At 45.8% G+C, this 144,179-nt stretch overlaps 1 protein-coding gene across 3 annotated transcripts; it reads left to right on the top strand.

The window, feature by feature from the left end:
• Window positions 1–38,727: 38,727 nt before the first annotated feature.
• On the top strand, window positions 38,728–123,356 carry VEGFA (vascular endothelial growth factor A). 3 transcript variants are annotated; one of them, XM_086925917.1, is made up of 8 exons: window positions 38,728–39,461; window positions 84,937–84,988; window positions 91,230–91,426; window positions 93,427–93,503; window positions 94,464–94,496; window positions 110,834–110,887; window positions 113,309–113,440; window positions 115,482–123,356. In XM_086925917.1, exons 1-8 carry the CDS (start codon window positions 39,396–39,398, stop codon window positions 115,501–115,503), a joined length of 633 nt encoding a protein of 210 aa, XP_086782043.1. In that variant the 5' UTR covers window positions 38,728–39,395; the 3' UTR covers window positions 115,504–123,356. The 3 variants fall into 3 exon arrangements, with proteins under 3 accessions (XP_086782043.1, XP_086782042.1, XP_086782045.1); XM_086925916.1 differs by having other exon boundaries at window positions 110,834–110,905; XM_086925919.1 differs by lacking the exon at window positions 110,834–110,887.
• Window positions 123,357–144,179: the final 20,823 nt, after the last annotated feature.

The raw sequence follows: 144,179 nt of genomic DNA, 5'->3' as shown, positions 1-144,179 counted from the left end.
TCGTCATCTGCGGAGTCTCCTGGGTCCTGTGCTGTGTCCGGGTGGTGCTCTTTTGGTTCCGGAAGTTCTCCGCTGTCGTCCACCGGGGCTCTTTTGAAGAACGATACGTTTCTTGTGACCTTTTCTCCTCTGCTGGAGTCCATGATCATGGTGCCATTAATATTGGTTATGGTCCAAGGGCCCCGCTCAAATGGCAGACGGAACTTCCCTCCTGGGTGACGGTCCCGCACTAGCACTCTGTCACCAACCCCAAGCGGACTGTCTGCGTCCTACCTTCTTTGGGATGCGTCCATGTTTGACTTTGTTCCCCGCTCCATGGACCGGTTGGGTGGGACTGGTGATGTTGCCCACGTGGGGTGGTGTGGAATTGTGTCAGTTACTGCTCTGCCAAAACAAAGTCTACTTGGTGGGACTCCAGTGGTGCAGTGGGGGGTTAGCCTGTATTCACGCAGGAACTGGTAGAGGGCTAGCTCTAGACTTTGGCCATCTGCCATTGCTATCTGGATAGTCTTGTTCAGTGTCCGAATTAGCCGCTCTACTTTCCCGTTTGCCTGGGGCCACCTCTGGGTTATCCGCCGGTGCTTGAATTTCTGGGACTGAAGGTATTCGTCCAGCTCCGTGCCATTGAAAGGTGGGCCATTGTCCGTAAACAGTTCACCGATGAGGCCGTGGGTGGCGATTATCTTTTCTATCTTTGGTATGACTTCTGAAGCTGCGGTAGAGGACAGGATTTCCACCTCCGGATATCGTGAAAAGTAGTCCACCACTACGAACATGTACTTTCCGCCCGGGAGGCTACCAAAGTCGGCACTGGCTCGTTCCCTTGGTGACGTTGGCCCTTCTTTAGTGATCACTGGGGACGGGCGGTTTGGCAAGCTGGTAGCTAGACACACGGGGCATCGTTGAACGATGGCTTCTACGATCCGATCCAGACCAGGGAACCAGAGTTTGCTCCGAAGGCAGCTCTTCGACTTCACAATCCCTTGATGCGCGCTGTGCGCTAGGAGGGCTGCTTGCTGGGTGAGGCACTCAGGGAGCACGAGGCGGGGGCCTCTCAGGAGACAACCTTCTGGCAAAATTGACAGTTCGTTGCGGACTAGGTATAGTGCTTTCAATGCAGCTTGAGCTCCAGGAGTGCGGAACGAGGCCGGGCTATGGAGAGGCTTCCAGTTTCCCGATGTTAGAGCCTGAATGGCAATTTGAAGGCAGTTGTCGTCCTTGGTGGCCCTTGCCACCTCATCTAGGGAGATCGGGAGAGGCCGGGACCTTGCGACAACCATCCGACATACTCCTCCGTGGCGGTCGCTTCCACTGCTTCCGCTTCGGTGACTGGGCGGGCATGGTGTGACAGGAAGTCAGCATGGTTTCGGGTGCCAGGCCGATATTCGACAATGAACTGAAATTCCTGGAGCTGGAGTACCCACTTCTCCATTCGAGGGGGAGGGCGTGTGGAGGAGCCCTGGAACAGCGGAACTAAAGGCTTGTGGTCCGTGATTACCAAGAATGGGTGTCCGTATAGGTGATGTGGAAGTGCCTGCACCCCCATAAAATTGCGATAGCCTCTTTTTCGATCTGTGAGTACCGCTGTTCTGTTGGCGTGAGGATTCTGCTTGCATAGGCGACAGGGGCCCACTCTCCGCAGGCCTGATGCTGGTCTAAGACGGCTCCTAATCCTGTTGGGCTGGCGTCCACCACAAGTTGCGACTCCTTCCGTGGGTCAAAGTAGACATGGGTTGTGTCCGCCGAGAGCGCGGCCTTGGTCCTCCAGAATGACTCTTGTTGCTCTGGGCCCCATTCCCAGGTGTTGGTGGATTTTGTGAGGTCGCGAAGGGGGCCGGTGATGTCTGACAAGTCCTTGATGAACCGCCCGCAGTAGGTGACCATTCCCAAGAAACTGCGGACTGCTGTCACCGATGTTGGGGCGGGGGCTTCGAGGATGTCTTTGACTTTTTCGGGATCTGGGCCTATCCCATGGTCTGAGAAACGGTACCCGAAGAAGCTAATGTCCTTGCGCAGGAAATCACACTTTTACCGGTGAAGGGTGAGGCCTTGGTCTTGAAAACGGGCAAACACCCCGTGGAGGCATTTGAGGTGCTCGTCTAGGGTGGGTGCGTGAACTAGGATATGATCACTGAAGTTCAGGACACCTTCCAGCCCCTGCAGGACGTTCTGGATGATGTTCTGGAACACCTCTGCGGCGCTTGATATTCCGAAATTGAGCCTGGTGTATCGCCAGAGTCCGATGTGAGTGGAGAAGGTGGTGATCGGCCGCGAGTCTGGGTGGAGGGGAATTTGGTGTGATCCTGACCGCAGATCCATCTTTGAGAACCACTTTGAGCCGGATAACTCCCCGATGATGTCATCTATTGTTTGCGTCAGATGACGTTCCCCTTGATAGCGAGGTTGGGGATGCGCATATCCACGCAGATTCGGACTGCGTCGGGCTGCTTTGGTTTCTTCGCCACTACAATGGGCGACACCCACGGGGTGGGACCGCTTACTCTCTCGATGATACCTGCTCGTTCTAGCAAACACCCAATGCCGTCGAACAGGGTCCTGAAATCTTGCACTAGATGGTCGAGGCTGTGTGCTTGGACAGTGAGGGCAAACTGGATTAGTCTGAGGTCTTGCGCTGTTTTGCACCCCAAAAGTAATCCTGAGCCTTCTTGAGACACGTAGACTTTGGTCTGCTGGTGGGGCGGTGTCATGGGATAGGTCTGTCCGAAACATCCCGCACAGGTGAAGGGGACACTCTGGTGTAAGGTTGTGGATTCCTGGAGTGACTTAACATTGAAAACCCTACATTTTTAGATGGACAGTACAATTCTGATGGATTATCTAAACAAGCAGGGAGGAACCCATTCAAGACCACAGTCATTGGAAGCTTAAACCATTTGTAAATGGCTGTTAGTGAGGAATTTAGGCATCATAGCACTCCATCTACCTAGGATCCAGAACAGATAGGCAGATTCACTCAGTCTGTCAATGCAAGAAAAGCATGTTTGGGTTCTCAATGAATGGGACTATCTTCTTTTTTTTTTTTTTTATAAATCATTTTTATTGGCAAGCAGGTCAAGGTGATCAACAAGTAAATTTTTTTTTTACAAAACATATAATATAAAATAACGGTACAGATCAAAATACAAATAAAGTAACGCCAGACTCTTTGCATTACACATAAACCAAATGTGACCTTAAGACAGAACGAAAAGCAAATGGATAAATGATGTATAGTCTTAGATCAACAATAAAGAAATGGAAAAACACAGATACATTCCCTAAGGCCTACTACTATTAGTGTCTTCTGTAATCATGTACTATTCTAAAAAGGTGCCCCAAATTTTAACAAACTTCCCGGTTGCTTTTATTCCCCGGTTCCTTGCGATTGAGCCCTCCATAGTATAGATTTCATTAACTAAAGCCCACCATTCCATTGTATGAGGAGGGTTCGGGGAGATCCAAGCTCTCGCAATAACCAATCTAGCACTGGTCATGAGAATGTTTAACAAATCTGTGTTGGTTGTGCTAGATGGATATATAGCAAGCAAAATTGAGGCTGCTGATAATGCAAAACTAATCACTTTTTGTTTATGTAAAATATTTTCTATTACCGACCAATACCCTGTTAATACCGGACATGTATAGATCATATGTACAATATCTGCAGCCACCAGCCCACACTTAGGGCATTTAGTACGGTCACTGCTCAGATTGTTTTGTGCCCATTTGGAAATTCTCAGTGGTGTATAGTATAAGTGAGATATTGTTCTGTACGATTGGAGCATTAAACTGGATGAGTGAGTCACTTTATTAATGTTTACTAAAGCGGCTGTGATGTTCTGAGTTGTCACATTGAATCCTAATATGGAAGTCCATTTTATCGCTAAACGAGGAACTTCATCCAGCTTGTTTTGATTTAGACACTTATATCCCATACTAATTAATGATTTCCGATTTGCTGAATAAAAACAACTCCATAAGTCTGAGCTACTTATAGATATCAAGTTCATCTTACGAATTAAATAGTCCCTTATTTGAATATACTTAAAACGCATCATTTCCGGTAATTTAAACAAAAGTTTCAAAGTTTCAAATTGTAAGAAGCCACTTGAACCATATAAGTCTCCCAGTTTCAAAATGCCATATTTAGCCCAATCTCGTCCAGTATTGTCACTAAAGATCCCTGGAAGTCCAGGATTACCCCAAAGTGACAGGTCAGTGTGAAAAAAAGAAGTCTCACAATTAATCGTAATCATATTCCAAATACGTACTGCATCCCGTGCAGTCTTGAATTTTACACGTTTAAAATAATTTAGGTCCTGCACTTTTGCCAAAAATTGTTTTGCCTCTCTACCAAGCATGAATTGGTGAAAAAAAAATTGATTATAACTAGTAAACAGACTACGAAGCCGGTTCAGAAAAGAAGCAAAAAAGTAGGCTCTAAAATCAGGGAAGTTACTAGAATGGGACTATCTTCAAATAGACTTACTTGGAAACGCAGAAAACATTCGATGCACAATCTTCGCTTGTAAGTACTATCAATTAGGCACAGTGACGTATTCCCTTTTGACACACTGGTCAAGAAAATGTCTCCACACTGTTCCCCCAATTTCACTGATACCAGCAGTGCTGATCAAATAATGCCACTGAAAGGCGAGGATGATACGGATTACTATGGAATGGCCATGCCAGTGGTGGTTCACTGATCTTCTATACCTGTATGAGAGACGTCACAGGAGGTTGCTGTGCAGACTGGATCCCCTTCGATTAAGACATCATGACCATTTAAGTGGAAGAAATACTGCTGCTTGTGTTTACAAAATAACTACAATCCATCCAGATACCAAGAAATTGTGGATATTCCATACCTCTTACACCTCATGAGGTCTGCATTTTCGTTTACGTCAATAATGGTGCACTTTACAACAGTCACTGCACAGTCAATCTCCTTTACAGTGTTCTTTCTGGAGAATTTCCATAGTTTAAATTTCTTAGCGGGTATTATGAAGGTATTTCGGCTCACTAAAATCACTTCTTCACCTAGCAAATTGAAAATACCTATATCTTCTGTCTGCAGAGTAAGTGAGAGTCAGCCTCTCTATTCGCAACAAACATACATGTTTTTTCTTAAGAAAAGGGTGCTAATGAGACGTCCTCCCAAAAGTTATATCTGATTTTCATGTAAATCGAACAATTTCTTTACCAACTTTCTTTCTAACCTTTCATTCAGCAGAAGGCCTCACTTTTTAAAGATTTCTAAAGTACTATTTGGAGAGGACAAAACATATCAGATAATCTGACCAGTTATTTGTAAATTATGATCCACTGAAACTGGCTTGCACGCAACAAAACAAACCATTTCTAGATGGATAGTTTCTTGAATTTGACTATGTTACCCGTTGGAAAATAATCTCTTCCTAGTAGGCCAAAGGAACACTCAACCAGGGAAAAGCAGCTGCCACCGCTCTCTTAACAAACATCCATATTTGAGTGATATGTAAAAGCTGCTAACCATAGATCCATATACAATTACTGGATATTATTGTTTGTAATCAGATTTAAGGGCAGATGCTGAAGTGGATCAAGCCTTGTTGAGGAATATCTTTGTTTGAATGCAGTTTTTCTTGTCCATGTTGTTTAAACGGGATGGCTTTGCTACTGTCTTCAATGCTTGTGCTTTTGAATTGATATGGGTCCCCTGGAAAATAAGGAAAGGTTACCTTTAATCCTAGTTCTCTTCCAGGAGAATCTTCATTGAAGTAATATGCAACCCTTATGCGCTTACAGGCACAGTGACAGTTGTTTGCTCATTGCTTAGTGCAGCCTGTCTGCTAAGAGCATCCTTCATTCCCTAATTTTTTACTTTTAGAAAAGGTTTGTGAAATATGTTGTCTGGTCACTTTTCTTAACATAGTGACTAGTTAGTTTAATAAGGGACCTTTTTTAAATGAATGACAAATGAAATGTGGCAATTTTTGCCTTTAATAGATTAGTAAATAGATTTATTTCTTTTCAATTTAAGTATACTTTTCTACAGAAAAACAATGTGCAGATGTACTATGTACATTTGTTAAATATACATTTGAAAAGTGCTGTAAGATACTGGTGTGGGTACGACCCTTCAGTGCTTATGACTTTGATGAGGATTCCCATTGAAGAGAACTAGGATTACAAGTAAGTAGCTTTTGCTTAATATCGATTAGGAGTGCTTTTAATATGTTTGGTTTCCATTTATAAAAATGTATTCTATGTTATGTGCTATTAACCGGAATTTTGACAGAATTGTATTTGAATATATTTTTATCATTCAGGATTTGTAGCTGACAACACCAATGAAGATTGAGATAAAGTTATAAAAAATAAACAATGTTCAGATAGTTAAAGTGTAGCATCTTCACCTACCCCTATAACCAAATACATTGGAAAGCATGCTATTCATATTTCTGTCACAAAAAATCAAACACTTAATGCAGAGTGAAGTAATACAGCATAAATCTGGAACAACACCTTAACAGAATCATTCAACGTTCATTTTATGTCATCTTTATTAATATGGCAACAAATTGCAGCTTTAGGATGAATACAAAACTTCGAAAGAGTGTTTTAAAATGTACTTTAGATACATTTTGGTTGGAGGCATCGCCTATGAATTGTAACAAGTTAACCTTCTTAAAGCTTGTGGCCTGCTTTAGTACAGTCGTGTTTATGGGACCTGTTCTTACAAACATAACTCTTGGACCACTGTAATAGCAAGGAATACATTGCTTAATTACTTGAATATTTTAGATTTTCCAGCAGATTTTGGGCTTCTTTAAAGCATTCTTAACCAAAAGAAGGTACGTTGTTCCTATACCTTATCACATTGTGTAGATAGTCTTCACTAAGGTCCTGACGAATTGCCTTCGCGCAAGAAACATGTTGACCATTCAAATAAAAGTGGGGCGCAAAGCTCTTGATCTAATAGGGTCATATAATCACCACACACTCTTTGTTTTAATTTTAATCGGGCATGGAGCCCTATTGGAATAAAGGTCGCTTATTGGACTTCCTGGCCTGTTTTTCATTTTGCAGTCACCAGCAAAGCACATGTACACTTAAGAGGCCCCTCACCCCCACGACACCAAACGGCATGGAACAAAAGATCTCCGCCAAAGAGCCCCTCATTGGGTGCCCGTCGGGTATTGCAGCGCTGACCCGACGAGGAGCAATCCCCAATGATGAAGCATGACACCAGCTGGCCGTAGTTCCAAAGGGAATTATTCCCCTGCAGTGTGACATCAATAGGACTACCTATAACCATGGTGGACCTTGTACATAGCTCTCCCTTCCCCTTCCTGTTTTTTCTATGAAGCAGTATAGGAACAACGTACCTTCTTTTGGTTAAGATTGTTTGGGGCATGTACGTTGGACCTGTTAAGCCCTGAGGATCCCCTGTCTTTTTGCCTGTAACGGGAATGCTGCACATCTCCCTTCCAACCAGCATAATCCGTTTGCTCTCCTTATTCGATGGAACAGTAGAGGAAGGGGCAACATCATGAAATATCCTTGCTGATGAGAGAGAGGCTGATGCTGGGTTCATTCTTATTAAAAGTGGATCTTGGTCTGGTGCTTTGTATTTTTCTGAAGACTGGATGGAGCAGGATTCGCAGGGCAGGAGTCAAGGGCAGCTGCATTGCTTGTCCTGTTAGGCACGAGGCCAACGGCAAGAGTGCTTTGGAAGATCTTCTGTGATGTAAAGTTTCCAAAATAACTGACGGAGTAGAAATCAATATGGGTATGTACAATCCTGCTGCACCTCTTACAAAAATGTTTTCAAAGTATTGATATAGTCCACTGGAGAAACACTGGAAGGTGGGGAATCATCCAATATTGGTGAATAATCCCTGATGGATACGTGGTCAGATATATGTGAAAACAAGGAGAGTGTCTGTGCCTTGACTGGCCTATGGCAACTGGATGGTCTGTTTTGACTTCTGGAGCATCTTGTTGTCACTGAGACTAGAGCACAATCTCATACTCCTGCAGGCAGTCTCAGCTTGAGGTGGCTTGGGAGGTGGCGGTGCTGTTTGGGATCCACTGGATACTAAGGTAGGTGGGAAGATGTCAAGGGTATTGGAGATGTAGGTGGTGCTGAGCGGAAGCATTTCAAGACATGCCACAGGGGTCATCTCTCTGGCAGAGGAGTATGTTCTCGATTACTCAGAGTCAGATGATCTTAGTACCGCCTCTCTTTTTGGGTTGAAGTAATTCCATTGATATTCAGACTCCGAAGGCAATGGGACCAGAAGGTGATAATGTTCCTCTGTGCCTTGACATTGAAGGAGAAATGGTTTTGCTCTTAGAGGCGGTCGCAGCATCGATGGAGCGGCATGGATTCGCAAATTTAGCGGCACAAATATGGAAATTTAGCGGCACAAATATGGAAATTTAGCGGCATTTTAGCGGCACTTTATTTTACTCATAAGCATTCATTTTCAGCCTTAAATCAATGGAAACTGTTTCAGCAGATTATTCCACTTTGATTAGGCAATCTGGAATATGGAATAGAGGAAGATTGTAGAAGAAATATGTGTCTCCAGCTCAAAGGTTACTGCGCCCAAGTAAAATGTACATCAGCAGTTATTTCCACCCCTTCCTGGGGAAACATTTCATAGCAGCAGGAGACACCGAACTTGTCTTTTTGTAAAAAAATGAAGTGTCATCTCTGACGCCGGCTTCGAGAGCAGTGCTCCGCGCTGCCCGGAGTTTCCCTGATGCAAGTACATCGGGTTCTGCCCCACCACGGGGGAGGGGGGCTGAAGCCCTTTTACCCAACAGGGAGGTGCTGCCTGGTCTGCATAGAGTGTCCTTGCATCAGCAGGGCGCTGCCATCACGTTTTAATGGAGGCCTGTAATGGCAAGTCATCTCAAGTCCGACAGTCTTTCTCACCACCTGGGGTTAGTTTGAAAGAACTTGTCCCACACAAAGCGAGGCCAATCACTTATCTGTCCGGGGGGGTGGCCCGAATCTGAAAGACATTTATCCAAACCCCTGTTTGAGCGATGATGACGGCTCTCTGTGCTGCTGTAAATTAAACATGGATTCATTGCTTTCAACTTGCTATTAAGCGCCCGATTCGCAAACGTTGTTTCTACGTTTGAGCCTTAGAAATTCAGGGATGACACTCCTCACAGAACAATCCTTTTGAATCGTGCCAACAGCGCCGCAATCTGCTCCCCACTCATCAGCTCAAAAACTGACTGTCTGTATGCGTCCCGGGAAGCTGCTGACACACACGAGCGGCGGCGCACAGCTAATAAAAGGCATTGTTTGATTGTTTGTTTTGCTGTCTCCCGGTAGAGACACTTTTTTGTAAAATATCGCGGCCAATATGGTTATTATCGCGGCCATCTCGGTAATCTGCCGATTTTGCGATTTTTTCGTGAATCGCGAAATCGCGATAAACTGGAGGGTCTGAACAGGTTGTCATGGTACCTGTTATTAACATCAATTGTCTTGACATTAACAGGAACACCTATGATTTTAAAGTCCAACATTAACATCCTCTTTTCGCCTGTTTATACCTCTCCTTAGGTCTACCGCTAAGGGTGTTGTTGTAGTAAATTCGGTTTCTGAATGGGGGGTGAAACCCTACTCAAGTAGCAATCACAATTAATGTTAGGGTGAAACATGAGCAAACCACAAGTTAGCTAGCCCATAACCTTCTGGTAGCTTAGCACAAAACCCGTCAGGCTTAACTTAGAGGCAATGTGTAAAGTATTTATGAAGTTAATCAATGGAAATAAAGTGAAAAACACAACACAAGAAAAATCCCACACCAATTAAAAAAATAGAGTAAAATGTAATACATTATTTGACACCAAAAACAACAAGGATCCAATCAGTAGAACCGGAGTTATGCATTTTTAAATATTTAGGTAAATACAGTGCTTGAAAGCATAAAGCCCCAACTGTGGTTATCTGGTTGCGCCAGACCGGGATAAAGTCAAACCTTCAGTCCAACCGTGATGGTGCGCGGTTAGATACAGGGATCAAGTTAGGTCCACTGAATAAAGTAGCTTAAGTCCTAATGGCAGAGCGTTGCAAGATCCTGCATCGAGGATGTGTCGTGCAGAACAGTTTGATAAGCTATGGTTGCAATGCAAGGTCCTGTGTCAAAGATGCGTCTCGCGGTGGCGGTCCTGCGTCAAACATGTGTTGCGAAGGGTCCAAGGAGCATCACGCTGATTTGGTTCTGCTAGGACCACAGCTGGGCTGGTAGAGTACCTTTGGGCCCACTTCCAAGGGTCCAGAACTGGGGTGGCATCACTTGAGGGACAGTACTCACAGCAAGCCCTACTAGGTGCATGGCGCAAGGTGGTTGGAGCCTTTTCTGTACCTGAGGCTCTGATCAGGAGGCCAGCCCTTAGAGTAAATCTGGTGGTCCTGGGTTCAAGGTACAGGTTCAGACCTTTTCACTCAGGCAGCAGAGCAGCAGTCCTCCTTGCAGCAGAGCAGTCATTCTTTAAAAGGTCCAGAGGTGTACAGGAAAGCTGGGTCTGGGTGTCCATGTATCCTTGGTGCCAGATTTGAAGTAGGAGAAGTTTCTAGAGGGCTCCACCCCCAAAGGTGTTTGGAATTTTCTTCCATCCGGCCCTGGAAACAGCTTGTCTGGGGACAGAAAAGAGTAGTGTGATGCCTTTGAGTGTGCTGATGCAGAGGCTTTGTGAAGTGCCAAGTCTGGTAGGTGACAGCTGTACCCCCCGCCCATCAAGTTAGAGATGGCACATCCTGCCAACACCTATTCTCCCTATCTCTGACAGTCTGGGAGCAATACACAAAGGTCAACTACCATCTACACCTAGTCATGTGATCCAGGATACAGGCTGCAAGCACCAAATGGTTGGGGCAAGAAAATGCCAACTTTCTAAAAGTGGTATTTCTGAATTGGGACTTCAAGTCCAATTTACCATTAAAGAAGGTTTGAAATCACAATTCTTTAGAGACCAAACTTGAAATTCCTACCTGCTCCCAATTGAAAGTTATTACTTATTGAATGTAATAAGGTAGCCTAATGTTATCCAATGTAAGAGGCAGGTGTTGCAGTAGTGAAAAACAAATGTAGGAATTCTTTACTACCAGGACACAGAAACGTTAAATGTACATGCCCAATGCTTTTAAATACACTACACCCTGCCCTATTGGCTGTTTATGGCCTACCTTAGGGGTGACCTATCTGTATTGAAAAGGAAGGTTTAGGCCTGGCAAAAGTTTTATTTTGCCAGGTCGAAATGGCAGTTTCTGCACACACAGGCTGCAATGGCAGGCCTGGGACATGTTTAAAAGGTTACTTAAGGTGGTGGCCCAATCAATGCTGCAAGCTTACTATTAGCATTTAATTTACAAGCCCTGGGTACATGTAGTACCACGGTACTAGGGACTAACCAGTAAATTAAATGTGTCAATTGGGTGTAGCTAATTTCGCCCTGTTTTAAGTGCACAAGCACTTCAGCACTGGTTAGCAGGAGCAAAGTGCCCATAGTCATGAAACCCAACAAAAAACTGGTTCAGTAAACAGAAAGTTGACGCCAAAAAGTTTAGGGATGACCCCGCAGAGAGGTCCAAGTCAACAGTTATATAATGAAGAAAGAGCAGACGTCTCTTTGCCCATTGTAGCACCTTGAAGCCGCCTCTTCAAGTCTCTCCGGCAGATGCGCATCCTGATCTTCTGCCTGTCTTTTAGGGCCCTCAGTCTCAGTTAATGGCTGCAGTCTTCAGGGTGGAGATCCTCTGGGTAGCAAACTAAACAGATGCCATGGGGATCTGTCTGGGCTTTTTCCTTTTCACAGGCTGGACACTTTATGTGTAGTGAATGCATTCGGACTGGAAAATAATACGATTCCGGTCAGAAAATAAACGACAAGCACTCCTAGTCCTAAGGGACACTGAGTGAGATTTCGAAAAGTTTTGGAAAGTTGAGAAAAAGCAAAGAAGGTCGAGCGCAATGCTTCCAGATCTTGTTGTCAGAAGAAACAGGTGATGTAACTATCACCTCTGGAACACGATGGGGCTCTGAGGAAGGGTGATACCCTTAAAGGCACAGTGATCGTTTTTTTTTGTTCGTTGCTTATGGGGCCTGTCTGCTAGCATTGCCCTTCATTCTCTTTCTTTTTAATTTTTAAAAGGTTTATGAAAGCTATTTACTGGTCACTTTTCCTAATGTAGTGGCTTTACTTTAGTTGGATGCTTTTTAAAATAAAAAATACATTTACATTTGACCATTTTAGCCTTTAATAAACTGCAAAAACAATTGTTTTTCCATTTAAGCACAATTTCTATGAAACAAATTTTGTGCAGATGTATATAGGGATTTTTTTTAATATTTATGTTTGGCATGATCCCTAACACGGGTAGGAGAAATCAGTGCTTATGACTATCGGTGAGTGTCCCCTGGAAGAGAGCTATAGATTTAATGTTCACTCCTACCGGGCCTTACCAGTAGACAACCACATGTACCAAATATAAGCAGCCACTCAACAGTATATCCACACAGACTCAGACCTGTAACATACAGTCACGGGATCACTATATTTATTGATGCCTGGACTCTTGAATGGAAACAGCAGTTTCTTTAACCACTTCTGTGCTGATGACGAGCCCAGGCTCGTCATGCAGCACGGTGCTCGTGTGCTGGTGACGAGCCTGGGCTCCTCATGAGCCGTGGAACGCTCACACGCGGGGATAATTCCCCCGCTGTGCTGAGCGTTCCATTGCGCGGGCGGGCTCATGATGAGCCCAGGCTCGTCACCAGCACACGAGCACTGTGCTGCATGACGAGCCTGGGCTCGTCATCAGCACCGGGGCGCCGTGCACGGCCCTCCTCCCCCCCCGCGCCGCGGAGGAATTAGCCCCACGGCAAAGGGGTTAAAGAGGAGAACAGAATTCAGTACACACAACAACAACAAAAAGAATTGGTTAGTTATGTTAGTATATCACCTCTAATTTTTAGGTCGCAGCTGGAACAGCACGTGCATTGTCTGCAACAATCTATTGTTCCTATAGAAAAGAAAAGCTCTAACAAGCATTGGAAATGCAATAGGGCTCGCATTAGGAAAGTTTGAGCTATTAGTGTTATAAATGATTTTTTTTATTTATGTGTTATTTTTTCAAATAGTTAAATTAATAGCTTTGTCATTTACAATGCCAATAGTTATAACTTTCGCACATGTGACTCCTATAGCATTTGTAATGCAACATGTTTTGTATTTACGTGACTTAGATGTATTGATATACAAATAACAATGCTTTTAATTTTTTAAAATAATTAATACTTAAATAATTTATTACATTTGTAATGGCAATAGCTTACATTTTTGTAAATAACTTTTGTGAAGATTATGTTCAGTGTTTTTTATTGTGACGAAAATCCAAGAACAGAACTGAAATATTAACATCTATTTGTGATTTGTAATAAAGCGTGAAAGCTTGAAAACAGCTTGAAACATTGAAAGAACATATTTGAACCAGTGATGCTGTGGTGGTGCTGAGTGATGCTGTTGTTGAGCTGAGTGATGCTGTGGTTGAGCTGAGTGATGCTATGGTTGCGCTGAGTGATGCTATGGTTGCGCTGAGTGATGCTGGGGTGGCACTGAGTGATCCTGGAGTGGCACTGAGTGATAGTGTGGTGGTGCTGAGTGATAATGTGGTGGTGCTGAGTGATGCTGGGGTAGCGCTGAGTGATGATGTGATGATGCTGAGTGGTGCTGTGGTGGTGCTGAGTGATGCTGGGGTGATGCTGAGGGATGATGTGGTGATGGTGAGTGGTGCTGTGGTGGTGCTGAGTGGTGCTGTGGTGGTGCTGAGTGGTGCTGTGGTGGTTCTGTGGTGGCGCTGAGTGGTGCTGTGGTGGTGCTGAGTGGTGCTGTGGTGGTGCTGTGGTGGTGCTGAGTGGGAGATGGGCTGTGGGTGCAGAGTGTGTGAGGGTGCAGAGTGTGTGTGGGTGCAGAGTGTGTGAGGGTGCAGAATTTGTGTGGGTGCAGAGTGTGTGAGGGTGCAGAGTGTGTGAGGGTGCAGTGTGTGAGTGGGTCCAGAATGTGTGTGGGCACAGCAATGGTAGTTGTACAGAGTAGGAAACCTTTGAAAGTGCATAGGAAAGGCTCCGTGTGAATGTAAAATGTTTAACGTAATGCGTGCGAGACAGGAAGTCTGTGGCTGAGATGCAACCACTTTGTGATGCTGCTATGTTTTGTTATGCTATGCTATGTTTTGTTTTGCTATCCTATGCTTTGTTTTGTTATGCTATGCTATGTTTAGTTTTGCTATCCTGTGCTTTGTTTTGTTGTGTTTTATTATGCTATGCTTTGTTTTGCTATGCTATGTTTTGTTATGCTATGCTATACTTTGTTATGCTATGTTTTGTTATGCTTTGCTATGTTTTGTTGTATTTTGTTATGCTATGCTATGCTATGGTTTGTTTTGTTATACTATGCTTTGCTATGCTATGTTTTGTAATGCTATGCTATGTTTTGTTGTGTTGTGTTTTGTTATGCTATGCTATGTTTTGTTGTGTTTTGTTATGTTTTGTTATGCTATGTGCTTTTTTATGTTATGCTATGTTTTGTTATGTTATACTATGCTTTCTTCAGCTATATTTTCTTGTGTTTTGTTATGCTATGCTATGTTTTGTTATACTATGCTATGTTTTGTTATGTTATGCTATGTTTTGTTATGCTATGCTATGTTTTGTTGTGTTTTGTTATGCTATGCTATGTTTTGTTATGCTATGTTTTGTTTTGCTATACTTTGTTATGTTATGCTATGCTGTTTTGATTTGTTTTGTTATGCTATGCTATGTTTTGTCATGCTACGCTATGTTTTGTTATGCTATGCTATGTTTTGTTGTGCTATGTTTTTTGTGTTTTGTTATGCTATACTATGTTTTGTTATGCTATGCTATGTTTTGTTTTGCTATGCTATGTTTTGCTATCCTGGTGTGTGTGTGTGTGGTTGGGTGTGTGTGGTTGTGTGTGTGTGTGTGTGTGGTTGTGTGTGTGGGGGGGTTGTGTGTAAGGGGTTGTGTGTGGGGGGGGGGTTCTGTGTGTGTGGGGTTGTGTGCGTGGGGTTGTGTGTGTGGGGTTGTGTGATTGTGTGTGGGGAGTTGTGTGTGTGGGGGGGTGGAAGGGGGCAGTGTGTGAGGGGGCAGTGTGTGAGTGATCTGTTTGTGAGTGGGCAGTGTGTGAGTGGGCAGTGTGTGAGTGGGGGGTTGTGTGTGTGTGTGGTTGTGTGTGTGTGGTTGTGTGTGTGGGGGGTTGTGTGTGTGTGGGGGCAGTGTGTGAGGGGGCAGTGTGTGAGGGGACAGTGTGTGAGTGGGTTGTGTGTGTGTGGGTGTGGTTGTGTGTGTGTGGGTATGTGTGTGTGTGGGGGGGTCGTGTGTGTGGGGGGGTTGTGTGTGTGGGGGGGTTGGGTGTGTGTGTGTGGTGTTTTACATGTGTGTGTGGTTGTGTGGTTGTGTGTGTGTGTTCTGTTGAGTGCCACTCACAAGGCAGGGAAGCACCATATATACTGTTGATGTCACCTATGACACAGTTAGAGGTGTCTGGTGAGATGTGAAGCGCTAGATGCAGTATCGCCATGAAATGTGACGCAATTGCAATAGGCTAACAGGATGGCATGAACTGGATGTATATATTTATTTACATAGCGCCTTACTATTCCTGTCAAGATGTTGACTTGTGCTGTAAAGCACAGGCGGCTAAAGTGCGAGCGAGTGGGTGGGAATGCTTTGTATAGTGTGTTATGCTCACAAACATAGGAAGCCTCATGTAGAGACGGCTTAGACACAGAAGCGTGGGTAGGAGAGGCTCATTAATATGGAAAACTAGTGCAAGATGCTAACAAATGAGCCATGCATGCGAGATACTGAGTGTGATTTTACCACACACGAGAACCCTGGTGTGAGGTACTCACAAAAGTGTAGAGTATGAAACAATAAACCCAGATAAGGCAGCGTTCGGATGTGAAGGTGCTCTGGCTGGGGTTGGGATAGGGCGGGTGGGAGGGTGAAAAAGGCGGAGCGAGTGAAAACACGAGCACAAGTATGGACTGCTCAAACACAAAGAAAACAAGCGAGAAAAGCCAGAAACACCAGGGGGGGCGGGGAAGCAGATTGCCTTCAAGCATATGGGGAAAGCGAGGCACTACAGAAAGGCGAGCGCGCGTGAATAATTAGGGGAGGACAAATGCTGACACGGCCTGGGGGAAGCTTGTGGGAGGGAGGCTGGTGGTATTGTGCACGCGCTCACGTGCACTGCATCAAATCGCCAGTGGTTAAGCTCTGGATAAGCCCCTATATGTCTCGCCAGCTCAATGCGCAAGCGCATTGGCAGGCGAGCCCTAAAAAGGGACTTTTAACAGCCCACTACTTATCATTGGTTGACCTCATCGAGCGCAAGTCAGCGCCTTTCAGTTTCACTTTGTCTCTGTGTGTTTTTTATTTCTTCCATAGAGCATGAGCCAAGTGCTGGTGATTGATTTTTTGATTAGTGTTCTTCCGCTCAGACTGTGGCACTTTTTGAGCTCGGCCTACGTCCCACAAAGTGGGCGTGGCCTAAGAGTCCTATTCTGAGGGCTGCGAAAATCGTACCTACCAAATTCCTGAATGCTCGTGATTTTTGCAATGTTTTTTTGCCAGCTGCATGGCAATTGGGCCTCGCATACCTGTCTTTTTAAAAGACAGCACGCAATAGGCCATAGGCGGTAGAGTTGCTCCGCCTCGTGCATATTCCGTGCGGACACGCGCAGCAGAAGGCCATATTTCTTTAATTACCAGCTGTCAGGGGCCGCGGTAATTGAAGACAGATGCTGGGCGCACAATTCTTTTTTTTTTTATCCTTCCAGAGAGGCTCCGGTCAGGGAGAGCCCCGCCGACCGCTGGGTGAGACTACGGGCTGGGAGGAGGACGGGAGCCCACCCCGCCTCCACAAGACGCTACCCGAAGTCTTGCCGACTCCCCCTTCAAGTCCCAGTCCCAGAAGAAGGACCGGGTGAACAAGAGTCTCCCCGGCCGGCCTGCAGCAAGTCAGGCAGCCCCGCCGAGGACGTGGGCAGGACCGCCAGGAGAAGGAGAGCAGGGATTGGATCCCCCGGCTGCACACCTGTCTAGATGGCACACTATGCTGTATGTCCCAGATGGGACGGTGGGTCTGTGGCATGTCAGCAGCCGGTGTGCCTCCGGTGTCTGCGGGAGCCTACACACCGGTGTCTGTGCACCGCCCGGTGCCCGGGATCACTCGTTGGAGGCAGGTGACAGATAACACGCGCTGCATTATTAATTCAAGAGCTTTTTATTTATTAAAAATAATCACTCAAGCGCCTCGGTGCTCGACGGGTGAAGCCTCAGCCTGCAGGAGGGCTGTCTGTTCGAACATTTCTTTAATGCCTGCGTTCTTTAATCATTAAAGAAGATTACATTTTTAGGTTGTTGTTAACATCAAATGCTCCTCGCGCCGCCTCGGCCCCTCACGAGCCGGTGCTAGGGGTGTCAGCCTGCCGGGTGATGTTTGTTCTGGCTCAGGGCGTTTAATGGTGTCTTTTGATTCCCGCTTTGTCCGAGAGCTTGTGGTGTGTCGGCTGAACTCTGATCACTGAGTTTTTACAATCTCCTGACTGCAGACGGGGTTCTCCGCTTTCCTGAAGGAACCTGTCACTTTTCTCAGCTGCTCCACTGAATTCTGACGCGCTGCGGACAATCACGGCGTGCACGCCCTCAAACCCTTGAACTGAGGCAACTCTCCGGGACTATTACTGAGCGGAGCAGCAGAGTAAGAGACTGCAGATTTCAGTGATTTGTGAGTAGACAAAGCTGCGCTTTAAATCCGCCGTGGGTAGCGTCAGCGCTTTATAAAAATAATATACACAATTTAAGGGCTACACGCATCATGTACTGCATTTTTACCGTAAGCCATTCTAACACCGGTATACTTGTTTCCCTGACTGTCGACATATTTTTTCTATCGCTCTGACTGCGCCTCTTACTGGGTTTTCTTTACTTTAATCCTGTTTCTTTCAGAAGATATGGAGTGCTTTACAGTGGGCACCAATTCAAGCATTTATCCCCAGTGCAGAGTGAGTGTGAGAGCAACAGTGAGTGCAGAGTAGAGTGAGTGCGAGTGACAGTGAGTGCAGAGTGAGTGCAAGAGCGACAGTGAGTGCAGAGTGAGTGTGAGTGCAGAGTGAGTGTGAGTGCAGAGTGTGTGCATGCGCGACAGTGAGTGCAGAGTGAGTGCGAGAGCGACAGTGAGTGCAGAGTGAGTGCGAGAGTGACAGTGAGTGCTGAGTGCTGAGTGAGTGCGAGAGTGACAGTGAGTGCAGAGTGAGTGCGAGAGTGACAGTGAGTGCAGAGTGAGTGTGAGAGGGACAGTGAGTGCAGAGTGAGTACAGAGTGAGTGCCAGAGTCACTGTGAGTGCAGAGTGAGTGCCAGAGTGACAGTGAGTGCAGAGTGAGTGCCAGAGTGACAGTGAGTGCAGAGTGACAGTGAGCGCAGAGTGACAGTGAGTGCAGAGTGAGTGCGAGAGTGACTGTGAGTTCAGAGTGGGTGCGAGAGTGACAGTGAGTGCAGAGTGAGTGCAAGAGTGACTGTGAGTGCAGAGTGACTGTGAGAGTGACTGTGAGTGCAGAGTGAGTGCAGAGTGAGTGTGATAGTGACAGTGAGTGCAGAGTGAGTGCAGAGTGACAGTGAGTGCGAGTGCGAGAGTGACTGTGAGTGCATAGTGAGTGCAGAGTGAGTGCGAGAGTGACTGTGAGTGCAGAGTGAGTGCAGAGTGAGTGCGAGAGTGGCTGTGAGTGCAGAGTGAGTGCAAGAGTGACAGTGAGTGCAGAGTGAGTGCGAGAGTGACTGAGTGTAGAGTGAGTGCGAGAGTGACAGTGAGTGCAGAGTGAGTGCAGAGTGACAGTGAGTGCAGAGTGAGTGGGAGAGTGACTGTGAGTACAGAGTGAGTACCAGAGTGACTGTGAGTGCAGAGTGAGTGCAGAGTGACTGTGAGTGCAGAGTGAGTGCCAGAGTGACTGTGAGTGCAGAGTGAGTGCAGAGTGAGTGCGAGAGTGACTGTGAGTGCAGATTGAGTGCAAGAGTGACTGTGAGTGCAGAGTGAGTGCGAGAGTTACTGTGAGTGCAGAGTGAGTGCAGAGTGAGAGTGAGTGTAGAGTGAGAGAGAGTGCAGAGAGAGCAGGGTATGCTTGTGCGCTTACACGGTGCACTGACACACAGGAGCTAAAACAAAGAACAGCTGAACACATGTCTTGGGAGCTTCATGGAGGCAGACGGCCCTCTGTGAGGGGAGCAGCAAGTAAGTAAGTAAGTAGCAAGTAAGTTTTTATTGCGCAATTAATTAAAATCATTGCAATATACACACATTAAAATGACCGTTGCGTATTGAGGGTGAAAAAATGCACTGAACACTTAAAAACAGAAAAATTATTAATTAATGGAAAAAACGTGCAATAATGTCAATGGGAGATGAAAAAACTCAAGCTGGGTCAGAAAGCGATTTAAGAGAATTTATTTCTAAAATAAACTTGACAAAACGAGCCGTCAACTGCGGAAAGTCTCCCCTCATGCAAGCGTCGAGTGCTTCCTGACAGGTCCTAACGTTAAGAAGAAGCCAAATGGGACGCAACCAGAAGTTTCTTTGGGCTCGAAGTTTTTGGCAAATGCACAGTAAGTGGATAAGATTTTCCTCCTCCTGCTTGCAAAAGCGGCATTGAGGCGATGCCTCTTTCCTATACCCCTGGCCAAATTTGTATGCCATCAGCGGGATTAAACCAAAGCGGAATCGCATTAATTGAAGTTTTATGTATACTTTCATAGGAGCTGCCAGATATAACGGAAGAGTTTTCTGGGTGTATAATTTAGAGGCCCAGGGGCCATGAAAGAGCTGGGCGACCCGTTGCTCATCGTGGTCGCTTGATAGAATTTTTGCTTGTTTGGTTAGAAGTTTTGTTTTTGCCGCAATGGGCAAAGGGGATGACCATATGTACTTTGCTTTGAGGGATTCTAAACATGATGTCAGATATTTGTTCCACGATGTTTTGTGGTTGCTGAAGACTAACCATAGACAGCTCTTTAGGGAGTGGGGGCAAGTGTGCTTTGTTTTTAAACAATAGTTAATGTAGCGTGCACTCATTATCCACCTCTGGGAGGACAACGAAAATTCTTTCCGAATTTGGGCATGGGCAGTTGAGTTTGGCAGCCGAAACACCCTACGGTAGCAAGACGATTGGGCTCTGTCCAACCAATTATTCATTTTGTCCTTGAATATTATTGCACCAAAGGAAATAGTGAGGAGTAATTTTGCGGCAATCAGTTTTATTAATGGTACTATGTTTTGAGAGTGCAGAGCACTTTTCGTTCTTATAAAGGCCCCTTCCAGACTACGGGCAACTGCCTGCATTTCGGTTGTATGCACAGAGGGTCTCCCTTTGTGGTCGATCCACACCCCCAAATACTTGTAGGCAGTGACGGTTTCCAATCTTTTCCCTTTGATGAACCACGTGGTCTTTTTGGTTTTACCAGGAGATATTATCATTGCTTTGATTTTTGTCACGTTTATCTCAAGCATGTTCGTATTGCAGTACTGGGCGCGGGAGTCGAACAGTCTCTGGAGACCAACCTGGGTTTGGTCTAGCAGGATGGTGTTGTGCATATTGAAGAGTTTGGATCTTTCTTGACTCTATTCCTGGAGGGAAAGCACGAGTGCGTGACAACCATTCGGGAAGGTCCGCGAGGTACAGATTGAAAAGCATTGGTGCAAGGGTACACCCTTGCTTTAAACCTCTGGTGGTATAGATTTTATTGGAGGTCGACCAACTCGATGTAACTCGCACTTTGACCCAAGTGTCAGTATGTAAAGCGATTAATGCTTTAAGTAACGACTGTGGAATGCCCCATCTTGCAAGTTTTTCACATAATTTTGGACGACTTACACTATCAAAGGCTTTTCGGAAATCGATAAAACCAAGATGTAAGGTTTTACCTTTTACGGCTAAGGTGGATTCCATCAGATGAGCAATGCATATCAAGTTGTCTTCAATGTGGCAGCCTCTTTGGAAACCGGTTTGAGTGAAGGGAACTAGGTTGTTGGTTTCCGCCCACGTAGTAAGTGCAGTTAGAAGAGTGCTGCCATATGCCTTCCCTTCCACGTCTAAGAGAGCTATCATCCGATAGTTATCGGGGTTGGAACGCGATCCTTTCTTATAAAAGGGGACAAGAAGCGATCCTTGCCAAGACGCCGGAATGGGGCCGCCCAGTATTCCGACCTCGAAGAGGGGTGTCAGTATCCGGGCCCATTTTCCAGCAGAAGCTTTAAAAACTTGGGTCGGAATTCCGTTGGGTCCAGGGGCGCCATCCGAGCGCATTTTCTTTATTATTCCAGTTATGTCATCCGTTAGTGTATTGACGAGGGTGGTGATTTCGTCCTGGTTGACTGGTTGATCAAGAAAGGCCGAGCTATTAGTAATCTGGCCATGTGGAGCTGTGTAGAGCATTTTAAGTTAAGTTTCCCAATCCGCGGGGGAGATGTTAGTTGCGGTAGGTGGTTTGATGGTTTTACTGACCTTATTGACCCAGTTCCAGAATTTCCTTGGGTCTTTAGATTTTATAATCACAAAGGCTATTACCCAATGCTGGTCTTCCTCCAATTTCTTTCGGGTAAAGCGTTCCTTCCTATAGGCTTTCCGCGCAGCAGTGATGTCCTCCTTCAAATGTTTATGGTCATTTTCGTTGTTGGCTGTTGTTCTTTGTAGCTTGTTTAATTTGCTCTTGGGAGTTCTTGTATGTTGTTGTTGCACTGACAGAGTTGTCGGAGTGTCCCTAGGGAGGTAGTTTGGCGGTTTTGAGACAAAAAGGTCTGCAAACAGCAAGGAGGGGACGCCCCAAACCAATCAAGCGCAACTACTCACAACCTACTGTACGATTACAACACAGGCCAAAGGGCAGAGCTAGGTCTTTTCGCATTACGTAGGGTGAGCAGTGTGTGAGCGTGCAGGCTGAGCAGTGTGTGAGCATGCAGGCTGAGCAGTGTGTGAGCATGCAGGGTGAACAGTGTGTGAGTATGCAGGGTGAGCAGTGTGTGAGCGTGCAGGGTTAACAGTGTGTGAGTGTGTAGGGTGAGCATTGTGAGTGTGTAGGGTGAGCATTGTGAGTGTGTAGGGTGAGCAGTGTGTGAGTGTGTAGTGTGTGAGTGTGTAGGGTGAACAGTGTGTGAGTGTGCAGGGTGAACATTGGGTGAGTGTGTAGGGTGAACAGTGTGTGAGTGTGCAGGGTACGAAAACTCAAACTAAGTCCACCACACACATAAGACCACACACATAAGACCACACACATAAGACCCCACACATAAGACCCCACACACTCACCACCACACACTCAGTGCAAACTTACACACACTCACCACCACACACTCACCACCACACTCAACCACACACGCAACCACACACTCAAGCACACACACACACACAACCACGCCGTCAGTGCAAACTTTCACCAGACACAGACATCATAAGTCGTCTGTGCAGGCTTCCACCAGGCACACACCACCAGACGTCAGTGCACGCTTTCACCAGACACACACACCACCAGCCGTCAGTGCACGCTTTCACCAGGCAAACACACCACCAGGCTTCAGTGCACACTTTCACCAGGCACACACACAACCAGCCATCAGTGCACGCTTTTACCAGATATACACACCACCAGCCGTCAGTGCACACTTCCACCAGGCACACACACCTCCAGCCGGCAGTGCACTCTTCCACCAGGCACACACACCACCAGTGATCAGTGCACACATCAATTGTTAACGCATCCACAATTAACTATAGTAGCAATCGCAGTATGGTGCACTTTACTTTTAAACATATTCATCTAAAGCGCAGCATGCCACTATTGCTACAATTCCAATCGAACCCACATAATTCCACTACACACCACATGCATACACTCCATAACACATGGCTAAAAGACATTGCCATTTACACTGCCATTAGCTCAAACTCAAATAAATCCGAGACCTATTGCATTTCCAATGCTTGTTTTGCTTTTGCTTTAAAGACAACTTGAAAACATCAGAGTTGAAGCTCATGCTTCCCGGTGTTTCCAAGAGATGAACTCACACAAACAGCAATAACGAAACTTTGTCCCATGAGCCCAATTTTCAAAACATTCATTTTAGCCGCCTGCTGCTTTTATTGATGATGAAGCTCTGAACATTCTCCTTTCATTTAACAATGCTGCCAGACAGTATAGGTTTATCTGAATGAACGTTTACTGCAGTGTCACATTTACTTATTTGTTGGTTACCTCTTTTATAAATCAGAGGATGTTCTATTCATCATCAAACATGCAGTGATTTCAACAGGTTTATGTCCATTTATACACACACTGGAGGTGAGGTTGCCAAGCAAAGTGTGCACAGGTGTCTGTTCTGGGATGCTTATTCTCAAAGTTCTGATCACGCTCTACTTTATGTGGTCCCACTGCCACTAGGCCACCAACAATAACTACAATCTTTACAAAAGGAGCATGTCCATCACTGTGTATCCAACAAAGAAATTCCCATGGGAGTCTTGTTTAATTGGAAAGCCAATTCCGAATTTATTATTCAATCTAATTTTTCAACACAAAGGTACATTATCCAATGTATCCAGCCAACGCATTTCATCCTACGCAGACATCATCAGGGCTGTAAATTGAAAACAAGCCAGCCAATAATTGTTTTTTCACATACATATTCACACTTCATCATAACATAAATTTTAGATCAGTCACTATGAATATATTAGTTCAGACTCCCTACCTATATCCAATCTAAAAAACAAGAAGACATACTCATTCATGAGTTTAAAGCAATACAGTTGCTAGTTCCAAAACATAGAATCTAGTGTCCTCATTTTGACCATTATAATTGCTTCATCGATTTTACATCTTATACAAAGTATATGTTTTAGACCCTCTACATTACTACATTTCTTCAATTCTACACCCTACAATGAATAATATTGTGTTACCTTCTAATATCATGATAATCATATGACTTTAAATTCCATGTTGTGCGTCCATCCTTCTTCGAGTATCAATCTTTGTTTATTGCAAATGTCTAAAATATGGAAGAAAACACCAAGTTGCTCCAGTATATGTAATATTAGTCCAAGTCTTCTATGCAAGACAACCCTGAGGCCACATTATCAACTATTCCCAACTTCCCATGCTCCCACGGGTGCCCATGGTTGTGAAAATTGAAGACATTGATGTACATAGACAGCATTCATTCCCCTTCTTCTCCCACTCCTCTCCCTGTGAACACCATGAATACCGTAAACTGTTGACCGTATCACTCTGTCAGTAAAAGCCCCTACCCCTGTGCATATGTACAGCCAGTTTAGGCACCATGGCCTTTTTACCCATTGGGATCCCCGGCTTCCCTCCTGCGCGTATTTTAACCCCCCTCTCTCATGCATAGACCATGAAACCCTCTCCCTCTGCGCGACCCCGCTGTGAAAGGCAACTCTCCCACTTGACTCGCACAAAACCCCCCCATTCCTTCTTGAAGAGGCATCCTTCGCCTTAGCTGACGTAGCCCTCCCCAGCTGCACCTGACTGCCCCCGCTCTCTCATGTACGGGTCATAAGATCTCTCTCTCTCTCTCTCTCTCTCTGTGTGACCCTGTCCCTGTGTCCACCCTGGCTGCCCCCTCCCTTCTCCTCACGTGGGCAAGTCATAAACCTTCTTCTTCTGCAAGACCCTGTCCTTGAGAGTCACGGCCGCGCCTGACCAACGCCTCCTTCCCTTCCATGAATGCCCCTCTGTTGACAAACCTTCCCTCCGCGCTCGACTGTCCACGCGGCATGAATACCACTCCTTTGATAACCCCTTCCCCCGAGTCCGGCTGACCACACATGTCCGAGGCCATCGCCTGAGTCAGGAGATACCATTTACTGCCCTTATTGTATGCCACTATTGATCCTAGCCACCCCACCCCCTGGGCTATGATCAGGCGTACACATCCTAAACAGTTGACGGAACACTCAGCTGCGTGATTGCCCTCCCCTCTTATCAGCAGGTCAAGGGTCCCCATTGTGAATGTATATGGGTAGGATCACCACGAGGATTATAGGATCACCACGAGGATTATAGGGATGTCCTTCTCTTGCATCATACAGTCCTGATTGTGTTATCGAGTGTTCTGTAAGGTATAAAACCAAGAGTCTCAGCTCACTTGTTAGAGCACCTCCCGAAAGACACTGTGTTTCGTGTCCGAAATGACTGGCTCTCCTCATGAGTAATAAACTCTGTTCTTGATTCCTGCTTCCAGCGCCCGTCTCTTTATTTTGGTAACTATTCAACATGGGAACTAAGAGGCGGTTTGCGCCAGCGGCCTGGGCATCGATAGGATTATGGGCTCATTTTCTACAATTGGCGTCCCAACGCGGGGTCCATCAGTGACATGGGGTGCGGTAAGAGAGATCCAGACGAAGAAGTGAACATCTAAATGATCGGAGCATGCCTGCCTTGAGAGGGCCCTCGCCCGGCTGCCGATCGACAAAACTTCACCAATTCTGAACTGACCTCTCTTGAAGTAACCTATTGTCCTGACTGGAATCCCACAGGAATGCTACATGGAGTAAGAGAACGAATGGGCGCTGGAGGAGGAAGTCGAAGAACTGTCCGTATGGTCCGGTCCGGGTAAGATTAAGTAGGGCGTTTTTACGCCTGATTGGTAGGGTGGTTCTATCCACCTGATTGATTGATTGTTTGTATTGAAAATCGGTATTTGTATACCGAAATTGTTGGTATTGGTTCATTTAGCTTTGAGGGCTACTTGACATATTGGTTCTCTTCTGAGAACGAGACATTCTCTGTTTTCAAACAGCGGCGAATAGGAACGTCGTCCCTCTTTGCAGATAGAGAAGGGTAGGTAATACAGACTTTTGTCCCCGGTATTAATCCGTTATGCCTACTTTTCTCCCCACTGAATTGTTTGAAGTCGATTAATAATCGATTGTTGCTCTTTGAGATCTTCCCTGTCTACAAACTGAGACGAGTAGAAATATTCTGTCTTCCTTTCTGGATAGCGAAGGGCAGGTAATGCAGACGTTTGTCCCCGTTGTAATCCGTCATGCCTGTTTTTCTCCCCACTGATTGGTTGGTTGCCTGGACATTGTTGTTCCAGGAATTGTTTCGTTTGAGGTATTTTCTGCCTGCAAACAACGTGGAGTAGAAATATTCTATCTAGTCTTTGCAAGCAGTAAAGGGTAGGTTATGCCCCTTTGTGAATTCGTCAGTCCTACCCACTCCCCACTGTTTGGGGGGTAGCTCGCATGGTCCGCCCAGGAGACTACCCTTATGGAGGACATATGCTCCCCGCTCATGGGCCATTTAATGGAAGTAGACCATCTGGTCCGTCCAGGAGGCTACCCTAGTAAGTGGAAGTACATCGCTCGGTCTGTCCAGGATGATACCCTAATGAAGGAATATATGTTCCCCTTTTGATCGATAATCTCGTTCCACCCCGGACCATTTATTGGAGGGAACTCGTCTGGTCCGTCCAGAAGTACCCCCTAGTGAAAAGGACACATAAAAATATGAAGTGATCACCGTTCCCTACTAACAGAAAGCTTTAGCTCGAAACACGCTAAGGAAGAGAAAGAAAAATAGAAAAAGAAATCAGACTAAGTCAGTAACCCCCTGATGAGCTTTTGACTTCACTAAAAATAAGAAACATTAGAAATAGTTCGTAAACAAGAAAAATAAGATGGTGAAAAGTTTGAAGGAATAGCCACGAGGTAGCTAGGCTTCACTGCCTGTTCCTGCTCCCAACATGCCTGCCTCATTGCCCGCCACGCCCAAATAACGGTCACATGAAATAGAAACAATCCAATAGGTACCTACCCCCATTCCGGAAGCTCCCAAAGTGCAACAGGTCCGTGGTTACGCCCATCCGGAAGGCGAGGCCTCGAGGCACGAGGGACTCGCCTGACCACGGTCGGGAGGAGATGATGTTGGGCAGGCGGTCCAAAGAATGGCAGAGTCCTCTCCTTCTCTCCTCTTCCGCTGCCCTGCAGGCCACGGGGGGGGGGGGGCTGTCTTGCCTCAGCCACCGACCACCCCCCCCTTCTGTCTCTCGCCTGGTCCGACCCACGAAGAAGGCCGAAGCCGAAGGCGAGAATGGCGGCAAATCAAGTAGTCCCGCCACACGTCAAATTCCTGGATAGTTACAGGTAGTGCTGCCACATGTCGACGCCTGGACAGTTCCAGATAGTCCCGCCACATGTCAAGAGAAAAGGGGGGGCTGTCTTGCCTCAGCCGCCGACCACCCCCCCCATCTTCAATGGCCAGCACGGCCAATATCGAAACGACGGAGCCGAGTAACGGCGCGGGGTCGCTGGAAGGGGGAGGTGACGCGAACGAGCCTCCCCCACCTCCCTCCAGGTGGAGGCTTCCAGCGACACCCCAATGCTCTTACTTAAAGAGGGTCAACATCATAAAGCGGTCCTCTGCCCAGGACGGGCACACGTTCCATGCCTTCTCCCCTCAACCTTGAAGATTCTATAAGAGCCGGGGGGCACCCCGATCCCTCCGCATGGGTGCCCCCGCCCCCTTCACTGGGAACCACGACACCGGTGCAACTCCTGCCGGCACCAGCCTCGGATTGGAAATGGCTAAAATGAAGCCACGGCACGGACTTGTTCAGTTCCGGAGGAACGCCAGGATGACCCGGTAGGAAAATTGTTGCCGCCCTTCCCACTCTTTGACTCATGGTCCATATTTGCTAAACTGTTAACCACATAGCACAAAACTTTTTGAACTACCAACGGAAAGTTCTGGGCCAACCACGCGAGACTAGAGACTTTCTGACTGTGCTGGAACTTGCCTGACCCCACCCAAAATGGCGCCGCCGCAAAATGAAACGTATTTTGAATAAACTTTGTTGCACTCAGATTGCGCAGCTTGTTGTCCCGAGATCTATGTGCAGTTCTTGGATAATGAAAGTAGATATGAAGGGCGTTGAGTATGTGCTTGGATAATGAATTGACTTAGGGTGGGTACTGATTATGATTTGGAAAATGAATTGGTGTAACTTAGATAACGAATGAGTATTGGATAAATGAATTTCTGAATTAATTAAAAATGAATTCTTGACATGCATCATGCTTGCTCTGTAAGGAAATTTTAATACGATTTTATTTGCACTGCTGCACTTTATGCAATGAACTGCCGCCAATTTCGTTTATTAAAAGTATTTTGAAGAAGAAAGCATGGTCGTAGCAGTTGCATTAATGAGTTTTGGATGCCTTACTACTGTGAGCGAAGAGTAAGTATGATGAAGGATGTAGATCAAAAGGGATAAGATATTTAGCAGCTACCTTATGTGCCACAAGCAGCCGGAAAAGTGTTTCAGATACCCTTAAATTGACACCACAGAAAATGCCACCTGACCGTCACCCTTGCACCCGATAAAAAGGGTTACGACCAAGTAGCTCATGTAGATACTCAGATCGTCAATGATTATCTATCTGACACCACTGGTCCCTCTGGGCTGAAATGCCGAGATGGCAAGGGAATGCAGTACGAGGAGATAGGGCGAGTATATGGTAGGTAAACACATTTTCGAACTACTGCATGATGATGTGCTTTGAATGCTGCCCCCCCCACCCCTTCTTTTCCTCCCTTCTGCAGGTCACGTCAGAACGTCGGCTGAGGTGTGGAAGAGCGACGGTTGGACCACCGACGAAAAAGGGAAAGGGGGAATATGTGTAGTTGTTGTAACGATAAATTTTTAAAAGACGTAGGCTTAACATGACTGTTCCTCCTTAGGACATAGCGACTGAGAGGATGGACTGACATAGAATATGGACAGGTACTGAATGACGAAAAATTGACTAGGAATGACGTGTTAAATAATGTAACTGAACGTTTGACTAGGTAGGGAAAGGACAAAGAAAAATTATACGGGTAAGGGTTGCCACGGCACCACCCGTCTAGGAAGTTAGAAATGTTGCTGATGTTCAAAATGCACTACCCCCCCCTTTCTCACACTCTTATAGATATAGCCAAGCTGTCCGACTGTTCTCCCGATCAATACTTGCCGTTGCCTCAGCCTGGAGAACTTCCCACCAAAGGAGGGAACAGAAAAATGGCTTAAGATCCAACCATGGGTAACTAGCACGACCAGGTCAATTACTGACCGACCAGCCGAGGTGTGAGTATTGGTAATTGGAACGCTCGCAGGCGTGACAAACGAGAGGGGAAAGGGGGGAAGGGTAGAAAGAGCTAAGCACGTAGATAAAACAGGATAGTAAAGATACGTAGGATATACATATAAAAAAAAAAAAAAAAAACAGATCTTGTAGGCTAACAATTGTTTCCTGTCTTGTCATGAATGTCTTGTATATGTGTAATACATGTGCCGTCTTCCCTGTCTGAGTTTGTGTGTGTATAATGTACGAATTTATGTCTTCCCTCTGTCTGTATCTGTGTGTTACCTGACCTTTGCTGTTCCGTGTCGTGAGCGCACTAAATGATCTATTTTTGTACACGTCTCTCTCTCTCTCTTTCTCTCTCTCTCTCTCTCTCTCTCCCTCTCTCTCCCTACATGTCATACGTGTACCGAATGGCTCGTTTAGATTGCGGACGACTCTCACTCTCTATGAGAGTCTCCCTATTCTCTCTCCCTCAATGGTAAAATTGTGCCCCACCGGCACCAGTCTGATTTGATACATATTGAACGCGAAGGTGTTCTGCGAAATTGACCGAAACTAAAATGATTGTATCTCGCCATATTACTGCCTCTCCTTTCTGCAAAAATGAATGAACTTGAATTGGCTGAGAAGGAAAGGACAGGTAAGACGACTAAAGTCCCCCAAATCTGGCCATTTATAGGGGAACTGTATGTCAATGGCACCTTATGTCTGTTCTTCAGAGACGAACGCCAACATCCAGACTGAACCCCCAACGCCCGGATTGCCCCACCCCCCTTTTTGCACCCAAGCGCAAGCGCCCGAAGCATCCCCGCCCCATTTTTGATAAACCCCAATTGCTGTCCCGAATATAAACTTGATGCACATGAGTAGCTGTTGACCCTCGAGAAAACCCTGTTTTGCCTGACTCTCGATAATGGCACCCCCGCCCTGTTCGAAAAGGTTAGCCAGTCCTGATGGGAAATGCTCTGTAATGCTGAATATGATGTAATGCGCAGTTGATGGGAACCTTATTTACCTCACTTGATTTATAAATAAGACGATGAATAGACCTGCCATAAACCCAGTAGGAATACTGACACATGCACTGCCTGGTAATGGACCTCTGACTGTGACCAATGAGCGTATCTCCCAAATGCGTAGAATTGAGGGAGGAATTCACATGCGTAGATATCTTCTTTTGCCATTTCACTGAAACCTTGTCTTGTACCTATTCAAAGATTCACGATCACCGAAGGAGATGGGTCAGAAGTGACGTACAGCCTGGCTGCGGATCTTGGGACTCGTGTGACCTCGACCAAAGGTGGAGCCGCAGAGCAACAGAATACGGGACGAGACCGCAATTTCAACGTGGAAAATGAAAAACGGTGGGCCGCCTCGAAGCCCCCGCCTGCTAACCCACGTGTGCCTGGAGTCTCCGCCCCCCTTCCTTGAGCCCGATGGATGGGCCTGCCTGCTTGTTGTCCTTTGCTCCCTTGGTCCCTTTTGTGTGTCCCAGGAACTCTGACCCGACTCCGCCCTCTCCCCTATCGACTATTTGGACCACACTCACCCTCTTTTCCACGTGACTTTTTGCCAAGGGAAAGAACAGCATCCCACTGGGAATAGGGTGCTGCCATAGAACTATGGGTGCCGAGCATAAGGCGCCACCAACCGGATTGTTTAGGGAACAGGACTGTGGTCTAACAGCAGAGGACTGACCGCACCCTGCAACGCGTAAGGATAAGAACCGAGCTGGACCTATAGCTCCACCGCCGGTGCTCAACAGCGCCAACGAAAGTACTCGGACTAGAGCCTACCAGTGATGGCTCACTGACAAAAAGACACTGGGACGAAGAAATATTGTGTATTGAACTGAATTCCGCTCTCAACTACCTGGTCAAAACTGTTCATTGGTCACATTTTTTTAAGTCGGAAAGATTTTCGCTATGTAGTGCGTTTAATTGTTAGGAACCCAATGAAAAGCAATTTTCTATGTACTGTATTCTGCCCATTACCTTAACTGTCTATGATTGTACGCCAAATGTTAGTATCGACAAAAATGCTAATTCATCAACGATGCCTGTCTACCTGTAAACCCATCAATTGCAAATATGACTGCTGCTATGTAAAAAGGGGCGACTGTGAAAATTGAAGAAATTGATGTACATAGACAGCATTCATTCCCCTTCTTCTCCCACTCCTCTCCCTGTGAACACCATGAATACCGTAAACTGTTGACCGTATCACTCTGTCAGTAAAAGCCCCTACCCCTGTGCATATGTACAGCCAGTTTAGGCACCATGGCCTTTTTACCCATTGGGATCCCCGGCTTCCCTCCTGCGCGTATTTTAACCCCCCTCTCTCATGCATAGACCATGAAACCCTCTCCCTCTGCGCGACCCCGCTGTGAAAGGCAACTCTCCCACTTGACTCGCACAAAACCCCCCCATTCCTTCTTGAAGAGGCATCCTTCGCCTTAGCTGACGTAGCCCTCCCCAGCTGCACCTGACTGCCCCCGCTCTCTCATGTACGGGTCATAAGATCTCTCTCTCTCTCTCTCTCTGTGTGACCCTGTCCCTGTGTCCACCCTGGCTGCCCCCTCCCTTCTCCTCACGTGGGCAAGTCATAAACCTTCTTCTTCTGCAAGACCCTGTCCTTGAGAGTCACGGCCGCGCCTGACCAACGCCTCCTTCCCTTCCATGAATGCCCCTCTGTTGACAAACCTTCCCTCCGCGCTCGACTGTCCACGCGGCATGAATACCACTCCTTTGATAACCCCTTCCCCCGAGTCCGGCTGACCACACATGTCCGAGGCCATCGCCTGAGTCAGGAGATACCATTTACTGCCCTTATTGTATGCCACTATTGATCCTAGCCACCCCACCCCCTGGGCTATGATCAGGCGTACACATCCTAAACAGTTGACGGAACACTCAGCTGCGTGATTGCCCTCCCCTCTTATCAGCAGGTCAAGGGTCCCCATTGTGAATGTATATGGGTAGGATCACCACGAGGATTATAGGATCACCACGAGGATTATAGGGATGTCCTTCTCTTGCATCATACAGTCCTGATTGTGTTATCGAGTGTTCTGTAAGGTATAAAACCAAGAGTCTCAGCTCACTTGTTAGAGCACCTCCCGAAAGACACTGTGTTTCGTGTCCGAAATGACTGGCTCTCCTCATGAGTAATAAACTCTGTTCTTGATTCCTGCTTCCAGCGCCCGTCTCTTTATTTTGGTAACTATTCAACATGGGAACTAAGAGGCGGTTTGCGCCAGCGGCCTGGGCATCGATAGGATTATGGGCTCATTTTCTACATGGTCCTGCTGTGTCTCAATAACCTCCATTATATCCACAACTAGTATACCCACCATTTACTACCTGTTAATAGGCCATCACGGTCAGTAGCATGATACTTGCACTGTCCCATATCAATTCATCTCTATTTATACCCTCTGTCTCTGTGAAAATTTCCTCAAAAACCCACGTGCCCTCACCAATTACGTATCACACTTCCTTCTAGCGCGTCTCTAACACTGTCCTTCTTTCGTACACTGTCATGTTCAAACTGTTTATAACCCACTCTTTTATACTCCACTTCCACCAATCAGTATTCATTCAAAGTCTACAGTGTGCTACCTTTCTGGTCCACACATCCTTCAACCAATCCATAACCTAGTTACTCAGTAGGTTCAATCTACTGATCACTCAATTCCCGCTAAATTCAGCCTAGTTTCCATTTTGCTAATTCAAAATCCACTTCCAACAATCAGCATTCATTCTGTTTTCTGTATCAGGTTTCCTCTCTGGTCCTCCTATCTTCCAGCCAATCACGTTCATTCTCACCTGCCTGGGGTGCCGCCTTCCGCTGCCCTGCCTGACCCAAGGTGTAACATTATTACTCAGAAGGTTCAATCTGCCAATCACTCAATTCTAGCTAAATTCCACCTAGTTTCCATTTTGTTAGTTCAAAATCTACTTCCACCAATCAGCATTCATTCTGTTGTCCGGATTAGGTTTCCTCTCTGGTCCCCCTGTCCTCCAGCCGGTCACGTTCATTTTACTAGTTCAAAATTTACTTCCACCAATCAGCATTCATTCTGTTTTCTGAATCGGATTTCCTCTCTGGTCCTCCTGTCCTCCAGCCAATCACATTAATTCTCACCAGCCCGGTGTGCCCCCTTCCGCCTGTCCTGCCTGACCCAAGGTGTTGCCCACACAGGAATTTGACAATTCCTGAGCCTTACTATTTAAACTAATTCAGCCTGTGACAAGGAGCCACCCCTATGTAATCTGCACAGCCTGTGGCATATTCTACACAACCTCAAACTCTTATCAGTATGGGTGGAGGGTCCTATTAAAGATTTTATCATTGAATTTCCTGTAAATCGGCTGTATCCTTTCCTTATCTTAAACATTCATTCACCCTGTTTAAAGACAGTACTGTGTGTTCCTCTCATCATTCCTGTTCCAGCCGTAACAAACCATCATACAGATCTTCACTTTCCAACTTGATATACATAACCGCAAATAATCAAAATCAACATGACCTACCCGCAGTAAAACACCACATCCATGTTTACTACTAATCCTGTAATATAACTTATTTTTTTCTCTTCACACCTCACTCATTATCCACTTATAATTTCATATCATCCAACTTGAATACCCGCTTACTTCTCAACACTGTATCAAATAACATCACCCAGCACATGCTTCCTTTTCCAACTATTTCTAGGTCCCATGTGGTGCCAGTTGGAAAAGAAAGTCCAAAGGGACACCACCTGACATCCCAGTTACCTCAATTTTATTAGTCGGATCGTTAGGGGAACAGTGATCGCTGACACTGTGGTCCATTCACCCATGACCCTTCATCGCTACCAGTGGCTCAAAATGTGCTCCAGAATCTTTCATAGAGCGTAACGGAACGTGGTCAATATTATATCCTCTATCATCTGACATTACTTGACATCCCAGTCACCTCATTAATACTAGTCAGTTCTATCTTGTCATTAGGGAAACAATGATACATATAGCCACAGTCCATTCATCCATGGCCTTCCATGGTAGCCAGTGGCTCAAACATGTGCTCAACAATCTTTATAGAAAATAATGAAACTCATTATCACTGTTTAGCCCTTTTTCTGCAGATTTTAATCTGCTGATCCATTTTGTCTCCACTTGACGTATTTTAAGCTCCCAGTCACCCCCACCCCTTTCTGTCAGCTAAGACCCTTTAAATTCCATGAAACTTAAAACGGGTCAAGGCTAGATGATTATCCTGAATATGTTGGTAAATGGGGGATCTAATTTCACTATTTATAATGGCATGCCGATGTTCCTGAATCCTGGCTTTCAGAGCCCTCTTGGTGCTCCCCACATAAATCTTGTTGCATTCACATTTGATTACATGAATTATACCAATACGATTCATCCCCAAATCACAAATAACACATGAACCACAAGTATAAAACCATTCGGTTGGCTTGGCAACCAGTTAGTAGCTGGTTCTTGTACACGTTCCAAATAGTTTTTTGTAATCGAGTTCCCTATAGTAGAGTTTTTCCTGTATGTCACTACTGGCTTGTCAGGAATTATGTCAGTTAAACCTGCCACCCCCTCCCCCAAGAGATTCAAATTCCTGTTCAGAATCCTAAAAATCTTTTTATGCTCAGTATTATAAGTGGAAATGAAGGCCAATTTCCCCAGTGATTCTCGCTTAGGTCTCTGCACCAATGTTTCCTCTCTTTTAATTCCCTGCACTCATCTTTTTGCCTCCTCTAGACTTGACTTAGTGTAACCCCTGGCCACGAGTCTCCTTCACAAGTCTTGCAACCTTTCTAAAAATCCTCCTCCTTGCTGCAGTTTCTTCTGGTTCTTATCATTTCCCCAAAGGGGATACCCCTAATTACTGCGGGAGGATGTGCACTATCTGCTCCTAAAATATTATTGGTTGCAGTGTCTTTACGGAAAAGTTTATTTTGGATAGTATTACTTGCTACGAATAACTGAACGTCCAAAAATCAATATGGCTAGAGTTGTGACACATCGTGAACTTAACATTATGACTACTTGTGTTCAAATAGTCCAAATATTCCCTCAATTCAATGCTATTTCCTCTCCAGATCAGCAAAATGTTGTTGATGAACCTTCCCCAAAATAGGATCAGGTCCATCCATTTACTCGCATTCTTTGACCAGGCATGTTCCCTCTCAAACCACCCCATGAAGAGGTTGGCATAAGAGGGAGCAAACCAGGGTCCCATCGCTGTACCCCTGATTTGATAAAACGAATCCCCTTCAAACAGGATTCTTGAGTATCAAATCACTCATTTTCAAAATCATATTTGAATGCTACTGGAGTCTCGCACTCCGCCCCTCCTAAAAAGTGACTTAGCACTATCTTTCCCTTATCATTCTCAATAAAGGTATACAAGCCCACCACATATAGTGTCACAAAACTCATATCCTGATCCCAAACCACATCTTGCAATTTATTAAGGACATCCATTGTATCCCTGATATAAGAGGGTAGATTAACCATCAAAGGTGTAAGAAACAAATCCACAGATTGTGATAGGTGTTCGGTAAGACTAACAATGCTTGGGACAATAGGTCTTCCCGGGGGTTTTGTAAAGACTTATGAATCTTGGGAAGCATATAAATGAAAGGGAATTTAGAACTGGTGTTATTTAATTATTTAAATTACTTCTCATCCATTAACCCCAACGTATTAATCTTTCTGCAATTCGCCTGCTGGCTTCCTTGGTGGGGTTGCTACTCAATTCCCTTGGGATTTTCTTGGTTGGATACACAGTAAATGGACGATATATGAGAGCACTGCTTGGAACGCTATCATTATTTGGATGAATCACACACTCCTTTTGTATAGATTGTAGGTCTATGTTCATCTTTACCTCTACCTGCCCCATATCCCTCCAATCACTCTTACCTCCCTTTACCTCTACCCACCTCCAAGCACTCAAGTCACCCTTACTTGCTTTTATCCCTAACCACGAGCCCTAAATTCACCCTTACGTCCCTTTTCCTCTACCAAACACAAGCACTTGTCACCCTCCCCTTCCTTTACCTCTACCAAATACGAATCCCCGTCACCCTCCCCTCCCTTTACCTCTACCAATCACAAGCCCTCAAGTCATCCTTACCTCCGTTTACCTCTAGTCACCCCCAAACTTTCTAGTCACCCTCACCTCCCTTTACCTCTACCAATCTTTAAAGGCTAATATCATTTTTTTTATTAAATATGATAAAAAGTTATTCTAAAAAATATACTTTCCTACGTGGTAAAGCACTGCATATTAAACGTATAAATATTTACCTGTGTGGTACTTACCTGCATGGTAAAGATTATGTGGTGAAGGTCCTTCTTGTAAAGGCAGATCCCCCTCAGGCAGGACACATCCATGCATCGTCATTAAACAACCGTGTGACTTCATCATAGGCTCCCTAAATGCACAAATGTTTTGGGGGCACTGTCTGTTGTTTTATGCTCTTCAGTATGTTTGGCAAGTACCTTCGCCTCTTTGACAGTCTCGCCCCTCCCTCCCTGCCTGTCCCCACACCATATCGTTTAGGTATGAGACTGCACATGCGCTGATGCTTGTGAGACATTTTGTACACTAGCAGGGAGGCGGCTTAGAGCCTACAGATTGCTTATCACTGGATGGCTTTATCGTCACTCATTTCCTTACTTCTCTTTGGTCAGTGAGTGTCGGTTTCACTTCCAATTTGTGTGTTTGTTCCTACCATGGAGCATGGCCCAAGTACTGCTTCCCTAGCCAGTTCCCTTTCACTGCATTTCTGCTTTGAAAGGTACTTTTTCTTTACCTTTAACATGCACACTCTACCTCACTCCCACCTCCCCAGTTGTTGGTTGCCCAACCCCCCCCACCCACCTCCATTGTTGTTGATTTTTTGGTCTTCCCTCCAATCTCCTGCTGTTGCTTGACCCATCCAGCTCTTGCCCTCTCCCCCTTTGCCGCGTACCCTCTCCAAAAAGTGCCAAAAAGTCAAACCAATGAGTTTCAAAATTCTACAAAGATACAGATGGCTGCTTCATACAAAGTTTATATTAAAAAAAACTAACAGTCACAGAATGCAGCCTTTTAGTGCCTTATAAACAAGGTCTTGCTGAAGTATCCTGCAAAACAACGAGCCACATGCAAACGATGTGAAAAGTTTAAAAATCAAGTTTCCGTTTGTGATTTTCAGACTTTATTCTTGGAAAGAAGTAAATGAAGTGGTAAAAAGAGGGGGCATGGGATTGTATGCGCAATGATTGAACTCCAGTGCAAATGGGTAATCTTTCCCACTCCTTGCAAGGGCCTATAATTACAATACATAATCCATACATTGCAATCATGGCATGAGGCATGAGAATGAGCTGATGAGCCTGTGGCCTGTGAGGAGCGCAGGCCCCGCCCTGGCAGTGACGTCACGCGGCAGCCCATTGGCTCTGCCGGTCTCCGCCCCCAGCCTCCGGTGCCAGGCCCTGCCTCCCCAGACTGCTGCTGGCCGAGGCGGTGAGCCACTCGGCCAGCGGCGGCAGAAGGGGCCAGGTTGTTCAATGGAGCATTCGGTCCAAGTGCTCCCACTTTGGCGATGAGACCCGAGGCAGAGAGGTATATTGTGGGCACGATCACGCGCTTAGTCACGTGGGGAGCCGGGGTACGGGGACTTTGGTCATCTACTTTCAGAATCTGCGACTTCCACGGATCAAATGTTTGCATCTGGCGCGGTGTTGAAAGTAAACACGTGACCATCGAGGGTTTATGCAGCGCCTGATGTTTCAGGGTTACGCTGAAGCCCTGTAAATGCCCCGAAACAATACAGATGTGTATAAAATGTCATAGAGAGCACGGATGAAATGCCCTCTCGAGCGGGTGCCTGCTTGTGTCAATCACCGCCAGTGCATTATCGGGGTGACATCTCCCGACAGGGGCCCAGTGAGGTGCAGGAACTGAGCTCGTGACGCTGCCTTAAGTGCTTGAAGCAATGCACCCAAAGCTCCAGTCATGCTAACGAAGCTGGCGTGCACGTAGCATTCACGTGCCACTTGAAACACCATACCCTTCACATTGTGCCCACGACCCCTCGTAGCCCCAATAGGAGGCGTTGCTAATGGTGAGCAGAGCACTTGTGTAAACCTGCACACTCGTAGCTTTACCAGGCAATAAAAAGGCGTCAGTTTTGGGTATTATTTTTTCATCATGTGGGTAACACAGACTCCCTGATATTACCATATGTAATTATAATGCATCATGTCAGCCCCCATCTATGGATCTAGTGAGTGTGCCAGGCAGCTGGGTGGCCACTCAAAAGTCAGGATGCCTGTGGGTCCAGCTCGGTTCGACTCCCCAGACTCTCTGTTCGCTCCCTGTCGAGAGAAGCGCCTTAGACTTTCCTGCTCACCATAGGGCCGCCCCTGGGAGGGGCCAAGGGCGGGCCCTCCAGCGCAGGCAGACCCATTCCAATGTGAAGAGAGCAGGATCCAGGCAGAGCTGGAGCAGCAGCCGAGGCAGCGCAAGCGCCGCGGGACCCACTGGGCAGAGCCGAGGACGCCTAGCGCCCAGAGGAGACAGCACAGGGCCACGCAGCACTGAGAGCAGCCGGCGCAGCTTGGGAGAGCGCAGGGTGCAACGAGAGCCCTCCGGCAGGCACCGCGACCAGGACGCGGAGTCCCCTCCACCATCAGACCGCCAGGGGCGGCGGACCGGTGCTCGCAGCTCGACCCCGCTCATATTTATTTATTTATTCGGATCTGCGGAGATCGAAACAGATCGATCTGTGCCTGGCTTCAGCGAGGATCGGGGGCGCCAAAAATTAAAGAAATCCAAATTGCAGAGCGAAAATGGATTGAAAACTTTTTGTTTTGTTTCTGCTAACTTTTTTGGAGCAGTCTGTTACAGTGCGCGGATCGCGTGTGACGGGAGCCGGGCTTCGGTGGTCTGACCTCTGGTGTGCTTCAGTGTCCTTTGCTCTCCGGGGCCATGGAGGGCCCCTTCCTCCGGAGGGACTAGAGGGGTGCTCGGCCAGGAGTTTGGGGTCTGCTCCGGGGGGGCTGGTGCGCCTCCCTCTGCCCTCGGGGCCGGATCGCCTTTCTTTGCTCTCTCCCTTCCTTCCCGGGGTTGGATTTTCTTCCCGGGTCCAGTCCCGGAATCATGAACTTGCTCCTCACAGTGCTCAACTGGAGCCTGGCCGCGCTGGTGTACTTCGGCAATGCCAAGGTAAGAGGGCACAGTGTGTGTGTTTGGGGGAGGGCTGCTGAGAGGTAACATACAGGCGCGAGGGCATGAGCACTGGATAGGGGGCACATAAGGGATGAGGTGTGTGTGTGGGGGGGAGAGGGGGGGCTTAGAGAGGACACGGGTACCAGGGCATGTGTGGTACAGCATACACCCAGCTGTCAGGCAGTGCCCCGACCGCAGTACTGCACCGAATTACAAGGGCCAGGAGGGCATGTGACTTGTTCAATTTCTGCCGTATAAGCTACAGTTACTGGTGGGGGGGGGGGGGGAGGGGGCATGGCGCTATGGGAGGGGTGTGTCGTACAATCAGTGCGCTGTGCTGGTACCCCACAGAGAGCAGGGCCCCCAAGGATTCCAGAGGACCCCTCAAACACCCCGTCACCTGAAGCTTTTGCAGCGTGTTCATTCCAGTGCCCACGGAGCCTGGCATGGCTTGGCACCATCTCTTGCAGGGGGGTACCGCGCCTACTTCCAGCGGAGTCCACCAGCGTGGCAGAGCCGCTCCAGTTTGCGTAGTATGCCACATGAACCACATAACTTGCGTGCAGGGACACCGCATGTGGGCATGACGTGTATATTCCGTGTACATCACACGCCCTGTGCAGGGCACTAGCACCGTGCTGCAGAATAAGGGTGCCTACTTGTGAAATTGTGCTGCACACCAGTCGCGTTGTGCTTCGATCTAAGCCCTCCCAGCTGCTGGTGGCCAGGATCACACTGTGCGACCGAGCGAGTGCATGGCACGCCTCACGGCCTCCCGTGACAAGCAAGGGCTGTGGTGGATTGACCATGAAGGCAGGCACTGTCTGCCGGCCTCGTGTCTACGTGGACGGGTTCGTCTGCCGTGCTTAGAAGCGCCCCGTCCCTCCAGAGTTCAGCTGGAAGGCGCTGCTCCCGAACTGTCCATGCACCCTCTGATGTGCTTCAAATGTTAGGTTATGGTTTTAAGAACATGCTTTTATTGTAGAAGTGTTTTGGGGGGAAGCAAGTACTTGTGTTAATACAGAACAGTACAAATGCGTATTGTAAACTTTCGATAGATTTCTTTAGAGCTCACAGCGGAATGGTCTGGCACAGTTCTGAAAGGGGGTGGCGGGGGCGCAAGCTGTGTCTGTGATTAAGCACCCCTCCCCCACACCTGACTTTATTAAAAGCTAGGATATTGGATTTCTGTCCCGCAGCCGGGTCTCTCCAGCGGTGTGTGATTTGGGGTGCCCGGGGGAGTTGGGCCCCCCACAAGCGGGGTTCCACATTGAACAGACCTGCCCTGCATTCCTTCTCCGCCAGAGCGGGGAATTAAAACACGGGACACCCGCGTGCTGCACGGAAATGGAAAGGTCAGCCCCGGCTCGTTCTCATATCGACCCCCCCCCCTTATATATCCTTGAAAAGCTTACATACCACCATACTGCAGAGAGGGACCATATGACAGACGTGTCGGTAGCAGACCATGCAGGGCTCGGAGATAACCTAAAGCGCACCTTCACCCAAGGGTGCTGAATAATAGATGTTTATTGTTACCCCCTCAGTGGTACTCCTTTTACCGACTTCCAGAAGGATGAAAGGCTGAGAGGGTCTGTCGGGATTTGAACCTGTGACCATTAGGTGGCACACAGGTCCCTGCAGTGGGCGCAATAGTCCACAGAGCCAGTAGACCTCCAGGGGCGCGAGTTGCAGGCGCTCGTGCGTGTAAATCTGTGCGGAAGTGTCACTTAAGGATTTTGAGGGCCCTGGAAAACCATATTCTGGGGGCTCCTGTCCAGAACAACTCTGAACTGTATTATTCACGTTAAGTCCATGTGATTTCAAACAAGACTAAACGATAAGAACGTATCACGGTCACACAATTGGAATACTGGAGGGGGGGGGGGTGGAAGGGGAGGGCTCTGGACAATTGCCCTCTGTACCCATGCCTTAAAGTGGCCGCGGAGCTTCGAGGTCAGGCGCATCCGTAACCCCGAAAGAGTTTGACTAATTTTTTGCCAGGGTGTAAGGTGCCTAGAGTCCGGCCCTGGCCGTGTTTTGGCGTGGCCGGGGTCTGTGGCGGTGCACACGGGGGCTGAGGCGTCGGTAACACTAGCAGGGGTGTTCATGCCCGGGGGGGGCAGGCTGCATCACATGCTTGGTGGGAACATATGACGCTGCAGAATGCAGGCGCGTCGGAGACGAGGGCTGGCCGGGGCGCACCGAGGCAGGCCTGCATTGGCTTGTCGGGGCGGGCTGGCGGGCGGGGGTGGCGAGTGAATGAACTTGCAGCGCATCAGAGTTCAATGAACTCTAGCCGGGAGCGCGCAGGCCCTCCCCGCCCGCCCGCCCCCAAGGAGGGGCGGCTCCATGGCTGCCGTGACCCTGGCTGTGCAGCCGGGTGTCTCTTACCTACACGTGGAGCCGAGGGGTGCTGGGCTCCGCACCCTGCGAGTGACACTTGAGCCCTGTGCACCTAGAGACGGATTTAGAGCCGGGAGGCATGGAAAGTGCTCCGATCTCTGGAGGAAGTGCTAAATCCGGCTGGCACTCCTCGCCCGAGATCAGGGGTTTTTCTTCCAGATGTTCAAACTTTTTCCAAAGATCGCTCGATGCTCGCCCGCAGGCTGTGGGCGCTAGTTACCCGACACACCCGAGTGGCCTCTTGGTGCTTCACAGCGGGCATGCTTTGTTACCCCACTAACAGGTGCTCTCACCCGACCGAATCGGCATTGTACAGCAGGGGTAGATGGGCCTTCACCCCCGCCTCGCTGCTGTCGGAGGTTCTGGGCAGAATCCCCCTAGCCTGGCGCCTCGCATCTTTACAGCCAAAGCAGCCCCCTGCCGGCGAGTCAGCTGACAGTGTCCCTTTAAAGAACACACTTACCTGCAGGGAGCTCGCGGGACTCTGAGGAAGAGGCTGCCCCAGGCCTGCTGCGCTGCCAATCAAATAGCACCCACCGTATGTAGAGAACCCCCACCAGGAAAGCCAGGGTCTCTGCAGTTAACATTCCGTGCCGCAGAGTTTTCTGCATAATTCATTGCTTTGCTGTATTTGCCACTACTCCTCATTTGCAGAGATTAACTACACATTGTTTGTAGTTCAGATGGATCAAACGTTACAACAAGTGTTGCCATACAGTGGAAAGGCCTTCAGAGGTTCCCCTTATTGGTGAATTTAAGTGGCCCGGGTTCTGCCGGGTCTCAGACCTGCTAGTAAATAGAAATCGACTTTGAAGCAGGTCCACGTCAGACTCTGTATTCATGTCCTTAACTTTAGAGGCGAAAGACTCTTTGATTTCGCAACAATGACTGTAAAGGCCCTTACGGTCTTCCATGTCAGATGCAGTTCCTGTTTATATTTCACTTTATCTTGTATTCCATAGGATTACCGGCTTTTTTCAAGGTGGTGTGCTCCTTTTCGGTTTTTTTTCATGCAACATATCGCACTTTTCTAGTGTTTACACTCACTGGGTCGCTTCTATGGCCCTGACTAAGTTCAGGTCGTGGGTGCATGTGTATGGCGACCATAGATTGAGAAGTCTGAAGTTATGCAGATGGCAGTGCAGCTTCGAACAGCACCTGTTTGAGGGGGTCAGACAGGTGTGCAGACAACATGCACCTCCAATCCTTGGGGGCTTTCGGTGTCGTGCAGAGGAACTGTGGAAAGTGTGAGCTATGCAGAGGGAGGATTTCAGAGCGATGGGAGGGAACATAGGACATTCGTGTTTAAGAGTGACTGACCACAGAAGCAAGGATTGCGAAGGGTCAGACTCTCCGACGGTCACTACCCCTTCCATAGACCCTAGTTGATGTTTAATTCACAGTCTCATCTTTTCAGAATTGAAACCGTTTCAAATCTAAATGATGTAAGACAAAATCACATGTATTCATGTATCGGATACAGCTAACAACCACTGGCACAGACTTGCTTTAGGTGGACATGTTTCTTGTGTGATTCAGTAACAACAAACTTCCGAGGTACCCAAATACTGGTCAGGTGACAAGCTGTGTGAAGCGCAGGATTTTAGTTTGTTTTAAGCCACACCCATAATTATATAGGCCACGCCCCTCTGAAAGGATTTCTAGTGATGCTTCGTGGCCACCTCCCTTTTAGAGAACACCCACCTTTTTTCATCCCACTTAAACCACTGTTGTATTTTGGTGTTAAAATAGGATCAATTAAAATAAATCTTAGTGAAGACACTGGTAATGTGTAAAAATATCGTATTAATGAAACGTGCTGCATAATTTGTCTTTTCTATACGGTTTAGTTGGCTTTGACACCTTATTTGTGATATGTACTTTTTCCCCTTCTGTTTTATATGGAGCGAACTTGACCCGGAGGTATCGGAGCGCTTTACATGAACACCACAGTTAATTTACACATGGACACCTTTATTTGTGTTGGGCACAGGAGGATTACGTGCTTTACCCAGAATCACAGGATGTTGAGCGTCATTGCAGAGACTCTTAACCGGTTCCCCAGATTTTAGATTGACCGCCCTAGCTGTTAGGCCACATCCTCTCCCCATCATACTTTTTAGATGTCAAATTGTCTTGTTAATTTCAATGGAGGTGAAGGAGGCATCGGAAAGAAAGCAACACTAAACACTCCAGGGGGCTGGTCCAATATGTGCCTGTGTAGTATGTTGGGATATGGAATGTCGAATCTAGCATGTGTGTGTGGAACATGGGACATTGATGGGGGTTGGTGTTTGAATGGAAAGTCATTTAGATGCAGGAAGGTGGTCACTGTACCAGGTCCATTTTCTGTGTTTCTGTGTACCGGTGCTAACAGTTAGCGCTTTACATAGTTTGCATAGAAGCAGTTACCCGGGTTACATGTGGGTAGACACACTCGCATGAAGTAAAAGCAAATACAGTGTCACAACCACAGACGTGCACCATAAGGAACCTTAGGTGAGTGGGTTCCATATTGAGTAGACCCAGTTCCATGCATTAATCCCACACGTGCACGTTGGTCTGATTCTCAGTGAGTAATCGAAGTTATGATGACAGCTGTGTGGGCTCAGGATGGTTGAGCCTGGGATTTGTCTAGTCCAGGTGTGTCGAGGGAAGGAATCTAAGCATTGTAGAAGTGAAGACATAGTGCAAGATAATGTATGTGTGCCTGCTAGTGATGGTGTGCTGGGATTGACTAAGTAAACCGAGTTAAGAGTTGGTGGGGATGGTGGTGTTCCCGTGGGCGGCTACAAGGTGCAACTGGTGGAGAAGTCAGGGTGAACAGGTGTGCAATGCCAGTGTGGTTAGGGGATTATGTGTTGACTTGAAGCTTCATGTACCTATTAATTAGTTTGATTTGTTGTGGGGGATGTGTGGTATGTTGGATATGGGACGCAACTGCAGGGTGTGTGAATGGAACCTTGAGTGTTGGGTGCGTGTGGTTGTTTGAATGGGAAGTCAGCTGCAGGCTAGTGGTTACTGTATTGTTCAGTTCTGTTTCCTGTTCTCTTCACTGGTACTAATAAACAGTACTTACCTGAGCCCAGTCCAGTGAGCCTTCTCGTATTACCACAGACTGACTTGTCTAACATCAGTGGCTGAAGTTCCAGAGTGACAGTGGCCAATGGCTGACGGAGGCTGAACAACATCTCTCCAGAGTATGTCTGAATTCCGGTTGAGTGAAGGCCATTACTCGAAACGCAGGTGGATTCTGCCATGCAAGCCAACAAACTGACGGAATGTGTTTGCATACACGTCACTGAATTAAAGTTGAGGCGTGGCATTTCTAAATCTACAAAGATGCGCAATGGCTTCCAAGTTTTTAGGCGTTGAATTACATTATCTCCTCACCTGAGAAGTGCATATTATAAGTATCACCTGCAGAAACCATTTGCTACTTGGTCAACGCTAATTTCCTGGAGACTTCTGTACAGTGTATTATTTGTGAAAGTGTGTTAGGTGGCCACAGTAGTTTTTGCTGTGGAGATTCAGGAATTATGCTACCTGATATTTTCAACAAGCATTGGTAATGCTTCGGTTCGCATATGTAATGAATAAAGAGCTGTTTTCATCATTCATCGTCCGGGACTAGGAAAGAAATCCCTGACAGATAGCAGAAGTGGAAAGAATGTGGCGCAGTGGCCAGAGCTGCTGACACGAGAGCTGAGGAACCGGGTTTGAGTCTTTGTGGCGCTTCACAACATCCCATGATTCTATGCAAACCATGTAATCACTTCGCGTGACACACTGTTATATAAATATGCCGCAATAGTAAAAGGCTAAACTTTATGAAAGTATAGCGCCACCAAGGCAGATTTTAACTATTTCGGCAGTGGGAAACTGATAAAAGAAGCAGGAGAGGAAAAAGCACTGGTAAATTCAGAAAAATACTTTACAGAGTGGAGGCGTGATGTAAGTCCCTTTTAAGTTTATATTAAAAATAATGGATTTCTCAAGCACCGCACAAGTGCTATACAGGTGAAGTCTAAAAAGCTCAAGTGATGTCACATGTCTTTGATAACTGTGTCATCATTAAAAGTAACGCCAGTAAAAAGATCAACTTAAAAGTACAATGAATAAAATAACATACATTCTTAGATATTCAGACAACTTACATTTGCATTGAAAGTGTTTAATATAATTCCCAGTGGGCACAAACATGGCTTCCAGACATTATGTGACACAGAAGGCAGTGTTCTGCACTCCACGTCTCTTCACATGAAGGTGTTGCAGGAGAGCCTACCGTTTGGCTAGAAGGCTGGTTACCAGCACTGATTCAGCTAGGTCCAGAACATTCACAAACCTCCATAAATTGACCCAGGAAGTCAACAGGTTTAGTTGATGATCTCTTTAAAGTGCCCCCTTCAAACCAAAGAAGTCTTTAAAGTTGCTGTTCTAGTCTCTGAATGACTTCCGATGATCTACTCTGTCTTCACTTTTGCTCTGAGGTTTGACACGCGTACTCAAGTCCCATGTAGTGTCTTTTTGTGTGAAAGGAGTTCTACTTCAAACCAGTGTATCGACGTTCATATTTTTAAATATGGAATTTTAGGAGTAAGTGTACCAATATACCAAAGCGCTGCCTGCATTCTTTTCGAATGAAAGCAGCTGCTCATTAGGGCAATATTCAACCTTATGCGAGTAGGGGCCCAAATGTGTGAGTCTCACTCCTAATTACCAGTATGGATGAGACCCAATACAAAATACACAGCGAGTGTCATTAGCAAACCCTTCGGGCTCCCTGCCGCCTCCTGCCTTCTACCCACATCCAGTGCCTGTCTCCACTCAGTGTACTCTCGAGTCTGGGGGGCTTCGCTCCCTCCTAGGCTGTCGGTCTCCCCTCCAGCACACTGGCAGCGCTTCCCTCTGTACTGCTTGGCTCCCTGCCTCCAGCTTTGGCTCCCTCGCAGCCTGTCTGTCCAGGCTCGCTCCCTGGTCTGCAGCTTCCTGCCCCGGCTCGGCCAGGAGGGTGGCTGTGGCCGTGCGCCGTGGGGTCCCGGCCCCGAGGCCTGGCCTGCAGGCCTCGGGCCACCCCGCAGCCTGGGGCTTGCGTCAGCCCTTCCCAGGGAGCCCGCCGCACCCTCGGGCGGCACAAGGCCACCCGTGCTAATTGTTTCTCCGTCCATTCACAGCTCCAAAGCCGTGCTAATGAGGCTGCCCGGGGGATTACTAGCCGAGTTACCCTCCCCACCCCCTCCTAGGCGGGAGCAGAGGGGGGAGGTCACGGGCCCCGTGGGGCTCACCTCTTCCCTCGCTCCTTGAAATGAGAACCAGATGGAGTGCGAGGGGGCGTGGGGGCGGCGGGGCTGGTGGGGTATCGGTGCAGCGCACAGCAGGGATGGAGGGTGGGCTATGCCACTAGGAAGGTGAAGGAAACCCTACTGCTGCATTGAAACCACGGGGTGGGTGTTGTAATGTGAGCTCTGCTTGTTTTATTCCTAATGTAAAGTTTACTGCTTGTTCTCAAGTTGTGCTTCACCTGCGCGAGCCTTGCACTCGGGTATGTTACATTTCAAGCGCCTGGGCAGCTGGACTCCGGCACCATGATGGTTCGTCGCCACCTCCCTGGCTGGGGACACTTCTATGAGGCTTGCCTGGTCTCCTCGTCATCACTACATTTTGGCGACGAGGATAGGATAAGTTATGAGGACTGTGGCGAGAGTGATTACCGCATAGTCCCTCAGGAAAAGCCTTCCCGCCTTCGAACAATCCCTCAGAGTGAGGTAATTCCCTCAAGGAGTGAGCCACGAAGCACGCCATGCCTCTGCTGGGGTCTTGTCGGGTCATGTGGCTGTGGAGTAAGCTCCATTGTCCCTGCTCGCTGGACCGAGAGACCCGATCTGGTGTCAGCCCGCAGAGGGGGGCACACGCTTTCACTCCTCCTAAACAGCCCCCCGCGGGTCATGGTGTCTGTGGTGAGTGAGACCTGTGGAGACGCGCGTCTGTACCTCGTCTCCAAGCAGAGGGATTTCTGCACAGACGTTCATTCCTGAGAGTGATCCCGGCGCCCCCTGTCTGAGAAGAGATTTCCTTGGAAGTAGACTGAGTCCTGCAGTGACCCCTTCCCTGTGCTGATTCCCAGGGGTCCTAGAGAGACTGTCTCTATCGGAGCCCATGGAGGAGGCTTCAGAAATCCCAGTCTGTGCGTACACCCCGGGGAGGCGGCGCGAATGATCTATGAGTGATTGGCATAGAGGGCGCCCCTCGGATCCCAAGGTGAAGAGAGTGAGTCCAGGAGGCAGGCCGAGGCCTTCCCTCCAGTGTCCGACCTTCAGAGGCCCTGGAAGGTCGCAGGCCTGTCGGACACACGTAGGCCCGGCCCCAGCTTCTGTTGACAGTGAGCTGCTCTGTGGACTGTGCCCGTGCCAGGGCGCAGAGTTCGCCTCTTACTGCCAGGCAGGCCTTATTACATTAACCATTCACGAGCATACAAATTGCTGGTTTGTTACAACTGGACCCCTGCCCGGTCACTGAAAGACTTGAAGCCATATACGGGGAGCCGGATGGGCGACAGCTAAGTGCAGTCACACACCCTAATAACACATGTCTAATCCTGCCCTTTTCGTTTAGATAAGGCGTTATCGTGTATTTATGTGTTTAAATCGTTAACTGGCTGTTCCTCCAGCATATTGGGAAAGCTGTCCTGTTGTCAAAATAGAGCGAAGCTTTTTTTCTTGTCTTTTTACCCAGCTAACCAAACTTGGTATACCTACCCAAAGAAGGGTGTCTGTGGATCACAGAGCATGCATTCAAAATCGTTTGTCAAATATAGATTCCTCTTTTGCAAATGCATGGCCCTATTTGCCCAGTCGTGACGTTGCTCAGTACCAGTTAAGACAAGTGGCCTTCGTCCCTAGGGAAGCAACTTGTGGGTAAAAATGGCGAAAGGCGTGTACCATTTACTTGTATAGGTTGTGACGGTGGGAATAACTACGCAGCCTGGAACTTGCGGTGTTGCTGGTGACATCACATGCATGTTGTAGCCAAAACGCCATTGCAATTGTTCTGCACTTTCAAGGGCTCTGCAGACGAAGGTCACCCGTTTGATAAAATGTGTTTGCAGCATTTCTACCACTGTAAGAAGTAAATGCTGAGTGAACTATGAAAGGATGCTTGCATATTCCACTGTCTCAAAGCACAGTTCTAGCTGATGGAATAGCGATTACACTTATATACCACAATAACACTAACAAACATCTCTTTTCGGATGGTCTGTTCCTAGGTTTGGCTGCTGTAGTAAACATAAAACACAGACAGACAAAGAGACTTCCAAAGCACCACTATCATTTAGAAACTGAAGAAGCAGGGACCAGACACTACGTCTTCTACTTCAAAAAGTGACATGTTTCAGTGGAAGACGTTGCCCTTTCCTGCGACGGGGCATTCTTGCTTTGCTTAAAAAACAATTCCTGATGAGAACGACACCAATTTTGAACCTGGTGATTCTCCTTTAGATCATGGACACCACCCACCCTAATGTCCTGCTTCAAGTCATTCACTCAGCAGATCTGCGGTCAAGAATCGATCATTTGCTACTGATGGTTTAGTTGGTGGATGGCAGACTGAGTTCCTTCTAATACTGCACAGGCCTTTGCATAATAATAATTATATTCAAACAAACTTGTGTTGCACAATATATGCTTTTGCATATATCGTGAAACCTGTTTTGAAAAAGTGTTCATAGAATGCATCTGCAGACCTAATAAACCTGGTTTAACACAAATTAGTTTGGTGCTGAGGCAAAAAGAGAATTGGTGCAAATCACGCTTCACCAGGAATGCGGCAGACACTTAGTGAAGTCCTACAGGAGGTATGAGAAACGAGTTTGCAAATGTTACCCTGTTCGCAGTCAAAAGATGGCGGAGCAGTTTGATGCAGCATTTACCTGTTTGCCTACGTTAGACATGTCTTTTTACGTCGCTCCCGTGACTACAACCGTCTTGTTCACGTGTGAAAACACCAGCATTCACCATCAGTGTGCCTTCATGGTGAGCATGGTTTCTGTTCTAACCAGCACCCTCACAATCGAGAGTATCATTGAAAACCATGGTCTGTTCAGTTTTCTATAAACAATCCCTGCACACGCACTAGTTTTCAAAACCAGTTTCTCACCTATACCAGGAGACGGCAGCGATGCAGTTTGGTAAGACCAATGAAAGGCCCTCGATTAGTGACTAAGACTCATTCTGACACCTTTACATCCGGGTCAACTTCCGGGAATGACTGTGACGTAAAAGGCTACAAAGAACGATCTATCCGTGACTGGATGGCCGAAAATGTGACGTCATCGAAAATAAATGAGGTTGCAATAGCAATGTCAGGCTCTGTTATGGAGAGAATTCCACATTTCGACACTGGGGGGCTAAATAGAGTGACTGCTGAATGCTGCCCCCTACGGGCTTGCGCCAGTAACCACATAGACAACACACAAATGAAGCTGCTTCGATATGTGACTTGTCAATAAGGAGTCTTGCAATCTCGGTCGATGAGATGAGGCAGCTTGTCACTGGACCGTGCAGTGCAGCGTTCTTTAAGTCACGGTCGCTAAATGTAATTTTCAAAGCCCTGCTCTCACATGTGAGTGAGGTCCTCCTCCATTGATGGTCAATATATTGGTCTCTCACACAATCCATTTGCATTAACACCCTTAGATACAGAGAGAGTGCTGATTTTGTATGCAATTAAGCGAAACATAATCCGCATCATACCCACTGAGTATCTGGGTGGACTTGTTTAGTGGTCGCATCTGCCTAATTCCATCGATTTATAGTTTCAAAGATGTACCTTGCCAGTCTTCACGCCAGTACACCATATCAAGACCTATCTCAGCATCCCACCGGTCCATGCCGGTACACCATATCAAGACCTATCTCAGCATCCCATCACTCCATGCCGGTACATCATATCCAGGCCTATCCCACCGATCCATGCCGGTACTTCATATCCAGTAGCGTAGCTAGACTTTATGCCGCCCTTGGCGGTCCCTGCGTTTACCACCCCGTGGCGGCCGCACATAAGGGGGTACTGGCGCCCTGTGACAGTCGCATGTAAGGGAGGGGGCGTACTCAAAACTCATACTGCCCAGGGCGGAAGGCCCACCTACCCCTTGCTACTCCACTGACCATATCGAGGTATTTCTCAGCATATCACAGCTTCACACCAGTAGACCATATCCAGACCTATCGCAATATCTCACTGGTTCATGCCAGTACACCATATCTAGACGCATCTCACCAGTCCACTCCAGTACACCATGTCCAGACCTATCTCAGCAGCTCACCAGTTCAAACCGGTAGACCATATCCAGACCTATCTCAGCATCTTGCCATTTTTTTCTCTTAGTAGTAACTTAGGCAGTCTTTGTACTGCTGTATGATCTTCATTTCTACTAACTATGTTACGTGTCTAGATGTCTGCTTTTGTTTTAAATTACAATACATTCAGTTATGGTAACCACAAAGCTTGCTAGCGTGCTGTTATGTGCAGTACATTCTTTGTTTTGAAATGGACCCAAATCACATCCTTAGTGACTCTTTTCAACCAAGGAGAAATGCATTGTGCATTAAAATCCCACAAAGTGGTCCCCTCTGTGTATATGTTCGCTTGATTGACCACTTTGGTGACTCCATTTCGGATCAGGGCCTTCTCCCAGGCAGCCACTGCTCTGAAAGGCTACTTATTCGAAGTAACCGCAGCCATTGTCAAGTAGAGGCAGCTGTCAAATGAACAGAATCCTGGGGTACTCATCAATATATCAGATAGACTAGTGTAGCTACGCAATTGCAAAAAGCCATAAGACTGGAGGGCAATTTTGTTTCCACTTTATTAATCCTGTCTAAGGCCTCGTCTGGAGTGCCATAACCCTTAAGAACTCCATATAAGAAGATAAACTACAGACCCTTCTCACAGACTGCCCCTGCCACCCTCCCCCAGCTAGTGAATGCACATACCGAAAGAAAAAAGCCCCAGACTGGCAACAAAATGTACTGATTTGCTGAGACAATAGCCCAAGAATCAAGAAAAGTTATTGAATAAGAATGACTATGAAAATGGAGCCAAATTTCTCTCAACCCTGACCATCGTGGCATAGAAACACACAATCTACACACCAGAACAGAGTCTCTTTTGTCAGTACTTTACTCTCTCACCACTGCCCTCAAACTCACCAGCATCTTGATTCAAAACTTAAAGTGGATACTTATCCCACTCATTAACCCATTAACTCAAAACAAGTGCATCACACACTCCCAAGCTCTGAAGATATCCAAATGAAAACTGAGTCGAAAGATATCCATGATGTGCAAAGCATTGGTGGCGGACGCTGCCGGCAGCCCATTGCGGGTCCTGGCGGCCTGGTAGGAGGTCTTGGAGGTTCCAATAGGGGACGTTACCTGGGCCTGTGTTTACACCCTCTCGAAGGCTGTTTGGGGTAATGCTCGCTTTAAGCTGGTTCATTACAACTTTTACATCCTACCTACCCGACTCCCCTTGTGCTACATTGGATAGCGCGGACACGGTCTGATGAGTGCCCTCGCTGTGGGTCTCATGGGGCTGACTTCCTTCATCTGGCCTGGGGTGCCAAGAGTGCAGGACTTTTGGGTTGGGGTGATGGATGAACTCACATGTGACACTTCACTGCAGGCCACACTTGCGACATAGTTTTGCTTGCTGGGTAATGTAAGACAGCCTATATGCTGCAAGATGGCTTACATATGCTTGCAACTAGCACTGATCCGTGCATGGGGCAGGGTGCCTATTACATGAACGAGTTAGTGCACCCTGGACACTGTCACAGGGATGTAGAGGAATGGATGTTAGAGGAGGAGAATCACATGAAGTTCAGGAGGAGGGCTGAAAGGTGGGGGATGATATCCTGCCATGGAGGGACCTGGGAGACCGGTACATAGCCACGACTCTGTTCTGATCAGTGATAATAGTGATGAATCAGATGATTAGACGTTTGCAGGATCTCTGGTCAGGGACAGGGTGATTCCTGACCTGCCCAGCCATATGGCGGTTGTCTTCATATGTGATGGGGAATGGTGACGCTTAGATCTATGTATGGTGGTATTGTTCCACTACCTGCCTGATCTACACTGTTATTTCTGTTTTTAATGCTGCAAAGTTGGCTCACATGAAACTGATAAATAAAGGTTTTAAAATAGACTAACAAGGAAATGAACCGATTCTCTAAGACAAATTACCCGATTTCCTAATAAAGTACCTCAAATATCACAAAAGGTTATTGAGAATTCTCTTGATAAGTTTAAGACTGGGAATCATTCCAAAGAAGGAGACAACTGCTGTTTCCACGATGACCACTGCAGCACTGAAACTACACACCAGAACGGAGTCTTTTTGTCACAGAGCCTTGCTCTCTTGCCACTGCCCTCAAACTCACCAGCTCCTTGATTGACCGCCTGTGACCGCCTCTAGATTTCCACAGCACAATGGATCAAGTTAAATTTGATAACTACAATGGGTTAGTGTTAGACAGAAAAAGGCAACTCCACCACAAGGCAAAGGGGTACAATCTAAAAGAAATCAAAGCTTTACCCTAAGCTTGCCACTTCCTCTCCTTCTATGTCTCGGACACAGCTGTAGATCGCAGCCAATCAGCAACCAGTGATTTCAGACTGGATTAGGCACTATGGCCTAGGCCTCCTGTCCATACCAGAAACCTGTGTTAATTTAATATCTCAGACATGGATGGCATGGTCATTCTGCCACGGCAAGAACCAGCGATTCGCAAAATCCCAGAGCCCAAGAAGGGTTCGCTCCCTACCATCCAATGCTTTCAGATGTTAGTCCACTCTCCATCTTGAGGTGACACCCAGGGACTGGGGGAGAAGCATCAGACACGACTTTAGCCAATGCTGGTCTAGAAAAGGCTCCAGGAAATATGCTGTCAAACCTATAAACCAATGAACACAAAAGCTTGAGCAGAACCAGTGCAGGCATAGTAAGCAGCTGTAAAGCTGGACATCGATTGGTCTGGTGAGCCACTACTGCTGTCTAGTTCTTCTTCACTACATCTAGCTTGAGGTCACGGACTATCAAAGTGACAATAATAGCAGTGCATGAGCTGATCCCTTCAGGTGCCCGAGTTTGATTGATCTGCACTCGATTCATGTGTCTGGAAGAGGTGGAAAGGCCAAGCTGCAGCATGGTGCGTTCTGCGACCTCCTTCAAAGCTGGTCTGTGTACCGCAAGGGCCAGGCACCCAGGGATGTGGACGTCAACGGCGCCTATTGTCTCCGGAGAGTAGGGCTTCAACGAGCGATTCCCCGTGTCAAAGGGCACCGTTCTTGGCATGGGAAGACATCCTAGCTTTACGCGCGGCTCGGGTTGGAGACAAAACGTCAGTGGAAACACAGGCAGTAAATGCGTTGGTAACTCCCAGTAAAGACGCATCCTTCAGTTGGTGGGCGTGGCGCACCCGGAAGGAAGAGATTCACCTGAGCTATGCCCTTGGCGAGGATCACAGGGCGCCGAGGCCTGGCATGATAGCTCGTCAGTCGGTAAGCCTCTCTGGGCGGCCCTCCTCGCCCTCTGCCCCCACCTCTACATCAAAACATCCGAGCGTCGCTGTCGCAAGGCAGTGTTTCTGATCTGGTTTCCTAAGCTGAAATGCATCACTGTTGCACGTGGCACGCCCAGTCACACCCTGTTTCCAGCTCGGGCTTCCAATCCTCTCCGCCTCCGATGAAGCATGGTGGCGTGACGTGAGGTGGTGTCACTCCTGTCCCACGCCCCCTCTCAGCAGCGCAGGGTGCCCTGGTGATCACCGGGGCAGCTTTTCCCCTTCGGAGGTTCGAGTTCACATTCCAGGAGTTGTATTCTCGGTTCCTTATATCTGAGCCAATTGGACCCACACACACGACACCAATGATATGTGAAAGCAAAACACTTGACTGGACCAATGGTGTCCCGATGACACAAAGTAACCTTTGCATCGCATGTCTTCATGGGTGAGTCTCTTTTCCGTGGTGCCTGAAAAGATGGAGTTGGTCCTTGTGACACTAGAGACCCCTAGATTGGACTTGGGATGTCCAGCTTCAAAGGCCGTCCCTTGGAAACAGCTGCACCACCTCCTGCACGGTGCCATTTGAATTAAAGATCGGCGGTTTCATCTGTTTTTAAAAGGCCATGTCTTCACGCAACAAAGCGTGTAGAAACCTGGCCTAAAATGTAGCGTGCCTGGCAGCGGCTAAATGCTGCTGTTCGCCAGCCAGCTGCAGACGGTGCCAGGAGGGATCTCGGATCTGGCCTAGTGAGCAGCACAATGTGCTCCATTCTGGGCGTACCAAGCAAGGAAGTGCCAAGGAGTGCCCAGACTTGTGCCTAGAGTGTACCATGCCAGACAGGAACAGGGAGCCATCTAACCAGGGCTGTTCTACACATTGCCAGGAAGCAACACATTAGCATTAGACGCTTCAGACCTCAGATCTTTCTGATCTGGGCGGAATAACGCTGCGACAAATTGCAAGAAAGCATTCCGACTTTAGCCTCGATGGCCATGCTAGAAAGGGGCAAGCATACAGTTCAGAAACGTCTCAACTATTCAGCCATCAACAAATGAACCATCATTTTTGTATTTTTCTATAGCTTTTACTTTTACCAAAGCATCATAAGATCTGCATAAAATCAAATCTTTGTTTTCAGCCACGACGGCCATAAAAAATTAGCAATACCAATTAAAACATGATGAATACAAGATTAAGCCAAGACAAATTCACAATTAGTCCTTAAAATCAGATGTTAAAATACAAATGGTTCAATTCAGTCGACAAATTTTAAAAGTTTAGTTGCATTTGCCCATCTTCATAAACTATGCAGTCTATTTCTCTCGATCTAAACACCTGCATATCCCTACTTCTAAGGTCCTCACCGTCCAAACAGGCTCGCACGGAGCCAAAGCCCCTTATCAAAGTGCTGTTTTCAGGGCTATTCTGTCCCAATCCTTAGTTTGTTCAGTCTTGTATTTTAACAAATGTCTTTTGTGCCAGAACTACAGTAAAGTCACAGACCTTATGCTGGCTTGAGTGTCTCCAGGTCGCTCGATGTCAGGATAACAAACCACACGTTCTCAAACCTGGCCTTTCGGTTTTACAAATCATGCTTTCCAGATGTGTACGGCCAGTTGGTTCAGTTTAAGTTCAGACTGACCAAGGAGCTAAAAGGAGAGCATGAATGTGTTTTATATAGTCCATGTTTTGCATCAAACAAGCCTTGGCAGAGTATGGGATCTCCTGGAAGGTTTGGGGACGCGTACTCCCGCACATAATTTGCTTGTAAAGAAGGCCATGCAGTTAATTTTGTAGCACACGGTTTTCAGACAAATTGGCTAAAAAGCCATTGAGTTTTTACAGGCAATTAATATGATACTTGCTGTAACAGTAACAGATGTCCAGGTAGCCGTAGGGTAGATTGTAGAAGATGGTTTATTAAAATTTAGTTACAGGTTCTGAAGATGGTAAGTTTCAGATAAGTATATAGAATATAGCCCCACCAGGAGCAGCCTCCCTGCTGACCAGCCTGCACCCTCCGACTGACTGACGGTTTCCAACCCTTCAATGTCGAATTCACTATTCACGTGCATGATTTCTACATTGTGGCAAGTCGTGCACGTTCCTGAAGGAACATATGTCCTACAGCTTTGGGGATTAGCTGAAAGTGCTGCAAGTGGTCTGGATCCTTGATAGAAGCCCATGGAAGTGCTCCACAGCCGACATGGGCTGATCTCACAAACTCTGGGCACCCATAGATGCCAGGGGCCATAGTTTTGTTTCCTCCATTATCATTTTGGACTTGAATACCCAGCATGCACTGTGCCGAATGTTGCTTTAATACTACCCTTTCCATTGCGTGTCAGCACCAGGGTTGGTACCCACTGCTCCCCGCCTCAGTAATGGCAGCGGTTCCCTCGGACATCTTTGGTGTTGGAGTTGAGGGTGCTGTCGGTGTGTCTCTGTTGCTGATTGGCTGCCGCCTGCCATTCCAAACTGTTCCCTGAGGGGCCAAGCTCTGCTGCTGTCAGGCAGGAGGCCGCCTGCCTGGGGGGCCTCTGGTGTCTCCTCCACCCAGGGAGAAGCGAGGCTAACCGTTTCCAGGGCTTGTCGTGTTCAATCGGCAGCAGTTACTGGGGGTATCCCTGCATTTGAAGTGCTTTATTTGACCGCAGCTGTGTGGTTCTCGCTGAGTCGCGCTCTCCATTGAACATGTTGCCTATAACCATTTAGCACATTGACTGATTTGCACGAAATGTGGCAGTTCATTAACTTTGTCTGAAATGGTTCGGCATGACCAGTTCCGTGAAGATCCGTGCAGGAGTAAACCAAGTAAAATGGGGAGGGAGGATAACATTTTGCCCCATTTTAGCTCTCTATTAATTTGCTCACTCCTGCAGCCTGAACTACTGTGGCCTCATCAGACTTGGCAAGAAAGGAACTTAAAGAGCCTTTGTTGGTACGGTGTAAATCTGTTCAGTAGTTTATGAAATATTGCTATTACAAATGTGGCAGAGCCGGCTTTAAACGGTTGACACCTTTTTAATGAATGACTTGTGAGTCTTGTCTATCACATTTTGACTTTTTAAAGAAATATCATTAGTTGGAGATGGGCTCTAAAAAAAGCTTTCAGCCATCCTGAACCCGATTATCAGACTCAAGTTGAGCACAGTGGAGACAAGTTCTGAATCGCCTCAGGGAGGGGGCCATCTCCAGAGGTGTCCGACCCCATGGGAGCATATGGAGGAACCTAGAGGCGTGGAAATTATGAATGCTTTATAAGGAACAAGGAAAAAAGATCTTGACACGCAAGTCAAACAGAGATTTTGATTACACAAGCAGTTATTTTTGGTAGTGGATATGTCTACCATTTTGTAATAAGTCACATATGACTCACGAGTTTCAAAAAGAGTAAAAAAGAACCATACAGACACCATGTAAGGCAGAGAGATAGGGATGCGTTCAGTGGGGTTGGCTGGTGTCATGGAGTTAAGCTGAGGCCATCACAGTGAAAATACATGTGGCAAAATAAAATGTTGTTTAGAGCCACTAAGCTAAATAAAAGCATTCCTTCATTTATCGCCACAGTGCAAAGGTCAAGTTCCAATTTATTACAACAATAGATTGTGACCTGCCCCAGGATTGCCTCTTAGAATTACAAATGGAAGCAACCAGGCAACATAAAAATGATTTTATTTTGCTACACACAAATGTAACCCTTCACATCCAGTTTTTGGTTAATCACCTTGTTTTAAAATAACTACATAAGGCACATTTTCATGGCATAAATGACCTATGCAGATGGACAGAGTGCACTAGTCTATTACCATTGTTATGGGACGGGCATTATGACCCACTCAGCTGTGCCTCTCATGAGTCAAGGCCCCTCGCCACACTCAGATAAGTGGCATATATCTATCTATCTATCTATATATATATATATATATATATATATATATATATATATATATATATATACATACACTAGCAGCCCGCCCCAGCGTTGCCTGGGTAGAAGGGGGCTGGGGGCTGCATTTTTTGGCCGGGGCAGAAGGGGGCTGGGGGTGGGGGGGAACAGACATCACAACGCATGCGTTACATCGCATCCGTTTACATCGCAAGCGTTACAACGCAAGGGACGTTCCGACGCGGGCCATTACTACGCGGCCCCTTACATCGCACAGGCTTTTACAAAGCATGCTTTTAAAACGCATGTGCTGTAATTGTTCGGGTCGGGGTTATTAGAAGAGACTGCATGTGCTGTAATTATTTAAATCTGCATTGGCAGAGCGCTCTGCTCACCTACATCTGATGTGCACTATTCACAGATGTCCCAAAATGATGCGTTGACAAGGCTCTCACCAGGCACCTCTGCATTGACTCGCCCCATGCAGTGCCCTTCCTATGCGGCTGCATTCACTCACCAAACGCTTCTACTGTAGCCTTCATTGCCTGATGGACTCACATCATAAAGACCTTCACGACACACTTACAATTGAGTTAGCATAACTCAGTTCACAGCAAGTCCGTGTTCTTAAGAGGGGGGGGGGGGGGGGGAGCTTGGTAACATATCTGAAGCAGAGAATTGCTTAGATGGCAAGCATCATTCTGGTGCTGGCAACATGGGTAACACCAGTTATATTATAATATCTATAGAAGAGTGCCTGATGAATTCACTTTCGATGCGCTACACATATGAGTCATTGCGGCAGAGAGGTTCTTGCATAAGGCTAGATGTATTCAATGCGTGATTAAAGCACGCGATGTATCAACATAACATCCATCAGGGAGGACTAACTGCAGGACTTGGCACCATGGTCGAAACCAAGATACCTCCTGAGCATGTTGTGTGGATCCAATAAATGCATCTGCGTGTGGAACTTAAGGCAGAGTTTGAACCCTGATGCTTTCAGAGAAGACATCTGACCAGTGACAGTCTAAGCAGAGGAAAGATTTGAAGGTGAAGTACGGAGAAGGCGCTCCGGAATGTGTTGATTACGCACAGAAGAAAAGGAACTGAGGCCAATATGCATGCTGGTGTCTGATATACACTGGTGTTATCATGTCTGGCAGTTAGGATCATGGCTGAAGCTGCACGACACCACCTGGCAGCACTTGAGAGCCCCTACTGGGGAAGTACGGTTCCAGCTGAGAAAACAGTTTCGAGCCTCACGTCCTGTGATTCAACTATGAAAATGCTGCAATGTAACTGCTGCTTATGTAGAGCGCATCAAAAGCAGGGACAGGTTGTACTATTGATGGTGCAATTAGTCCTCTCTTACCGTAATTGTCGCTCTTAATGAATGCAGCGCCTAGTGTCTTGTAAAGCGCGGAATGCAGTGATGTATGATTCTGGGGCCCTCCTATGTCTGTCCGAAGATTCATAGGGCCGGGGTAAACTAAATTAATGCAGCGCCTGGTGCCTTGTAAAGCAGGCGCTCGCGCGGGTGATGTGGGGGCCGATTTTGCTGCCCTATGGAGCCAGGGGTCCCCGGTTCAAATCTCGCAACATCCTGAGAATCCGGGCAAATTAGTTAACCTCCTCGTGCCCATGTACAGCGTCTGGATGCCCTTACCGGGGATACGCGGAGCTGTATGCAGCTTCAAATTAACCAGCTCAGGTACATGCAGCCGTTACGTAATTAAAAATATACAAGAATTGGGGTAAATAGAAAGGAAATAATTATCGTCGTGGGGAGAGGAGAGGGGGGGGGGGGCAGGGTTAGAGGCGGGATCACGCATTGGGTCAACCAAAAGTGCAAAAACTGTGGTAGGACACAAGAACGCATCGTCATGACGTGCGATTTCATCGTCTGCGATGTTAGGTACTTGGAAATAGGAAGCAACGCAGTTGCGTTGCAACTACGTGCGATGTAAAACATGACGATGTTTTGGCCTTTGCGATGTATTCAATGCTGGTTAATGCACGCGATGCAATGGTGTGCAATATATCAACATACATCCGGCTGGGGGCAGCATGTGGTGGAGCGAGCAGAGGTAAGTGCGATGTACCTCACGACCCCTGCAGCCCCGACCCCCTGCGCTGGCAGATTGCTCCTCCACCCTGCTCCGCTCCGTTCTCTGCCGCCCTCAGCCCTCAGCCGGTCAGCTCAGCTCCACTCCCATACGCTCCAAGTGCAGCAGCTGACGGGACTCCTTCTCCTTCTTGCCGTCAGAACACGGACACGGACGTCCCCCCCCGCCCCCACTCCCGCCCCCGCTCCCGCCCCGACCTCCATGCCAGCGCTAGTCGCGGCCGGCGCTTCTTTCAGGGGACTACTTTGTTTTTAAAGTTAATTTTTTAAATTTACGTTTTATTTTTATTTTATGTGGCCTATGTCCATCTACACAGCCTGACATTTTCAAAGATGTATCGGGTGTGTAGATTGGCGCTGTGGTTCCCGAGTTTACCTGGCTCAAAGGTGAGACTTCTCTCTTTATAATAGTAGTATAGAGATATATATATATATATATATATATATATATATATATATATATATATATGGATTAAGTTCTGTTTCCAGGATGAACCCACAGAAAATACGGACCACCACACGAGTTGCAGAGTGTCACAGCAGGCGTTTATTCAACCATTTTGCAGCTTAAATTTGGCATGACGCGTTTCGGGCAGGGTCTGCCCTTGATCACATGACGGACATGCAGTATTCTTTCATTTAAATAGTGCACACACTCGTTTTTTTCGCTTCAATTCACAGTGACACCACGTGATCTATGCATAGACATAGAAAGTAAACTACAAATGTAAGGTGTTTAACATGTGCATACAAATGGGCGCTGATTATAGGCTATTTTAGAGTCTTGGCAACATTATTGTACAAGGCACCCGCACACAAATATTCAAGGTAACAATTACGTGCAACTGTACATTTATAACCGCCTAAATGCGTGTTAAACCATTGTGTAACAGTGAGCTGGCAACATAATTCTGAAAAAATGACACTTTCTTTTAAAGAAAGGATATTTTACACATATCTGTACAGCGAAGCAATTATTTACACCAATGCATCAACATTTATATAACATATAAATATGTTAAAATTCTAAAAAGACATGTATAAAAGTCCATAATAATATAAATGCATAAATAAATAAATATTATGCTAAAAAATATATTGTGCAAAATTGGCAGTGTATTCCGCATTCGCTGAGATAGCCTTAGTGTGTCTAGTTCATTGATCACAACAGGAGCTCGCTCACTCAGTCATTACATTACATTGTCACGTTGTAATGTGCAAATGGTTGCTTGTATTAAAGTGCCAGTGCCGAAACCTATAAACAGGGATAGGGACCTATCCTTGCCCATCTGGCAATCCCGGAGGGTCGACCACCTTGGTCTTACTTCAACAGCAATTCCCATTGTAAAGTGCTAAGTGTAATAAGTGCAACCAAAAGTTGTGAGGTTAAAAAAATGATGATTTAAAAGGAGAGGTATAATTAACAGGAAAAAACTGATAATAGGTTCGTGGTCAACCATATAAGAATCACTAGGGCATTCATTAGTTAGATCTGTTACATGGAGCCCGGAAAGGATACAGATTATGTGATTATATAATGGTGAGACTGGAGAATCAGGCAGGACAGTTATAACTTAGGTTAAAGGAAGGTATGTATGTCTTCCCTATCATTAAGGCCGTTAGGATGCTTGCTGTTAAGATTCAGAATGTATCTGGTCTCTAACTGCCTCAAAGCCTTGTCCCTATCTCCACCTCGCTTTAACACCGGTGCCTGGTCAATTACAAAGTATGTCAAGCAGTTCACATTCTTATTGTGACTCACCTTGAAATGACGGGCTACCGGGTAAGCTGGATCACAGTTAATTATTGCACGAATGTGCTGTAGGATACGCATGTAAACAGGATTTTTAGTACTGCCTACATATCGCAAGCCGCATGTACACGTGAGGACGTATATAGCGTACTCAGTGCGGCAGTCATACTTTCCCCTAATGGATATTTCTTTTGTTCTAAACGGGGTTTTGTATGTGGCAGTATTGGCTCCGAAGTTACATGCCCTGCAAGTGGAACACTTGCGGAAGCCATTGCTTGTGGGCATCCAAGTTTTAATACTGGTAGACCCGGCTGAAATCTCCCTAGATAAGAGATTGGCCATGTTTTTAGATTTCCTAAACGTTACGCTAGGATGTTCTGGCAACGTATTTCTCAAAATGGGGTCAGTTAGAACTATGGGCCAATTTTTGTTTATGATGTTGCGTATTTTGCGCTCCTGTCTACAGTACGTAGTGATGAGTCTGGGTGAATTATTCTCATCTGCTGTGCTTATGTTGCTCTCTGTGGTGCTGGGCAGTAGGGTGGTTCTGGGTCTTTCACTTGTTTTAATCATGGCTTTTTTCAAAATTTCCTCATTATATCCTCTTTTGCGCATGCGCTCTAAGCATAATTGACTGCAGACATCAAATTGCTCCGGTGTACTGCAAATACGCTTCAGCTGTAGCAATTCCCCGTAGGGTATGCTGGCTATTAGGTGACGAGGATGCGCGCTGGATGCATGTAATATTGCATTACCAGCAGAAGGTTTTCTATAGGCCGAGGTAATGAGTGTCTCGTCAGTTACTTGTATCTGGACATCCAAAAATTCCAATTTGGAGTTACTCATGTTGGAGGTGAAGTGAAGATTAAACTCATTGATGTTTAACAAGTTAACAAATTCTAGTGCGCTTTGCATGCTTCCCTTCCAAATAACAAAGACATCGTCTATATAACGAAGCCATGATATCACATTGTTTTCAAACATGTCCCTGTGTGTGTTCATGAGGACTTGCCTTTCCCAAAAGCCCACGTGCAAACACGCGTAGCTTGGGGAAAAGCAAGCCCCCATGGCCACCCCCTGTTTTTGTCTATACAAATTCTTTTCAAAAGAAAAGTAGTTATTATTCAAGCACCATGAAATAAGAGACATTAACATTTTGTTATGCATAGCATATTCAGCAGGACGTGTATTTAAAAAGTATTCCACACCCCGCAGACCACATTCGTGTCTTATGCTGGTATAGAGAGACTCTATATCCAGAGATAGTAAGATCCAATCCTTTGACCAAGTAGTATTGTTAAGGTGTCTTAAAAAATCCCCAGTGTCTTTCAAATAAGAGGGCAAAGCTTTTACCAGGTCCTGCAGATAAAAGTCAATGTAAGCGCCCACATGTTCAGTCATGCTTCCTATCGCCGAGATTATAGGGCGTCCAGGATCAGGGGTGGTGTTTTTATGAATTTTTGGTAGCAGATAAAGGAAGGGCAACCGGGGGTGAGTGTTGAATAAAAATTTATATTCTTCATTTGATATCAAACCCTCTGATTTCCATTTTAGTAATTCCTTTTTGATGTTTTCCTTCGCTTTATTATATACGCTCCATGTTATCTGCTCATAACACTCACAGTTATTTAATTGTCTTTTGGCTTCTGCATCGTATTGTTCTTTGGGCCACAGGACCACATTGCCCCCTTTATCCGATTTTTTAATTATAATAGAGGCATCATTGGCTAGCTTGTCAGTTAACTTTTTCAAAGAAACTTCTCGTTGGTTCAGCGTGCGTCTTCTGTTTTGATCAATAGAGCAATTCAAATCCTTTATCTCCTCCACGATACGATCATGGAAGACGTCGATTGCGTCTCGTGGCATTAGTGGCATAAAGGTTGACTTTGGTTTGAAAGGGCTCTCCGCGGCACCTTTTTGCAATAGATTCAACTCTCTTAACTTTGTTTGAGTTGGCGCTTGAGAACTCAAATCGTCTTCATTATTTAAGCTGTGTAAAGCCCAAAGTGCTGGTATTTCTCCAACTTGTAGGCCGGAGGAATCAGAGGCTGCCAGCTTATCTTGTTTATCTTCTCCTAGGTTTTTAAGGGTGTGAAACTTTCTGAGTTTTAGTTTTCTAATGAAAAGGAATACATCTACTCGTGTAGAGGCGTAATCAAAGTTGGTATTGGGACAGAAGTTGAGACCTAAAGCAAGCAATTGCTCTTCAGCTTTCGTAAGTGTTATTGTACTGAGGTTCACTACAGTGTTGTCTTTCATTGCTTCTTCTTCCGCCAGTAGTTTTGCCTCCTTTTTGGCTTGCCTTTGCCGTTTTCTTCGGGCGGTTTTTCTGACGGTGTCCCGCCTTCGTCGGCTTGTTTTCTTTCCTTTCTCGGTCTCAAGGTTTTCAGTCTGTCCTGTACTAAAAAATCAACTTCATCGCCCAGTCCTGGAATTGTGTCCACATTTTCCAAACTACTAGAATTCGAACCAACTGAGTTCATGCTGGACTCACTAGTCAGCGATATTGTATCTAACTCTGGTGAATCTCCAGTTGCTGCTGGTTGTCTGGCTTCCAAGACATTAGGTTTAGTTACCGTTTTACCTTTCATTTTGCGAATATTCTCATATTTTTTAGCAAAGGTGTATATTTGGCCTCTTTCATAATCTTCCAGGTCCCTGGCAAATTTATGTACTTTTCTGTTTTTTATTTTTTCTTCATATTTTTTTAAACGTTCTTTAATTTCGTTAATTTTTTTCAAAATCCAGTCCTGGTTTTCCATTTTGCTCAGATCATGTTCTATTTCTTCAATTTCTTTGGCCAGAGCTAGCCGGTCAATGTCAGCATATTTAATTAGAATTCTTATTAAGTTCATCGATTGTTGTAGATTGCTCTCCCCCCACTCGAGTAGCATTGCTGGATTAGGGTGCTCGAAGCTGGGAGCTAAAAGTATGCGCAGACCCCGAGGGACCCGATTCACTTCCACATACTTAGTAAGAGATTTGCTCTCCCACCACTTGGTGAGTTCTGCTCTCATTTTCTTCTCCAAGCTTTTTAACAACAAATTCGCGTCTTTATTCACATCTTCCGTTACATTTTTTTGCGTGTTCTTATTTGCCTCTTTACTTTTGTTTCTGACCACATGTGAAAAATAAATACAAACTTGGTGAACATTATCGGCGCCATCTTGCCCCTTTCCAGGCCCATTCGTGCGCGTAAGCGGCAGCCATTTTGAGCACCATGGCCTCCCTGCCCCTCACTAATAGCCAGCGCGTCTCTCTCTCTCTTAACCTCGCAAGCATTCCCCCGCACGCTGACAACCCCCCCCGCTCTCTCATGCCTTGGGTCATAAACCCCTCTCCAGCGCAGCTTCACCACGGAACCCCATCCTGTTCCCAGCGCGACACCTCCCTTCATTCCTTTCATGGCCTCAAACCCTTTTGATGCAAACCCCCTTTTCCTGTGTCCCCGTTTGTCTTCCTCGTTCCCAGGCTGCCACCTGACCCTGCGGATACTGTTTATTACCCCGTACAGTAGGAAGCTTCCCCTCCCCATCAAAAGACCCCCGAACCGATCAAAGCCCCCACCCCATGAGATCCGATCAACCCCACGCATTCCGTGAATCGGCGGAATGCCCTGCTGTGCGACCACCATCACCTGTTGTGACCGGGGTGGGGAATCCAACTGTAAATGTATGTGGGAACGGGTCTGGAGGGGAGATTCCGAGGATGTTCTTTCAAGTATTAAAATATTACGAGAATGTGTTATGTGCAATAAAGGTCGTAAACTCTAGTATAAGAGGCCCGGCCTCAGAGATGTGGTTAGAGCACCTCGTGACGATACTTGCTGTCTGAATTGATGTGTTCTCCTCCGGAGAGAATAAAATCCTCGTTTCCCGCCTTCCAGTCTCCAGCGCCTGCTTCTTCATTGATTAATATTGGTGGGTCATAGAGGCGATACCGCCGGGCAACATAAAAGGGTCTTTGGTTACCGGTTGTCTTTGGAACCCTTTTTAACAATTGGCGTCCCAAACGTGGGGCCCATCAGCGACTCGTGGATCCAGTGGGAGAGGTCCTGACGACAGAGTGAACGACTGCAACGATCGGAAGGTACCCTGTCCGATAGACCCTTGTCTGACAGCCGATCATCCGAACTTCACTGGTTCCGAACAGACCTCTCTCGAGTGATCTGCGGTCCTGACTGGGAACCATCAGGAGTGCCACGAGAAGTACGAAGAGAAGAGGACGATCGGGCGCTGGATTCGGAAGACGAGAAACTGTCCATGCGGTCCGGGTAAGGTCGTGTAAACACGACGAATTGCGATAGTGATAGATAATTGGAAGTAATTGATAATTGTTGTGAAAATACTAGTATTACTCTTCGTTAATTTATTGGAGATTCGCTGTCTGCAAACGGAGAAACAACAGGCTCTCCCTTTATAAACAGCGAAGGATAGGTACGCACCCGTCGGACCTATTTTCCCCCTCCCCATTGAACAATTGCCCCCCCCCCCATTGATTAATTGTTATAGATCGTTTTCTGGAGATTCTCTGTCTACAAACAGGGAAGATTAGGTCCCCTCTTTGCAGATAGTGAAAGGGTAGGTGACGCGAACCTTTGCGAGCCTACTTATTCTCCCCATTGACCATATTGATTTTTTATTTTTGACCTAACATTGATTAACTGTTATAGATTGTTTTCTGGAGATTCTCTGTCTGAAAACAGGGAAGATTAGGTCCCCTCTTTGCAGATAGTGAAAGGGTAGGTGACGCGAACCTTTGCGAGCCTACTTATTCTCCCCATTGACCATATTGATTTTTTATTTTTGACCTAACGTTGATCGATTGCTCAGAATTGGTTCATGAGGTATTCACTACGTGCAAACAACGTAGAATAGAAATATTCTGTCTAGTCTTTGCGCGCAGTGATAAGATAGGTAGTGCTGACTATTATCCCATTGTGATCCGTCATGCCTGTCTTCTCCCCACTGGTCAGTAGCCTGTTTTACCCGGACCGCTTATTAGAGATGAACCATCCGGCTCCGCTGGAAGGCACCCCTAATAAGGACATGTTCATGAAGCATGGATTAATCGCTATAGCCTACAGTGAGCTGTGGCATAAATATACGAAAGAGGATCGAGAAAGACAGTGGCCACTGAGAGGATCCTTTGATCTCGACAAAATAGAAACAGTAGAAATAGCCCTTCGTAGGAATGAAACAACACCTATTATGCTCGATAGTCTCGGTATGTGGCGCAAAGAAGCCACGCAACGAAGGGAAAGCGACGAATTTAGAAAAGGTGAAGGGACACGACGGACAAACCTCCAAACGTCTAGTAGGCAAAGGGAAGGGCCAGCGATGGCACAGTCCCGAGGAGTAGACATGAAAAGCGAATGGTGTAAGGGGATGTGCCGACAAGCCAACCCCGGAACACAACGACCTGAAGGTAATCCCCCGACATTACGCACAGGACGGACAGATTTAAAACAAAACCAATGTGCTTTCTGTAAATGTCTTGGACACTGGAAAGCCCAATGCCCGACTCTGCAAAGCATAGGTAAGAATGAAGGGGTGACAGAAAGGACGGACCGACAGAAAGGAAAAAGACGTGAGATAAAAACCAATCAGACTAGTGCAGACAGAACAGACAGGACCACCCCGTTCGATTATGCTCGGTGGCACAGATTTCGTCAGACAAATTTTAACGACATGTTGGAGTTCTGGGACTGATTGCTCTCTGTTGCTCCCCCACTCTGAAAAACAAACACAACTGCAGGTCAGTGTAAACAACCCCCCGTTAGAGAAAAGATTCAAGAAAGCCAAGCGTCTATTATATAACTTAGGATTTAATTACGGTAAAACACACAACCAACAGTAAATAGAATAACTAGTAGAACTCTCTAAAAAGCAAACTTGACTAATAGGAAAAATACAAAACATGTTATGCTCACTCCGGAAGTCCTCGAAACGTAATGGCCCTTTCGATGGTCCCGCCCATCCGAAACACATAGCACGTGTGGGGCGGGGCCTGCCAGCAACCATGGGCCAAAAAGAGATCGCTGGCGAGAAGGTACTGGAGACTCCACCAAGCAGGCAATGAAATGGTCTTCCCATACTGCCCTTCCAGGGATGGCGTCCCCCGGGCCGCGAGTAGGGAGGGGGCGGATGAAAATGACCCCCTCCCTCATATCTCCTGGTCCGGCCATCACGAATTCCTCCATCGAACGGATGCAGGGTGGGCAGGGAGGAAGAGGCGACGCGGACGAGCCTCTTCCACCTCCACAGGTAGGAGGCTTCCCTGCCCTGGCCCGACGCCGATGTCCTCCAGCCGGGCGACGGCCATATACCTACGCTGCACAGGAAATATAATGTCCGGCTGGTATATTTCCGCAACACAGGACATACAATGCCCGACTCGTATATTTTCTCAGTACAGGACATACAAGACCCGGCTGGTATACTTGCGTAGTACAGGACATACAATGTCCGACGGGCATATTTACGGAGTACCGGATGTACAGTGGTCCCCCAAGAGTCGGAATCAGGGGTGTAGGGTGGTCATCATGTGCGCCCCTGATTCCAAGAGACGGCGTAGGATGCACCGGGAGAGGAAGACGGCACGGTGAGCCTCCCTCACCTCCCCAGATGAAGGCTCCACTGCTGCACCCTGGCGCCCCGAACCAAAATGTCCTGCTCCAACCGCATGATGCTCTGTTTTTCGCCATCACAAGAAGTTTTCCTCCGCTCCTGATGGATACGGCAAAGGTTGCTGCAGGGCCTCAAAATGGCGTCTGGGCCCTTGAAAGGCGGGTCTAGGCCGCTGGAGTAACTTTGTCCGAAATTGCAACTCGGGCGCTTGCCCACCTGGGCGCAAGCCCCCACCATCGACAAAACATCCCCTCGACTTTGAAGATTCTACCAAAGTCCCAAGAGCCCTCGGCCCCTTCAGGCTTCCGGTGAGGAACAGCTGCATTGATCTCAAATGAAATAACCACGGCACAGCAACAAGATGGCGGTGCTCTCGTGTCTGCATCAGCTTCCGTCTGAACCACCCAGGAACATTATGGGCTAACGAACTCGAGCAAGTTCCGGCTGAACATCAACATGACCCGGTAAGAGAGACTTTACCCCCTCCCTCTCTTGATTGACGGTCCACACCACCAGCCCCTTTGTTAGCACAGTTTTCTTTTGGACTACCGAAAGGGACTCTGGTCCAACCGCCAATTGTCGGGGATATTTTGCCCCTGATGCTACTTCCGGACTAAACCGGCCTCGCCCAAAATGGCGCTGGTATCAATGGAACTTACGGGTGCCTCATGGTGTTCCTTAGCTAATGAAACTTGATGTACTAAGATATATATGTATATATATGAACCATTGCGCACTCAATGTTAAAGGGAGGAGGGTGCACTTGGCAAACATTTAAGAAGAGGTTCTGTAAAAATGTTGATTTCAATGAACAATTTATTTTTGATATTTGTTGTAACTGATACATAACGTCGCTCATGATGCACGCCCGCGGTTTGCATTTAGGAAATGTGATTACGATGAGCTTGACTGTGTTTCCATCTATGAACTGAAATGCCCCTGATTCCTTCGTCACGCAATGAAATGTTTTTGGTTACTTACAAATAATTAATTAGACTTTTTTACATGTTCTTGTACTACAAAATAACCCCCTACTGTATGTGCTTCCATCGACGACATGTCAGGCCAAAATATGAATTGCGCTCTCACCTTTTACGTACTGAATAACTCTACAAATAAAAATCTTAGAAGCTATGGATAGGCTCCGCGTACTTTTGTAAATACGGGTATCGGTGGGAGGGTTTTTCTGTGCGCAACTGTTCTGCTCTCTTTTTAAGGTTATCCGAGAAATGGTTGTTCGGCCCTGGGTTGATGGTCAAAACGAAGGTATGATACGCTGCTTATGAAGAAGGACCTCGACTTCAGAGAATGGGTAAAGTAAAATGGTGTGATTGATAAATTGCTATAAGGATATGGTGGTCGAAGGTACTAAGGTACAGGGTTGAACAAAGAACTGGTATGCCTTAAGAACATCACAGCTTTGGGAATGATTTTGGGACCCCGATGACCGGATACATCTACGAAACCGGGTACCTCGCGCTAGGCACCTCTGATTCCTCTTTTTAGCGTTTTTCACTACACACGATCCTTAACGCCATCCTCGAACCTCCCCATGAACCACCTATCACATTGCCTGCCCCCATGACTTTAAGAAACCAGAACCCTAAGGGATTATATCCCGAAGAGACAAGTACGAGTATGTGGTAAGTAAAGGATTTTCGTGCCCTTACATTTGATGTGTTCGAATGTTGTCCCCCTACCTCCCCTTTTTCTCCCCCTTTTTCCCTCTGCAGGTTACATTAGAATCCCGATTAGAGTATCATAAGGGATCTGGAACCACGTCACGCCCGATGCATGAAGACGGACTAGCGCTACAAAATGGCACAACAAGGACGCTCTCACGACCTTTTTACCAAATCTGACGCTTTTCTGTCCCAAAACTGCATGCTTCCCACCTCCTAACACAGACCCGAAACGTCTAACGTTGGGTAACGCACTGAATAGCCCAAACAATACACGGTCATTCTCTATGTCACACGTGTACTGTTCGGCCTATTGTCTCTCTCTCTCTCTCTCTCTCTCTCTTTCTCTCACTCACTCTTCCACCCCTCCACACTTTCCCTCTTCCTAGCAACTGGCACCTAATTGGCGAACCTGGTGCACCTCCTGATTGGCCCCAAATACCACAAGTATTTGTGCAAATCTGTCCTAAATAAAATTGTATTGGTACCACGTTACTACCTCTCCTTTTCTACTAAAATATGGATGAAATTTAAATTGGCCGATAGGAAAGGGACAGGTAAGACGACTAAGGTTCCCTAAATTTGACCCACTCTCAGGGAACTCTTTGTCAGTGGCTCCTATGATAAAAATGTGTCTGTGGTGATGCGACCATCCCCATTGAAAATTGTCTCCGTACCCCAAGCTGTAAGAAATGATCGAGACACCCCCATCTACCCAAAATGCCCCCAGTTTGGTATCCATCAGATCCCTCCTTCCCCGAGGATAAGTTTAATAATTATTGCAAACCACCCCTCCCGAGTTTTTGTAGTAACCAGGTTGCGAGGATTTATATAGAAAGTTAGAAGGATGTGTGCAAAGTTGAAAATTAGATTGAAAAACGAAAGAACTTGTTGCAGTAGGCATGGTTGAAAATAAGATGTTTTTATGTAATGCAGACTCGTTTAGCCTATGTTCATCCCTCAGAAGGATGCTTATCAGACTATGGTGAATAGCACGTTGCACTTTTTGTAAAATACAAGGCCCTGAAGACTAGCCTAGCCTTGCAAGACTCGTACTAGGGAAATGGGTCTCTGCCAGAAGAACTGACATCTACTATAATAGACATATGACAAATGAACGTAATAATCATCAAAGCGTCAAAGAATTAGCCAACAAAAGGAAGTTGCAAGGAATCCAGCAAACCCATCATCAATTGTTTATACGTAAGCCGCAAAAATCTCAAATGTAGCGAGTGCTTACGCTAGTCGCTTGGTGTTGGGAAAGAAAATAGATTCATGTAATTACCTTTTTCTGCAAAATCTCTAAAGACTGTCTTTTCAACACTCATTTAAGGATATCACTGTCGGAGGAGAAAGAGACCGGATGTGGGAGCACGCGGCCTGACTGCGGATTGTGGAACGTCAGCAACGGAGGCCAAGGCGAGACCACGGCAGTAAGGAGTCGCAGGACGGGGCACTGTTTCAAACAAAGCTAAGGAAAGGGCTGACCTGAAGCCCCTGCTCTATGATCAACGTGTGCCAAAAAGCCCCCGCTCTCTGAACATGGTCTCGGACTCGCCTGACGCAAAACTCTCCGCCCCCCCCCCTGATCTGTTCCCGACTTGGCCTTGCTCCATCCCCTCTTCCTCCGACCTACCATAAGGACTGTTCACACCCGCACCTTTCCACCCGAACTCCCAAGTTCCTCCAAATCCTACTGAGCTACCCAGGGAAGAGTACTCCCTACGTCAGAAGGGAGGGAGCTCCGACTAAGTAGACCACGAACTGTGTTAAATCCCAGAACGGTGACCTAGAACCCCACCAAGGGTCGCCCCCGGAGAAAAGATAAACAAAGTCTGTGGTTCTGCCCGTTACCAAGCACCTTGGAGAATGATGGAAGCAACAGGAAATGCCCACCACAGAGACTCAAGAAACGAACTGATCTCACAATTACCCCCAACGACTCGATCCACATGAACGTTTCTGTTGATAGGTAATCCAGGTGTTCAACAGTGCCGACAGAAGACGACAAAAGGACAACGAAGAACTCTGATATTTTTACTGTATCTCCTTTCTCTCCCAATCACCATTGGACTGACTATGCACCCACCGTATACAAAAAGGACTTATTTATATGATAATTTACCAGTTCTTATTCTATGATCTGTACCCAACGCCCTCGCTACGTGATTCTAGTCTGATATTTCATTACGATGACTTTTTCCTGCAACCAACTTAACAATGAACCCGCCTACTGACTGATGAGATTTTTCAATATGATGTTTATAATGTGATGTTTACGTACAGTTCTTTCACCCAAGTCCCCTCTCCCTTACTTATGATCACTGCATATAGGGGTAGATAGGAAATAGGCCAGCAAGATGTCTTGGAAATGTTAAAGGGAGGACTGTGAAAAATAAATACAAACTTGGTGAACATTATCGGCGCCATCTTGCCCCTTTCCAGGCCCATTCGTGCGCGTAAGCGGCAGCCATTTTGAGCACCATGGCCTCCCTGCCCCTCACTAATAGCCAGCGCGTCTCTCTCTCTCTTAACCTCGCAAGCATTCCCCCGCACGCTGACAACCCCCCCCGCTCTCTCATGCCTTGGGTCATAAACCCCTCTCCAGCGCAGCTTCACCACGGAACCCCATCCTGTTCCCAGCGCGACACCTCCCTTCATTCCTTTCATGGCCTCAAACCCTTTTGATGCAAACCCCCTTTTCCTGTGTCCCCGTTTGTCTTCCTCGTTCCCAGGCTGCCACCTGACCCTGCGGATACTGTTTATTACCCCGTACAGTAGGAAGCTTCCCCTCCCCATCAAAAGACCCCCGAACCGATCAAAGCCCCCACCCCATGAGATCCGATCAACCCCACGCATTCCGTGAATCGGCGGAATGCCCTGCTGTGCGACCACCATCACCTGTTGTGACCGGGGTGGGGAATCCAACTGTAAATGTATGTGGGAACGGGTCTGGAGGGGAGATTCCGAGGATGTTCTTTCAAGTATTAAAATATTACGAGAATGTGTTATGTGCAATAAAGGTCGTAAACTCTAGTATAAGAGGCCCGGCCTCAGAGATGTGGTTAGAGCACCTCGTGACGATACTTGCTGTCTGAATTGATGTGTTCTCCTCCGGAGAGAATAAAATCCTCGTTTCCCGCCTTCCAGTCTCCAGCGCCTGCTTCTTCATTGATTAATATTGGTGGGTCATAGAGGCGATACCGCCGGGCAACATAAAAGGGTCTTTGGTTACCGGTTGTCTTTGGAACCCTTTTTAACACACATTCTCAAATAATGCGTCGGCTTCCTGTTCCCTCTCGCGTACCGCATTGCTCAACATAGTGCCAATTTTATATCTTTTCGAATTAGGCTGCCGCACATCAATCACCTGCACGTTTCTGTGCAACTTGGCGTTTTAAGAAATGGAAACTTTCGCTAGACTGTTGCAACACGTATATATATACAAGCACTTTCAATGCAATAGGTCTCCAAATTGCAAGATTTTTAAGCTTCTTCGTAAATTATGCCTTTTATTTGTTTTTCGAAGCGACACAAATCTAAAAGGCATTGTCATTTCTAATGCTAATAGCTCAAACTCTCGCAAATGCGAGACCACTTTAATGTTGGCCGCCACCCTTTTCTTTAGACGCTGCTCGTTGTATTCAGGTTACAGAGAGCAGCGCCTAAAGAAAAGGGCGGTGGGACCCAACATTAAAGTGAAAGCGCCTATGGGGTGCTTTTACACAAAGTCTAAAAATAAATAAAGAAAACTTTTGTAGTGTAGCCGCTAAAGTGAAAGGGGTAACGCTGTAAATTAAAGAAATAAATAAGCACGGCCGCTAAAGTGAAAGCGGACTGTGCCGTAAATTAAATAATTGAGTGCGGCCACTATAATAACAGCAGACCGCGCTGGAAATAAAAAAGTACATGAATAATAACAATATAAAAGAAGGCAGCGTGCTGCGACATAGTGGGTGGAGTAGGGAAGATCATTAAAGAAAATAGTGCTCACTGACTAGATAAAGCAGACCCTATAACAACACAAGTAAGAAGTCCAGTCACAAGTAAGAAGTCCAGTCCTCTTGGGAGGTTACAAATGCAGGCAAGGCGGTACCAAGGAGGGACTAACAAGCCTATTCACAAATAACGATTTCGAAAGTACAGTCACAGGAGCCAATGAAAAAGATGGGCGGGAAATGGGTGGAGCTTCTATGCCATACCTCTATACAGCAAGCCTCATAGAGCTGGGCATGCTCTACCCTGGCTCGACCTAAAAAGGCTGAGTTTGCCTTGCTGAGATTTGAAGATGTAACCTTCAGCTCACAGCTGGAGGTTTCAGAGAGAACGAACTCACTGAACCACATTCTCAGCTGTGAATTACCCCACCACAGAACAGGGCTTTCAAGCAGTCTCACTTTGTCTGAGCTCAGCGGGGGCGATGATGACCCAGAACAGGAGTGCAAAGCCCACCCTTTATGTCTTAAACAGTGATCTCCCCACCCTAGAACATGGATAAAAGGAGCTCCAAATCTGCCAGGGAATTCCTCCACTCTAAGACTGTGGTGGACAGAAGTGCCCGACTAGTAGCATAGCAAGTCTATAAAGATGGTAACAGAGTTTCGCTGGATTTTGGAATGTAATACGGATTGACTCATTTGTTGGATGGTATTTCTGTAACGTCGATGCTTTGGCAGACTGTTTGAGCCTTTATACAAATGAAAAGTGCATATACACACTATGAGCAGGTCATATGCAACATGTCTATTTTCACACGTTCCCTTTAGACACAGGCAGAGATGCTGTTACACACTTGCTTTGACGCACAAGCACAGCACCAAAACATGCTCCCCAATGGCCATGCTGCACCCACACGTTTTCTACCCGGAATGATCTATCTATCTATCTATCTATCTATCTATCTATCACGCATGATGCATTTCGGCGTTTTTAGCCTTCTTCAGATGCCTCTGTGTTTTCGGTGTTGTCCCGCCCCCACCTTTAAGTTTTCTGTCGCGTTCCCATTGGTGTGAGAGCTCTCCCCCATGTTCAAATATGTGCACACCCTTTGAAGCTAAAGATCTTGAACTCAAGTCCCATAATCCACTTGGACGGGAAACGCTGTGCTTGGGGAATACGTGTGTGTGTGTGTATGTATGTATGTATGTATATATATATATATATATATATATATATATATATATATATAGATACGTTTTATATACGTCGGTGGTGGGGGGGCAAGCCATCCACCAATATTTCGGTTTCCATGTTGGATCCAGAATAAGGTGAAGAGCGCTTCGGACATGCTCCTGGCTCCTCCGGCCCCTCCTGCATGCTTCCATGGTGGGCCAATGGAGTGAGTGTGTGTGTGTGTTCCAACACCCCGCCTGCACCCTCGGCGATGCAGGGGTTAATGAGTGCAGCCCTTGCCAATACCCAACTCTCCCAACCTGAGATCACAAGTGACACGTAAATAAATACCCGGATGAAGGAAAAAAATAAACATAAATGCCAATTAGGGCGGCTCTAAATTAAAACATGTGTTTCAGCTGCCCCCACGTCAGCGCAGCATTGTGACACCTCGCTCCCCTGAAGTGTTTTCTTGGCAGTAAATATTCTGTTTTTAATTAAGGAACGCGCAAAAGCGCCTGTGGGGGCGGGGAGGGTATTCAGCAGTGTGTATTGGGACAGGAATGAGCGATGGCACAGTGTAGTGAAAGGTAAGAGGTTCCTGCTTCTGCCCAGGGCGCCTGGCAACCCCCGGTGACCCTGTATCCTGGCCGGGCCGCTCTGGTGCCTTCTCACTGGACACAGGTCTCATCCCAGCACGCCACCGCCTCTGATAGGCCAGTGAGGGGAGGCGGGAGTGGCAGCCATGTGCATTGTGGCTGATGCAGTCAGCCTTCATTCACATCAGTTACACCAAAGAGACTAAAGTGGTTGATGAAAACGGCCAATAAATGTTAAATCAAGGGGTGGAATAGCGATGTCGAAGTTGAAGTTAAAATATTTATAGAGTGCAGGCCTACCAGGCGGTTCCTTGGCGCTAGTCCACATGTGAACCCTGATACATCCTAGCTTCTTTCTTCAGTGCCATCGATGTTGGGGTCAAATGGAAAGAAGGCCTGGGAACAGGTGCCCCAGCCCGTGACCAGGGCTAAGGTGCTATTGTAATGCAGCATAAAATGCAATAACTGCACACCCGGACTCGGCATCACGTGGCCGCCTTCCTTGGGCACCACTGTGGACGTTTCCCTGTTGGTCGGCGCCCTGAGTTTTTTTTAATTCCTTTCTTAAACAACAAATGTAGCCCGCTGTGACTAGGCGAGCTCTTTTCCAAATGGGCAAAGATCCCTTGTGCAGGGCCTGTCAGCACCAAGTACACCGGAAGTGTTTCAGGTCGCCCCTCCCATCGAGTGCATCATGGGCCGACCCTGGCATGGCACTCTTCCATCCACTCCCAGCTCTCCCCGTGCTGCTGCATCGCCCGCTCTTGTTCTTGTCTTCTCCTTGCTTTCACCCCTGTTTTTTAAGTACCATCTCCTTGCTTTTCACTCCTTTTTTTACATCTTTTTCCCTGCTTTCACCCCTGGTTTTTTAGTGCCTTCTTGCTTTCCCGGGTTATAAAAATAAAACGCGAGTGGGAACTCCAGCTCATTGAGACCCTGACGGTGATTTGTCATACTTTACAAAGCCCTGATTGACTGATTGATGAACGGCATATCCCACTTCCGGCGGCAGTCTCAAACCAATGGTCTGGCTTGTCACAACCACTTGCGAGGTCGTCACAGAGGCCGGGTGAGATTAACAGTAGGACAACTCTTAGACCATATATTTAATGTTGGAAAAGATGGCGGCAATCCGTGTGAAATGTTGCAATCTCCACTAAAATGGAACCATTTGTCTTCAAAGTTTGTTTTCGGTAGTCAGACTGTATATCACGCCGCTTAACCCCTCCCGCACGCTAAGGTCCTGCACAGCTTATCTTCTTAAACCTCCTACATTTCGGTGTAAGACCAAAGGTGGGAAATCCTTTGCAGCCTAAAGAACAAAAGCTTGGAACCAACTCCCTAAACAGATGACCTATATCGACTCTGAGCACCTGTTCAAGAAAAACCGTCAAACTTGGATAGTGCCATCTACTGACTCAATGTGCCAGGCACTTATTCTATGATATCCTCACCCTCCCTCCCCCACTGGTGTTGCAAAATCCTGCTCTTACCTGCACATTGCCAAGATGTTCCTAAAGGGGCGAAAGTCCCGCTCCACAAATACTATATTCAATTCAATACAAAACCACATTGTACTAAATAAAATGCCTTTACGTAGAGTAAAAGTCCCTTGCACGGATGGGTGGCTGTGCAGTGACGGAGGCGCGCTCACTCCTAACCTCAGGTAGAGTCGAGCCTGCTCCTACCTCTGTAGGTGCTGCTGGGAGTGGCTGCTGGAACTGATCCGCGCCATTAAGGACAAGCATTTTAACTCCTTATGAGAGCCATGGAGGAGGTTGAGGATATCTGTGCACCCAGAGGCTGGCCAGAAAGTTGAGTCGCTTAGGCCACTTTATTTGACCTTGTTAGCTTTCTGTGCCTTTGAACAGCCTGTAGGGCTCTGCCAAGTTTGTTGGGAGCCTGTAGAACTCTGCCAAGTTTGTTGGGAGTCTGTGCCCTCCAGTCCCACATGCACAGGCAGCTAGGCCCATATTTAGCAGAGGAGGGCATGCTTGCAGGCCGCGGCCCTGATTGTTTCTGACAGCACAGAATAACATGGGGAGATCTGGTTTCCACAGACATGCTTTCCTCTCTCTGGGCCACAGCCAGCTTCCTTTCCTACGTAGGTTCGGCAAGCGTCTCCGTACATATTACAAGCTTCATATAGTGTCTAATTCCCCCCCCCCCCCCCCCAAGTTTGATCTTCCTTCTCTGTCCTTTTACGCATAGCCCCCTTTCTTCTCTTCATGGCTGTATCACCTTTCCCAACTCCATCTACCTTTCTCCCATCTCTCTCACCAGTCCAGTGTTTCGCAGACCTATCTTTTGGTTTCCATTACTTGTCTCCACCCTACCTTTACACCGTGGTACCTTCTAGAGCACACGGATACCCCAATGGGGCTTCACGGCGCTTGCCACAAGTATGACGGCCGCAGTATAGGACAGAGCAGGCAGGGCTAAGAGGGAGAACAACCAGGTCTTCAGTTGCTTCCGTATGCTTAAATGGTTTTGAGTCTTTTTTAACAAAAGTGGCAAAGAGTTCCATAGGGTGGGGGCTAGGACACGAAAAACATGTCCGCCCATTCTGGCTCTTCTATGGCGGGGTATTGAGGCCAGATTCAAGTCTGCTGAGCGTAAGACTCCCGTGGGGGATATTCAGTCCTGCAGCATTTCACCTCTCTGGGAGGACCTGCAGTCCTTTCCCTTTTAATGTAACACAAATGCTTCGCACCAGGCGGCCTCCGATGAGTTTTTGGCCACCTTCATTGATTACTTTCCATATTCAGTTTTTAGTGCAGGTTACTGCGAGCTGTTGAACTTCTCTATGAACATGCAAATCCCAAAGCCTTACCTGTCCACCCCTCCTCAAGCCTCCCTAGGCACCCCAATATAGGAACCTCGCCCCCCAGGTATTAATATCAAATGATTGTGCCAGAGTAGATCAAGCTACTGGCTGAAGAACACACAGGCCATAAACGATGGGGAATATGTGCAACTGGCTCGCTGCCCTGCAGAGTTCAGCTGTGTGCGTCTTTGTGTTGGAAATCTGAAGTAAAAAAGATGTATACACACACACACACACACTTTTGAGTATCCAGAATAATGCCCTGTGCAACCATTCCCTGTTCACTTGAGCCTACCAGTGTTGGTAAGAATAACACAAAGAGAAACTATCCTGAGACAAAAAATCAATATCAGACAGTTGACTTTTGTAGGATGACATGTTTTTACTCTCAAGTGGAATTACCTTTCCAAACAGCCAACAGTGTTTCGAGCACTGAGCTATTCTTCGGGGCTGTTACAAGCATAGAAAGATCTGTACATGAATACCAATTTAGCATGCATATATATAATTTAAAAAAACACACATAGGGTAATATTAGCGTAGGAAACATTGGTACATAGGGTGGGGCCTCGTTAAAGAAAATAGATTGCAGCTCTGCAGAAGTTAGTGCAGTGAGGGCTTCACAAGCAACCGTGCCCTTCCCAACTCTCGCTTCAAAGTGCTCCCCGCAGCATCCCCGGCTGCAGCTCACGCCGAAACCATGAAATCGCTCCTAACTAAAGGCCGATTCACATTCCGCCTTCCGGTTGTGTATCTCCGGTAATAAAATATATGCTTCTTTGTTTAATATTTAAAATGTTTACACTAATTTTTTGCTACAGTTAAACTCGTGTCCAGCCTGTTTGAAGGTGCTTATGACATACTACATGAGGTAACCGATGCACATAAAGCGTTTGACCCAGAATTGCATCCCACCGGCCAGGAAGCCGGGAGTGGCCTCTCGCGTCTCCTTTCTACATCCTCTTTTACTTCCCTACTGATGGAGTTAGTAGGCATAGGCATGCAGAGGGCCTTGCGCCCCACATTAGCCATCGGTTGAGCAGCTAGCCAACACTCCCGTTAACAACTTAAAGTTAGACCGTTCCAAAATGTCTTGCGATAATTTCTACTCGGACGTCGAGATGGGCTTTCCTCCATGGGGTTCAGAGTCTGCACAACGAGTCTGTGCCGAGGGGCCATGTAATGGCCGTGACGCAAAGGTCGATTTTTAAAAGATTGTACCTTTTCGGCATCCTTCTGCTACGAAAGGTTATGTGCAGCTCTGGTACAGAGAGGGGTCTGGCCACAGTGGCACGCCGTGCCAGCTAGCAAAGCAGAGGCTTGAAGTCAAAGAAAAAAGACTGAAATGCTCACTCAGCAAGAAGTGAAGGGATTGCTAAAGTCTCTTTGCCTCCGTTTGGCTTGTGCATCCCAGGCAGCCGGTAGGTGGCGCCAGAGCGCTGTGCGAGGTAGACGGTTCAACCAAGGCCCGGCCCGCACCGCAGTCAGCAGTTGTGGGAATCAAGGCCACGCGGTACAGGGGAGGATTAGGGCCAAGGCTCCCCAGGGACGCCTTTTACAGGCTCCAGAACCCGCTTGGGGTCCTGTTCAATTTCAATGTCTCAGCTGGGATGTGAGAAAAAACGCCTCTCTATACAGAACAGTTTGCGACGTAGGATTGTCTGCTGCTCCCATGTCTGCATGAATGCAGTGTGGTTGTGTGCCAACGAGTGAGCCGATGGACGAGGGGCCTCAGAATGGAGGGGCAACACATGTTTTTATCTCTTAAGGAAACGATGAGGCTGTACTCGCTTCACTCCGGCCCAAGGCGTGGCCACGTCTGCGCCAAGCTTACCAAGTGATGAGGCCGGGACTGGATATTGGCCCTCGTAAGGCAACAGTCGATCATTTAACAACCATTGAACTCTCCTAGTTACTCAACACCACAGAGTGCTTCTAAGATGGGACCTTCTATTCTTGATGACAATAATTGTTTTAGATGTCAGGCAAAATCTTTAGATTTGGGAGGTCCATGTGTTTGTTCCCTTTATACCAAAAATGTTAAGTTCTGTTACGTGCTCTTGCATAGCTCGTTCCCACAATTTGTCTGGTCTTGAAACACTTTCATGATGTAAGTGCCTTTTATAACAAACAGGACTAGTTTGTAAATGTATCTTTCTTTTAGTTGTTGTACAAGTCAATTCTGGCGCAGACGTCTCCATTTGTGTAAAAGGCATGCTGGCTTCACCTTTTTATGCAGGCGTAACAATAGGACCAGCTTCTTGGCCTGTCCTCTCCACCAGCAGCCTAAGTCTGCATTCCACCTTACAAGCCAACAGAATGTAAAGCGACTTCAAATAGCCTAACCTTCCCCCGCTCCCCCATTTGAAAACACATACTCGGAGTGTTGTTTGTGCCCAGTCCTCTTACCAGGCACCAGAGGCACCATCGAGCCCTGTCCTGCTCAGAACTGGGCAGGGGTGAGGTTGGAAAGGTTTTCTCTCGCAAACTCATCGTAATTCTTGTGAATACTACAATTACCACCTGTAGTTCTCGAATCATTCTCCATGTGGGGTTTAGCCTTAAAATCTGGACTATCACGCTCCTTTCACTCAATTGTGACATTCTATAGCACTTACTAACCATAGGTAGGGGGCTGAAACACTTGCGTATGTGGGTAGCATGCTACGTCATGTAGGGTTTGTGGTGTAAAGGGTGCTATGTTTTTTTTGTTTCCTTGTAGTGCCTGAGGACGTTGGTTATGTTGCGGGATGCAGCGCTTAGCAGTGTTGTGGATGAAGACGTGTGAGCAATAAAAACGCACCATACGGTATTCTTTTCGCTTGCAGCTTTGAAAAGCTCTGCAGGTTCCTTTATGGTATTTCTTCTGATCCTTCTCCAAGAAGCTGTTAACACAGCAGGTTGTGCAGGCTGAGATTTGTTCTTTAAAGTTTATGGCCCTCAGCAGACATAGGCTGATGGGAGAGCTGTGGTAGATTTGCTGGGATGGGCTCTGTCACTCTCAACCCATATATGATTGACATTGTGAGGCGCCAAGAAGAAGTCCTAGTACATATCTAGTTGGGACCTGCAGTGGTGGACTAAATTAATATGGCCAGCGGTATAAGGCAGATCTGTTCAGTTGGTGGTGGTTGGTTTATTGCTATGGATTAGTACAGTACGGGGTGATGGGCATGACCCTTAGGGGTTCTAATATGATTGTAAAAGGGCCAAGCAGTATAAGGGATTTATTATGCAGCATATTTGGACTACAATCATTTGCCTGACTGCAGCGTGTTATGGTATTGGCATTAGCGTGTGCCAGTAGGGTCATTTATGAATTGGAATTGCTGCCTAATACTCCAGCTAGGCACAGGTCAGCCCTATATAACTTGTCTGGGCATAGAAAGTTGTGCGTTAATTGGGCTGTTCAATATCTGTGGACTGTAGATTGATCTGAAGTAGCAATTTATTCCCGGTTCAATCTCGGGGTTAAGGGATGATATCTGTTTCTTGGAAACACCCATGCTTTCAACTCTCTTCTGAAGTGCAAATGTTTCAGAATGCTTCAAATTCTGACTGGTAATGAGTTCAAGAGCTTGGCGGCTTCTTCTGAGACCGCAGTGCCTCCCGTGGATTTCTTATCCAAAGGTGGTTAGATAATCCATGACGCAGGCCTGGAGCACAGTGTCTTATTTTGTTTGTTTTGCTTGAACTTAACTTCCAGGTGTAATAGTTCTTTTCCTTGAGAGGCTCTGAATGATGCAAAGTGCTCTGAACATTGCTCGCCTAGCTACCGGTAGGCAGTGGAGTGATTGCTGGACTGGAGTCTTGCGTTCTCTTAGGTGAAGTTTTAGAGCAGCATCTTGAATAAGTTGCATTTTGCATATGATGAAACTGGGGGTGGGGGGGGGCACTAACGTATAAGCTTTTGGCATAGTAAAGCTTGGAGATTGTAAGCGTGAGGATAGTTTGTAACTTTTGTTGGTGTCCAAGATATGGGAAGATGCGTCGCATTGTTTTCATTGTGCAGTACCTGCCCTTTGTGACCTTGTTAACTTGTATTAAGGCTAGCTCTGAATCCATGGTTCACCCACAAATCCTTACCTCTCTTCACATCATTGGAGAGGCCTCTAGTTTCTTGGGTGCGATGGTGGTAGGCTGGTGTTTTTGTCATTTTCCACTGGTTATGGTCCTGTGTCTGTTGTGAGGTTGAGCGATAGGTGGTTACTGATAATCAATGCATTTTTGGTGTGAGGGAAGTTAAGTTTTAATTTGTAGTGGTCTTCAAGTCATTCCCATTTAGAATGATTTGCATGTCATCTGCATAGTTGTAACAAGTGAAGTTAAATGATCTAAACCGGCCCAGTAATGGGGCGTTGAGTAGAAGGTATTTCTCATTTCCCTGAAAGCACAGAGTAAGTATAGTTCTTGGATGTCACCTGCTGCCTCCACTAGCCCCCTTCCTCATTTAGGAGGTGTAGAACACTACCTTGGTTTGCCTTGGAGCCCTGTACGTCTGCTTGTGCCAGCTTGCCATGTTTAATGCCTAGTACAGGTGACACTATGCCGTTTAGCCTCAGCCCGACAAATTGTATTGTAATTATATAGCGCTTACTACCCCAGATGAGGCGTAGAAGCACTTTTCGGAGGGTAGCATGCTACTCCGGAACCCAAAAAGGATTAGTGGTGGATTAGTATAGTTAAATTTAATCAACGGACATGTGAGTCTGTTGGTTGGATTGAAAGGATAATCTGGGGTTATAAGACAAAGGAGTCTAGAAAGTGTTTATTGGGAGATCATAGTAGTAAGATGAATTTTCCAGCCTAGTGCCCCTTGTACACTGTTCTTGTATGTAATATAAAAATACACTCCTTGCATCTGCCAAGCCGCATTATGACAGACGATATTGCATTCACAAGCCATTTCTGTCAACTTTTCATTGCAACATGTAGCCACGCCTGGCAGACCTCCCGGAGAAAAGCTAAGAATACTTGGCTTCTGGCAGAGACGAGAGTCTTGTGTTTACTTGAAGCTGGCTACAGGATCCGCACACAGTGCTGGTGAACCGTGTGAATAAATCCATTGCCGAAGGGATCATTGAAGATCTGTCTGGGGTTGGCTAGGCTAGAAAAGTTCAAAAGCGACCACTTCAGGTGCAAAGACAGGCACGTGTTTTCCAGCTCTCGAGATCTAGCTGCTCTGAAGTGCCCAGAAAGGCGACCTGCCAGCACCCTAATAAACAATATAAAGCAATACCACTGTTCTCGTCATTATCGGAGAACTGTGGGGTATTGAGGGCAACACATGTCCGCAAAGGGCCTACTGGCCCTCCCCAAAAGGACATTGCAGCTGTCATCTGAATGTCCTCTTCGGAAGCCTCATCCCACTAATTGCAATGAATGAGGGTCTGAAAGTTACCACGGAGCCCTGGTCCTGCTTATGGATCAGAGAGTTGATTGACAGCCTAGTCCCCTACGCTGGGCTTGTGTTTGTAGTACTAATAACCTGTAACTCTAAAGCTTAGGTATCCGAAACAATGACCTGTGGTGACACTCAACTAAACGTAGCTGCTGGAATGGGTCAGCCCCACAGGTCGACATTCTGGCAACACAGCACAGGTTGGAGACCGCTTCAGTGCACATGTCAGTTTGGCTGTCCTGAGACAGCCGGCCAAGCCAACATGCACAGACTACAGTGCCCCCGCCGCCAAAACTCGGCTTTTGAAAGAAAAATAGAACGACAATAAACGCTTTTATAATTGTTTTTTTTTTTTTGTAAGTTTTGAGGCTGGTGGGCGATGTTCCTCCGCCATAGCAGAGGAGCTGCCGATGCTGGTAAAATGACCAAGTGTTACCTTCAAGATTCTTAACTTGGTTTGTCTTCTCTCCTTCACAGTGGTCGCACGCAGCTCCAACCTCGGGTTACGGAGAGAGAAAAGCAGCCGAAGGTAAGGGCAGACGATAGCAGTGTTCTTTGGTTTTGGTAAAATCTGTCAGTTTCCCAGCATGCAACTCTTTGCTTGGGGATGTACATGATGAGGAGCCCGAGAGAGGGGCAGAATGATTAACTGGGTTAGGGGGCCACAAATCTGAGCCCATAGCGGAAGGATATAGAATAAAATGCTGCCACCTGGTAGATGGAATTGTAACTGGATGGAGTACTGTGAACACAGTGCGCACCTGATGCACACTGCCTTCCCTTCTGCCCAAGGAGGGGCTTTGTTTGTTTCTATAGAAGCAACAATGATCAAATCTGTCCAGTGGTCAAAGTGCATAAAGAAAAGTATAGAAACTGTAATCCTGAGCACAGTGAAGCCAGTGTGGGCAAGTGTGAGGGCGGGGTCACAGATGTGGCTAAAAATAAAATAATCTGTGACTATTTTGTTGGCCTTTCACCTACAATTAACTGCATATAATATATAATGCACACAGCTTAAATGAAAAATAACTGCAACTTAAATTTGTCTGTAGGAAATGTATTTTTGTTCTAGAAAAACACGATTGATTAATGTCTAGGGGAATAACCGGACAGCTACTGATTTCAACCCTAGTCAGTGCGCTGGGAAATAGTAACATGTATTTGTAATGCTAAGAGGTGCAAACCTCTGATAGAAAGCCTTGTGAATATGCAGATCGTTAGTTTAGAAGATGTATTACACACCGTATAAACAGGCTGTTGCAAAAAGATTGTATTTAAACGTTTACAGTGCTTTCTAAAGTCAAGTTTTAGTAATGTGCTTACTATAAGTAGGGTAGATCTTTTCATAGGTTTCCATAAAAAAGACAAAATCCAGATTCTCTCAATGAAAGCCTGTGCTGGCTCTCAAGCAGCCTTCAATATTTGCTGATTAACCAACTGCACACATTTACATTTTTTTCATGAGCTGGGACCTTTGAGAGAAGACTTGTTTCTTCTTTAGCGGCCTCTCCCTTCTCCATCTTATCAGTAGAGGAGACCCTTCTTCTCCCCATTCAACACGCGGCAACTCAATCGTTCAGGGACCATGTTTTTAAAGCTTGGAAACTCATTCCCCTGCTCACTTCGACCTCTGAATATGTCCGTCTTGAGCAGCAGCTCCTGAACACACCTGTGCTGTTGGCTTCTTCTTTACAGCAGAATCTACGACTACAGGAGGCACACAGTCCCTTCATACCAAGCACTGACCAAGCCAGTGGGTCCGGCTACATATTGGCTTTACCAATGCTTGCTTATACAGCATATAAAGCATTCCAACAGTCCTAAATACATTAAAAAAACTTTCTACAGAGAAAGAAAAGAAAAAAAAAGGATTGCTTTCTCAATACAAAGTGTGTAAACCAAAAAAAAAGATGGCTGATTCAACATACTTTTGAAATCTAAAATGTTCCCTCCTGTTTTGCAATGCGAGCACTCCAAAGGAGGTTGACTGAGACACCAAACAGCCAAAAGCAGGAGTTGAGTGAAACATGCTCTTTTTGGAAGCGCTAAAGCCCACTCTACCTACATGGCACCCATTGCGTCATTCCGTTTACACAGAAGCCCTTCCTCATCATACTGCTGCTTCCAGCAAATGAGCGCTGCTGGCATCAAGAAGTGCCTAGTAGCTCACCCAGCAGTCACTTTATCGATTGTCTACCCAAATCCTCAACATTTTGTGGACGTTTACTCAGAGCTGCCAACATGTAACCTGTGATCTACAGGCCAGACTAAGGACTCTTGAGTATGTACGTGAGCTGAACGGATGTGAGATCCTAAGGGTCTATTGCTGAGTCTGTGCTTACATTTCACGGGCTAACAAAACCTGCTTGCAAGCACATCTGTGCCCCACAAGGTCTAAATCCGAGATTCAACTGCCCATCCACAGGCCCTCAACGCCTGCTTTTAAGCATCTCTGAGCGTTGAATGGCCCACTGTGGAGTCTGAGCTTCTATCCTGAGAGTTACCAAAGCCTGCTTATTAGCACTTCGACCCCCCCAGAGTCTATAGCGGTGTCTGAGCTCCTATTCAGTGTCTTCCGAACTCCTTAGGTGCTATAGCAGAAGCTTCATGCCCATTCCCTGTAAGCTTCCATCTTTAGGGCATCAAAGGCTGTTGGTTTGTAAATGTTTGCTAGTTCTTGTCTCTTCCCACATTGCTTGCCATTTGCATTGGAGAATAATCCGACCCTGTGCCAGACACTTTATACTTCCATGTCAAAGGTCCAGGACTTTGTTAAAATGCTTAGCCCTGGCCCTTTTTAGGTGGAGCCTGGGCAGTGCGTGCGCTGCTCTGCGAGGCAGCTGTATTCAGGTATGGACTTGAAGCTCCGCCCACTCTACGCCCATATTTTTAATTAGCATGTCATTGTCGTATGGAACCTGTGGCTTTTCTTTGGTCGGTAGGCTTAGTAGTCCCTCCTTTGTACTGCCTTGTCTCATTTTGTAACCTCTCATGAGGACACCCCCTTTTACATGTGTTGTTACTTTGTAGGCTTTAATTTCAGCCTTTGAGCACTGGTTGCTTAAATGGTTTTCTCCTGCCTGCTGTTACACACGCTCTCCCGCAACACTTTAGTTTTTTTTGCATAGCATGGCACGCCGTGCTCATGAAGTGGTAACTGTGCCTTCGGTTTATTTGCGGCTCTGAACGGGGCCACATGCTTTTTTAAAATTATTTATTTTTTTACTTTTTATAACTTTTTTTCTAAACTACCCCATGCCACACTTTCACTTTAATGGCGGCCGCAACCCTTTCCTTAGACAAGCCACATCAAAGAAAATGGGCGCGACCTCAATTAAAGTGAAACCGCGGCATGGGGGGGGCTTTTACAAAAAAAAACATTTGTTTGTCCACTCTATAAACAAATGCTTTTTTTTTTGTTTTGCAAAAGAGCCCCATACCGGTCTTTCACTTTAATAGCAGCCACGTCCCTTTCTTTAGATGGGGCTCGTCTAAGAAAAGAGGCGCGGCACATTAAAGTGAAAGCGCTGCATGGGTGGTTTTACTAACAAGCATTTGCAATGCAGTAGGTCTCGCATTTAAGACAGTTTCATAAATGCGAGACGTATTGCATTTCAAATGCTTGTTTAATGCTTTAAGCACTTCCTGCCCACAAGGCTGGTTCACATGTCTCTCAGCATCCCGACATGTCTTCACGAGCAAGCATGTAATCAGTGCATCAGCACACACCGGTGAGGCCAGCTCCCTCCTTACACACATGCATCCTGTATACCAGCTGTATGCAGCTAAAGATCTCACAACTATGATCGCGTAGGCTGTATATGCATGAGAGACTACTCTCTTCCTCACGGTGACATGCATGGAAATATTTCTCGATATATAAACAATTAAAACAATGTTCTTCATGTGGACTAATCGAATTCACCATAACCACAGTTGCCTATTGCTAGCTCTGATAGATTCGGCCCTCGCCACATTTCTCAACAATGGTAATAAACAAAGTTCTATTCTGCACATATATAGTATATTTGCAGATGTTCAGAGTGTAATACACAGTTTACACAGTTTATTTCCATTCTTAAGTTTAAGGAGTGACATGGGTAATGAAGCCCCTTTGTGCCTTCCCTCAACAATGATAGTAGATAGCATATTATATTCTGCACTTAGGATTTATGCCATAGTAGTTCACATGAGTCCATGTTTTACTAAAATGTATTTAACGAAAACCCGGATTCAAGGAGTTAAATTTGTGCAGCATTGTAAAATCACACTGAAGAGTTCTCATGACTATACATGAAAACAACTCTCCTAGTAAAGTAATTGTAACAAACAATCTATGACGTAGTAAACAGTTTTTGCACTATAGTAATGTGTGAACTATTCGTAGGATATATATATATATATATATATATATATATATATATATATATATATATATATATATATATATATACGCATGCCGTAGCAGTGAAAATAAATGTACCCCAAAAACATGTTACTTAGAGCTGCTGTACTAATAAATGCACATTCACACATTTATTAATACGGTGCAAAAGTAAAATTCTAATTTATTAGACCAGTACAAAAAAATGGATGAGAAAAACGTTACTAGTTACAGATTGCTTGTTCCAGTTGCTTTACATTGTGAAGAAAAAAAACGTTCTTGATAGTCACGAGACATCTGCAGTATGATGCTGCCTTACTGAACAAATGTAACTGCTTGCATATTAATTTTGGGGAGAGAGGCATCCTGACCCAATGGAGGCTTCGCCTCTCGTGAATAATATCCCCTTCCCGTGCTCAACAAAGGCTATAACTAGCATATTACCCTCTGCGCCTTTACACATGTTATATATATATATATATTATATATTTATATACCTAGCGTTCTAACATGCTGTTTTGCCTATAGCACCGTACATGTTGTACGTGCTAATATAGTGGGCGCATAAGGCTTTGCTGCCATACTGTCGCTTTTGCTCTCTCTACCAGTCACTTTTTTTCGTCTTCTGCCCTCTTTTACACCTGGTCTCTCGCTTTCTATTTCTCATTTCATGCCAGACCCTGTTGGTTTTGATGGAGCACACGTCGATTTACATGTTTGATGCTCAGGGCGCTGAATCGGTTTGTCACAGACTTGTTCCCATACGGATCCATCACAATTTTATGTCTGATGCTGGAGTCACCTCAATAAACTGTCTCTTCAACTCACAAAGAAATCCTAAGCACATTTCATAGGTGTATCAACAATTTGTTAAGCGCAAAATGTAAGCACAAATTATACACTAGTTATTTCAATTCTTATTTTCTTTCTTTATTCTTTTGGCCTTGCTTCAGACCGCCAACACGTGTTTTGTCACTTACAAAGGGAAACTGCCCCACGACTTTCTCAAGGCTGTGTCCTCTTTGATAAATGATAAAGACCCTTCTTTTGTGGTGATACTTCCACCCCACAAAGCGATTCAGTATCTTGCGCAGCGTCAATAAGGCAGTTCATGCATCTGAGGGATCCTATTTTGTCCCCAAATATTGAGCTCTTGAGTCTGACGGTCTCGGACCAAACGTCGCTCTCCTTGTAGCTAGAGTACGAGAACCTCTTCAACTCTGTCAACCAGTGGTTCGCCTCTGCCAGCTACCATCCCAACTCTGTGATCCGCAACCATACCGCTATAAACCCCACCCCACCTCTGTAAGCTATTGTTCACCATCTGTAAATGTAGTTTGTCGATCCATTCTCCACCTCTGTAAAATCCTGCTTTACCTTGGTTAACTCGCCATCTACCTCTGCAAGCGTCTGTTCTAACCTGTTAAACCCAGTCTCCACTTCTCAGCAACCCCACCTCTGGATCTCCCACTTCCAGCTGCCCATCTATAAGTCATCAGTCCACTCTGGTCGAAGTTCTAGAAGACACTCTGCCACACTCTGGAGGTCCTAGGTGAAAAAATGAGGCAATCCCGGTGGTGCGGCCAGTTCTAGAGTGAAGGATGAGCACATAGAAGGTGCAATAAAGAAACCAAGAAGCCCAAAAGGGAGAATGTGCATGCCAGTTGTCTCTGGGCCAGAGGCGCAGCTACTTTAACTGAGTCGTTGCCTCACAGAATACTTTCCGTCCTGAGCTCCCTTAGCACACAAGTGGCATACATGCCAACATTTTGGAAAAGGAAAGTGGGAGATTAAAAAAAAAAATCGAGAGAATGTATTTCTCCCATTAGGCGTTTTGATGCCTCATAAGGGGTACCAAGTGCTATATAAATGCAGGCCCCTCCCTCTTCTATCCCTCCACTATACTTTTCAACACAAATAAATGACTCCCATTTACACCGCTCAAATGAATTTCATATTTACCTACACTAATTCACCACTAATCCTTTCTGGGTTCCAAAGTAGCATGCTACTCGCCGAAAAGTGCTTTCACACCTTGTCTGGGGTAGCTGGCACGATATAAATGCAATTACAATGAACGTTTGTATCGGCCAGCATCGGGTCTATTGGCATGTATAGGGCTTGCAAGTGTACTGCTGCTGGAGCAAAAGTCAGAAATGCAAATATATGTTCTTCCCTCAGAAACTAGGAAAGCCGCTTTTCATCTAACGCTAGCCACTTCTAGCTTATGCTGCCAAAATTGTCTTTAAATTGTGGGGAATCTTTTTCAGTAAATGACATACTATTTTTGCACCTCATCCCATGTTGACAGGACCCCATAACCAATTGTATGTAGTACAGATGTGCGAAGCATGCCCTTTTCAAGCCTGTCTCTTCTCTCCTGCAGTTATAAAGTTCCTCGACGTGTACCAACGAAGCTACTGCCAGGTGCGGGAGGTGCTGGTGGACATCTACCAGGAGTACCCCGAGGAAGTAGAGTACATCTTCAAGCCGTCCTGCGTGCCGCTCATGAGGTGCGCGGGCTGCTGCACGGACGAGGGCCTGGAGTGCGTGGCGCTGGACGAATACAACGTGACCATGCAGGTGAGTGACAGCCGCCCACATTACCCAGCGAACCCTCCCAGTAACAGTCCAGAGTGGGGAACCGAAGACTGGCGCGCTAAATCTAGTGACCATTCGGAATACGATTGGATCTGCGCCACAACTGTGCATCCTGCTTTGCCCGTGCACTTCCGCACAGGCCGCTGTCAACATAGGACTGGCAGTGACATGGAAAAAGCACACTTTTAATTTGTCTTCTCATGTATCGCTAGACCGTGCCCCCTTTGTTTGCATTATTGTGCTTCCCCTAGCACCAGGGCCCTGTGCAGTGGCCCCGTTCCCTCTACCCTTAACTTTTCACCGATTTACCAAAGGGGAATCTCCCTGATTCCACCTCTTACCCACTTGTTGCTTAAAAACGTGATAATTAGTTGTAAAGTTCTTAATGTCCCAAATAACTTTTTTTTCTTAAAAAAAAATAAAAAATAAACCTTTTCATCCCAAACAAAAAAAGCAGCAATTATTTAATGGGAGCTTCTTCTACCAATTGGCGATTGGGAATGCAGATTTAATGGAGACTGGTGAGCGCTTTCGAAGGTTTATGGTAGATCCTCAATCTTCAGGGAGTCCCACTCGGCCTTTGGCCCATGAGATCTGTGAGAGATAGGAGTCTCAGGCAGTGTGCCAGATTCTTTAGGGGCCTGCATCATTTTTCACTATGCCATCGGGCAGGCCAGCCCCCCCCCCCCCCTCTCTTCAGTGGCCCTCTCCTGCTAACTAAATCATTAAATATGCAACCTAGGTCCAAAATTAAGTCAATAAGTACTAGCATTGAATCTTTAACCTCTTCAATGCTCATGACGAGCTGAGCTCGTCCTGAGCCACGGCGCTCCGGTGCTCATGACGAGCTCAGCTCGTCATGGCCAGTGGAACTCTCACACGCAGGGATAATTCCCCCGCTGTGCTAAACGTTCCACGGAGCTAATGCACCTGTGACGAGCTGAGCTCGTCATGAGCACAGGAGCACTGTAGCTAATGACGAGCTCAGCTCGTTATGAGCATGCGGGCGCTGTGCGCGCCCCCTCCCCCCCAGCACAGCAGGGGATTAACCCCAGCAGCGAAGGGGTTAAATATACCACTTAAGGGTAGAATTAAAACACATATATTGGCAGAGCTAGATTTAACTTTCAAAAGAGAGTTTCCCAGAGTACCAGAAAGGACTGGGTGTAAAGCAAACAAAAAAGAGGGAATTCCTTTCTGTGTAACTAGCTTTCAGTTTGTGACCCATTTAAAGCCGCAATTTTAGAAAAAAGACACAAATGTTATTATTCTTCCAGTTCAAAAGAAACTGAATAAGAAAGGAACATATATTACACAGAGGATCCAGAGATATCCCGTCCTCTAGTGTGTGGAATCTCATAAGATATAAAGATCCGCAATAACACATTAGCAAATTGAAGACATTTGTTTTTTAATTAAAAGTCTGTCCTGAAGAAGGTGTTGGAACTGTTTAAGGCACAGAAACGCGTCGACAAAGGACTTTTTTCTGTTTTTATGTTATAATGTTTTGTTAAAATTTCTTCATATGTGAATAGTATTTTGCACTGTTTTTAATTGTAGTAGAATTACTTAAACTGTATGCATTAGATAAACTTTGATTGATGTAATGTTCTTTAGAAAATGCTATGTAACAAACGAATTTACATGTTTTTAATATAATCAAAATAAATTTTGTGAGACAAAAAGATACTTTAGTTCTGTGCAGATATAATTATCCGTGTCACCTTACAACACTAAAAAGGTCCTATTTGTGTGTAGATCTTTGGGTCACAAACGGAAAGCTAGTTACACAGAAAGAGCTAGATTTAAAACACTGGGCGTACTCCGAGAGCTGTAGGAGGTAGGCCATGCTTAACATGGCTGGGTACGGAGCAGTTGGCTGTTGGTTGAATCTGTTGTGCAATCTATGCTTAAGATATTAACCATATGTACCTGCATATGCTCCTATTTACAGCGGGTGTGCGTGTTTTCTTCCCTTTCAGATAATGAGGCTCAAGCCACATCAACGTGAGCTGGTGGTCGATATGAGCTTCCGGCAGCACAAACACTGTGAATGCAGGTGAGTAGTCCACGCCCACTTCACCTCTTGGACTGAATGGGGGTGATGAGGTCTTCTTACCCTATACACAGCTTTGTTTTTATCTTCCAATAAAGAATTGTGAAACAGAGTTTACAAGGAGGGAGCTGACAGACAGACTGGAGAAAGCACCTAGAGAAATTCTGTGGAGGAATATAGACCACCTAGTCAATCTACTTTGCCTAACTCTTCGCCCGTTTTAACACCATGAACAACTTTTTTATTTCTTTCTCCCAGCTTTGTCTCTGCATAGCACTTTTACTACCATTCTGAATATTGTTTCTGGCTTTGTCCCAACCACTCTTGCAAGACAATGGTGTCATTCGTTCTGGTTAGAGGAACTTCCTGTGTTACTTCCGCTGACCTTACCGGGACAGGACTCGCCCATTATTCATCGTTCTAGAGCTGGGTTCTCCAAAGTCGGTCTTGGAGGGTCGGATATATGCCAGATTTTTAACACCATCGCCGCTGCACCAATTCCCCCCCGGTGCTGAACTTTTCAGATTTACATGATTTCATGACGAGCTGGGCTCGTCATCAGTGTGCGAGGAGGCTACACCATGACGAGCCCAGCTCGTCATGAGTGTGGAAGGGGTTAAGGTAACTACATTTATCTAAATGGGGATATGCAAAAAATCTGGCATGGCTCCGCCCGTCCAGGACCGACTTTTAGGAACCCTCTACGGGTGTGGGCTCAAGCACCTTCTTGCAGCTAGTAGAGTAATGAGTAGGAGATGGGCATGTTTGAAGCTAAAGGATTAAAATAGGGAGGACAGAGAAACCCAAGAGTAGACCAGTCCAGTGAGCATCATAGTGAGGGCACAGTTACCATGCAGTTAATGGTGATGGAAGGTTGTTGTATAAGTGGTAATCAGTGGGTGGTGAGACATCTGTTGAAGCCTCGCGTATTCTCTAATCCCACTGTCGTCCCTCTCCTTGCAGACCAAAGAACGAAGTAAGGCCTATACAAGAAAAGTAAGTGACTCCAACTTTTTACTAGACCTGTTTTTTAATGACTGTTTCACAACAGAAGCTGCTAAAGTTCAGTACTAGGTGAACAATAGGAAAGGGTGGGCTCAGCTTGTACCCCCAAAATTCTTTCTAATCGAAGGGCCTGTGAAACATACTTATTCCCTTGTCCTGACAAAACCCATGGACCATTAAAACTTATCTACCTACATCTTATTTACTTTAGACATATGCAGCTCCCAAAACAGGACAGCAAACAATATTTACAATTTTCACTGAGCCGATTGCACGAAATAGTGAACGACTTCATGATTTGCTTATCTGTCCCTGAATGCACTAACATCACATCAAAGGAGATTACACAGCTCTTTTTAGGTTATGTGAGGGTTGATAATCGGTGTTTGGTTTGCATGTGGTACTGTGCTGGCAGATGAGGTTTGTGATGTTGCTTGGCAATATTGTTACAGTTAGATTGTGGGTTAGTGCTACTATAATAGGTTATCATGATTGTTAGGGTTTGCAGCAGTAGGCGTGCTTTTTAACAGTGAGAATTGTTTACAGTGGGAAGTAGTGTTTGTGAAAGTGTGTGACATTTGTAATTGTAGCTGGTAACTTTTGACAGAGACATTTAGAAATAAGCGTTGACGAGGCCAATCAGTCTAGGTTTTAAAAATCCAATCTATTGGCTTTGCTGATGCTTTTTTCAAATCACACACATGCATCGAGACACCTGCGTGCATGTGCATCGAGACACCTGCGTGCATGTGCATCGAGACACCTGCGTGCATGTGAATCGAGACACCTGCGTGCATGTGCATCGAGACACCTGCGTGCATGTGCATCGAGACACCTGCGTGCACGTGGCTGGCAAACTTTCAGCTGCTTTTCCATTGAAGGAAATGCACTTCAAGTTGGCTTACAATGCATGTGTCGTGACCCATGCACAACGGCAAGTCATGACATTTGCATTGTGACATGCTCATGCACTGCAATGCAGGGGAACAATTTTAATTTACTTATTTACCATGGGTACTGAGGTGAGGTGGAGAGCTACTAGATTGGGCTGCCTGGCTGCCTGTTGTCTGCCAGGGAAGAGGAGTATAAACCCCACTGACCGGGTGGCACAGAGTAAAGCCTACCAAAGATTAAATAAGTCCCTTTGGTTTCTTGCAGTAGTCTATCGAGAAAACCGAGGGGCGCAGGCATAAATCAGCCAAGATTCAGTGATGAAAAGCACATTTTGTTTTGTTCTGGATTTACGTTAATCGTAGTCCATTGGTTTACTGCAGTATATGTATATTAATCAGTGTGGTTGGTAATTTATCTGTATGCTCTTATGGGATTAACACTGTGACAGATTCCGTAGTAGGACTTGAAGGAACAGGCAAGCTGAAATCCACAGACTGAAATATTTTCCTAAATTGGTAATTAGATGAAGTACAATTCTGTCTGCCCAAACTAACAATTTCAGTGGCTCTCCTATCCAAATGACTTCTATCTAAGAAACGTGCTGTGGGGGTTGTGAATGAGTATGCATATATCTGCAGTGTATATATTATATACAACTGTGGTCTGTGATCTCCGTCATGACACAGACGGTAGCTGACATGTACACTCTGTCGGTAGCTGGCCCCTTGTTTTACGCCCTCTTGCGCACAAGTCCCCGAATGTGACTGGGCACGCGCAAGTACTGGGAACATTCTAGATGGGTCAGGCAGGTGTACAGGTGCACATCCGCAGTGAGAGTGGCCATGCCAATGGGAGCGATAGAAGGGCACCTAGCTGCGGAGAGCAGCAGAGTAAGAAGGGGGCAACAAACAGCCGATGAATAAAAACCCATCAATAACGAGGAGCAGGACTTCAGGTTGAAGCTCCCGATCGACATCAGATGCACCCCTTCATTGAACATCTTCAGGAAGACGCTCAAGGCATGGCTCTCCCCATCCCACAGCGACTTGAGACCCTCGCTTACAATCCCCTGATCAAGGAGGAGCGGCAGTACTCATCCTACTGGATCTCACTGCGGCTTTTGACACGGTCGATCATAACATCTTGATTGACCGTGTCAATGCCATTGGCATCCAAGCCATGGCCAAAGATCTTTTGCCATCTTTCTTGGCCCACCGCACTCAGACGGTCCAGTTAGGAACTTTTCAATCTGAAAATCTGGTCCTACCCTGTAGCGTCCCTCAAGGCTCATCCCTCAGTCGAACTCTATTTAACATCTATGTCACTGACTTGGCAAGGGTCATTAAAGACTGGGGGATGAGCCTAACATCCTACGCGGATGATACCCAATTGGTCCTCACTATTAAAGAGAACGGAGACAAAATAGCGGCCAATTTTCAGCAGGGCATGCTGGCCATCAGCAATTGGATGTCAGCAAACTGCCTCAAATTAAATTCTAACAAAACCGAGGTCATGACATTCGGTAAAATCACTCCTACCTGGCCAGAAGCATGGTGGCCCACTGACCTAGGTCCTCCACCGATTCCAGCAACCAAGGTCAAAAACCTAGGAATACTCCTCGATGACAAACTCTCCTATACTGCACATGTTAATTACATTGTCTCATCATCCTTCTTCAAACTCAAAGCCATAAAAAAGATTCTCCCTTTCCTCCCCCCTAACTCTGGTAAAACCTTGGTCGCATCATTTGTTATGTCCTCAGTGGATTTCTGTAATAGACTCCTGGCTAATGCCCAAAGTAAGATCATTAAAAGGTTACAGTCCATACAAAATGCTGCGGCCAGATTGCTTTCAGGTACCCCTAAATTCCAACCAATTTCCCATACCATCAAACATTATCACTGGTTAGCAGTCAAAAATAGAATAAAGTTCAAAGCTCTTAGTATCGCCTACAAAGCCTCTCACAAACAGGGCCCGCGATTCCTTTTGAACCCTTTCACATTTCATGTCCCCAATCAACTACTCCGCTCTATGAACACGTCTATCATGACAGTTCCACGCACAAGAACTGTTGCCTGGGGCGACCGCAGCTTCCATGTATCAACGGCTAAACACTGGAACTCTCTTGAACCTGATGTCAGGTCTGCCCCCACTCTAACCACTTTCAGAAGAAAAATAAAGACTTGGCTCTTTAACCAATAACTTCCTTTCTCCTCCCCCATCATTCTGCCTCATCCATAGCACCGAGACGCCCTTGGCATTTGTTCGCGCTCTACAAATTGCAATAATAAATAAATGAATAAATGATTGATTGATTGGATGTAAGAAAGGGAACCAGGGAAAAATGACGAGAGAGCTGCTCTGACGTTGGAAGAGTTATGGGGAGATGAGAAGCAGCATAATTTCTTCTCCTATTGGTATGTGTTGGGCAGGGCTGGACTGGGAACCAGAACCGGCCCTGGCAAAGTGCTCGGCCGGCCCCCCTCCCCCCTCTGGGAGGAGAGGGGAGGGGGGACAGGTGCGACCGCGCTCTGTGACAGAGCCGGTTTTCGGCCGTTTTTGTTACAGGGCCGTTTTTGCAGCATAACGGCCCTGTAACAAAAACGGCCCCAGGGGCCCAAAACCGACCCCCAACCATGCGGCCCACCGGGGAATTGCCCGGTGCCCTTAACGGCCAGTCCGGGCCTGGTGTTGGGGTTGGTCGTGTCATGGCTCGCCCATTCGCAGCCTTTACTTTGGTGTGATGGAAGCAGCGCCTTGAAGGCTCTGTGGTAGAGACCCTGGCCAGGAGTGCTCCCTGGTTCCGAGGGTGCAGTGCCTGAGACTTTTCAGTGTCTAAGGGCGTGCAGTAGCTCGGAGTGTTCTTTGATGTCGTTTTAGGAGTGGCACACAATATTTTTTTTTAATCTATTTTTAGCTCTTACTATACATAGGAGTTGGCAGTTTTCTGGTTCTGCCTTACTTGGTGGAGGTATCGTACATGAGGCCACTATACCTTCATTATTGTTACCTGCGGCCAGTTCAGTTGAAGATCGTACACATCACTCACCCCAGTGGCAAAGTGAGCGCATTTGTAGGTATTTCTATCGTCAAAGCAATTTTGTATTTGATATATTAAAAAAAATAACTTTTATCATGTGGATCTTAACATGTACTGCTGATGTTACTGTAATAAAATATATTCTATTTTTGGAGATATCAGTCAAAACTCCTATACACTTTTATAAACTCAAGTGCTGCTGTAAATAACACCATCTGGCACGGCTTGGTGGGGACTGCCTCTTTGTACTGCCGGTGGGTTTCAAGCTACAGAGGTCTTAGTACCTTTAAAACAATTTCGGCATGTTTACGCATCAATCAATATGATAGAAAACAGTGTATAGCTGAAGCTTAATAAGTCTAAATATAGCCCAAATATAACATCAGTGGTTATATTAAAAATCTATTACAGCAAAAGGGGAACCGAGAGCGCATTAAGATCCAGCATTCATGCTCCAAACAGATACTGGTAACTTGATTGGTATGCAGTTCCCTTGGGAGTGGGGAAAAGGGGGATAAAATATCTAAGTCAACAGATCAGGTTGTTCGTAGAACCAGAGGGAGGGGTTCCTTCTTTGAAGTAGAGCCCTCACACTCTAACGAGTGTCATCCTTCATCATAGGGCCTTTGCTCCTGGTCGAGCCGGCGCTGCAATGCTCGAAGGACACCCTCTAGGGGGTTTAAATATAGGCAGTTTGTTATATGTGTCAAACGGAAATATCCTTTTATTTAGTTATGGCTTAAAGGAGTCCTGTACGTGAGTCGACCACTATGATCATGACACCCCACACACTGCCAAATCCGGAGTGCTGCAACTGGCATATTTTTGGTATTGCCTCAACACTTCAATTTCTTATACTTCCTAATCTATTACTTCTACAGTTTTATTTCTCAAAAAGAATCCAAAATAGCATATGAAAGGATCGGGGGGGGGGGGGGGGGGAATATGGATAAGGAGGACAGCAACCCTTGCAAGCAAAAAATGGAGGGACAAATGACAGAAAAATCTCAAAGGAAACGGGGAACAGAGTGAAAAAGTAAAAACGTTTTGCAAAAGCCAGTGGCGTCCCGTCTTTGGGATCTATTGGTTTTGCCAATGGTTTTATCAATGCTGCACAGCATCCATGATGCAACACAGGGCTTGTGGAGGGGTCACAGAACACGGCAGGTGGGGGTTGGAGGCGAGGTAACATAGAGAATGATGCAACTTGTAGAGTGGGGGTGAACCAAAACAGATTGAAGGCATACAAAGTAACACAGAGGGCAAAGCAAGTTGGAGGGCTGAGGGGTGGTGGCCCAAAGCAATACAGTGGAAGAGTACAGGATGGAGTCTGCTGGAAAAAGACATGCACTCTAATTGAATGCGTAAAAAAAAGGAAAAAAAAGTGGCACCCAACTAAGGGAGTAGTGGAAGAACACATACTTTGGCCACGCTCCAGGGGAGGGACAAACACAAGAAGTGTAACTGAATGCCACATGCACCAAGGTATGGAAAGCAAGCAAATGAGTGGCAATTAAGTCAACCAATAGTAGCAGTGGGTTACTTCTAAATCTCCCCGTAAGTAACAAAATCTTGCAAGCAACAGCACATGTGCTGTCTCGGCCAAGACCTAAAAAAAAAGAAACTGGGGGATACCATGGTTCCGTGAGTTACCACAAAAAAAATTAAACATTTTTTTAAATGTGGGAAAGAAAAAGGGGAAAACAAGTGCTGAAGAAGTAAAAAAAAATAAAAAAAGTGATTAAAAAACTGAAGTAATACTATTCAAAAGTAGAACACAAAGTTAACCAGGTGCATTCATTTCAAATGCGAACGGTCACTATTCACGTACTGGCATGCTACTAAGACTTATTCACATTTCTGCAGAAATGTAGAGCCAGTGTTCAAGATACACTTACCACAATTGAGCAGTAATTTGTTTCAGATAGTTTGCAAGCACAAAGTAAGGACGTATAGAACTTCTTGATTGAAAAGTTGTTTTTGGTTAGGGTTATGAATATTGTTATGGCTAGGCATGTGTCTAAGGTGAGGGAAAAGTTACTTACTGTAACCTTAGTTTGGCGTCAGTAGAATCACCCCTGCAATCCTAAGCACTGAACAGTCCCATGTGCAGGGTCTTGGAGCACACATTAAAAAAATATAAATATCTATGCTTCCAAAACGGCCTATTTGTAAAAAAGAAAAAATGAAATAAGACGGGATTTTATAGCATAATGCAAGCTATATTGGCCAATTTTAGCTGTTTTATAACAAAATAGTCACTAGGTTGATAAAAGTGACAAGAAGAAAAAACATTTCACCAATATTTTTTTAAAGGAGAAATAAAAAAAGCAGAGTACTGTAGATACTTAGGAAGCAGCCCGAAGAAGCTTGAAACTGACAGTACCTCTTGAAGTAAGCACACTCCAGTAGTATCCCATAATACTCTCCATGGGCAGTTGCTCCATTTCTTTTGAAGGGAGACCTGTGCTCCTGCCACGCAGGCCTTCAATGTCTACTCTTGTGCCTGAAAAGGAGGGCTATATATGATTTCAGTGGAGATTCCCCCAAAGGAGAATTAGGTTAACAAGTAAGTAACTTTTCGTTCTCCTTTAGTAGACTGCCATTGATAATCACAATTATTGAATAGAATAACAAGCTCAGCCTTTAAAGAGTGGTGGTAGAGAAGAGCCAAAAAATGCTTCAGTCTACACAAACCGATTTCTAAGGGAGGCTTGACCCTTTTATGTGTCTGCTCCAGTGCTGAATTTCTGACAGTTGCGTCTTGTGAAGGCATGGACCGACTTCCAGGTGGCTGCATAACAGCATTTCCAGTAAAAGAATGATCCTCAACAAAGCAGTAGTTGCTGCTTTGCGTCTTGTAAAAGTAGCCTTAGGTGCGCAGGCAAAGACTTGTTGGCTTTCTGGTAAAATAGAAAGCAGTCCCTCTGGAACCAGATAATTTAGAAGTGGATAAACCTGTACAAACAGGTCCACTACTCAGAAGCTACCATTTTCATTTCCCTTTTTTTTGTTTTGTCTATATAAAATTCTAGTCCTCGTTCAACATCTGATGACTGCAGAGACATTTTTGCGGGAGTGGAGAAAAAATTAGATGGCCTGATTAGTAGGGGTGGGCAATATATTCTGCCGGCAGAGTTGGCACAGTTTTGGCCGCTCCACATTACGCTTGTAACTCAGAGTTCCAGCCAAATTCCACCAATCACCACGTGGGAGTTTTTACGCTTGCACGTCTCACAAGCGGTAAGTTTGTGAGTACTTTTTGGCATCCCCTATTATGATTTTCAGCCACTGGGAGGGCACCCAGTGAGTTTTCTTCAAACGCGAGTTGTCGCGACCGTTCGCGGTCTGAAAGCTGCAAGTCGAATAGAAAATCTACTCGAGCGGCAGCAAAATTATCTCAGGAAGCTGGGCCATCTGGCACGCCACATAGTGCCACTCGCACTGTTTTTGTCAGTGCAGAACGAGATCCTAGCGCTAAATCACAGTTCAACGTGTCTATTTCTGCACACTCCTGGAATTCCGCTGAATCTAGTTTTTTATTTGCAACTTCACAGATTTCCGAGGAATTAAACTCCGCAAATTCCGCCCAGGCCTACTGATTATGTTGGATGTCAAAGACTACTTTAGAAAGGAATCTCTCATGCGTCTGCATGGCCTTTTTAGGTCTCGCCTGTCGATGCGCATGCGCATCGAGCAAGCGAGACTATGGGGGCTTATCCACTCTTTATCCAACTTGCAAGGAATCGTGGCGATTCCTTGCAGTGCACGAGAAATTTAAGCTCAATGCGCATGCGCATTGAGCTTAAGGCGCGTGCACATTTGTTCCCTCAGCCGCACTCCAGGCCCCCGCTCCGCCCCCTCCCCTGCCCGCCGTGTCGCATTTCTTCTCCCCCCTCCCCTTATCTGCCTTCCCTCCGTCTGTTCCCTCTCCCCGCTCCGCCCCCTCCCCTGCCCGCCGTGTCGCATTTCTCCTCCCCCCTCCCCTTCGCTCTCTTCCCTCCGTCTTGAATCATCAGATGCTTCTGAGTACCGTGCACTTATAATACGTTTAATTTTAATTTTTAGCATAGACTTCTTTTGTTAAAGCCCACGTCAAGACTGGAACACGGTTTCCCAGGACATAAGTCGGCAGCTCTGTTTGTTACACTGCCGGCACAGTTACACACATCCCCCCCTCAACCCTGACATATTAGATGCTTAAGAGGGCGCCTGTTCCGTGCACTTCCCCCTACTGCCTTGTCACACACAGCATTGCCGCTCTTCATGTTTCCAACAGCATTCGTATTTTAAAAACAGTAGCGTGTGTAGGCATTTACATTTTTCAACAATAGCGTGTGTAAACAAACCTTTCTGAAGTTGCGCCACCTTTCATTTGTTTTACACAGCACGGTGTGTTCCTTGAAGCTGTTGTTTTCCTCCCCCCTCCCGCTTTGCATTAAGAGCACACAATCACAGCCTTTTCCTTAAACTGGTGGCAACTTTTCCTCATTCCTCCTCCCGCAGCCATTCACTGCTCTGCCCATCCTCCTTCCTCTCTTGCTCCTAGGGTCTCATCAGGGACGCCACGTTTCATGTTTCCAATGGCATTTCTATTTTTAAAACAGTAGCTTATGTGAATAAACTTTCTGTAAGCCAGCGTAGTCTTTCTTTTGTTTTGCAAGGCACAGCGTGTTCCTTAAAGAGGTTTTTGCTCCCCCGCTTCACATTATGAGCCCTTCCCCTACCCTCTGAGCACAAACGAAGCCTTTCCCTTAATCAAGCGGCAACACTTCTTCATCGCGAAGCATTCGCTGCTCTGCCCAACTTCCTCCTTCGCTCCCGAGGGTCTTCCTGCTTCACCATGACGGCGAGTGGGCACAAAGGAGCCGCCTTAATTTACCCGCCACATTACTTTGAAGGTACAAATACATTTTTCACTGACTCTTCCCTACTCTTTTACCAAATTCCGGTGACAGCCCTTCCTTTCTCACCGTGCATACCCGTACACAGACCCCTGCCCTCCCCTTCCTGCCGTGCATACCTGCCTGCCTTCCCCTTCTTGTATTGCATACTTTTCGCCGTGCATACAACGCCCATCCTCCCCTTCTTGCCGTGCATTCAACGCCCGTCCTGCCCTTCTTGCCGTGCATTCAACGCCCGTCCTGCCCTTCTTGCCGTGCATAAAACGCCCGTCCTCCGCTTCTTGCCGTGCATACAAAGCCAGCCCTCCCCTACTCTCCTCTCTGTGCATTCCCCCGCCCGCCCTCCCCTTCTTTCCGTGCATTCCCACACCCGCCCTCCCCTTCTCTCTGTGCATTCCCCTTCTCTCCCCACCTCTCCGTGCATTTCCCTTCTCTCCGTGCATTTCCCTCCCCACCCCTTCTCTCTGTGCATTCATCTTTACCTAATCTCCCATTTCTGTCCCCCACACATGCATTCTCACATTTCCTACTTTAATCAGTCACCGCCCTTGTCATCCCATATGCTCCAGATCATGGACAAGGCCCCGAGAGTCTTTGACTCGGGCAATTCGAGGGGTTGGGCCAATCTGCGGTTCCTGGTACTCCTACGGAAACAGCTTGTCCTTACAGGTGTTACTTCAAGCTCGTAGCCCAACAGGTGAACGACGTTCGTGCTTAGAGGCGGCAACTTGCGAGTTAATCAGTGGGTTACTTTTCACGCATGCGCCTATAAATTTTTTATTTTAATAGCTATATGGTTGTTAAAAATTTCACTCTCACTCACCCTCAACCCCTCACCCTCACTCACCCTCAACCCCTCACCCTCACTCACCCTCACCCACCCTCACTCACCCTCAACCCCTCACCCTCACACAGTGAAATAGGTCTCAGACCATTTCAGTTAGAGCTTTTAGAAATGTTTATGGCTTTTTTTATTTGTAATTCTTTTGCATTGGCTACAGGAAACAAAAATGCTAAAGATTTACAAAAAAACCCATAAACAATTCTAAAAGCACTAACTCTAATGATGCGAGACCTATTGCATTTCCAATGCTTGTTATTCTTGTGGAATACTGTGTAAGATTAATGGGACCATAGGGCCTGAAACCTGAATACTGCAAGATGGGTCCATAAGCAGAAAAGCTGTTTTCCATAATATATGTTGCAGAAAAGCCGTGTGAATTAGTGCAAAGGAGAACCCATGAATTTTGAGAGAACCACATAAAGTTCTTGGGAGGAGGTCTCTTTGTCAGAATGGAGTTGGACCTAAAGCCAATAGAAAAGACTTAAAAGAACTCTGAGTTCCAGGGGGTAGATTTGGTAGGCCATTTCTCTTTGGGACCACGGGCCTTGAGTCTGGAGATGATCCATGCTCACACCCCAACCTGTCAGAGAGTAATCGCTTTAGTATCACCTGGTTGAGAACATCATGGTGGAAAGGAACTCCCTTTAGGAGAGCGACTGGATTACACCACAATGGGAATAATTGGATAGCTGCTGGAGTGATATTCACCATATCTTTCCAGTTTTACAAGAATTGGGACCACTAGTCCTCGAGGCATTGTTATAGAGGTCTCATGTGAAGGCAGGCACCAGGAATATGCACAAGGCTGTTGAGCTTGCATGGTTGTCAGATGTTATAGCCTCTGAAGATTCAGACATTTCAACTGGCTAGAAAAGACAGTATTTCCACTTTTATACTCTGGGTGCCCAGCACAGTCCCCAGAAAACTAATTGATTAAACTAAAGTCAGGATTGACATTGGTATAATTGACTTGTAAACCTAAGCGCTGAAGACTGTCCACCATCAGACTAAAATAAGTCTAAATTGTTAAGAGGACCCTTTATAAGCCATTAGTCTAGGTTGTGGTTGACAAAGATTACCATTCTCAGATGTGCTGCCTCCACTGCCATGCACTTTGAAAGTTCGTGGGGCTGCATTAGCCCAAACTGATGGGCCTTTTATCGCAAATGGCTTTAGAAAACGTCTGATGTGTCGCCGCAATTTAGAAGTGAGAATAGGCATCCTGGAAGTCTACACAATGCATTCAGTCTCATAGAAGTAGGTGAGGGTAGATGTGGTGGAGGGTTAGCATCCTGAATTTCTCTTTTGTTTTTCTTTTTACTCCATTTGTTAGCTAAACTTTGGCAGAGAATGGTTCTGAATTAACCCCTCCATCTTTCTTTTTCAGCCAGACAGTAATGAGATTACATTTCATATTCTTTCTGGGAATCTGGGATTTTCTCCAGTGCTTGATTTTGTTTTGCTACAAGATGCAAGTGATTTGAACACGTAGAATAACTGTTGGTGGAAGGGCCCTGAATTTGCGATTGTAGCCAATTTACACATAATTCAATACCAACCTGCCTGAAAAAATCCTCCCTTGAGAAAATCAATGGTCTTGATATGTATAATGATTTTTTGTGTAATCCTTCCTCTTCTCTAATCCAACAGTCTTCAACGTCTCCCTTTCTGTCTTCATCTTGTTCACCTGTTCGTCACTGTGGGATCAACAGGGGGTTACCCGACAAGGGAAGGTTGAGAACGCGTTGTAGCACTTTAGGTTATAGAGCAGTAGCCATAACCACGAGGACACTACATGATCATATGTAGCGATGTGTGTGTGCAGCCAGATCGGATAAGTCTGCGGCAGCACTGATTATCTAATGAGATCATTTCAGAGTAAATGGTGATCGCTTAGTAAAGTTCTTTCCTGTCTATTGGAAGTTCGTCAACAAATCTTTGTAAGGAGTTAGAGACCGGTCACATCTCCCCAGCAGAACAGTCGCACTTGCTGAATCCAGACGCTTGCTGTCCTTAAGTGGTGGTTATGTTGACAGTGGTGCAGTGGCATGGCTTTTTCTTGCCACTGAGCCAATTACTGAATCAGGGATAGGATTAGCCCTGAGAAATAGGGGGTTCAGTTCTTCAAAAACAAAATGGTAATCTGAGCTAAAGTAGAAGGAGCAAATTCATCCTTGCCACGTAGCCAGATTGTTACTGTCCCTCAGACTTCTTCTTGACCTCTTCCGACAGAATTCACACTCACTTGGAAGAAGGGTGTCTGGAAGACAAAGAATACAAAAACAGTGAGGGTCTATTCTTGCTATCTTTCTGCCACAGGAATGGTCTGAGTCAAAAGGTGAGGGCACTTTTGAGGAAAAAAAATGTTTAACAGTCAGAAAAAGTGGGAAAAAACTAAACATTTTCTTACTGGACAGGCAATGAATGAGGGAAAAAAATGTTTTCTGTCAGAAAAAGTTAATAACAAAAACACTTTCTTACTGAAGAGGCACTGAATGAAGCAAAGTATGCACGTTTTTCGAAAGGTATTTTCCCAGTAAAAAAGCCAAAAAAAGGTTCGAACTTTGCGCTCCAGGATCCTGAAAAAAGGAGCAGGGGAAAGATCTGGAGTAACTGCCACTGACAAGGGCATGGTGGGATACTAGTGAATTGGGCTTGTTTAAAGAAGTGTCCGTTTTTTAACCTTTTCAGACTGCAGCCTTATTAGGTACACTGCAATTGCTTTAAAAAAAAGGTCTGAGTCTTTTTTTCTTGTCACTTTAATAAATGTATGACTATTTTTAGTTATCTTTTTTTAAAGAAGATATGCGAAAATAGGCTAATATAGCCGTTTTTTGTTTTTTTACAAATTGGCATTTATGGAAGAAAAATGTAAATCTTTATGTTTTGGAAATGTGTGTTCCGGGATCCCGCACATGGGTGAGAAGACTGTTCATTGCTCATGGTTTTCACTGGAAATCCCCTGAAGGAGAAATACAGAGTTAATATTAGGAGTAGTGATGGGATAAATGTTAAGTTAAGGAGGCGTGGGTTAGCGTTAGGACGTGTAAGTGATGGGTTTAACAGTAAAGGTACTGGGCACTGAAGCATTGCGTCTGAGATGTGCCTCCTCTAATATTAGTTAAACAGTGTGTGCTTTCCTTCCACGAGTGTCCGTGCTTACAGATTCATGAGAGTACACTAGAAGGCGGGCCACTTTCTGCGTTTCTACTTGCCGGTGCGATTGACCGACACTGCATACTGTGTATAGATATCCCAGCTTTGCTTGCCTCCTTCTGCTGCGTTGACTTCAGAGAGTTACAAGATTTTTATGTAGCTGTTTAGTTGAACTCTTATACCTATTAATTTAAACAAAACCACATAGGGCTTTGCATGCCAGTGGTTCTCACCAGCACACGTGTCTGTGCTTTTACTTAGATGTTGTGCTCTTACTAAGACGTACACCCTCAATTAAAAACGTCACAGGACGTTGTGTAATGTTACAAGTAGGTCAATCCCATCTCCTTATCGCACTAAGCTGCAGGTTTGCGGATCGTGTAAACCTATTTCAAACGCTGTATGCGGGAGTCTCGGAGACGGATTAGGAGTTTGGCGGATGGGATACTCCGTCACAAACGTGACGGATTTCCCATCCGCTGTATTACAAATTTCATAGGATATAATGGAACTGTAATTTGGCGGACGGGATTTCCAAGATCATAATCCGGCCCTTATTCTTTTGACAGCAATGGAGACGGGTACTATTTAGTTGACAGTATTAGACCGCTTGTCACGCTTGTTGAATATCTGTTTAATAGGCCTGCATGAACACTGAACAGATTAGTGTTAAGTAGCTTTTAGGCCTCGCGGTTAAAGAAAGATGGGTGCAGTCTACTTAGTAAGATGCGCATGTTCGAGGATCTATCCTCCTCAAATGAACCCCACCTCCAGTGCTTCAGCATGATGCTCCATTAGATGGATGTGTATGCAGTCCGAGTGGTATAAATCAAGCATCTAAAGTGACATTGATAGTGACTGGAATTCCGAAGAGCAGAGTCATGCCTTTGTAACCCTTCTAGGCGTCTCCAATGCACTGCCTATGAATATACATTTGCTGAACACACCATGCTCCCCTATGGGTCTCTCTGGAGGAGGGAAGAAGGGCTTTATGGTGGTAGCTAGGCCCAGCTTTGTCTCATGGCAGCTTAAATAGTGTCAGCACTGTGAGCGGATCGTCTGTTTGAAATTATCACCTGTTGCTGCTTACTTGTACTGCCAAGTCCACACATAGCTGTGTACTGCACATAAAATGGAGATCTTTTTCTGACCCAATACAAGTTGTATAGCTTCATGGACAAAGGTTTTGTGCAGAGCTTCTGTTTACTAATGTCAAAAGTCTGCATATGGAATGTGTAAACTATCTATGTGCTTGGCACTTTAACTGATATGATTAGTGTATTTTGGATACATTTATAAACCGAACTAATTTTTACAATAAATTACCATATTTTAATGTTTCAGTAAGGTTTGATATTTTTCTTAATGAGATAGGCAATTAAAGGAAACACTTTTATCTTAGCTTTTGTGTTCTAATCTTGCAGTTACTTTAGAGCCATTATGTGGCATTGATGCAGGTAATGCTTTACGATACTGGCCTGTCTCTAGATTTATAGTTGATTGTTAATCCTGCCCCTTTCCCTACATTATGTCTGACTTACAATTCTCAGAATATTTAAAGCTGGTCTTGAAATGTAGATACTTGTGACAGTGAAGCCTCTGTAAGCTTGTAGTAAAGGTCTAGTGTGCCTACAGTGAGGAGTAGTTCATGGTTTTTCTACGGCCTTAGTACACAACAATTCAGTTTTTGGTGCCACATGTCTGCTGTAGTGTCTTGCTCTAGAGCCCTTGTCCGAAACAATGAAGTTGACTTGGAGAGAAACCAAGGTGGCGCTAGTTAAGCATCATCCTTCCACTGGAGTGAGCTTTGAAGACTTTACTCTATAGAGTTTGAAAAAGAGGACCAAGCGAGACAGATACCTCAGGAGTGTGGTGCACTAGAAGAGTGACTTCAAAAGTATAGCACAGTTGAGGACTGACATTGAGAGAATATTATGTGAAGGAGTGTCTCTGTGAAATTATACAGTGGCAGAGTGCCCTCTGGAGTTTTAAGACCGTAAAAGATGGACCTCAGGAGTGTAAAACAATAAAACACTGGCTATAGGATATTACATACAGTGGATTCAACCGTACACGCGACCTCAGGAGTGTAATGAAATAGAAAAGTGGCCCCTAGAGTATGTGTGGTTAAGAAGTGATCTCTGCCATGTGTCCTAGTTAAGATGGGACCCGAGTAGTGATTAAAGTAGTGGAACCGCATTGAGCGAAAATGCAGTAGTTTTGAGTCCTCAAGAGTGAACATCTCTGGGATAAATTCAGTAGAAGAGAAACCGTAGGGGTGGAATGTGGTTAAGAAATTACTTCAGGAGTTTGATACAGAGGGAGAGTGAGCAACAGTTTAATAGTTGCGGAGAGACCTCCGGATGATCACCTAGTTAAGAAGGGATACCAGGAGTGTAAGTAGTTAGAAAATGACTGGCAATACATCGAATAGAGGAGCTGCCCCAGGACTTTAATAGAGTACCAACGTGACCCTAGGAGTAATTACACCCAGGGCTGCTCAGTTGTAACTTGTCATATCAGAGCGCTATTTTTAAAAATAAGAAAAGGAGTTTGTTTTCTGATAGTCCTGGCTCAGATGTACTTTGTGAGTTTAAGGACCTAGCTTGATACAACAGTAGGTTTACCTGCGGCGGTCCAACTCATTGAGAATGGATAGCCTGATTTGTTTTTTGGGCACTTACCTTCTGTTAAAACCTCAGGCCATCTTTCAGTTGTAAGCTGAAATTTGATGATGGGATATATTCTATATCGTCAAGATCAGTGGTGGACAATGTTTTTTTTCTTTCTGCAGTATGCAGAAGCCAATCAGCAGGTGAATGTTCCTTTTCCATAATGCAGTCATTAAAAACTGTTGGCCAAAGGCCGCTGCAAGATAGCTAGTCTACACACCCTGTCATGGGCAACCCATGTTTATGGTCATAAAGTAATCGTTTTTCGGATACTCCGCAGCGAATCAGAATTGTAAGGAGACTAGTTCTGACTAGTTAACAGGCTGCCAACCGGAAATACAAAAAAAATATGCCTGTAGTAACATTGTAGTGCATTCAACCCAATCAGATTATGTATTTGTGTTTACAGAGTTTTGGCTTGCTATTGGAAAGCCAGTCAAAATAACAGTGGGAAGCTGACGCTTCCTTCAATTGCTCTGTGTGCCAGGGAGAAAGTAAACGTTTTTTTTGTGATTGGGTAAGGAATTAATTCTTATTTTATTTCTCTTGGAGAGCAGTTTTATAGAAACAACTTTTTCTCTCCAGGCGGACTAGAAAAGAAGCAGATTTTACTGTACCCAGTTTTCAACCGATCATTTTTTACCACTACAAGTACAGATCTGGCAAAATTAGGTTCTCATTAGGGTACCTCCAAGATTCTTCTGCCGCTATTCCTCTTTGGTTCTGCCTCTAGTCGTCTTGGCCAATACACGCTGACATATTTTTTTTCTTTTGCAATTCTTGCTCTGTCTCTTGCTCTCTTCTTTTTTTTCTTCCAGAAAGTCAAAGCAAGGAAAGGGAAAGGGTCAAAAAAGAAAGCGCAAGAAAAGCCGGTACAAACCACACTGCTTGTACGTTTGTATCGTGTACCCCAGTCCCGTTGCGACTTTGAACCTATCCCCTCCTTTCTGCTGGCCCAATCAGACACACATGGACTTTTGTCCCGCGTGCCGACATTGGACGTGCAGCCTTACTATCAATATTGTATAAGTGGTTGTGACCATCCGCAGCTGATAGCTGTGGAAAAGCTGTTTGTCTTGGTGATGGTGGTAGAGGTGTAAATGTAATCTGAGTTCGAGGCTACCCAAATCAAGAAACCGTTGATTGCTTTTTTGGTGTGGGTAGTCACTATTGAGCTGCCATGGAAAAGTCACTTCTGTTGCCAGAATCGCAATACTTACAATGGCAATTTCCTACTTCAAGGGGGCAAACCTCCTTGTGCGAAAAGCGCATAAAGTTTTAAATTAGGAACAACACACATACATACACTCCTTTCGTTTAACAGCTTCTGTCTGTGTTTAGTCACTGTGGCAAATCTTTGTGTCGAGGGTACTTTTTGTTTTGTATGGTGTACCTTTTTGTCTTGTTTGAATTTGTTGGTTTTGCTTGGATTTTGTGTGAGGATCTCGTTAGATGTTGGAGGTGGGGTATCGTGGTTAAAAAAGGCATGTCTCCAGCTGGGATGGTCTGCTTACCTTTCTCTTTTCCTCGCAGCTTGGAAAAAAATCCTGCATTAGAAGCAAACTTGTGCCCTATAGATTTTGTAACCAGTTTGCTTGCTGTTTTCCCGAAGAACAATTGAATGAGACAGCAAGAGGTGTTCCTTTCCAGATAGTCACAGAAGAGTAGGATACGAACATTGAGTAATAGTTGATACTATATAAATGTTGAACATAGAAACATGGTTAGAAAGTAGCCTGGAACCCGCTGCTATGATCCTTTCAGCAGTTGTACCAAAGTTAACAGCCAGTCAATCCATGAAACTGTGTAAGTTTCTTCTAGGCCTACCACCCTTGTACCATGGTGGCTTGGTGTAGACACAGAAGCAATAAGAGGCATCCTCCACTCCTACATGTGAAGGCAAACTAGTTACGTTGAGCATCAAAGTCAACGTAAAATAATTAGATTGAAAAAATTGTGGGTGCTTACACACCAGTAGTTGGCAGTTAGTCTGTAGCTGCCTCTGCTGTCTGTACAATTTGCACCATTTCATTCACAAAACGTAGTTGCACTAAGCCATGTGGCAGCAGGCTTGTTAACTGATAGTGTTTCCGCAGCTGCATGGTACTAAAGATGGTAAGAATAGAGAATTTAGTATCCAAAAAGCTACAAACTGGGATTCCAGGTTTGCCTGGAAATCAAAGCTACATCTAAAAGGAGCAAAAGTATATCTTTTATTGATGCAACAGGGTCTGTACCCCAGGTTTAGATAAAATGTGATGACACAAGCTGTAATAAAAGTGATAACTGGCCTATGCTCTTGGCAACTAAGAGTCTTCATCATGACATCGTGGTTCATCTTCCAGTAGAGTTTGTACAGGACAGGTTACGAATAAACCACAGTAGTACATTTGAGACTTTGAACCGCACGGTACTGAATGTCTCATTGCGTATCTTTAAATCGTATTGTCATTATCCCAGCATCATTAGACCTAGATGATATTGCAGGGTATTGATACGCAATTGTCTTGCCCATATCAAGAAGGTCAGTACTTGGGGCTATAGCTTGAGCTCAGAATTTTCTCACCAGCCGCCTTCACTATAGCCGTTGATGCACACCAGCCTGACGAAAATAGCAATCTGCTAATGTTTCCCAACAAGACGCAGCTATTAAAACGCTGCAGAAATTGTGGAGTTGTTCTAAATGGATTCGTGGTACCAATGTGTCTCAAACCCTCTATAAAGTAACTTAAATTAACAGGTGATCCTTGCTGTACTACTACTACATTCACCACAAGTTGTTTATGGGATTGGGCACCTGCACTCCTGGTTCCTCAGCACAAGATGAGAAAAGGCCCATCGCTGTTGTTTGTAGAACTCTATTGTATTGTGTAGAGGTTAGCATTGCAGTTCATTGTGTGGCATGCAATCGGGTTGTAAATCTAAATTTGAGCTATAATCATGGGGCTGATGTGATATATTACATGTGTTCAAAAACAGAAAATAGTAAAACAAAAAAATGACCTATTCTTGCCGCACTGTGTGCTGGGACCCTCGCTTTTTCCAGTAAAATGCAGGATTTTTCGAAGTGCTCTGCTCTGTAAGTCTTCTGTCCTCTCTCTCGCTGCATCTGCTGTCTCTTTGGAATTGTGATACCTTTGGCTCTTTCAATTGGGGGCGGCAGGGGGGAAAGATGGGGCAAGGTGGGTAGGATGGTGGGACTGGGAGGGGCCTTGATGTTATTGCATGTTAACGTTTCTCTCTTGCTGAAGCCGCTGTAGCTTAGACTCTGTCTCCCTTTTGCCTTTTTGCAGTCATTGTGAACCTTGCAAAGAAAGGAGAAAACACTTGTTTGTCCAAGACCCCCTCACCTGTAAATGCTCCTGCAAATTCACAGACTCACGTTGCAAGTCGAAGCAGCTTGAGTTAAACGAAAGGACTTGCAGGTTAGTTTATTTTTTGCCGAAAGACAAAGAAGAGATATTTTTAAATAAAACAACTTAAAAGATACTGCTCAGATTAAAAGATTGCTTGCTACTTTTTAGCAATATTGCTTCTTGGGGAGGGGGATAAATTGGGGCTTGGAGCTTTAGTTTAACAGTATGTTCCATCTTCTGTAAAGGGGATCATACCGTTCTCTTTTGTTGCTGTTATATAATTAAAAAATAAACATCCTTGCTTTCAGTTTGAGGTTTTTTCTGCCTTTTATTGAGATGAGGGTACACGATGCGATTTCTGCACTTCTATGAGCGAGCAGTGTTTGAGGAACATAATTCTTTTCTCTCTTTTGAAGCAAGACGTCCATCATGGTTATCAAAAACTCGTGATTAGAGTTTTCAGGTCCCCACTGCTCCATTTTACAGATCTAATCGGCACAAACTTTTTTTTTTTATAATATGAAAACATTATCAATGCATTCAACTGTGATGGGGATCCGCGTAGAAATTTACTCCTTTTGGTTCAGCCACTTTTTTTGCATCAAGTTGAGTAATGCATCATGTTACTCTAGAGCTCTTCTAAATCAAGTGTATCTAAAATTAAAGTTTTGCATCAAAAAGCTGTTTATGCAAACAAATCTACTCATTCCCAGAAACTCCTGTTGAGAATTAATGAATGGAGGACATGAGTAGTAATCCAATTTGTTTCTTAGGCTTACCTCACTGGAGTGTTTTTACCACCTGTTTGCGTCTTCTGGTCAGTGTTACAAAGAGACTAGGGAAGATTGAATGACACTCCACCAGAAAAAATATGCCTGAGGTCTCCCTGCCTCTCTCTACTGAATCCTGGAGATGGCTCAGTTGACAGTCACAGGCGGTCCTTGGTTAAACAGATCTCGGATAGGTTTGGTTTTCACCATGGTCACAACTGAACTCCTTGTGGGTTGCATCATTTTAGGCTGCATGTTTGTAGGCCTGGAACTATTCCTACCCAAACTACCCACTACCCAAAAACTTCATGCCATGTAGTTGATTGCTTTTGATTCCTTTTACCAATGCTGTTGATTCTAAAGAGAAAAACATAGTTAGAAATTTTCACTGCTGTGTGTTACCAAAAATCCAACAAAAAGGGACATTCACCCACATACATAATGATTGAAAACACGCAATTAGCCATGTATATATGTATGTGGTATTTCCATAGCGCAAACCTAGTTGAAAGGCAATGGAGCATTGTAGAGGGTCAAAGGCACAGTCAGCATATGATTGGTAGCTAGTTTCTAAGAGTGGAAGTCCACTCTTATCACGATCTAGTGTTTCTCCCTTGGATCCACCTTCCTCCTAGTTGCCACACTGATCACAGAGCCATGTATGTAGGTTTCTTTTGTCTACAGATTAGACTAATTGGATGAATCAGCAAGGGCTTTCTGTTCTCCACAATATCACGGGTTGTCATTAAGCGATTGAAACTAGTTTCCCAGCCTAGTCAGCAATAAGTGACAAAACCTGCACTCCATCATTACCACTAAGAACATTTTTGTAGGTCGATCTTAACCAATCTGGAAAAAGTCCAGTAGAGAATGAGTATATCCTTAGCCTCTCCATAGAAGATAAAAAATGTTGGCTTTTAGAAATGTTCCAATATGTTTTAGGATTGAGTGGGAGAACGCCCTAGTTAGGAAGTCACTGGTTGTCCACCACATCACCACAGTTGTTAGCAGCATGTTTTATTCATAACATGAATTATTTACTTTTGTCTACTTGTGGTATTGACACATACAGACCCATCTAACTGGATGTATAAGGGCAAATCATTAATATGGGCTGAACTAAGCCATGGGTGTATTTCCCTGGATGATGGAAATATACATTGCCCTGGAAAAAGAGCCAGGCATGTGTGGACTTTGTAGTGAACACTCTACTGAATGGACAGTAGTGTACCCTAGTTGTGAAATAGATGCACATATCCAGTACACATTTGCTTTCATAAGAGTGGTTAATTTATGTTCTGCACTAAAATGTTCTCTACTTATTTTCTGCCCCAATCTAGATGTGAAAAACCCAGACGATGAGAAGAGGGAAGGCCTCTTTGCGCAGAAAGTAGAGGCAAGCAAAAATGAAGGAACGGTACAGAGCACAGCACTTTGAGTGGAAGCCATTCCCTACGGAGGCATATCACCGTCACCGAGATCCGCCCTTCTTTGCAAACAAAGAGTTTTTATGCTGCTAAACACCAAGAGCCAGAAAAGGGTCTGCTTTGGATTCCTAAAGAATACATATACATAATAAATAAATATATATATACTTATATATTTATGTATATATATATATATATATGTGATAGGCTTACACATATTTCTTTTTTAATGTTGCTAATATTAACATCTTCACTGGATTATGCCTTTCACCTTTGGGTGCAACTTGGCAGCACATACAGAAAGAAGGAAGCCAAAGGGATTGAGGAGACTACCAGATGAGATGGCCCGGCACGCGAGGAGTATGGCTAGACGGTTGGAGAGAGTGGCCAGTATCGATGGCCTCAATACTGCTGAAAGGAGAATCTAAAGCACTGTCAACTTTCAGGACGGTGGACAATAGGTGAAAGACTATCAGTCGATGAGTGTTGATTCCTTCTCCATTCTCCTACCACGTTTTCATGACTTCGTTTGTGGCTGGGAGCCTCTTTCCATGCAAGGCAAATGGAAAGGGATCATGTCAGGCCCGTGGAGTTTTTGTGTGCGTGTGTGTGTGTCTCTTTGAAAAGTAAATTCACTGGGCCAAAAGAATGGCTATCTTTCGCGTCAAGAACGAGTGATGGTTTCCACACACTCTCGTCACTCTCTTTTGTCTAATTCACCCCCCACCCCCTGTGAGGAGACAGCGGTTGGCTGTCTGAAATCCCAAAAAACTGCATTAACTAGGACTTCTGCAATTCAACAGAGGAGCTGTGCGGGTCTGTTGACTCATGTACTACAACGAATGCGACAGACAATATTTCAAGTGAACTTTTCTGATAATGGTCATGTCTCCAGAATAAGAATAACTTCGTCCACTATACAAGACCAGAGCTAGACCAGAGTGGAAGCTAAGCTACAATGTCAGAGAAACATATCACCAAAATTCATCCTATGTGCGAAAGAGTTTCCTTGTACTTGGTTGGCTTCATTAACTATCCTGTTCCTCTAGTGTTAAGCTGTCAACATACTATGACACCAATATTTAGCCACTCGCCCCCTCTCTACTTGCAGATACAGATACCTCTGTACAATAAGCATGGATGTAGGTCCAGAGTGCACAGTAAATCCAGATTTTTGGGTAGTAATGGAGAGCAGTCGAGTGCAAATGGTGAATCGCCAGATAGCATGCTTACTGTGTACTGCAGGCCTACAAGAGATATTAATGCTCTAGGGGGTACACTCTAAGTGTTATGTGTGTAATGGGGAGATGTCATTGAGGGCTTGAGGGGGAGAATGCTGAGCAAGTAAAGTTGGAAATGCAACATCTTGTGTAATTTTAAGACTTGTGAAAAACATGTTGCCTTGCATACAATAGTTAATCGGATTACATAAATCCATCCATAGAGAACACTTATTATTTTAATTGTGATGAACAGTCCCAATTTCCTACACCATGGCCGTTCGTTCGACATTGGCAGAGGCCTGCCAGTGTAAACTGAGCAACACATTACCAATTGCTAATGGAAACATTTCTTCCCTACTTACTTCCTTGTCTGCTCAATTATCCAATTCTATGCAACCTCGACAACCTACGAAGTGGTCATAATTTCAAAAATTCCATATGGGCACAGACATACATTTGAGATGAGGTCCTCATTGTCATTTTTCGAGCTGGTTCTACATCTAAGTTAGGCTGAGTTTTCAAACGTTTTGCCAAACTTTTTTCGAATCTGGTACTTGTTTGCTGCACATATAAATGACGATGTAGCCTTGTTGCCTTGTGATTTGCTGTTTAGTGGTCTGTTGCAATGTCTATGCTTTCAGCAATCGTCCTTTGTCGCATCACTTCAATAAGTTACGCTCTATGAGCAGGGCTTGCTTTGTCATAGATGGCAATGTCAGGCTTCCAATGGAGGGGGGTTTGACTAAAAAGAGGTTCACATTTCTCTTTTGATAGTGATCACAATCGAAAGGTTTCAGAAGGGCAAACAAAACCTTACAAACGCACTGAAGGAAGAGATGGCCGAGTGGCTTGGCTTAAGTAAATTTTACCCCTAATTGGTACGGAGTAACAGATTTCAGCTTGATCGGGTCCAGAACAAATTCACCCTTGATCGTGGTTTGGCAGCACATTTGTTGCAATTTAGCAGCCTTAGTCAAACCCTAGCCACGTGTTCCTGTATAAAAGAAGTTCACATATTTTACAACCAATCGATAAAGCCCAGATATGACTTGCATTCATTCCCATCAGCATAGTGCCAAAGCGCAATCGCGCAGGTGACTGGCAGAATGCATCACGCTGGTGGGGCTACAGTTGGATTTGGTTGGCGTCTTGATAATGTAAAACTACTTCAATGTCGGCATAAACCATTTCACTTCTTATTCTCTTATGCCTGAGCATTCTGGAATGAGGAGGAAAAAAAAAAGTGAAATATGGACCCTGGGTCTTGGTTTTCACATTGCCCAGCAAGAGCTGTTCAGTAAAGCATCTTAAACGTAGGATAACAGGCTACAGGTTCTCCTCCACTGTGAGGAAAGAAAAAATAAAGGCTCGTCACTCTCCGTCTTTGTTCTACATGCCAGAGACCTAGGCACCACCCCTATGAGTAGCTTATCTAGAGCAGTGCACTGTAGGGTCACACGTGCTATATCACACTGCCTTTTTATGGGATTCCGTGTGGCTTTGAGCAAATGGCACTAGTTATGTATTTCACATTGCTACATATCTGCTGGTCCGCTAATAAATGTTCTCCGCAGGCTTCAGTGGGGTGGTGGATAAGCCCATTGCTTCGGTCATGGACAGGCACTGCTATACATGCAGCTGGTTTGGTGGGATCACATAGGCTGTCCTGGCACTGGTAACAGTTCAAGCTTGCTCTGTAAATTCTTGAAGTGATGTAGTCCTTTGTGTCACGTGATTTAGGTTTGTGTAGTGGATGCGAGCCAAAGAGAAGATGCAATTTACCTACATCAGTCATTTCTACTTTTCACTGAGCCGCCACATATAAAGCAAAGCAGCTAATGCAGTCATTCTGCACACATATAGAAATTTCATGGGTATATTACAAATGTATATATTTTTGATTGGACAGGGATGGATTTTGACAACAACTGTTGCCAAACTCTCAGCATAGATGAAGGCCTGATACTGTACCAGAGGCAATGGGCTACTGCCAGTCTGTTTGGAAACCAAAATCAATACTCTTCTGGGTACAATAAATCACCTTTTATGTTATCCTTCCCCACCTCTCTACTGTCAGCAAACTGAGAGGTAGTACTATTCTGCCTTTGCAGAGTGGGGTACCATAATGTCTTCTTTGTAGCTGCTAATCTTTAAACATTGTGCTCTTGGGCCCTCTCAACGTACTCTGATCTAAGAAGCTGCACCCAAAACGGGTGATGGCGTTTGGGTATTTTTGCATGAATGTTACCATTAAGAATCTTCTGTGGGAGGCTAGTGTAGCTGCCGTGCAGTTATCATAGGTGGAAAATAACCTTGACACCCTTTCTTAACCCATTGACCTACATTCCTGTATCTTCCAGTTTGCTTGTTGCCCACTTCTTGAACTCACCCAAAATTTGACGACACCTGACAGTTGGAAACTCGAAACTATGGTAGACAGGAATAGGTCAGTCTTCCCTCTTAGAGATAGCCACCTCCTGTTACACAGTGGTCAAGCGTGTGGTGTGAAAAGACCGCCTCCAATATTGAGCTGGAAAATGCTACTTCTACTGCATGTCTTAATTTTAGTTTTTATCCTCTCACTGTTGCATGGCAATACACAACTCTGCACTACTGTTCTAGACTACTACTGAACCACAATTTCGGGCCCTTCCCACTCCGTGAATCACTCAACAAACATTTAAGCAAACAACGCGAGTGGGAGGTGAGCATCTTGTAGGGTACACCTGAAGGCAATGACAACGCATACTGTCATGGGCAAAGCCAAGGGATGGGGTTTCATAGCATAATCCTTATGCTGCCACCAATGTGCAGACTCTGGGCCAAATGATCCCTGCCCCCTTATTAGTCTACATAATCTTAGGCCATAATGCACAAGGGACAGTACATGACTACTAACCACTAGGATTTTCCGATCCGGCACGCGCATAAAGTTGTACAAATTTAAAGTCCGATTATCTGTATATAAGTATATTTATTCTTTTTCAGCAAATGCACACTCAGATATACAAACAAACCTTGTTGCACTGGTAGACTAGTTTTGTATCTGCATGCAATTTAATGGTGAGGCAAGCATCAATCTGGCATCCCTTCATGGCTTTTCACTCCCGCCACGCACATAGACCTGTAGACTGAATATGCTTTGCATATGGCGGGGTATGCGCTCGTGACAGTAGAATCTACCAATTATGTTGCACTGCTTCGATTAAGGGGGCAAGCGCCCCCCCTTCCAGGGTGATGACTCGACATGGCTCCCTTTGATTAAAATGGTGTATTGCAGTGTCCAATGCAGCATTACATTTTTTATTCGAGGTGCCCCCGTAGTCCATGCAGGGTCAGTTTTACACGACTGCTTTTCCAAATGTAACATAATTCATTTAGCTAGAATAATCCTTTTAACTCACATAAATACATGTATGTTCATATGTATATACGTTTATTTCTAAAATGTATGTGAGTGCACCTGTATATAAAGAGAAAGATGTGTTATAGATCTATAGATAGATGTGTAAAACATTTTCAAGCCTATAGCAAGTGATTTATCCAATCTGCCTATTTAATACCCCGTTTTGTTTTTAGAACTGTTATTAATTTAATAAGAGTAGGGTTTTTCAGTATTCTTTGGTAATATTTAATTTTTAAACCTATTTATGAGCAATGACAGTAGTAGCTCTGTTGTGTTTTCTGTATCTTTGTCAGCAGGCCTTAGACCCTGTTATTTTGGGCATTTTCTAGTATGTTCTGGGCAAACACTGCATCTACATTTCTCTTATTTCTCCAGCCATAAATTCTATATTCCCAGCCCTTCTCCCTCTCCCTGTACACATTCCTAATAAGAAAGTGGATAGATACAGACCACTGAAGAGAAACAAAGGTCACGCAAAGTGTGCCTGTTTAAATATATGTGCAAACAAATATTCCAAGTTGGCACACAGTCAGGATAATGCAGTCAGCGATACAACAAAAATGATCTTGAAATTCACTGCTGATGTGGGACTAATAGCACGACCCTTTCGTGTTATTGCTGCTCAAAATACCATCATCTTGTACCAACTTTTATTTTTTGTCTTCTTGTGCTATGGATTTGTAGTTCAATATACAAGTATGTAAATATTTCTCCACAGTGCTGTGCAACTTGCTGTTTAATCCCACTTGCTGACCTATCTGTACATTTGCAGGTTTGTCAACACTTTCAGATCATAACCGGAGTATGGGACTGACCAAATGGAAAATAGATGCAGTGGCTGTTCACTCCCGCCACGCGTATAAACCCGTAGAAGGACTATGCTTTGCAAAGGGAGGGTATGCGCTAGTGACAGTTGAATCTACCAATTATGTTGCACTGCTTCAGTTGTGTCGAGAGGTTTGCATACATTAATGACACAATACATAAACAACTGTATTGTGTGGTGGCAAAAAGGGTTGAGATCCCCGCATTTAACCTGTTTTTTATTACGAAGATACACCAAAAAGTCACAACTATGAGTCGAAAAATGACAGTGTGGCACACAACAAACCCCCTTGGAAAGTGTGTACTAAGCTTCATATTCTCCCGCTACCAACATTAGTGATGGTTCACACCATTCCCTCCATGCGCACCTTTGTGTGTGCAGACGCTGCTGTACCACTTTCACTCGATCAGTCATTTAAAGCCTCTGTTATCCTTTTTCTAACTTTGATTTCTATCTAGCGTTAGGCGTAGATCTATACAGTGCTGGAGATGATTGTATGAAGGGTAAATAGGTTTGTCACTAACTTAAAATGGTCATCGTAGACTCCTGCAAGGTTACTGCCACCTCTAATCCTCTTCTACACTGTGGCCTAAACAATCAAGAAGAGTAAGAAACACCAATGTGGCCTTCCAGTAGAATGGCAGTTTCAGGACAAGTGTTCCTTCAATCTGAGACATGACCCGAAGGACCTATAGAGAAGGCCCACGTTCCTCAAGTTTCAGCCAGTTTGTTTTGAGTAGAGGGTTTTGTAGCAGTAGTAGTGTAGGACACGAGATACATTTTGATATTTGTGACTGAAAATGAGAGCGGTTGAAGTAGATGTTGTTATAGCATGTATTCCTGTGTACCAGCTGAATGTAACATCGGGACATAGCGTGTCCTCAAAGAATGTATGTGAATCTGTGCATCCCTGTAGTTTTTTGGTCGAGCCTGGGCAGCGTGCATGTGCTGTCTGGAACACCTGCTGTAATCACTATACGAAGTGTAATTCCGCCTACTGCTTACCATTGGCACTCGGGGGCGCAGTAGGGAGACACGGGTGTGCGCGCTCATGCACCATTAACTAGGCTTGTTTTGTGAAAGTCGTGTGCTCACTCTAAACCAAATAATTCAGAAATAAATTTGAATCCTCATAACTTGAAACATTTTGTGGATGCCTTATCTGTTACAAAGACACCCAACTTACTTATACAAAAGACTGACTACCGGTAGCCATGCTCCTGAAATACAGTCTATGATAATGAACAAGGTTGAGAAGAGGGTTGTAGGTTCTTCCATTACCCAGTGATGGTATTACTAGACCATAACACATGAAACCCTAGTAAATCTCTCATCACTCATGATGTCATTCTTTTAGTGTTTGGCCAAGTTTCCCAATGCTTTAAAATAAATCATTCACAGGGATATCTCTACTGTGAATTAGGAGCATTTACACACACACAGAATTACGACGTCATCCCTGTGCACTATAGGATTTCACCTCGCAGCTAAACCTTTAAGAACACACTTAAATAACATTACATGCATTAACACATCCCTGAACAATCACAAGCATCCCTGCAATTGGTTTCCCCAGCTGACCTCTGGTGTATTTGTACAAACCTTCTCTCAAGCCTCAAGATGTATGTACCTGAACTGTACCCACCCTTAAAATAAGAGCACATCTCTCTAGCCTCATATGACACCAGGGTAGCTGCACTCTCAGACTTGTCGCCCGCGTCCCTTTTAAAAGGGGCAACGCAACTTTCCTTCATTAAACACACTTCTTTTCCATAGCCCCCGGGAAGCAGACTCCCTTTCAGTGATTTAGGCATGAATGAGGACAGCAAATGCTACAACCAAGTCACTAGAAACCGCAAGATCCTGGGAATCTCGGTGGGTTCTTTGGTAGATTCTACATTGTGTAGCTTCCAAAATGTCTTTGCTTGAAAATTGGAGGCAACAAAAGCAATTCCGTTCTCCTTTAGCCAGGAACTGAACTAGCCTATCAAACGGTTGCTAATATCCAGTAAACCTGCTCAATGCATCCTAATGCCCCAATATTTTTGTTCTGTGCCTCCGACAGCCCTTTTGTTGTATTTATACCTGTATATTATATGAAATAAACACTACAATTTTTTTATATTTAAAAAACAATACGCATACTGAATCTCTTTTGTATCTTAATATTTGTTCTTCGTTTATTTATTGGTGCTACTGTCTGTTTGTAATTACTGTGGATATGAATATTAACAAGCAAATGTGTCCGGATGGGGTATTGTTTAGTAGAAACATATTTATTTTTAAATAAAACAAGATACAAATATATCATTAAAACATGTTTTTTTTATGAACGACTTCTACTTCGGATCTTATTTTTTCCACTTTTTATTATATTGTTGTCCATGTACATAATGACCAGCATAAGGGAAGAGTATATAAAAATGCATCACGGTGGCGATGAACTGTTCTTTATATAACACAGACGGTGTGGCTAGAAAGGTATCACGTTGACAAACCATAGTGACTGCAGGTCAAAAAATAATGTTTAAAGTGGATCGTTAATGGATGGAGATGGGGACCTACAAAATCTATTGTAATCCTGTTTTCGCTCACTTCTTCATAACAGCCGCCTGATTTACCATCCCAAACTATCCCTACTTTCATGACCTTTAAAGGTATCATTAAGTGAACCTTCTATTCTCCACCACTCTACAAATACTAGAAAGTGCAGCATCGCACAATAGTCTGCTAGGCTGAGTTACGGGAAGGATTAACAGTATGTTTTCCAAACCTTTTTTGTAAAGCTAAGCAGATGGTAGTGCCTCTTTGTGTTGATTTGAAGTAAATAGAAGTATTTCTTGCTGCTTTCTCTGGAGTGATGAGTCCAGAGAGAATTAAGCAACCTGAGTTTTACTGCGTGAATCTTTTCTGAATTCACGTTCTATGCATTATTCCGCCTTCCAGTGGCTGCGCCCGGAATAGTCTTTCTTTTTACTCTCCTTTTTTAGATTGAGCATTCGAGACCTCTTGTATATACTTTAGTATATACTTATATATTAGTATATACTTATATGTACTTTGTGGGCTCTGGAGATCAGCTCTAGGACTTGTCTGCTTCCGCTTAGGGACTTTATTTTCTCTTTAACTGCCTCTATTTAACTGTCTTCATATAAAAGGACCAGTAGAGGTCCGTAAAATACGAGAATTGCTTTCTGCTGAGAGACTTTCTTTTAAAAAAAAATGTTTATGGCAATTGCTTCGATTTTAACTTTCTTGATAGAAAACGACCAGCAGAGGTCAGTAAAGTACCAGAATCACTTTAGCATTCACTAGATTCCAGTCCATAGAAATTGTCTTCCACCAGCACCCATAGACAATAATAATTTTTACAAATCTTGTATTTTCAGTGATATGACCACCGAAGGCCCTGATTTTATATTAAAGCAGAGCTTTGGACTATACCATTTCCAGCTGAAAGGCAATATTTCTCTCCATGTGTTCCCATACCTGGTGTGTCACGCAGTTTGGTGCTTACTTTCCACCATGTTAAAGAACAGCAGATGTTTCAGCACCCGGGCTAATGTGCTGCGTAGCTAAATGCATATAAGGTCCCAAAGGCCAGACCAATTGCATTGCAAATGCTTGTTTTATGTAGGGGTTGTTGGTGTTAACCATTTCGCTGCAAGTCTCACCTTGATGACATCAGACATATGACCCGAGCCCCCTGTGGGTGGCGCCATCTTTAGATTCTTCTTTTTCATCGTTAGGTCTGGAAGCATGGGTAAGGGTTCCACACCGAGATGCAGAAAATACGTGTTTTTTTCCATAGATATACACTGCAAAATTCGATGAAACAAGGTTAAGTCAACAACAGACGTGGAGGTAAAATGAGGAAAAACACTGAGGAGTTTTCTAAGTGCCCTACAAAAACTCTGAATGTAAAGTCGGTATGGAACACGTATGGTGTTCTCTGAGAAGTACACCCGTGAGGTGTGCATCCTCTGTTTGCTGAGAGATCAGTCTGTGAAGCGTGGTCGGAGCTTCAATCCAAAATTCAGAAATCGAGGAAGAAACAAAGGTGGGCACAACCCACTATGGCACAAATGAAAACACACACACTCTGGGAAGAGATCGAACTCTCCAGCGACGAGAAAACCCCAGAAGGAACCAAACTAGCGCAGTGAGAAGCCTCTGATTTCAAAGAAGCAGTTCACCCCAAAAAGTAAAATACGCCGAAAACCCATACAATGCTGTCGTCGGGAGGGCGACCGCTGGAAGAGGATCAGCTGGAATCCTGCTTCCTACTGGAAACACGTATACCCTCGCAAACGAAGAACCCGTACCGTCCGACGGTTACGAGAGAGGCAGGCAGGGATCCCCGTCTGTTGGAATGGAATTAAATAAACCTACCTTGTGAACTGAGGACTCCGACGGTCGTGCCTTTGTACTTCAACACGATGCTACCGACCATCCTTGATCTGGGTAGGGAAGCATTAAGGGAGACAGCATCACTAGAGTAGTGACTCCCAGGGTAGGAAAAAAGTATAATGTATCCTCCCAGAGCCCAGCCTACATCAAGGGGATAGTGAAGACAGACTCCATCACTGTCAGAGGCTGAAGAAGGTAGGCAGGAAGATGGAGGGCTCTCCGGCTACTCAACAGCTTCTAAGCCATTAAATAGGTTACTCATCAGCAATGGGAAGAAACTGAGCATCTGATGCAACACCTACAAATCAGTACAAAAAGAAGAGCAAACAAATGAAACTTTAGAGTGAAAGACCATTCCAAACAGCTGTCTGAAATCTGCACTGGATACAGCAGACACTGCCAGTCCGCAGCTATGCGCTGACACCACCTTGAGGGGTGTTGCATGGTTGCAACTTTCTGCTTTCAAGAGGTACACACAGTTTTGCAGCGTGAATCTTTCTGGATTCACTATGCTGTGCATTATTCCGCGATCTGGTGGTTGGGTCCGGATTCGTAGTCTTCTTTTTTCTCTCTTTTTTTTTTTTTTGTAGCCCAGGTGGGCGTCGACGTCCCACCATTTGGTGCACCTTCATGACGTCGGCACGCTTCCTGCGGAAGCTCCCACCCTTGGGCACCATCTTCAGATTCTTTTTTCCGCCGTTGGGTCTGGATCGTCGCATGAAGCTCCGGAGAAGTTTCAGGAGAAAAGAAGGAAATACACCAAGTTTTTGAGGGAAAAGGACCAAGGAAAGTCGGAGAAGAAGACCTCCTAGAGCCAGAACGAAGAAAGAGGAGAAAACCTCGTGATATTCGACGGCCAAGGAGAAAGTGCGCGCAGGGGGCCCCCTGAGCGAGCACATGGACAACACTCCATTCAAGTTCTGCCGTAATTGCCACCACAAGTACGCGCAGAAGGTCCAGCATCCGGTCTGCAACCTCTGCCTGCCGATCGACTACTCCAGCGAGGATTGCAACGCCTGTTCAATCTTCACGCCGAAGACTTTGAGAGTTCGAGAGAGACAGAGGGTGGCCCACCACACGATGCAAGGGAAAGGGACCACGCCGACCCTCTACCAGCTGGGTGCCTCCTCCGACGAAGAGGAGAACATCGCCGAGGTACCAGATGACTTCGCGGTCGCAGAGACCGATGTGAGACCTTCAAAAAAGGTAGGAGAGTCTACGACCCCGAAAACCCAGACAGGGCCTAGAAAGCCTGAGGGAGAACCCCGAAAAACAGAGGCTAAGTCCTCGAAAGGAGCGCCGGCGACGAAAGTTTCGACGTCCGAAGCTGCATCCTCCGAAAGGCCCAGCGGATCCTTCGAAAAGGACTCCCAGATGGCAAAGACCAGCGAAAAGCAAAGGTCGTCGAAGCAGACCCTCGAGAAGGGACCCTAGAGCGAGAAGACGCTCAGAATGGCCTCGACGTCGAAGGTACCGTCGAAAAGACCAGCCGAAAAGCTAGACGCCGAGCAAGCGGCAGAGATGGAGAAAAAGAGAAGAAGGCTCGAGGCCGAAATGGAGAGTATGCTCCAGAGGAAGAGAGACTTCGACGAAAAAATGAAGAACTACTCGATTCCCTCGAAGACCTACTCGATTCCCTCGAAGACCCCTGCGACCGCCGAGGAGGTAGAGGTGCAGGAGGATTTCGAGGCCGAGGAGCCGCCGAAAACTCCAAACCCCACAGATGAGGGAGAAGAGGAGGACTTCTACCGCTCGGAAGGAGAGTACCTCCGAGAGAGCTACTACTCAGAATCCTCGGCGTCGCTAGAGGAAGAATGTCAGGATCTCGAGGCCGATAACCCCAAGGAACCTGTGGGGACAAACCCTTCGAGGCCTTCGCCGCCAGACGACATCGGGGCTTACTATGAGGTCGTCAAGAAGGCTGCAACAGTCTACAATGTGAAGTTGGAGGAGGAACAGACAAAGGCAAACTTCCTGCTAGAAACTTTGCTCCCATCGCAGACGAAAAGCAGTTTCCTGCCCATGCTGAAGAGCATCACGGCCCAAGGGACTGAAGCCTTCAAGGAACCGGCTACATGCAGGTCAGTGACTTCGAGGACGGAGAAGAAATAAAAGTTCTCCTCCGAGGACCCCCCTTATATCCAGGGTACCGTGGCAGCTGACTCTATAATCGCAGCAACGGGCAGGAGAAGGGCCAACGTGCCAACTACATCTGGGCCACCACCTGATAAGGAAAGCAGGAGGATGGACCTCACTGGAAGAAAAATAGAAAGAAATGCTGCTATGCATTGGAGGATGGCGAACTCCAATGCACTCCTGAATAGACACCAATATCAGCACTGGGATGAGATGAGCCAGTTGCTGAAACACATGCCTGAGGAGTACAGGCAGAGGGCAGCCCACCTCGTGGAGGGGGGAAGGGACATAGCGAACGCATGCCTGAAGACAGCCCTAGATGGGGCAGAAACATCAAGCAGGCTGATGGCCATAGGTATCACTGAGAGAAGGCAGGCCTGGCTCAGAATATCAGGCTTCAAGGCAGAAGTGCAGAACAACATCCTGAACACCCCCTTCAACGGGGAGGCGCTGTTCGGAGCATCAGTGGATGACAAACTGGCTCAGCTGAAGAAAGACAATGAGACAGCCAAATCGATGGGAGCCCTGCAATTCAGGGGGATGCGGAGAGGCACCCCCACAAGGAGACCAAATGGTAGAGGTGGAAACCAGCAATCACATTCGCAACAGTCGCACCACCATGGTCAACAGAGTGACAACCAATGGCACCAGGGTCAACAGAGGCAGAATTGGAACTCCCAGAATAGGGGCCAGTCCTTTCGAGGGAGAGGAAACGGACGGGGCCAGAGACGGAGAGGTGGTGATCAACCCCCCCAAAAGTGACTCCATGAGGAAGGAGGCGCTCACCCACCCAAACCCTCCGGGGGGAGAGCACCAACAGCTAAGGAGAGGCTCACACGGACACGGCTCAAGAGAACACACAACACCAGTAGGGGGAAGGTTGAGATTTTTTCTACACGAGTGGAGAAAAATAACCACAGACAAGTGGATACTAAACATTATACAGCACGGATACTGCATAGAGTTGGAAAGATATCCACCAAGCAGAAAGCCAAAGAGAAGGGGTCACAAGGGCAAAGAACTGCAGTTGCTCCAAGAGGAAGCTCAAGAACTGCTCCTCAAAGAGGCCATAAAACCAGTCCCGCACAGAGAACGGAACAAGGGGGTGTACTCAAACTACTTCCTAGTACCAAAGGTGGACGAAAGCCTAAGACCCATCCTGGACATACGGTTCCTGAACACCTACGTAAAAACTCAAAAGTTCAAGATGACTTCCCTGCAAGAGGTCCTCCCACAAATAAGGGCCGGGGACTACTTGTCCACCATAGACCTAAAAGACGCATACCTGCACATCCCCATGAACAGGAAACACAAACACATGTTAATATTCAAGGTGAACGAAGACCACTACCAGTTCACAACCCTGGCTTTCGGACTCAAGTCAGCGCCAAGGGTCTTTACCAAATGCCTCGCGGCGGTGGCCGCACACCTACGAAGAGAGGGTATACATGTGTACCCCTACCTGGACGACTGGCTCGTGAAAGCAAGCTCTTACACGAGGTGCAAAGTTCACGCAGAACAAGTCACAAGAACGCTCACGAACCTGGGCTTCTCCATCCACTGGAGAAAGTGCTCCATGGAACCAGAACAAGTGAAAATCTTCCTGGGAGCCCTGATCAACACGGTCGAATGCAGAGTAACACCCAGCGAGAAGAGAACACTCAGCCTGCTGAGGGAGAAACGTCACTACCAGAGGGGGCAAGTTCTGACAGTGAGGACGGTGAGCAAGATCTTGGGGATGATGGCGTCATGCATCCACCTGGTCCCCAATGTTCGTCTAAAGATGAGACCACTACAGTAGTGGCTGCAACAGCAATGGTCACAAGCAGAAGGGAGTTGGGAAGATCTAGTGGTTGTTACGCACAATGTGCAGGAGGAGATGAAATGGTGGACGAAGGAGAATATAACGATGGGGAAACCTCTAACGCCACCGGACCCAACTGTGACCATCACCACAGACGCATCCCAGAAAGGATGGGGTGCACACATGCACAGGCTCAGAGTGAGGGGTCTGTGGAACCCAGGAGATGCAGTCAAGCACATCAACTACCTGGAACGGAAAACAGTGTTGCTGGCCCTCAAGGCCTTCCAAAAACACCTTTACAACAAAAGGGTGATGATACAGACAGACAACACCACAACAATGTTTTACATCAACAAGCAAGGGGGGACTCAGTCATTCCCCCTGTCGAGCTTGGCTCAGGAAATATGGAGATGGGCGATCTCACTCAGGATAGACCTGCTTGCCATACACCTGCCAGGGAAGGACAATGTGGAGGCGGATTGGCTCAGCTGGCAAGCGTCGGTGTCCCACGAATGGGAGCTGAACAGCCAGGAGACAGAGAAACTGTTCAGGAGGTGGGGCACACCAACAATAGACCTGTTTGCAACATGCCAGAATGCAAAATGCCAACACTTTGCATCGAGGGAACAGGAACCGATGTCCCATGGGAATGCCCTATGGATAAGCTGGTCAAAGAAATTTGCCTACGCTTTTCCACTGACGCCACTGATCCCCAGAGTCCTGAACAAGTGCAGGTCGAGCAACATGACTCTCATCCTGGTGGCTCCCCAATGGGCGAGGCAGACTTGGTACTCTCAGATTATGGAGATGTCGCAGGGCAGAGCACACAAGTTCCCAAAAAGAAGAGACCTTCTCTCCATGGAAGGGGGACAAGTTCTACATCCAGAACCAGAAAGCCTCAGCCTGTCAGCGTGGCTCCTGAGGACTTAGAGTTCGTACATCTAAAACTACCAGAGAGCACACTTCGGGTGCTGAGAGAAGGAGACCCAGCACGCGGAAGTGCTATGGGGAAAAATGGAAGAGGTTCACGCAGTGGTGTCATAGGAAGAACCTGCAGAGAAAACTGACGAGAGAGTCTACAGTACTTAGATACCTCACGCACCTGATCAAAGCTAAACTAAGCTCGTCCTCGCTGAGGGTTCACCTGGCAGCGATTGTGGCATACACAAGAGGAGAAACAGGGAGAAGTTTCTTCACTTCCAGAGTAGTGAAAAGGTTCTTGGAAGGAGCGAAGAGAATAGCGACACCCAAGAGGATGCCGCCGGCGGCATGGAACTTAAACGTGGTACTGACAGAACTCATGAAGCCACCGTTTGAACCCATCCATAAAGCGTCACTACAAATGCTGACAATGAAGACAGCCTTTCTAGTAGCAATAACATCGCTACGCAGAGTAAGCGAGCTACAAGCTTTGACGCTGCAAGAACCGTACATACAAATACACAGTGACAGGGTTGTGATGAGGACAGACCCGCACTTCATGCCCAAGGTAGTGTCTAAATTCCACATGAAGCAGAGTATCCAGATACCTAGCTTATTCCAGAAGCCCACGTCAAGCGCGGAGAGGGCGCTCCACACTCTGGACGCAAGGCGGGCAGTAATGCACTATATAGAAAGGACGAAAGAACACAGGAAGACGAAACAATTCTTTGTGTCCTTCGCAAGGAGTTTCCTGGGTAGACCAGTGACTAAGAACACCATAGCAAGATGGATTGCCAAGACAATACAACTCTGCCACAAGCAAGCTGGTGAGGAGCTCACTGAGGGGCCACGAGCCCACTCAACCAGAAAGAAAGGGGCAACGATCGCCTTCCTGGCAAACACGCCCATCCAAGACATATGCCTGGCGGCAACATGGGCTTCAGTGCACACTTTCACTAAACACTATTGCGTAGATGTGCAGATGAACAAGGAAGCACAAGTGGACCAAAGAGTGCTTCAACATATCTTTAACAACCAACGCTCATCTTCCACCCAGCCGCCACATGAGTGACAAGGATCACTGAAATAATATCAAATGCCAAAATATCGACCTGCAAGAATATCGTGTAAAAAATATCGACTGACAAAATATCGAGTTTCTATCTACAAACAGGTAAGTACAAAAATATCGAGTTTAAAATATCGTTTACAAAAATAGTTTAAAAAAATTAGTATTAAAAACTAAGTACTAAAATATACTTAAGAATACTTAAATTAACTAATGATAATTAAATAATTAATGAAAGTTAAAAAAAAAATATTTAATCATATTTCTTAAAACATATATATATATATAGTAACAAAATATAATTAAATAGCCTATATTATTAACGTACAATAACAAAAGAATAAAAATTACTATTCCCACTCCAGTGGATGCAGCAGTAGGGAAAGCGTTGGATAGCGTTTTCCCACTACAAAGAGTGCAACAGTAGGGAAAGCGTTGGATAGCGTAGGGGTTAAAATTACTATTCCCACTCCAGTGGGTGCAGCAGTAGGGAAAGCGTTGGATAGCGTTTTCCCACTACAAAGAGTGCAACAGTAGGGAAAGCGTTGGATAGCGTAGGGGTTTCAATTACTATTCCCACTCCAGTGGGTGCAACAGTAGGGAAAGCGTTGGATAGCGTAGGGGTTAAAATTACTATTCCCACTCCAGTGGGTGCAACAGTAGGGAAAGAGTTGGATAGCGTAGGGGTTAAAATTACTATTCCCACTCCAGTGGGTGCAACAGTAGGGAAAGCGTTGGATAGCGTAGGGGTTAAAATTACTATTCCCACTCCAGTGGGTGCAACAGTAGGGAAAGCGTTGGATAGCGTAGGCGTTAAAATTACTATTCCCACTCCAGTGGGTGCAACAGTAGGGAAAGCGTTGGATAGCGTAGGGGTAAAAATTACTATTCCCACTCCAGTGGGTGCAACAGTAGAGAAAGTGTTGGATAGCGTAGGGGTTAAAATTACTATTCCCACTCCAGTGGGTGCAACAGTAGGGAAAGCGTTGCATAGCGTAGGGGTAAAAATGACTATTCCCACTCCAGTGGGTGCAACAGTAGGGAAAGCGTTGGATAGCGTAGGGGTTAAAATTACTATTCCCACTCCAGTGGGTGCAACAGTAGGGAAAGCGTTGGATAGCGTAGGGGTAAAAATGACTACCGTATTTTCCGGCGTATAAGACGACCCGGCGTATAAGACGACCCCCCACTTTGCTTGATCAAATTTAGGTTTTGTGCTATACTCGCCGTATAAGACTACCCCAAGACTACCCCCACTTCCAGCACAGTCCAACGCTCTACTTGTACCTTGTACGCTTTTATAACCTGCACACTTATCACTTTTTTCTCTTGTAATGTACCGATTGCTACCTCATGTATTTTGTTATACCGGTAACCTGCACACTTATCACTTTTTTCTCTTGTAATGTACCGATTGCTACCTCATGTATTTTGGTTGCTCGCTATTGTCACTTTTGAACCATGTAACTTAGGCGGGAAATGTTTCTTCCACCTTGCTTGTATGCTGTGAATATTGCAAGCCTACCGTAATCTCTCCACCCGCTAGTCCTCCGAGTATGCTCAGCTTACCGCAGTGAAGCAGCTCCAGTGCCCGGCGGCGTCCTCCGACTCCGTGGACGCTATCGCGGATCCTCAGCGTTGTCCACCGATGCAATGCTCCGGCGGGAATCCTCCGGCATTATGGCTGCCAATTTCTGCGGGAGGCCTCGGGGGTACCCACCAGGCAGTAGGGGCGAAGTTGGAGCGAAGTTGCGGCTTGAAAGCCAATTGTGCGCGGGAGCCCCCAGGATGCAATGCTCTTCGACTCTTCACCTCTGTGGCTGGCGGGCGGATTAGAGCCACCCTCCCCCACCTCCGGCTGGATTAGAGCCACCCTCCCCCACCTCCGGCTGGGCCGGAAGCGCAGGAACCTTCAGGAGTAGTCCGCGCTGTTGAAAAAAACCATGAAAACAAACGGTCTAATTTTGTATCCGGCGTATAAGACGACCCCCGACTTTCCAGAAAATTTTAAGGGGTTAAAAAGTCGTCTTATACGCCGGAAAATACGGTATTCCCACTCCAAAGAGTGTAACAGTAGGGAAAGCGTTGGATAGCGTAGGGGTTAAAATTACTATTCCCACTCCAGTAGGTGCAACAGTAGGGAAAGCATTGGAAAGCGTAGGGGTTAAAATTACTATTCCCACTCCAGAGAATACAACATTAGGGAAAGTAAATAACTCATATATTATTCAAAAATCTACAAAAAAATATCTATTAATAATTATTTTTAAAATAAAATTAACCATAATTAATTAAATTAATCACCTATTAATACTAATTAATTAAACATTAACAAATAAATATTTTATAACAAACAAATATAACAATTATTTCCAAATAAATACATTGTAATTAGTTTTATTATTTAATTATTAATTAATAATTTAATTTCTACCCTATGCCCCTATAAACCCGCTACATAAATTAAATTAGTTACATCTATATTATTACCAATTAATCAATTAATATAAATTAATTAACAATTTTAAATTAATTAACAAATATTAATTAACAATTAATTACTATTTACTAACAATAAATAAATGTACATATTTAATTAATTATAAATAAATTACTTCCCACCCTATTCCCCTATAAACCCACAACCCGCTACAGAATTAAATTAGTTTAATTTACATAATTAACAATTAATCTATTACTCTAAATTAATTAACAATTTTATTTAAATTAATTAACAAATATAAATAATTAGCAATTATTTACTAATTACTATCAATAAATAAATTTACATATTTAATTAATTATAATTAAATTACTTCCCACCCTATTCCCCTATAAACCCACAACCCGCTACAGATTAAAATTACGCAAAAATTATTAAAACAAAATTCGTTAAATATAATTATTTATAACATAAATACACAATGTTCACACATATGATAACATAAAAATACACTATAAAAAATTATATATTATTAAAAATTCGATATATTGTACTATCTATATTATATATTTCGATATTTTAACTATCTATATTTTTTACAGTCGATATTACTTCACTTACCTTAAAAACGATATTTTTGTAGTCGATATTCTGTCATGTCGATATTTTGTCCACTCGATATTAAATACACGATATTATGTCCAAACGATATTTTGGACTCGATATTATGTCTGTGCACCGAGTGACAAAACCGCTACGAAATCTATGCACAGCATAGTGAATCCAGAAAGATTCACGCTGCAAAACGAATAGTTTCTTACCTGTCGGTGTAGTTTTGCAGCTTGAAGATCTTTCTGGATTCACTAGCGAACCCACCCACCTCCGCCAGAAAGATGAGGCTGGAGAAGGTGGAAGGACATAGAGTAAGATAGGAACGTTTAACAAGACAATATACGTGAAGAAGTTTACGTTGAAGGAAAGTTTAATACACATAGCCATGGATTCACCACAGAGACAAAAAAAAAAAAGAATCCGAAGATGGCGCCCAAGGGTGGGAGCTTCCGCAGGAAGCGTGCCGACGTCACGAAGGTGCACCAAATGGTGGGACGTCGACGCCCACCTGGGCTACAAAAAAAAAAAAGAGAAAAAAGACTACGAATCCGGACCCAACCACCAGATCGCGGAATAATGCACAGCATAGTGAATCCAGAAAGATCTTCAAGCTGCAAAACTACACCGGCAGGTAAGAAACTATTCGATTTCATTGATATGCCTTTCACTAGAGACATACTGTTCGGGAACATAGTGGACGATACTCTGCAGAGGATGAAGAAAGGAGACTGCTACAGAGATAATGGTCACAGATGATGTGAAGTCGGCAAGATCTGGTGGTTGTTACAGACCTAGTCCACAACTACCTGAAGTGATGGAACATATCAAATATTACAACAGGCAGACCATTCAAACACCCAACTCCCTCTGCCACCATCACAAGGGACACTTCATGCATGGGGTGGGAAGCCCATAAGAACAGGCTGTAGAGCAGAGACCCGTAGAGAACTAAGGATGCTGTAAAGCACAAAAGTGTGTTGGAACTCAAAACAGGTTCCCAAACATCGAAGGCCTTTCAAACACAGATAATGGGAAGAACAGTACAAGTCCAGACAGACAACATGACAACCATGTTTTACCTCAGCCAACGGGGGAGATAGGATCTTACGAACTCGCCACTCTAGCACTGGATATATGGACATGGGCCATTCAAAGAAGCCCCCCAGATTTCACCAATACCGTTAGTAACCAAGAAATGCAAACAGACATTAACTCTAATCTTAATTTGTCCACAAAGGCACACATGGTTCTTAGACTTAGTGGCAAAGGCACAGGACAAAAGAATACCACTAGCAGCGCATCAAGACGTACTTACCTTATAAGGCGGACAAGTGCTCACTTAGAACTATATACACACACAGACTAAGTTTAGCAGTATGGCCCCTGAACACGAAGGCCCCCATTAGGATGGTGGGCGGACTTTGCCCGCCCGCCATCCCTGTGCAAAACGGGACCGCCCGCCATAGGAGCGGCGGTCCTGCCTTGGCAATTAGTATGCGCCCGCCACACAGGCGGGCGCATCCTGTATTTTTACCATTGCAGCGGGCGGTGCTGAAAGCGCCACCCGCAATGGTAAAAATGCATTTCAAAGTCCAACATGACAGGCACCGCGCGGTGCCTGCCATGTTGCACTTTGAAATGCGGGGGGGGGGGGTACCATAGGTAACCCCCATGTGCACCCCCTAACCCCTGGAGTCCCAGGGGGCCCACAATGGGCCCCCGCAGGGAGTCTCCGCATGTCTGAAAGCCCATCATAATATGGCTGGCGGTGTCTAATAGACACCGCCACCATATTCAACATTTTCCGCTCCGGCTGCAAGGCGACCGGGGCGGAAAAGCGGCGGACAGTGTTTACGTCCGCCGCGGTCCCCCCCGCCATAGTAATATGGCGGGGGGGGGGAATGGGTGGCGGGCATGAATGGCGGGCAGATCGCCACCGCCACCATGGCAGTGGCGATCTGCCCGACATCGTAATGGCCACTATATTTTGGACACCTACTTTTAGCAGAAAAAAAATTGGATGTGTTATAATAAGCTAGAAGACACCCCACAATGCGGTCATACACTGCAAAATGGAACACATTCAGACACTCGCACACCACAGTAGTGCCTGAAAGCAACCAGGCACATGGCTTAACTATATTAAAATATCCCACTTACTGACTCAATGAAGGTATATCATATGCCTCACTTAAAGTATATTTTCCAGCCATTGTGGCTTTCTCAAGAGGCATAATAGGCAGAAGCTTGTTTCAGACACCAGTCTTTAAGGATTTCTGGATGGTGCAAAAAGATTGACACCACCAAGGTCAGCAGCACCCACACCAAGATGGAACTTTAATATAGTAATCACCCAACTTATGAAACCACCCTTGGAGCCGATGCACAGGACTAACACTCCTAACAGTAAAGTCAGCTTTCTTTGTAGCCATCACATCTTCACGATGAGTTAGTGAGCTCCTACCACTCACTGCGTGAGAACCTTACCTTCAAATTCACACGGGCAGAGTGGTGATGCGTACAAACCCGCAGTTCCTAACAAAGGTTGTGTTATTCTTCTACATCAATGAAACCATACAGTTACCAGATTTTTTCCAACAGGTAAGATCTCGGGCTGAGCTGGCTCTGCACAGGCTAGACATCAGAAGAGCCGTCATGTACCGCATTCAGGAAAGACAATTAGTTTTTTTCTTTCTGACTCAAGAGCTTCAAAAGGGTCCCCTTTTCAGCAAAGGGAGTATAGCAAGATGGAAATTACAAACAATAGAAGGATGTCATACAGGAGCTGAAGTTGCTGTGGAAGAAAAACCAAGAGCAAACTTCACAAGAAAGAAGGGAGCGATCATCGACCTATGCGGCCACATGATTCTCCACACACACCTTTGTGTGCGCATTCAAGCAAGCAAAGAAGAGCAGGTAAGACAAAGAGTTCCCAAACACCTGCTTGAAAAAACAAGCTCACAGTAACCCGACCTCCCAAGAGGACAGAAAAATGCTATTCAGTCAATGCACAGCATGCAAATTTAGAAATTAAACACACTGCAAAACAAAATAGTTACGCACCTGTAGGAAAAGTTTTGCAGTTTGAAGAATTTCATATGCAACCCTCCCACCTCCCCAAAAAGTCAAGATATTCGCAACTGGGGAAAGAAGAACTTAAGACGAAGGAGGAAGCCACAGCAGGTTGCCAACCAGGCACAGGAACTTCAGGGCCTTATGTCTAACGTTACTTAAGTGGGACATGATGCCAAATCGACTCCAATAATGCCCAAGTTTAAAATTTTAAAAAAAGAGGGAGGGAAAGGACTAAAAAGTAACAAAAAACTATGAAAGACTATTGCGGACTCAATCACTAGATGTTCTACGCTGATGACACCCAGCTAGTGGTCTCTTTGACCCAGGCCCAGACTGGTGCTGCCTCCAATTTTGTATCCTGCCTTCAAGAACTGGCGGGCTGGATGGCAAACAACTGCCTGAGGTTGAACGGCAGTAAAACCGAGGTACTGGTGATAGGCAAAGCCGATCAGTATGGTCCTCGGCGTGGTGGCCCCAGTCACTGGGCCCCACCCCCATACCTTGCGAACAAGCCAAGAATCTTGGGATTTGGGTGGATAACAAGTTGTTCTACGACTACCATATCGGGCAGGTGGCAGGCGCCTGCTTTGGTATTCTGAGGAGACTTCGGAAAACCCTTGACGCCCTCCCCACGGAATCGAGGAAAATTCTTGTTCACGCGCTGGTAACCTCCCACCTGGACTACGGCAATCTTCTGTACCTAGGTGCTACAGTCAGATGCCTGCGGCGCCTGCAATGCATTCAAAATGCAGCAGCAAAATGAATTCTCATACTCCCTACGAGTGCTTCAGCGACAAGTGCGCTGGCTTCCTTGCACTGGCTCCCTATCAGGGAAAGAGTAAAATTCAAGGCTTTGTGTGTGAGCCATCGAATTTTACAAGGAAAAGCACCTGCATACTTGTATGTTTTTTTTAACTCCCTATGCACCTACTAGATTGCTAAGGTCCAGGGGAACAGGCAGGGTGCAGGTCCCCAAAATTAAAAGAGCCAGGATCGGTGGACAATCGTTTTGTTATCTAGCGGCCCAGTTGTGGAATTTGCTTTCTCAGGCACTCCGGCTGGAGTGTTCTGACCCCATCTTTAGGAAAGGTCTGAAGACGCACTTATTTTCAGCTTCTTAATTACTGCCAGTTTTATTCTGCAGTTGAGATTTATTTAAAGTTCTGGGTCGCCCTGCAAAAGATGAACAATGGGGGTGAGGAGACACTACAGTTCTGCGGGACGCTTCCAAGCAGAGTTATTCCTCTCAAGAGTGACTCGGGATGGTGCAGGACCAGGTAATGGAAAGTAATCTCAAAGGCAGCCGTAGCCCTTAAATGTCCTCATTAAAAGGGTTTCTTTTGGGGTTCAGAAAAAAATTGCCATCGGAGTGTCAGCTGTGCAGACACTCTCTCGCTAAATCTCAATCAAACTTTTAATCTCATGCAGAAATCAACTGTGCATCAGTTTAAAAAGATCAAAAGAAGTGTGTGTGTATCACGTGTGGCTGTGGATACACATGCTCTGCATACTCCTGCCACCTAGCATTGGGATCGGACTATGCAGTTTTTTTCTCCAAAGTCCTGCAGAGTCACAAGATATGCAGTGACTTTTCCCTCAGTAAGGAATGCACAAGGCACTGGCGCCATTGTTAGATTGTTAGATAGTTAGTTTTTCTCTGCCATGGGACTCAGATGCGTGCAGATGAGGCTATTGGACTTGAGGCTTTCGACGTTCCTGCTTTGGGATCCTGCGGTACGAACTTCGATACTAGTCACCGAGCGAAGCTTTTTCTCACCAACACCTAACAAAATCTTGAAAACAACACCGGGACATCAAACATCGAATCGATTCCCCGACCGTCACAGATGCCCCTTTAAGGCTCATTCTCTACATGGACTTCAGGGAATGAGAATTACGGAGGGTGATCGAACCTGCGTCTTTTAAAAAGTGTCCCAGTGTGACTCGAAATATCCCTGGGCTGACACTGACGAGGTCGGTAACTTGTGCCTTTCACACGATTACTAAGACCCCAAGTGCAGTATTTTATTTCTTTGGCGTTTTGCTGCAAAAAGACTTTGAGGCAGGAAAGAAATCAACGCCTAGCACTTCTCAGTCGACACCACGCAAGACATCTTTGGTGAAACTAACCTTCCTGGATGCAGAGGAAGGGTAAGAGGAGGATGTCAAGTCTCAGGGAGTGCCCCGCATCAGCCCAGCCCTGAGGTAGACTTATCCAATGACTCAGAGCCACAGGAAGCCGAACAGGGAGAGACTCCATTCTCTTCTTCTATAAGGTCCAGAAAGAAATCCACTTCAACCATCGTACTGATACACCTCGACATAAAGCTAGACACAAACCAAGGTGGAGCTCTACCCCTTTCGGGGATAGGCATTCAGCCCATGTAAGACTATAACCTCCAGAGCCTCCTCGGCCTTCAGTTGGCACTAAAGAAAGGCATCTGATCCGAAGCGGGATCCAAACAAAAGCCTCGACCTCCAACGACCCTCAGTCAAACCCAAAAATCTGTCCAAGCCAAAAGACTCATTGGTGCCAACACACATTCTGATTCCGAAACTGGCACTGACCCAACCCAACACAAGCCTCTGTTGCTGGTTCCGAGGACTCTCAAAGGCTGATCGTCAAGAGACTACAGGAAGTGGCCGACGAGAGTGACAAATCCATATCCACCCACACATGGGGGAAGATCTCTGCCAAGGACCCTATGGCCTCAGAATCTTTCCCAAAGAAGAGGAGGCTCGCTTCAGAGGTGTCCACATCGGACACTCCTTCAGATGCTCCACCAAGCGTTTTAGGGATGCAACCTTTAGCCTCTCTTCTCCTGCACCTGCTTCCCCACCACTTCCTTTAGGAAGTGGTTCTTACATCACCTTCCTCAAACTCCCCACCAGGGTATTTACATTCTTGATCCGACACATGTAGTCCAAGTCGTTACACCACTCCTGACATACTACGAGGCATAATTTTATCCTCAGCCGATGGAGGACCCTTGGGACGATTGTTATGTAGACTTTCCCGGAGAGGCAGACTTGGTCCAATTAGGGCATGGGTACTCACAAACTTTCTCTCAGGGGCCAAATTTACAGTGTGGTTTGTGGCCGAGGGCCGCATTGGTGGGGGCGGGGTCAGTGGGGGAGGAGGCGGGTCTAGAGCAAAATAAAAACTGTGACCATGAGGTTGTACACAGGCCCCTGCAGCGGACGCCTTCGTCCACTGAGTCACCAGACCCGGCACATACACATTTCTCTCTCTCTCTCTCTGTCACCTTCACTCTGACTGTCTCTCTCTCTGTCTCACTCCCTCTCTCTCTCTCACCCTCTGCTACCCTCACTCTGTCTCTCTCTCTCTCCCTCCCTGTCTGTCTCCCTCCCTCACTCTGTCACCCTCTTTCAACCTACCTCTGTCTCCCTCTCTCTCCTTCCCTCTCTGTCTCCCTCCCTCCCTTTCTCCTTCCCCCCCTCTGTCTCCTTCGCTCCCTCTGTCTCCTTCCCTCCCTGTCTCCTTCCCTCCCTCTTTAACCTCCCTCTGTCTCCCTCTTTAACCTCCCTCTGTCACCCTCTTTAACCTCCCTCTGTCTCTCTCCCTCTGTGTCCCACCCTCTGTCTCCCACCCTCTGTCTCCCACCCTCTGTCTCCCTCGTCTCAGTCTCCCCCCTCCCTCTGTCTCCCTCCCTCTGTCTGTCTCCCTCCCTCTGTCTGTCTCCCTCACTCCGTCTGTCTCCCTCTCTTTGTCTCCCTCTGTGTCCCTCCCTCCCTCCCTCTCTGTCTCCCTCCCTCTCTGTCTCCCCCTCTGTCTCCCCCTCCCTCTCTGTCTCCCCCTCCCTCCCTCTCCCCCTCCCTCTCTGTTTCAATTTACAGACTTCTGGCTAGTAAACCTTTATGTAAAGACAGTACACTTCTAAATCATAGCCCTTCAGGAAGTGATCCAGTATTGAAGGTGATAGGAGAGGGACTTCACGCCCACCACTGATTTAAATGATGCATATTTTCACATTGCAGTGCATTCATTTCTCAGTTTTTATCTTCTTTTTGTGGTAAGCGAACATATCCCCAATTTAGTCTTGGGTTGCGGAATAATGTCAACTACATGGGTGTTTACAAATTGTTTGGTAGTGGTTGTGGCACATTTACATTGTGAAAGTGCCCATGTATATCATAAGTCCATAATTAGATGGCTGGTGTAAGAGAGCACAACTCAAAAATGCCATTTACTGACTCGAAAACTTTGCTACTGAATCTTGGATTTAATACCACAGTCAAAAAGTCACATCTGCATTCCTAGCAAATATCGAATTTTCTGGATGCAACTCTCAATGTAACAATGGAAAAGGTTTAAACTTAAACCAAACGACTATGGTTGTTGCTACTTTACTACAAGTCACAATCTCTAACACTGAGAAAAGTAAGAAACTGAATAGTAATGCTGGTGGCATGCATCGCATTGGCTCTAAATGCTCCTTTTCAAATGAATTCCTTGCTGGAATCATTGGCACAGCAGAGTTTAGAAGCAACTGGAATCTGGAAAGACCTAGTGTTGTAGCACTGAGTAAGGTACAGTCTAAAATGATTAAACAATAGGAATGTGATGCTGGGCAGAGTTTTGCAGACCCACATTCACTAGTAACTCTGTCTCCCTCCGCCTCTCTCTCCTCCCCCACCCTCCCTCTCCCTCCCATTGTCACCTGACCTGGCGTGCGTGTGTGTCACCCAGGGCTGAGGCAGCTCGCCGGCCGAACCCGAGTACTTCACAGATCTTTAATAGACCACTTACTTGTTAATGAGGCTTTGTTGTATTTTGCCTCTTTTTAGCGCCCCTGCATTTCCACTCTGACCTTCCGGCCCCCATAGAGCGCTGCATCAACCGCAGTGTTTGTGGACACTCTTTTTACTTTTTTTTAAAAAACCACACAGTGAAAGGGTCCGTCAATTCCCGCCCAGCACGAGGGCACAGCTCGGCAGAAAGAGGCCCTGGCACCGGGCGCTTTCAAAGGCCCCACGGGGCTTGCTGCCAGCCGAGGCTCTGAGCAAAAGAAATACAGCTTTTGGAGGGCGACGCGAATGCGAATCATTTAATGTGCACGCATTTCAACCCCTTGTGCGTCTCGCTCGCTTCTGTAACACTCACCTCCTGGACCACTCAGCAGCCTTCAACACCGTATGCAACCGCACTCTGATACAGCGCCTCAGCAACACCAGAATCCAAGGAACGGCCTTGGAGTGGATCATCTCGTTTCTCGCCGGAAGAACCCAGAGAGTCCGCCTCCCACCGTTCCGATCCGTGGCCACCGAAATCATCTGCGGCGTCCCGCAAGGATCCTCGCTCAGCCCCACCCTCTTCAACGTCTACATGAGCCCCCTCGCAGCCATCGCACGCCAACACAACCTTAACATCATCACCTACGCTTATGACACCCAGCTGACGTGGCTGTGGTGCGTAGATTGCAGCTAATCCAGAACTCTGCTGCCAGGTTGCTCTGCAGGGTTCCAAAAACGTCTAGTATGTCTGGCCACCTACGCAATCTCCATTGGCTCAGGGTGGAGAACCGCATCAAGTTCAAAGCCCTGAGCTATATGTTTAAGATAAAAGCTGGCACTGCCCCTAAATGCCTGCAAGCGCTTGTACACCTGTATACTCCTGCTCGTCATCTACGATCTCAATCCGCAGCTAACTTCTGTGTGCCTAGGTTTAAACTCTCCAGAGTGGGTGGTAGATCGTTTTCCTATCTAGGTCCATCTATCTGGAACACGCTACCTCCTCACATTCGTAAAGAAGACCATTATTCACGTTTTCGTAAAAATGTCAAAACCTGGTTGTTTGATCAGTAACATCTACGTAAGTGTAAGAACTGGGACCACCAGCTCTCCGAGGGGTAGCATGGCTCGAGCAGGAAGGCAGCCAGGGGCTTGCGTGTAAAGCAGCTACTTAACACACTCATCCAATGAGACACACAGTGGGCGCAATAATGGAGAACACACCGGTAGTTGTATTTGTAAATCAGGTTCTTTTATATAGACTTTGGATCAAGCAAGTAATGCATTTAGCTAATCATTAGTATTTCATTTAAGCATTTCATTAGGCAGTTTCAGAAAGACTTGTCATCAAAGTAATAACCAGCTCCTCTGAGCAGTGAAACATTGAATAACACAGCCTGTCTCATCATACTCTTCCGCAGGCAAAGAGGGTACTTTCATAAACCTGGAGGATCCTACAAGAAGCGACCATTGCATTGCAGTAAAGTACCACATTAAACCTCTCATGGACACCTTCTAAATTGCACTTCATAGAAAGTGATAAAACATTTCATCAAGTACTTTCAGTACAACAGATAACTTCAAAGAACACAGCCTGCCATGTCAGGCTACTCAGCAGTCAAAAAGGTAATTTCATAGATCCTAAATTAACCTGAAGGAAACAGGCCCAAACCTCTCTTCTTGTGAATACTGAGGGTCTTGCGACCTGCAATCAGATCATCAGAATACCATTAGAATGAATCAATAAGTATCACAGTTGGATCCCATCAGGAACTGTATAGGCCCACCCCTGCAAGAAATTCAGTACAGGGAAATATTACCACTCCACCAGCAGGCTTGTAAATATAGTATAAACAGAAGCCCTACAGGCCGGATACTGGCAATGTAGCAATTCACCATAGGGGTAAGTGTCTGTCCCCCAAGCCTCCAAACTA

Source organism: Lissotriton vulgaris, chromosome 6 (assembly GCF_964263255.1).
Source record: "Lissotriton vulgaris chromosome 6, aLisVul1.2, whole genome shotgun sequence".
NCBI classification, from domain to species: domain Eukaryota; kingdom Metazoa; phylum Chordata; class Amphibia; order Caudata; family Salamandridae; genus Lissotriton; species Lissotriton vulgaris.
Note: the sequence above shows the minus strand (reverse complement) of the source record. Positions and strands in the feature narration are given on the sequence as shown.

What these genes read in the sequence shown, in the direction of transcription:
- VEGFA (XM_086925916.1), top strand. Translation starts at nt 39,396, where the DNA reads ATGAACTTGCTCCTCACAGTGCTCAACTGGAGCCTGGCCGCGCTGGTG. An exon ending in AATACAACGTGACCATGCAG is followed by an intron (nt 91,427 to 93,426) that starts GTGAGTGACAGC and finishes CTTCCCTTTCAG; the next exon opens with ATAATGAGGCTCAAGCCACA. An exon ending in GTAAGGCCTATACAAGAAAA is followed by an intron (nt 94,497 to 110,833) that starts GTAAGTGACTCC and finishes TTTTTCTTCCAG; the next exon opens with AAAGTCAAAGCAAGGAAAGG.